This window comes from Peromyscus leucopus, chromosome 13 (genome assembly GCF_004664715.2).
Source record: "Peromyscus leucopus breed LL Stock chromosome 13, UCI_PerLeu_2.1, whole genome shotgun sequence".
Lineage (NCBI taxonomy): Eukaryota > Metazoa > Chordata > Mammalia > Rodentia > Cricetidae > Peromyscus > Peromyscus leucopus.
The window spans coordinates 49,115,699-49,259,877 of NC_051074.1; the positions used below are offsets into that span (position 1 = coordinate 49,115,699).

The window sequence follows — 144,179 nt, forward strand, 5'->3', positions numbered from 1 at the left end:
CTGGAACCAAAGGGTCTTTATAAGAGCAAGCCACATGGGTCAGAGTCAGAGAGAGCCTGGAAGATCTCATGCTGCTGGCTGTGAAGATAAAAACAGGAAGGCCCGTGAAGAAAGGCTGTAGATTACCCCTGCTGCCTCTGGGAACAGTGTGACCTTAGTATCTTTGTTGTTAATCTTTGTTGAGATAGAGTATAACCAGGAACTAGCTGTTGTGTAGACTGGGATAGCTTCCTTCCAAATGCCAGGACTAACCACGTGTGTAAGTGGAGCGTGTGTGCAGGTCGGAGGTCATCACATCTGACCTTACTGCCATCTTTAATTTCAACCAGGGAAATACTATTTTGGATTTTTGTTTCCAGAATGACAAGATAATAAATTTGTGTTGGATGCCGGGCATGGCGGCACACGCCTTTAACCCCAGCGCTCAGGAGGCACAGGCAGGCGGATCTCTGTGAGTTCAAGGCCAGCGTGGCCTGCAAATCGAGTTCCAGGCCAGCCAAACCCTGTCTTGGGAAACAAAACACCTCTAGAGCAGACAACCATTTCATCCTCCCTCCCTTCTTTCCTCACCCTTCTCCTCTCTTTGAAATAGGGTCTCACGTTGTGGTCTCACTTTGTTGTCTAGGCTAGACTCAAAATTCGCAGCAATCCTTAACCTCAGGCTTCCTTTCAAACAGTGGGGTTCCAGGAATGTGCCACACGCCCAACTTTATGCAACATTTCCAATCTGAGTCTAGAAGTAGAGAAAGTGTGAGAAGGACTGTATGCGGGGGAAATCTGCTGCCTTTGGAGATGTGGGGGCCCTGCGACAGCAGCCTGGAAGTGTCTTCTAGGAGCTGAGAGGGATTCTCAGCTGCCAGCCAACAAGACAGCTGTTCAGTATCTGACCACAAGCGATTGACCGACAATCGGTCTCAGAGAAGGCAATCCAACCCACAGGTGGACTTTGGCTTTGGGGTTCCCAGGCAGCTGCAGGAGGCCCAGCCATACTCTTCTGACCCCCCAGGAACAGATAATAAATGGGTGTTGCTTTCAAATGTTAAATCTGTGGTGACTTGTCATGGCAGAAATAGTAAATGACATAATTATTAATAATACATTGACATCATGTGCAGGTCATTACAACTGAGATTCTTGCAAAAAAAATATACCACCCCCATCTAATCATGAAAACAAACAAAAAACACTGGAAAAACCCCAAAGTAAGAGGCATTCTACCAAATGAAGAGCAGTACTCTTCCAGAGGGATGAGGTTAGGAAAGCAGGAAGGACTGAGCAACTGGAGGACAGAAAAGATATGAGTGAGAAACTGATGAAATCTGAGAGCAGAGAGCTAGCCACGTTACAAAAACACACCAGTTACTTCTTCCTAGAATCGGAGGGGCCATCCATGTAACTCACCAATTCACGTGCTAGAACTTGCTTTCTTCCAATTGTTTTATTAGTTTTTAAACTGTGTATATGTCTGTCTGTCTGTCTGTCTGTCTCTCTCTGTGTGTACATTGTAGCACACAAGTAGAAATCAGAGACAATTTTCAGGAATTGGTTCTGTTTCTGCCATTTGGTTTCTGGGGATTAAACTCTGGTCCTCATGCTTGGTGGCGGGTGCCTTTACCTGCTGAGCCATCGTGCTGGTCCTTCCAGCTGTTAAGATGAGAAAGTGTAGGGGGTGAAGAGGTGGCTCAATGGTTAAGAGCACATCCTGCCCTTGCAGAGGGCTCAAGTTTGGTTCCTAGCACCCACACAGGGCAGCTCACAACCACCTGTAACTCCAGGTCCAGGAGATTCTGGTCCCTGAAGGCATCTGCACTCACATGCACACACCCATATCTGTAATTAAAAATAACTTTGGTTTGATTTGGGTTTTCATGACAGGGTTTCTCTGTGTAGCCCAGGCTGGTTTGGAAGTCACTATGTAGGCAAACTTTCTCTGTCCTGTTAGACACTCCCAAATAACCATTCAGAGACTTATTATTCATTATAAATGCTTGGCTGATAGCTTAGACTTGTTACTAACTGCTGCCACCCCCCTGGTGTGTTTTGTTTTTTTTTTTTTTTTTGAGACAGGGTTTCTTTGTGTAACAGAGTCCTGGCTGTCTTGGAACTTGCTTTGTAGACCAGGCTGGCCTTGAATTCACATAAATCCTCTTGCCTGTGCCTCCCAAATGCTGGGATTAAAGGCATGCATCACCATTGCCCAGCACATTTACTCTTCTTAATCTATAATATTTCATCACAACTGTTAACACTGTTGATCTACGCTGTCTTTTGCTTATTTTGTTTTTTGCAAAACAGGGTTACTTGTATTCCAGGTTGGTTTCAAACTCACTGTACCGCCAAGGATGGATTTGAACTCCTGATCCTCCGGCTTCTGCCTCCCAAATGCCGAGACAACAGGCACTGTGTTTTGAAGCACACCATCTCTTCCAAAATCAAGCTGCCTTGCTGGGCACAGTAGCTGTCTCCAAAATCCCAGCATTTGGCGAGTGGAGGCAGGAGGATGAGTTCGGGGTGATCTTCAGCAACATATGGAGTGTGAAGCCAGCCTGAGCAACATGAAACAAAACAAAACAAGCCTACAAAATAAGATTTAAAAAATTAAGCTAGGGTAAATGAAAACAGAACTATTAACAAACACACACCAAGCAACGTAAGTGTTTCAGCTAGGAATCTCTTTTCAAAACTTTGTTATGTCTATGTGTGGGGTGTGTGTGTGTGTGTGTGTGCGTGTGTGTGTGTGTGCGTGTGTGTGCTGATATGTGCCGTGGCATGAACGTGGAGGCCGGAGAACAGCTTTAAGGGCTCAGCTCTTTTCACCACATGGGTTCTGGGGTGGCCTTCACCCCAATAAGCCATCTCACCAGCTGTCAGAGAAGACCTTACAGCATGTTACAAACACTTGTTTTGAGGAGGAAATTCCTTTGCTGGGCCTAATGGCGCACACCTTTTTAAATCGCAGCACTGAGGAGACAGAGGCAGGCCGATCTCCGTGAGTTCGAGGCCAGCCTGGTCTACATAGTTGCTGTGGAATAACCCTTCTGTACCCTGTGAAGATGTGTTGTTGCTCTCATTCTTAATAAAAAGCTGATTGGCCGAGGGCTTCAAGAGAAACCCTGTCTTGAAAAAAAGAGTAAATATTAATGAGTATAATCCAAAAGTGAAAATTAGGACAATTAATACATTTGTAAAGGATTTCTAAAAAGATGTACTTGTTTATTTCTCGTGTGTAGGAGTGTTTTTCCTGCGTGTGCGCATGTGCACCACTAGTGTGAAATGCCCTCAGAGGCCAGGAGGGGCCTCAGAGCCTCTGGAACTGGAGTTAGACTCTGAACCACCACGTGGTGCTGGTGACTGAAACTGGATCCTCCTAAGCCCTCACTGAGCTGTCTCTCCAGCCTGATGACCGCTTTCTGCTTCTACTTCAAAGTAAAAAGTTAGTGTGTAGTGTATAAGAAATGTACGCATGCTCTGTCCTTGTTTGCTGACACAAAGCTTCTAGACACCCCCCTACCCCCACAATTTTCCAGATGACAGATGTAGGTGCCTTCTGTTCTAGTATTTGACCATTATCCCTGGTCCCTCGGAGTTCTGAAAGCTCTTGGAATTCCTGGGTCAAAAGAGTATCTTTCCAATGAGTGACCCTTGACCTGCCCCCAAACACCTTAGGGATGAGTCGTGACCAGAGAGACCAGACCTTGGTCAGGGGCCTGAAACCTTCACTGCCGACCCCATGGCCCAGAGAAGGAGAAGGGTCAGGAGACGGAATTAATAATTAAGCATGTCTACGTGACTGTGACTGACCCTCCATCGGTACGCCACACGCCTGGGTATGGAAGCTTCCAGGGTGGAGAAAACACCGGAACTCAGAGGGTGGTAGGTACGTCCAGAGCGGCCCCGGAAATCCTGGGCTTCTCCCCCCTCCTGCTCGTCCATTCGGCTGACCCCGGGTGAGAGTCCTCGTGATAAACCAGGACTGTTCCTGTTTGTAGAAGCAGGTCTAGCAAATCATCAAACTAGAAGTTGTGGGACTTCTGACTTTGTGGCTACGTGGGACACAAGTGTGGGTCCCCTGGGACATGATGCTTGCGACTAGTGCCTGGAGTGAGGGTTGTCTGATGGAACTGAGCCACTAAACCTGGGATCGGATGACAACTTGTGCTAACTGGTGTCACAATGTCACTTCTGAGCAAATGTACGACACCCCAGCACATCCAGAGAGCTGGGAGAATTGATTGAAGTGAGGAAACCTGTCCAGAACATGCTTACGTGTTATTATGCTTTTTGTTTGTTTGTTTTGTTTTTTCGAGACAGGGTTTCCCTGTGTAGCTTTGCGCCTTTCCTGGAACTCGCTTTGTAGACCAGGCTGGCCTCGAACTCACAGAGATCTGCCTGCCTCTGCCTCCCGAGCACTGGGATTAAAGGTGTGCGCCACCACCGCGGACTGTTATTCTTGGTTTGTTCTCTCTCTTCATCCCCACCCCTACCCCAACCACAAACTCTGGGTCTTCCTCTACTGTCTAGGCGGATTTCAAACTCTGAGGCTCTTGTGATCTGCTGCCTCCGTCTCCAGGAGTTGGGACTGCAGACAGACAGACACATGTGTCACTGTGAATAGCAGTGTCAGCAAATAGAACCATAAATACACAAAACCCCCTCTCACAGCTAGGGAGAGGGAGAGAATGACGGACAGAGAGAAAAAACCCAAGATGGGCTGGGCGGCGGCGGCGGTGGCGGCTTGGTGCACGCCTTTAATCCCAGCACTCAGGAGGCAGAGGCAGGCGGATCTCTGTGAGTTTGAGGGCTGCTTGGTGTACAGAATGAGTTCCAGAATAGCCAGGGCAACTGAGAAACTTGTCTTAAAAAAACCAAAAACCAGCCGGGAGGTGGGGGGTGGGAGGTGTGGGGGGTGGCGCACGCCTTTAATCCCAGCACTTGGGAGGCAGAGGCAGGTAGATCTCTGTGAGTTCAAGGCCAGCCTGGGCTACAGAGTGCATTCTTGGACAGGCTCCAAAGCTACACAGAGAAATCCTGTCTCAAAAAACCAAACAAACAAAAACCAAAAATCAAACCAAAACACCCCCCCCCCACACACACACATACACACACACCTCCCAACCAACAAGCAAACAAACAAACAAAAACAGAGAAGAATCTTTCACTTTTTCTTGTTGCTTTTGTGGGGGAACCAGGCTTCTTTCCCCACACCCACATGTTGGCTTACAACTGCCCAGCCTCGGGATCCAGAGCCCTTGTCCGGCCTCTGAGGGTACCAGCACTTACATACAAAACACAAATTTATCTTTAAAGAATCTTACATTTTTCTCATCTCAGCTAAGATCGTTCTAGAAGCAAAAGATAATAACAGCATACTATTCTGGCAAAAAATGAAGATTCCATATTGAAATGTGTATGAACTTTATGTATTTATGTATACATACATATGCATTTGATCTGAGGGAAACAGAAACTTGATTCTAATAGGAAAGAAGGAAAAAAAAAAAGACCAATGGCCTGGGAGAATAGTTTCTTAGAATGACATCTTGTATTTCCCTCCAGTTCTGCTTATCTCTCCCACTCCCCACCCCACATGGTCAGGAACACAGGCTGGCCTCAGACTCTGTGTGTAACTGAGGATGTCCTTGAACTTCTGATCTTCCTTGCCTTTAGCTGCTGGGTTTGTAGGTGTATGCTGCTACGTCCTGTTTCTCCAGTGCTGGGGACTGAACCCAGGGCTTCCTGCATGCTAGGCAAACATGTCACCAGCAGAACTACATCCTCAGCCCTCCTCATTTTGACATGGAATTGCACTACATTGGTTAAGCTGGTCTTGAACTCCTGAACTCACAGGAGCAGCCTGCCTCAGCCTTTGTGGTCTGGGATATATGTGTGCACTGCCATGCTTGGCTCTGAACCATTGTCTTAGTTTATCTCTTACTTATGACAACTTATCTTACCGTTAGCAACTATTGTATAAAGCGCTCAGACTCATTGCTCTTCAATTTATTTATTTTTATTTTATGAGTATGGATGTTTTGCCTAGATGTATGTCTGTGTACCACATGCATGCCTGGTACCCACAGAGGCCAAAAGAGGGTGTTGTGGATCCCTTGGAACTGGAGTTATAGGTAGTTGTGAGCCACTATGTGGGGGCTGGGAATTGAACCCAGGTCTTCTGGAAGAACAGTCAGTGCTCTTCACTGCTGGGCCATCTTTCCAGTCCTGCTCTTAAATTTTAGGTAACGGTTAGGCATAGTGGCACATGTCTATGATTCTAGTATTAGGTTCAATTGGGAGGATTATTGTGATTTTGAGTCCTGCCCGGGCTACATAGTGATTGAGGTCAGCCGAGCCATATACAGACATGGTCTTGTTTCAAAAACAGAAACAAGACTGGGCGGTGGTGGCGCACGCCTTTAATCCTAGCATTCGGGAGGCAGAGGCAGGAGGATCTCTGTGAGTTCGAGGCCAGCCAGGTCTTCAGAGTGAGTTTCAGGACAGGTTCCAAAGCCACAGAGAGAAACCCTGTCTTGAAAAAACAAAAAACAAAACAAAAAAACCTAGAAACAAGTCAATAAAATATAAGTAACAGTTCCCCCCGCCCCCCAATACAGATATAATGCCTACCATTTGGCTTAAGGTTGGCCTAACGGCCTTCCCTGAGGTTGATGTTAACATCATCCTGGACAGGATGCATCTGTACATCCTCCCACAAACGGAGGTGAGCCATTGTTACAACATTTGAAGGACAAATTCGGTCTGTAGTAGATTACATAATTGCTCTTAATGTATTTAAAATAGGCACACAACTTCTGTGAGAATAGAAATGGTTTATGATTATGAGGATAGTTTTTTTTCCCAGTTGAAAGATTGGTGTCCCTTAACCCTCCACCCCAATGATTTAAAGGAAAGTTGTATAATGAAACATTCTTACAAATCTTTTGTTAGTCTATAGAACCATCTATATTGACAGCAAAACTCAGGGGAAAAAAAGGCAAAGTTAACGTTTAAATAAAATTCCATTTATGCCAAATTTTAAATTAAGCTATGTATGGGGCCAGGTGTCGTGTCTTTAATCCCAGCACTTGGGAGGCAGAGCCGGGTGGATCTCTGTGTGTTGGATGCCAGCCTGGTCTACAGAGTGAGATCCAGGACAGGCAGAGCTTTTACACAGAGAAACCCTGTTTAGAACACACACACACACACACACACACACACACACACACACACACACACTCGCGCTATGTATGATTAGAGCTTGCTGCATGAAAAATGTTGTTTGGGACTGGGGCTATAGCTCAGTTGATAAAGTTCTTATCTAGCAGGCGTGAAGCCCTGGGTTCTATCATCAGTCCTGTATAAACCGGTGTGTCAGCACATGCCTACAATGCCAGGATTCTAGAAGAGGAGGAAAAGGATCAAAAGTTCAAGGCTATCTTTGGCTACAGAGAGAGTTCTAGGCCATCTTGGGCTGGGGTATGTGAGCCCCTGGCTCAAAAATCAAAGAAAACAAAAACCCCAACACCTTTTGTTTCTCTCCCCTCTCTCCCCATTCCCTTTCTTCTTTCTTACACCCTTCTCTTTCAAGCCAAGCACGCTCTTGGCTAGTAGACAAACCTTGTTGAGGGAATCTACTTTCACTGACTAATCACAACCCAGCTGTGTTAGGACTTTCGTTAACTGCCAGATACCTGAGAGAAACAACTGGAAGGGTGGGCAGATTTGCTCTGGCTCACGGTCTCGGAGGTTTCTAGGCCACGGTTTGGCAGAGCATCCTGGTAATGGGCAGTTGGGGGTAAAGCTGTTTACCTCCAGGCAACCAGGAAGCAGGAACGCCTAGAAGCGTGGCTAGGGACAAGACACCTCCCTCAAAGGCACACCCTCAGTGGCCCACTTCCTCCAACCAGGCCCCACCACTCAATAATGCCATCAGATTATGAATTATTAATGGGTCAATCCATTCACAAAGTCAGAGGTCCCTCATGATCTAACCATTTCCCACAAGCTCATCGGTTGGCAAATGAGCCCGGTGTCCATGGTAGGGAGTGGCTTCCACCTTCAAACCATAGCAGCCATTTTATTTCTTTTTCCACGAGAGAAGCCTGGGCATTGCCAGGTTTTGCTTTGTTTTCTTTTTTAATGGCTACACAATGATTCCATGTATCTTGTCTGGCTCCTTTGTGTCTGTGAAGCAGGTGACCTAAATTGCATGGACACACTACACTTTGATGAGATGCTCTAGCCTGAGTGGCACAGCCTCATTAGTCAACAAATTTCCCATGGATGTGTCCAGCTCTGCCAGCGACCGTGGGAGCGAGTGGGTGGGGGAGGGTACTCCACAAGTAGTAATCTCAAGTTTTCCCTCAGATTCCATCACTCCTGTGGATTTAAATCTAAGTCAAGAATGGGGACCGACTATCTATCTATCTATCTATCTATCTATCTATCTATCTATCTATCTATTCATATATCTATTTATCAATCATCTATCATCTTTTCATCTATATCTATCAATCATCTATCTACCTATCAATCATCTTTTCATCTATCATCTATCAATCATCTATCTATCTATCTATCCATATATCTATTTATCAATCATCTATCATCTTTTCATCTATCAATCATCTATCAACCTATCAATCATCTTTTCATCTATCATCTATCAATCATCTATCTATCTATCTATTCATATATCTATTTATCAATCATCTATCATCTTTTCATCTATCATCTATCAATCATCTATCTACCTATCAATCATCTTTTCATCTATCAATCATCTATCTATCTATTCATATCTATTTATCAATCATCTATCATCTTTTATCTATATCTATCAATCATCTATCTACCTATCAATCATCTTTTCATCTATCAATCATCTATCTATCTATCTATCTATCTATCTATCTATCTATCTGACTATCATGTTCACTGTTCAGGGACAGGAAGATGCTACACATTTCACCCTTAAAAACACAGCAGCCGCGCGTGTTTCACTTCACTTTTTTTGGTCCCAATCTAGAGACACACCCTTGCACGTGATATGTTAATACCTTTTATTTTTCCCCTCCAGTGCTAGGGATCAAACTCTAGGCCTTGGGTATGCCAGGTAATGCTCTGCCATGGAACCTCAAAACAGACATAAAGGCACCAGAACAAGGGGGCAAAAGAGTGCCAGCCAGACAGGAGGGCAACGCTGAGTAAAGCTTGGGCAAATTTTACCTGCTTTTTGTCTCATTTCTTTACTTTTTTTAATTATAATTTATTTACTTTTATTTTACGTACATTGGTCTTTTGCCTGCATGTATGTCTATATAAGGGTGTCAGGTCTTGGTATTGCAGACCATGGTGAGCTGCCACGTGGGTGCTGGGAATTGAACTCGGGTCCTTTTGGAAGAGCAGTAAGTACTCTTCAGTGCTGAGCCACCTCTTATTCTGATTTGGAAGGAATTACCTGTTATTGTGCGGTGGTGGAGGAGGCCTGGGAATGTCACCGTGCAGGTGTGACACCTGGGGAGAGCTCTGTGGCGCCTGTTCACTCCAAGGGATCGACCCCAGGTTGCCACACTTGTGCAGTGAGTCTTTCTCTGCTGAGCCACCACACACACACTGGCCCTCCTGGTTAAAAGTCTAAAAAAAGTCAGACACGGGCTACAGCCTGTAATCGTAACACTTGGGAGGCTGGGCCTGGCCAGTTTCCAGGCCGGTCTGGTTTACATAGTCAGTTCCAGGCTAGTTTGAGAGCCTGTCTCTGAATAGAGAAAAACAAAATGCAAATGGCTATTAGACCACGTGACACCAAGGAGCTGCAATCCTTGCGGAGTAGAGATAAACAGTCTAATTTGAGTCAGGGAAGTTTTTCCTGTCCTGTACTCAACCGTTTTGTCTTTCATTTTCTCCACTGTGCTCCATTCACAGTTCCCTGCTCCCTTTCATCTGAACGAGCGGATTGGCTCCCACATTATCCCCGCCTTACTACTGAACTCTGGCCATCTATCTGCTGAGGAGCAGAGGTCTACACTTATTAGTGGCTGTGTTCTACAACATCTCTAAATTACTTGTCTGGAACCTGGAATCTATTTTCCCATGGAAATTGTGATTACCTTCCCAGCGGGCCTACAAAAGCTTGTTTAGCCAGGAATACCACAGAAATGAACACTGTCACCTTCCTGCTAACCTCTGCTTATTATCCTGAGGTCTCTAGGGACTTCTCTCCTTACTACAACATTTTAACTAACCATCACTTTAGGGACACTTTTTTTTCCCCCTCCTTACAAATTACAAAAAGGTTGACTATCACTGCTAATTCTACCTAGAGCCAATCTTTAATCTTGTCTTGAAGCTTTTTTTTTTTTAAAAAAGATTTATTTACTTATTATGTATACAGAAGAGGGTGCCAGATCTCATTGCAGATGGTTGTGAGCCACCGTATGGGTGCTGGGAATTGAACTCAGGACCTCTGGAAGAGCAGTCGGTGCTCTTAACCTCTGAGCCATCTCTCCAGCCCCGAAGCTTTTTTTTTTTTAATTAATGATCACCAATGATGTGACTTGTGGCGGAGAGTTACTTTCCTGTCCTCCAATGTCTACAGCTGTGACACATTGTCAGAGTCTCTGCCTCTAGATTGAAAAGGGCCACAAAGTCTTGGCCTGCTGTCAGCATAGCCAATAATCAGCTGGTTCTTGAAGGGTGTCTTCTGGGCTGTGAGGAGACAAGACCAACAAAACAAACTGCCCCCTCCTCCGGAACTCTCAGACTCCTTTCTTGACTTTTTAGCATAAAAGCAGATAACAATTCTCAGGTCTTGGTGGTCCTGGATGAGGTATTAGAATTCATATTATCTAGTTAGTGCCTGTGTGTATTTTAACCATGCTTGAATGGGATGTGTGTGTGTGTGTGTGTGTGTGTGTGTGTGTGTGTGTGTGTGTATGAGAGAGTGAGGAGTGAGAGATTCACTAAGTAGTCCTGGCTGTCCTGGAACTATGCAGATTAGGCTGGCCTTGAATGTGAAGAGATCCTCTTGCCTGTCTACCAAGTTGCTGGGATTAAAGGCATGTGCCACCATGCCTAGCTTAAACTTGTATATTATTTTTTCACACTGAAATAATCTAAAGCTATTATGTCTGCTCTGTACAATGTTTGCCTGAGACAGTTTCTCAGTTTCTTTTTTTCCTGTTTACTACTCTTTGAATACACTGAGTTGTTTTTTTTTTTTTCAAGAGACAGTTTCTTGCAAGACTCAGTAACCACAATAAAACCCAATCTTTGTTTTAGGTAGAAATACTATCAATGGCTGTTTCTAAAACGGGCTAAAAATGAAAAAAAAAAAAAAATTGTCTATGGCAGTTGGTCACCTTAATGGAAAGCTTAGGCACACCGCCACCTGCTACTTATTCACATCAGGGGGTGTAGGATCTGCGGCCCAGGCTGGGGTGCAGTGGATCCTGAGGGGCACACCCCACAAGTGCAGTCCTGGTGGGGCTGTTGTCACAGCAGATCTGTGTGGTGACGCACGTCAGCCCGGGCCCGGCTCAGCACTGTCCCGCCCAGGCTCTGTAGTAACTGGAACTCTGAGCTCGTAACGTATGCATCCATCCATTCAAGCAAGGTCTCTGGAACTGCCTGTGTTTGCCCTGGGGTCTGCCCTTAGAAGTGTTCAAATATGCTGGACACGGTGTCTATGTCCATGATCCCAGCACTTCAAAGGCGGAGAGAGGAGAAACAGCTATAGACAGTTTGAGGCTAGCCTAGGGTACATGAGACCCTATCTCAAAAAAAAAAAAAAGAGAAAAACCCAAATAACCCACAAAACAAGCTCCCTCCAAAACAAACAAAAATCTTAGTAAACTGGATTAACAATGTCTATTGTCAGTGGTTTCTTTCTTGAAAGAAAAAAAAAAGGTGGTGATTTTGTCAGCAAGCGTTTGCTGAGAAAGGTATTTTTACTTATAGACGAATTCTAATACATGAAGCAAGCACACATGAACCTTTTACTTTAAATCTACAATCTCTAGATGAGATTTTTAAATTAATTTTTTAGTAAGCATACAAAATAAAGGGTATTGTTACATTTACACACACACACACACATTACTGTATAAAGGAGAACTTTTAAGGACAGGATATAGTTATCATTTTCTTAATAACGTCATTATAGTATTCACAATGAAGTACTCAATTTTTACGAAACTAAAACCACTAGTACCAAAAGGTAGATACAGCAAGATATCATGGTACATATAATTGTAACACTTCAGAGGATGAGGCAGAAGGATTATGAATTAAAGACTACTTTGGGCCAGATAGGGAGTTCAAGGCCAGCTTCGACTACAAGGAAAGACCGTTCCTCAAAAATAGGGAGACTAGGGGCTGGAGAGATGGCTCAGAGGTTAAGAGCAATAGCTGCTCTTCCAGAGGACCTGAGCTCAGTTCCCAGCATTCACATGGTGACTCACAATCATCTGTAATGAGATCTGACACCCTCTTCTGGCATGCATGTATACATGCAGGCAGAACACTATACATAATAAATAAACAAATCTTTAAAGAAAATAGAAAAAAAATAGAGAGAATATAGTGGCATATTCCTTTAATTCCAGCACTCAGGAGGCAGAGGCAAAGAGGTCTCTGAATTCAAGGCCAGCCTGGTCTACAGAGTAAGTTCCATACCAGCCAGTGTATATAGTGGGACACTCTCAAACTAAACCAAACTTGAACAGTGAATAAAATAACACATATATAAAGTGTCTAGCCAGGTAGTAGTGCATGCAGACCCCAGCACTCTGGAGCCAGAGGCATGTGGATCTCTGAATTCAAGGCCAGCCTGGTTGCAGAGTGAGCTCCAAGACATCCAGAGCTGCATAGAGAAACTCTGTCTCAAAAAACCAATAAAATAAAAAGAAGTGAAATGTCTAGAAAGGTTCCCAAGGTCTATCAAGTACTCAGCAATATCAGCTAAATTTGAGTAGAGGATTTTACTGGGGAAAAACTAGGGTTCTTAAATTGTTATTAACTATATTAGCGCTCAGTTCCACAGAGCCAGACATGGCATCGGAATGATTTTAACTGTCAACCTAAACAAATCCTGGGCTGGTAGGATGGCTCACCGGGTAAAGCCTCCTGCTGATCATCAGACTTGATCGGAGTTTGATCCCTGAGACCCATGTGGTGGAAAGAGAGAACCGACTCCCACAGGCTGTCTTCTGACTCCCACATGTGGTACCCGAGTGCCTCTCCACACACTAAATGTCACAAGTCTTCACAGTTCAATTCTCCAAAAGTAAATTTCCTGGGATTTCTTCCTTCTTGGTTGAACTGTAATCCCCCAAATTTTGGCTAGCTGGGATGATGGGGTAAACACGAGTTATGCCAATGTACAAGGAACACCCGGGGCACAGAAAAGCAGTGAAATCCTAAAGACATGCACTACGGCCTCTGCTGGTCATGAAAACAAGTCTCTTCGGTGACAAGAGGGATGTTCAATGCCAAGGCTGCTCCAGCTCTCGAAACACTGAGATCACTGTCTACATAAGGTTAAGGCACACAGAAGGGAAAGAAAACGCGCTGCCGGCAAACATGCTTTCCAACTCCAGCAGTGGTCTCAGTTACAGAAACCTAACTCTCCTGGAACGACCACTGTGCTTAACGTCCACGTGTTGAAGAACAAATACTGGGCTAGGTGTTGTGGCGTGTGACTAATACTAGCACTTGAGAGGCAGAAGGATGGCTGTGAGTTCCATGCTAGCCTGAACTACATACTGAGTTCAGGGCCAGCGTGAGTTATATAGCAGGATCCTGTCTCGAAACAAACCAAAGCAAAACAAACAACAACATTGTAAACATAGCACAACTTCACAAGTAAGGGGAAACCGGTTAATTTTAATGCCTATAGATTTTCCTATCAAAGAAGGAGGTAAAACTCACAGAAGGTATTATATGCAAATTTTGATAATAAAGCTCCACAGATAAACATTATCTGAATTCATCTTAAAGTTATAACTCAGAAACAGGCATTTTAAACTGGAGTTATCAGTTACTCCTAAATGATTTGTAATGAATTTTAAGTGGAAATCCCTCATTCCCTTTGAACATATGAAAAGCCTGGCCATTTCCTACCACGCTTCCAATGCCTCTGCAAGAAATTCACCACAGCTCTCCCGGAGTAAATGCCAGTCGGCCGCACCTGGTGTCTGTCATCCCTGCACCCAGTACAGTTTAACTTTGATCCTGTTTATGTGCTAAAATCTGCTCTAAAAAATAAGGAAATTGTGGGGCTGGAGAGACGGCTCAGTGGTTAAGAGCACTGACTGCTCTCCCAGAGGACCCACGTTCAATTCCCAGCACCCAGGTGTGGCAGCTCACAACTGTCTGTAACTCCAGTTCCAGGGGACCCAACACCCCCACACAGACATACAAGCAGGCAAAACACCAATGCACATACAATAAAAAATAAATCAATTCTTAAAAAAACAAAATTCACGACATCCTTGCAGTCTATGAAGTTACTCAACAGGCTGGCACCACACTGGAAGTTCTGAACATTTCAACACCAGGAAGAATAAACACACCCCTCAATTCTGTGTTGTGAGAAGCAGAGAGAACTCTGTGTAATGCACCAAAGATCCGAACATTAAATTATCTATACAGACAAAGAAAATAACACAAGTGCAATCCTAAATGTAATTCTTAATAAATAACTTTACTTAAAGAAAATCCAAAGCATCTTTCAATCTACTGCTAGGTTTACAGGAGTAATCTTTCTTCTCGGGCAGACAGACCATCACAGGCTTGGTCTGCTGTAAGGAGAGTTTAAATACACAGTGCTTTAATTTGCACTGTGAAAAATAAACAGCTGTATTAGGCCTTTCTGGACAGTCAATAGGTTTTACTTCCACTGCTTTGAGAAAAGACAAAAGACATCCCTTTTCAGTTGACTTGCTGCGCCCTCAGTTTCGTGGATACCAAAACCACAGAATCTCCACTACAACACACGAGAACACAAACACGCATACATGCAATATAAACGGGCAATGAAATAAACACAATAAAGTGACCTTGACGTCTCTGAAGTGCCAATTTACACACTAACCAGCAGATACAGAACTTGGACCTGCCATAGAGAAGAAGAAAAAAACCATTATTAGCCTGGAGGAAAAAAGAAAAACATGAAGCTACCACTGTCACCATCACGGAAAAGAAAAAAAAAAGTTAAAACGGAAAGCAACGATAATATCGTAAAACCTGTGTCTTGTCAAGATTTCTTGCCATCAGAAGGTGCAGAGACAGACATTCCCCCCTCTACGGGGCGAGTGAACTCGATTCTGTTTCCATCCCAGCTTTTCCAACCCTTAGGCGCCGGTGTAGCCCGCGAGTGTGGACTTTTTTTTCCCCCACCCCGGAGAGGCGAGGTAGAAATTTGCACTTTCTCCGGAGCCGGTGCACTTTTCCCCTTGGCCCCTGTTAGCTCTCTGCCTCCAAGATGGTAGGAAAGTTGTCGTTTCGGAGGGCAGAGGAACTGCGCTGTGGTGCTATGTCCTCGCAGTGCCTGTAGTGGTGCTGTAGGAGGCTGCCGCCTCTTCCCGTGCAGGCGGGCAGCCCTGCCTTCTTGGCTGGAGAGTACATTCAGGGATTTCCCCTTCACGATCGCCGACCCCGGGAGCACTTTTTAGTTTCCAAAATAAAAATATGATCCTCACCCCTTCTTGTTCGACAGGCAAAGACTCTCGCTGAAGCCCAGGGGGGGGAGCAGTACCAGCCGAGCTTCCTAGTCCACTGCCAGCGCCTCTCTGATCTGTCAGCCCAGCCGAGGGAGAAGGGGGGGGGAGGGAGGAAGGAGGAGGAGGGAGAAAAAAAAAAAAACAAAAAAAAAAAAAAAAAAAAAAAAGGCAGCTGAAAGGTAAGCAGAGGCGGCCCCAGGCCCGGCCCACATCCCCGGGCTCCCGTAGGGCGGCGGGCTGGGCCGCGCAGGCAGGGCGGGCGGCGAGCGCGCTTACGTGAGGCCGGGGATTCGCCGGCCCACGCCAGGCCGCGGGCGGAGAATGAAAGGGTGAGTGGGGCCGGCGCTGGGGTGGCTGGGGGCCCGGGGTGGGAGACCTGGGGGGGGGCCTCGGGGACGCCCTCGGGGCAGCTCCGGCGGGGGTTCCGGCGGCGGCGGACTGAGCGCGGCGAGCAGCGCGGCCTGCGCGGGCCGGGCCTGGGGAGGGCTGCGGGAAGGGGAGGGGGACGGACGCCCTAGGCCTCGGGCCCGCGGCGGCCGCGCCCTGCCCCCGCGCCACAGGCCTCCCGCGCCCCTGGGGTCCCCCGGGGCCTCGGGGCGGGCGGGCGGGCGGCGCGGCGGGGCTGCATCCTGCGCCGGCCCCAGGCTCTCCCGCGGGGCGGAAGGCCGGGCGGGCGGCGGGGACCGGGACGGCGGGGCCTTGAGAGAGTGGAGAGTGTGCGGCCGCTCCGTCCCTCCCGTCCCCCGTCCCCCCCCCGGGCATCGCGCAGACGGGGTCCCCGGGATTCCGGTAACTGTTGGGTTGATTTATTCCCCCCACTCCGCGGCGCTCCGGACGGCCTGGCCGGGGCGGGGCGGGCGGCCTGGCGGGCGTGGGGTGGAGGGGCGGCGAGAAGTCAGGTGCAGCCGCGGCCCGGAAAGTTTCCTCTTAGGCCCGAATTGGGGGTTGCCTTCTCTCCGGGGAGCCCCGGTCCTAGCGCCGGGGACCCCCCGAGGGCGTCGGGGAGGGGGGAGAGCACTCGGCTGGCTGGAAAACTCTTTGCCAGTTCCTGTCCATTCAAGGTACTCCGCCCCTGCACCCCTCGCCCGCGCCCCACCCCACTCCCCGCGATCCCCCTCCGGGGCTGCCAACTCCAGCCCATTCCCCCCCCCAAGAGCTCCCAGGCCCGGGGAGAAGCCTTCTCTTCCGGTTTGGAAAAGTTTTCAAGGGATTTTTTTTTTTCTTTTCTTTTCCCCCTTTCGCGTTATTAGTTAGTGACTGGGCTCTGGGGGGTGGGAAGGGAGGAGGTGGATTCAGGTGCTGCTCCTACTGCACGGTCTTGGCCCGGCGGCCTCCCTCTCTCCCTCTCTCTCTCTCTCTCTCTCTCTCTCTCTCTCTTTTTTAATTCCGTACCCCATGGAACAGCGGTGAGGGTGTTGCTTGTTCATGTATTACACCCCCCCCTTCCCCAACCTTTCCTCCCTGACTCCTTTGGGTCTCCAGATCCCTCTTTCTGGACAGCTCCGGGCAGTAGGGATCTCAGAGTGCAAACTGTCAGGGAGAGGGGCAGGACCGGGCAGGCTTCTGGAGCAGCCAGTGTCCCCTAGCCTCCAGGTTGCAGGAGTTCCCCCCTCCACCCCCCCCTCTGATTTGGTCACCGTCCGGTTAAACCAACTCAGAAACTGAAGCCACGAGGAGGTGAAGGGGGGGACGGGGGACGGACACGACACCTCGGCTGACAGACAGACGTTGCAGAGCAATTCAAAATTGGGAGGAAGGAACTGGAGGGGCAGGGCGGCTTTTGAAGTAAGGTCCTACCTGCAGTTTTCAGGAGCAATGCTTGGTTTGTCCTGATGCTAACTGTTTAGCTTTGTGCGATATCCTTAGGTGCTTGTCTGGAGTTAGAAAAAGGGGGCGTTTAAGGAAACTTAAAAGTTGTGATGGCTACAGCTCAGGGGTCTGCGAGCTGAACATAGACTTTGGCTTTGGCCTACCCTGCAAACGAACTCGATTTTGGTTCAGGCTTCGGTGCCATCAACTCTGAAACTTTTTTTTCTCTTGTGTAGTAAACTCAAATTTCCAAATCTAGATTTCCTTCTCTTCGAAGGTCGGCTGGGCTACCACTGACCACCTCCTGGTTGTCGTTTAGTGTTGAAATTGCAATGTACATGGCCCTGCCACCTCCAGCCCCATCGTGGGCATGAGTGAAGAGTTCAGTTGACCTCTTTTATTCATGTCCCCCCCCCCCCCCGCCCCTTGGGTCAGTGTGTGTGTGTGTGTGTGTGTGTGTGTGTCCTGCTTGGTTGCTTGCTTGCTGGAGATTGCTGGCACAGGCAGACCACGTTCTGATCACTCAGCCCACAGAGCAGTGGTAGTGAAAAATTGCCTGTCAATTGCAGAGCCACGGGGGTAATCCCTGACTTGGTCAGCCCTGGCTCCTGTGAGGCCTCACACTGAGGCTCCTTACATGATTCTTACCAAGGATCCTTTGCTTTTGTCTGGCTAAAATAGAACTCTGTTTTCTCACAGTGTTAGATGACCAGCCATTTAGACTTGTGCCCAAGAAAGTCTTGATATTTGAAGATGGATGGTATGGATTTGGTATCAGAATGCAAATTACATGTAATGGTTGTTTTATCATTATTGATTAATTGAAATTGCTTATTGACTAGGGCATTTCATGTATGTGTGTAGCAAAACCATTATTCCTGTTGTGGCCCTTATTTTCAGAGCAAACTGTGTAGAAGAAAAATCATTCTGAGTCCCCTTTTCCCAGGATATTTTAAAAGTTGAAAGAAATCTTGCTATTTTGTAATTTTTTTGTTTTTGTTTTTTTCTTCGAGACAGGGTTTCTCTGTGTAGTCCTGGCTATCTTGGAACTCACTCTATAGACCAGGCTGGACTCAAACTCGTGTGTGTGTGTGTGTGTGTGTGTGTGTGTGTGTGTATGTATGTATTCTGGCGAGATCAGACACCAGACAGCCTGGGAATTGAACTCTGGAGCATCAGTCAGTGCTCTTAACTGCTGAGCCATCTCTCTCCCATGAGATCAGTATGTTTAATGCTTATCATCAGCTTCATATTCTTAGCGTTTCAAAAACTGTATTATGTACAAATACTGAAAGTTTAATGTTTTTTTTCCCCATCCTGTCCCAAACATTTTAATTCACTCTTGTAACCCACTCATGGGCTATTTTATTCCTGAAGAAATGGTAGATTTGATGTTTTAAAAGTTAATTTTATTTCAAACTAATAAGACACTTCCTGGGAACATACTGAATAGTTTTAAATTGAAAGGGACTGTCTCTTTCACTATGAGTCGTTTTGTTTAAAAAGTAGATGTTTAATTTGTATGTCTGAAATAATCGACTTTTCTTTTCTCTAAAAGATTTTATAAAGAAATTTGAGTATCTCATCACCATTGTTTTTTTTTTCTTTGTAGAAAATCATATTGCTGCTCTTTTTAAAATTTTATTTTATGTTGTGTATGGGTGTTTGGCCTGCAGGTGTGTCTGCGTACCATGTGGGTGCTGTGCCTGAGGAGGCCAGAAGAGGGTGTCAGCTCCCCTGGAACCCAGATGGTTGTACACCACCACCACCTGGGTGCTGGGAGTGAACCCTGGGTCCTCTGACAGAGCAGCCAGGGAGTGCTCTTGACTTCCGAGCCTGGCTCTCATTGCTGCTGATTTTTGGAGGTTTGAAAATTTTAAGTTAGATGGACAGTGTGCAGCCTGAGCACTTGACAGTGCCAGTTCAACCAAACACTTGGATTCCCTTTGTGGGAGGTCTTCTCGGGTTAGCTCTCGGCATCTCCGTTTGGAACAGGGGTTGAGGTTCTGGAAAGCCTGGCCATTTGTGTCTGGAGACAGCTTCTTTGCACACTGGTCCCCTGTGAAGGTGAGACAGGCCCGAGGCTGCACTGGATGTACTGTAGGGTGGATAGATACAGTGTGTTCTCAAAGTGGTCCAAGACACAGCTTCTCACTGCATCAGCTCTGAGCGCCTCCCAGGGGCCCATGGAAAGGCCAATTTGAGACAGTGTTCCTGGCCATTTTGAGATTTGGGAGAAACTGAAGTTAAAATGTTAGGCTTCCTGCTTTTCCTTCCCTGATTTAAGGTGACCGACCACTTGGTTCTAACTCTTTCACACAGTGTGATTTACTTGTTATTTATATTTATTTTGGAGACAGGGTCTCACTGCTTAGACTGGGCTGGCCACTGACTCACTGTGACCTTCCTGCATCTGAGTGCTGGCCTTAGGGATGTATGCTACCATCCCAGCTGTGGTTTACACGTAAAACTAATTCTTAGGCAGGATGGCAGTGGACGCCTGTATTCCAGGACCAGAGGATTTCAAGTTCAAGGCCAACCTGGTTATATAGTATGACCCTGCTAACCCCACCCCCAACCCTCTCAGGAAAACCCACATGAGATCATTGTATCATGCCATCATCCAGCCATACTTGGTTGGAACCAGGCTTTGGGTTGAGCTCTGCTCTGATCCTATTTTTCCTTAATCTTTGATTTCTTTAACAGGACAGGGGAATACAATTCCTTGCTATAAGGATTTGATGGTTCTTCTAGCCCACCTTGTGTTCTTTAGTAACACCATCTAAGTAACATCTTGTTTGTTTGCTTTTTCCGTTACTAAAAATAGTCCATACTCATACTATATTTGGAGTGTCCATCCCACTCAGGATGATAACATTTTCGTGCCTTTCTGTTTTTGTCTGAGTGTGCACACAGCATAAGCTCAGAACCTTGAAGGTAGCAGTTGTGTAAGACTATCGTATTGGTTAAAAATTGGGGCTTTAGAGTCAAATTGGTCTTTAATCCTAGTGATATGACACCTTATAATTAAAATTAATCTTTCTTTTATGTTGTTGTATTGTGTGTGTGTGTGTGTGTGTGTGTGTGTTTATGGCACACCATGCATGTGAGGTCAGAGGACAGCTTGCAGGAGTCAAGTTTTCTGATTCCACCAGGTGGCTCCCAGGGATTGAACTCAGGTTGTCAGGATTGGCAGCAAGCGCCTTTACCTGCTGAGCCACCTTGGCAGCCCCTAAAGCTAATCTTATTAATCAAAATCAAAATAAATTCTAAGCCAGGCAATGGTGGCACACACTTTTAATCCTAGGGAGGCAGAGGCAGGTGGATCTCTGCATTTGAGGCCAGCCTGGTCTATATAGAGAGTTCTAGGGCTCCATGGGTAGACCTTTATAGTAATGATAATATTAATAAAAATAACCATTATTTTAAAAGGCAGGCTGGAGAGATGGCTCAGTACTTAAGAGCATTTGTTGCCCTTCCAGAAAACTCAAGTTTGGTTCCCACATTGGGTGGCTCACAACTGTCTGCTCCAGGTGACCTAATAGTACCCTCTTCTGGGCTCTTAAGCATTCATACATTCATACATCCAACACATAGACACTTCAAAATCAAAACGGTGCTGGAGAGATGGCTCAGTGGTTATTTGTGCTGCTGCTCTCCAGGAGGGTCCAAGCTCTATTCTCAGCATATATGCATTTGATGGCTCATGACTGTAACTTCAGATCCTGGGGCTCAGAGACACCTCTGAGGTGCACAAACCCACACACAGACCAAATACACACACACACACACACACACACACACACACACACACACACACACGCACACGCTCGTGATTAGAAATAAAAATAGTCAAACAAAATTTAAATTTATTTTATTTTTTTATTTTTATTTATTTTTTATTTTATGAGCATTAATGTTTTGCCTGCATGTATGTTTGTGTGAGGGTGTCAGATCTTGGAGTTACAGGCAGTTGTGAGCTGCCATGTGGGTGTTGGGAGTTGAATCTGGTTCCTCTAGAAGAACAGCCTGTGCTCTAACCACTGAACCATCTCTCCAGCCCCCTAAAGTTGATTTTATTAATCTTAGCTTCAGGCTGGGACTGGTAACACGTGCAATCTAGTACTTGGGAGGCCGAGGCAGGACGATCAAGAGTTGGATGTCAGCCAGAGCTGCAGTGAGTTTAGGCCAGCTTGGAGCCGAGTGAGGCTTTGTCTCAAAGAAACAAAAGTAGTCGGAGTGTCTTCATCAGTGAAGCAGCACTGATCTTAGCTGTTCTGTGGTGTGGCTATGGAAACAGGCTTTGCACTTTAGAATGGTAAAGTAGTGTGATTTGGTTTGCTCCTTTAATTTGTGTTTTCTTTCCATGGTACTAACCATTGAACCCAGGGCCTTGCAGTCTCTACTACTGAGGTGAATTTGAACTTGACATCCTCTATGCCTGACTGTCCTTAAGATTAGGACTTAAGATTTGTGGCTTTGAAGGCCTGGGTAGTGTGTGGCATTGGTAGGCTGACTCTGGAGTGACCTGAGGAGGTGACAGGAGTCACTGACTCCAGTGCTTGTTCCTTTATCAGATCAGCTGGCTTGTGGCAGCGCCTAGCCTGACAATACAAAAACTTTTTTTCTGTTTGCTTGTTTCAGTTTAAAAAGAAAGACAGACCTATTATCCCAACTCTCTGGAGACAGAGGCAGGTGGATCTCCATGAGTTCAAGGCCAGCCAGGTCTACAAAGTGAGTTCCAGGACAGCCACAGCAGTTATACGAGAAACCCTGTCTCGAGGGGGGAAAAAAAAAAGTCTCCTGCAGGAAGTATGACCTTGAACTTCTGAACCTCCAGAGTGGAGATTTTAGGCGTGCACCATTATTTATGAGGTGCCCTTTATTGGTTATTGAACCCAGGACTTCTGGGGCTGTTGGTGAGCGCTCTACCAAGCAACCAAGCTATGGCTCTAGGTAGCTCCTTCTCTCCCCCCCCACCCCCACCCCATCACAGAACTTCAGTATGGTGGTGAAGAAGACTTAGAAAACTGTTATTTACAACACTGAATGATTTGGAATGAGCTAACCCGGAGGAAGGAAACCTATTTTTCTGCTCTGGTCTAGGCAGGGCTTTCCTGAGGGCTTTGCATCGGCGGTTTCTCCTCTAAGCAAATGGGAGGAGTTAGGTATTTCAGGAGGTGGGACCTGCAAGTATGAATAAATGCCTAGGGACAATAGAGTGCTCTGTGTTGCAAATTGGGGTTCTTTGTGGCCTTGGACCATGGGGAGTGGTGGTGTAAATGCTAAGTGGAGACTCAAGTTTCTCTGCTAGGGTAAGGAGTGTGGGTTTCTTTTAAATTTACTAGTGACTCTGAGGGTCTTTGGCCAAGTACATTACTTAAAATAAAGCGGTTGGAGTTGTATAAAGAGTAGGTATAATAAAAGGGGGCAGGATGGATGGAATTCCAGTGAGGCAGCTCCCCAGAAGACCGTGAGGAGGGTTTTGAACTAAGGTGGCTGTGAGCCAGGGAGGTGGCAGAGGCCGCTTATAGGGTAAGAGGCCCCAAAAGTGTGTCTGCATGGAGGTGCAGGCGGGGTGGGAGGCGTCCTCAGAGGGCAGCCAAATGGTAGGTTTGAAATCTGGAGTCAGATACACATTAAAAATGACAATAAACGCCCTGGAAATGCTTTTGTATGACTTACACTATTGTGTATAACTTAGTGACTTTATAGATGGAACAGATTATAAAATAACTTGGTTGTGAATGTTTAGAAATTCCAACCAGCAGCTGTCCTAAAAATATTAAATTTTGTGAGGAATTTTAAATCTGAAAATTTGGAAGGTCTGGATGTAGGACTGGATTTCAATTTTTAGTTTCTTTGTTTTGTTGAGAAAAGGTCTCATGTAGCTTAGGGTGGCCTTGAACTTGTAGCCACCTTCCCATCCAGCCTCTGTTGTCTTTTTTGAGACAGTATCTTACACAAGTTCTAGCTGGCCCGGAATTGACAGACTTGAGTTCACAGCAATCTTCCTGCCTCAACCTCCCTAGTATTGAGATTACAGGTGTGAGCCACCACACCTGTGAGGTCTGCTTTTTTTTTTTTTTTTTTTTGTTTAATTCAGTAACTTGCTGAAACTTGTTGGAGTTGGGTCCTTCAGAAGAGCAAAGTTTGCTGAGGTCTGCCCGTGGTCCACTTCTGCCCCACCATAGGCCTTTCATCATGTGCCACTATAAAGTAAAATCAAAAGAAGCCTGGCTAGCAACGCTGGCTGAGTGTGGAGGCAGGGGAGGGGAGGCTACTGACTGAGGCCTGGAGACAGAGAGATTTCCAAGAGTGAGTGGCTCCACCTGCTCCCGAGAATCCAAGTAAGAGAAAGGAAAAGTGGATGGATTCAGTAGCAGAAGAGCCATTTGTTTCCGATTCTTAGAAGCGAGGAATCTTAGAACAGAGTTTAGCCACCACTACCTTTTTCTCCTTTCTGGAGTGTAGGATTTTCTGCAGTAGTCGGGACACAGGCAGGGATTCAGTAAGCATTTGTGGTAAAGAATTATTAACTGGAGCTGATGAATGTTCTAACCAAATCATTCAAGTGTGTGCAAGTGTGTACACGTGTGCATGTGCCTGCACTCCAGGGCTCCTAGGGAATCAAAGCTGAGCTTGCCACGTGCTAGGGAAGAAACAACGTCCCCCAGACCCCAAACACTCTTCCGCCTGTTGCTTTGTTTTGAGACTGAGTCTCACTATGTAGCCCTGGCTGCCCTGGACCTTACCATATAGCCCAGGCTGGCCTCGAATCCACAGAGACGCACCTGCCTCTGCCTCTTAAGTGCTGAGGTTAAAGGCCTGGCTTCTGTTAGTGTTTTCTGTCTGAAGAGAATCAATACCTAAGTGCTCTTTACAGATGTAGAAACCATTTTTTTTTAGATGTGGATTTTTAATGTGGCTCGCAGGAGAAACTTCTCTGTATATTCTATAACTCTAGCCCCAAGGAGGTAGGAGGGCCTGAATTAGTAGAGAATTATACTGCACCGTTCAGAAACCACTGGCAGCTGGTAGAGGGCATTTTAGCCCTGCAGATTGGAGATGAAAATGATAATACTAATAAACTACCACTTACTGTTTCTAATAGAAGTTAACGTTAAGTGATTACTATGTGCTGGGTACCATGCTAAGCATGGGTTCTTGAAATACCTAATTTAATTCTGCTAAGCAACTCAATGAGGTACATACAATTATCTTCCTTTTACAGATGAGAAAACTGACCAGATTGGAGCCCCATCCCTGATCCTCCCAGAGGCAATGAATGATCTGTTTCTCTGCTGCATAAACTGCCCCTAACCTTTCTCATAAGTCAGGTAAGGCCACTTCATTAATTTAAATTCATTATGTGAAGTTTTTGGTACACTTGCCTTTTGAGGAGTCTTGGGCACATACCAAGTATTTGGTAAGCACTTACTTTCTTTTTAAATTATTTTGGTTTGCACTTGATTATGACTTTATATTTTTGGGAGAAGGGCAGTTTTCTCTTTCAGTCATACCGGTTGATATATTTTCATCTTCAGTGAAGTTTTACTACATTAAAATTAGTATATTCTAATTAGCTAGATTTATTTTTTCTTGATCAATTAAACTCTAATTCATTTTATTCTTTTTTAAAAGTTGTTTATTTTTTAATGTGCATTGGTGTTTTACATGTTTGAGGGAGTCAGATCTCCTGAAAGTGGAATTATAGACAGTTGTGGACTGCCATGTGTGTGTTGGGAATTGAACCTGGGTCCTCTGGAAGAACAGCCAGTGTTTTTAACCCTGGAGCCATCTCTCCAGCCCTTCAAATTCATTTCTAAAAGTTCAAGTAAAAGAAAACCTTGAAGTTTAAAGGCTGAAGTAGGAGACTGAGTTTAGCACAGTAGTGGCCACTCCTGGATAAGTAAATATTCTCGTCTGTATTAATTTGTTAGAAAACTGATATTACAAGAACTTACTGATAAGTAACCCCCACCCCCACCCCGGGTGTGTGTGTAACTCCTCCGATGCAGTGAATCAGATCAGGCCGAATTAAAGTCCAGATTTAATCTGAGCAGAACATTCCCAGGTGGTCCCAGGGGAAGAGGAGAAACCACACGGCAAGGCTATGGGCCCTCTTAAATAGCCTGTAGGCGTGGTCTCAGGCATCTCAGGGGGAGGAGCCGCCCCTTAGTGGGCTTTGTTGGGGGCGGGTCTGGAATGGGAGGAGTGGGCCTGAGCGGAGCTCCCCAAAGTCCACATTCGTTCCAGTTTAAAAGAATAGTTGGCCGGGCGGTGGTGGCGCACGCCTTTAATCCCAGCACTCGGGAGGCAGAGCCAGGCGGATCTCTGTGAGTTCGAGGCCAGCCTGGGCTACCAAGTGAGTCCCAGGAAAGGCGCAAAGCTACACAGAGAAACCCTGTCTCGAAAAACCAAAAAAAAAAAAAAAAAAAAAAAAGAGTAGTTGGACATTGGTAGATCTCTGTGCTTTAAAGGTGGTGGAATATAAAATTACAATGCCAATAGGGACAGATGCTGTGCAGTGAAGTGAACGCACCTTTGAAACAGAATTAAAGGAAGGGTAGTGACCTGGAGAGGTGCCACACAGGGGACACGATGCCCCAAAGAGAAAAGAGTTCAGATCTTTTGTTTGTTTGTAGTTTGAGACAGAGTCTCTATGTAGCCCAGGCTGTCCTGGAGCTTGCCTTGTAGGCCAGGCTATCCTGGAGTTCGGCTCTGTAGATCAGACTGTTCTGGACTTGCCCTGTAGACCAGGCTGAACTTGAGCTCTTGTCCTGTTTTGTGGCTACATTCCCTAAAAACTTGCCCATCCCCTCACTCATTGTCTGTTTTCCTCTAATAGTGAGCTGTAGCCATGTAATTAATATCAGAATATAGCATCAAGAAGGAGTTTTATGTTGTTCTGAGGAGGCAGAGTCCTTCCTACATGTCTCCCTGGCTGGCCTGGGACTCACTGCAGACCAGGTTGGCCTGTGAACTTGTGACAACATCCTGCTTCTGCCTCCTGCTGTGATTCAGGTAATACAACCATACCTGGCAACTTAAAGAAAAAAAAAATTAAGATTTTTACATGTATCCCATATTTCTCACTTCTGAATTCCAATATTTAGATGTGTTTGTTGTGGAATGTGACTGTTGTCTGTTCTCAATAACAGTTCCACCATACCCAATCTTTTTGTTTGTTCTTTTTTTGTTTTTTTGAGAGAGGGTCTCCTGTGTAGCCCAGGCTATGCTGGAATTGACAGACTGCCTTGAACTCAGAGATCCTCCTGCCTGTCTCCTGAGTGCTGGGGGAGATACAAAGGTGTGAGCCACCCCCCCCATCTTTTTTAAGAAGTATTTTTTTGTCTTGTATGAAACAGTAGAGCTTAGTTCTAGCTTTTTCTCACCATGAATATGATTAGGAAATCTAATAGTATTTCCCGCCACCACCGTTTTGTGATGCTGGGCTCTGAATAACCCAGGCGAGTATTATACTACCAAATCACCCCAACCCCCAACCCTTCAAAAAACAGTAAAGCTTCCAATTTATGCAACTTTCTTTTGGTATTTAACTATGACTGTAAGAAGTAATTATATAGACTTTGTGAAGTACCAATTTAGTGCTTTTTAAGAATTATTAAGGTCCAAGAGTGTGGTGGTATTGTGTCCCCCAAAATATTGTGCATGCTAATAAACTTATCTGGGGTCAGAGAACAGAACAGCCACAATATTAAACATAGAGGCTAGGCAGTGGTAGCACACGCCTTTAATCCTAGCATTCCAGAGGCAGGAATCTACCTGGAACTCTGTGTGTTCAAGGATACAGCCAAGCATGGTGACTCAAGCCTTTAATCCCAGGGAGTGATAGCAGAAAGCAGAAAGGTATATAAGGCGTGAAGACCATAAACTAGAAGCTTTTGGCTGGTTAAGCTTTTAGGCTTTTGAGCAGCAGTTCAGCTGAGATTCATTCTGGATGAGGACTCAGAGGTTTCCAGTCTGAGGAGACAGGATCAGCTGAGGAACTGGCGAGGTGAGGTGGCTGTGGCTTGTTCTGCTTCTCTGATCTTCCAGCATTCACCCCAATAACTGGCCTTAGGTTTGATTTAATTAATAAGACCTTTTAAGATTCGTGCTACACACGAGTATAGCTCAGTGTTACTATCCTGGCTTAGCATAGATGAGGCCCTGGACTCAAACCTCAAAATAGAAAGGGAGCATTACTTAATTATAGCAGTATATGCTATACACTTTGAGTAGACAACCCAGAATTAAGAGTTACTGTTAGCCGGGTGGCGGCACACGCCTTTAATCACTTGGGAGGCAGAGGCAAATGGATCTCTGTGAGTTCGAGGCCAGGCTGGTCAATAGTGCAAGTTCTAGGGCAGGCAGGACTGTTACACAGAGAAACCCTGTCTTGAAAAACCAAAACCCAAACCCAAAACAAGAGTTACTCTTAGTGGGTTGAAGAGCTGGCTCAGCAGGTGAAGGGATTTGCTGCCAAGCCTGAGGACCTGAGTTTGACTTCTGGGATCTGTTATGCCCAGATTGCGGGGACCAAAAGATCACCACGGAGGCTGAATCTCACATGTTAAAGAAAAGACCTTTATTTATTACCTTTAAGCTCCAGGGCTTGGTCCCTCTGTCTGTCTGACACAGCGGTGAGAACACAGAGCCCTGAGCTCAGGTGGGGTAGAGTTTTCATCATAGCAGAGATTGGGGTGATGGAGTTTCCAGGGTTCAGGACCCTGATTGGCTGACATTTGTCTAGGGGTATTTGTAAAACAGAAATAGGTGTGTACTAGACTCACGGACATCTGGCCACCTTATCTAATGGTTGGAATGTTTGGGATGTCAGGTACTTCCCCTTAGATGCAGGCCCTTCTTGGGTGAGGTCAGCTTATGGCTTTTCCTGGGTCTGGGTGTTGCCTGCCAGTAAGCCTGTCACAGAAGCCGTGTCTGGGCTTCTAAGCCTGTCATGGCAGTTGTGTGGTCAAGCTGTTTTGGGGGCCCCTCTACAGGATCCACATGTTGGAAAGAGAGATCAGAGTCCTAGAAGTATCCTCTGAGTCTATGTGCATGCTGTGGTACCCATGCGCCCCCTCCCCAAACAAATGTGCTGAAATAAGAGTTGTTATTTGTTTAGATTTTATTTAAATTAGTTCAGTTTCAATTAAGATTCTGTATTGAGGGCTGGGATGATGATTTAGGAAGTACAAACCCGAGGCCCTGAGTTCAGGTTTCTGGAACCCATGTTAAATACAGACTTGGTGGCATGTAACTGTGATCCAAACACTCCATGACGAGATGGGAGGCAATGACAGGAGACTGCTCCAGAACTCCTGCTGGCCTGGAGCATGAAGTGTAGTAGAAGGTGAAGTCTGACGCCTGCCCGCCCTCCATACACATGCTGTGACGTGTGTGCTATGGCGCATGTGCACCCTCACACATACACATACACATCATATCTACACAAGGCTACAGAAATAGTTTTATAGAAGTCTCTGCATTAAGCATTCACTGATTGGGATTTGATAATGCTCAGGAAACGGCCCTCGGGGAGCTTGTTTTCCAGGAAGGAAGAGGACAGGACAGGTAGTTGACAAAGAGACTGTGATGAGTGCCCAAGCTGAACCAACCCAAAGGACCTCCGACGAGCAGAAACTGGCTCGGCTGTTGGGGATTTGTGTCCTGAGGTTGGTTGGTTTTTGAGACAGGGTCTCACTGTAGTTTTGGCTGGCCTAGAAATCCCAGTGTAGACTGTGGACCAAACAGCATTTGCCTCTGCCTCCTGAGTGCTGAGATGAAAGGCGTGTGATGGATGCCATGTCTGGTGCCTGAGCTGTATTTGTAAGGAGGCGTAGTGGGGCTAGAGAGGTGGCTCAGTGGTTGAGAGTGTGTGTGGGGTGTGCGGGGTGTGCGGCGTGTGCTTGCAGAGGACTGAGTTCAGTTTCCAGTGTGGATGTTGGGTAGTTCACACATTCCTGTACGCCAGCTCCACAAGCTCCACTTTGGTCTCTACAACACCTGTACTCACATGTACATACATACACACACACACACACACACACACACACACACACACACACACACACACTGGACGAGGGCTGGCTGGAGAAAGGGCCCTCTATAGAAATGAAGGGGAAATTCAGTCTTTGTTCTGGGCAGATGAATCCGTCTGTTCTGAGTCTTGGTGAGAGCAGAGAGATCCTAGGTGTCCAGAGCTGTAAAAGTCTGCCTAAAGTACCTTTTCCTTTTCTCTTTTCTTTTCCTCCCCACCCCTTCCCGCCCCTCCCCTCCCGTCCCAGATTGATTTACTTTGGTTTACTGTGTGTTGGTGTCTTGTCTGTGTGCATGGCCAGAGAGAGTGTCCGATCCCCTGGAACTGGAGTTACAGGTGGCTATTAGTCCCATGTGGGTGCTGAGAATTAAACTTAAGTCCTCTGGAAGAGTACCGAGTGCTCCTAACTATTAAGCCATCTCTCCAGCCCCCTTACTTTTTTTTTCTTTTGGACATAACTCATGTGTGGATTATAATTATCTAAGGGGAAAAGCTGTACCTCTTACCGTTACAGCCGCCATGGCTTCTGGGAAGTGATGGTCTTCTCATTAGTGTTTAGTAAGTAAATTCTTACTGTTAAGTCTAAAAGCATGAGAATTTCTTTTATAGCATGTTGATTATTTAAAATTAGAAAATAGGGTCTCAAGGCTGTTCAGACAGTGCAATAGGAGAAGGCATTTGCTGCCAGTCCTGATAATCTTGAGTTCAATTCCCAGAATGCATATGGAGAATGGGAGAACTGACCCCTTACAAGTTGTCCTCTGACCTTCATATGTGTGAGCTCATGTACATGTACACACACACACACACACACACACACACACACACACACAAACACACACACACACAGAAAGTGCGCACATAAGCGCCAGCCAGTCATGATGTCACACATACAGTCCCAATACTTGTGAAGTAGACACCGGAGGATCAGAAGTTCCAGGTCATCCTTGATTACATAGAGAGTCCAGGTCAGGTTGGGCTGTCTGTGACCCTTTCAAAAAGCAAAACAAAACAAGATAAAATTAGAAAATAGATATTTATTATAAGAGTAATTGTGTTGTAAAAAAATTGCTTACATGATAAATATTTTATGATTTTGATTGTTATTGTCGGGTGTTAAAATATTTTAAAAACTGTGTGTGTTTGTGTGTGTGTGAGTGTGTGTGTGGTCCTGAGGATTGAAGTCAGGTGGTCCTGCTTGGCAGCCCCAAGTGCTTTGCTGAGCGACTCACTCTTCCCATCAGGTGTATTTTACTACACAGAGTTTAGTTTAGTTTTGTTTTGTTTTTGTTTTTGAAGACAGGTTTTTTCTGTGTAGCCCTGGCTGGCTGTCCTGGAACTCGCTCTGTAGCCCAGGCTGGCCTCGAACTCACAGAGATCTGTCTGCCTCTGCCTCCTGAATTGTCATTTGAGACAGTTCTCACTATAAAGCCCTGACTGGCCAGGAACATGATATGTAGACCAGGCAGGCCTCAGATTCACAGAGATTGTCTGCCTCTGCCTCTCATGCACTACCACTTCTCGCCTATGAGTATTTTCTAAAACTACTTCTGGTTAACCACGGTAGTGCACTTACATCTATCTAGGTTTCCCTTCTCTAAAGCAACTGAAGAAACCCAAAAGTCAGTGTGTGCTGACCCCACGTCACAGCGAGGCAGTGGAGTCAGTGTCTGCAGTGAGGAAGTCAGTGTGCTGACCCACGTCACAGCGAGGCAGTGGAGTCAGTGTCTGCAGTGAGGAAGTCAGTGTGTGCTGACCACTGCGTCACAGCGAGGCAGTGGAGTCAGTGTCTGCAGTGAGGAAGTCAGTGTGTGCTGACCCCACGTCACAGCGAGGCAGTGGAGTCAGTGTCTGCAGTGAGGAAGTCAGTGTGCTGACCACCGCATCACAGCGAGGCAGTGGAGTCAGTGTCTGCAGTGAGGAAGTCAGTGTGCGCTGACCACGCGTCACAGCGAGGCAGTGGAGTCAGTGTCTGCAGTGAAGAAGTCAGTGTGTGCTGACCTCACGTCACAGCGAGGCAGTGGAGTCAGTGTCTGCAGTGAGGAAGTCAGTGTGTGCTGACCTCACGTCACAGCGAGGCAGTGGAGTCAGTGTCTGCAGTGAGGAAGTCAGTGTGCTGACCCCACGTCACAGCGAGGCAGTGGAGTCAGTGTCTGCAGTGAGGAAGTCAGTGTGTGCTGACCACCGCATCACAGCGAGGCAGTGGAGTCAGTGTCTGCAGTGAGGAAGTCAGTGTGCTGACCACGCGTCACAGCGAGGCAGTGGAGTCAGTGTCTGCAGTGAGGAAGTCAGTGTGCTGACCACCGCGTCACAGCGAGGCAGTGGAGTCAGTGTCTGCAGTGAGGAAGTCAGTGTGCTGACCCACGTCACAGCGAGGCAGAGGAGTCAGTGTCTGCAGTGAGGAAGTCAGTGTGTGCTGACCATCACGTCACAGTGAGGCAGTGGGAGTCAGTGTCTGCAGTGAGGAAGTCAGTGTGTGCTGACCACCGCGTCACATCGAGGCAGTGGAGTCAGTGTCTGCAGTGAGGAAGTCAGTGTGTGCTGACCCCACGTCACAGCGAGGCAGTGGAGTCAGTGTCTGCAGTGAGGAAGTCAGTGTGCTGACCACGCGTCACAGTGAGGCAGTGGAGTCAGTGTCTGCAGTGAGGAAGTCAGTGTGTGCTGACCACCGCGTCACAGCGAGGCAGTGGAGTCAGTGTCTGCAGTGAGGAAGTCAGTGTGTGCTGACCCACGTCACAGCGAGGCAGTGGGAGTCTGTATGCAGTGAGGAAGTCAGTGTGCTGACCCACGTCACAGCGAGGCAGTGGAGTCAGTGTCTGCAGTGAGGAAGTCAGTGTGCTGACCCACGTCACAGCGAGGCAGTGGAGTCAGTGTCTGCAGTGAGGAAGTCAGTGTGCTGACCCACGTCACAGCGAGGCAGTGGAGTCAGTGTCTGCAGTGAGGAAATCAGTGTGTGCTGACCACCGCGTCACAGCGAGGCAGTGGAGTCAGTGTCTGCAGTGAGGAAGTCAGTGTGTGCTGACCACCGCGTCACAGCGAGGCAGTGGAGTCAGTGTCTGCAGTGAGGAAGTCAGTGTGCTGACCCCATGTCACAGCGAGGCAGTGGAGTCAGTGTCTGCAGTGAGGAAGTCAGTGTGCTGACCACCGCGTCACAGCGAGGCAGTGGAGTCAGTGTCTGCAGTGAGGAAGTCAGTGTGTGCTGACCACCGCGTCACAGCGAGGCAGTGAGGAAGTCAGTGTGCTGACCCCATGTCACAGCGAGGCAGTGGGAGTCAGTGGCTGAGCACATGTCCAGGCACAGTGAGGGGAACAGCTCTCCACCAAGGGGGTGGTACAGCTGAGGACCAAACCAACACACCTCATGCTTGCAGGGCAAAGCCAGGCCTGTATGTTGGGCCCTCCGACCAGCAGGGAAGGTGAGGCTTAGTTGCGGACTGCACCTCTTATGTTTTGCAAGACATTCAGAGTGGAGGAGAAACTGGCAGTGAGGCGCTAACAGCTGATTATTTTTGTCAACTGAAGAGAAATAAAGCCCGAGTTCCCTGTCCCCAACCTCTGTCATGTGGGAACTTGTGGAAACTAGCTAGCCTCGAGGGAAGAGGTTTGTGATGAACACTTCCAGAGACAGCAGAAAGGTGAAAATTGGCACCAAATGGTTCCCTGTGGTAGGGGTGGAGGTGAGATGCTGCTCTTCTGAAAATGGAGACCAGAGAAGAAGCTCAAGCGATAATGATCAGACAACAGGCAATAAGGGTGGGCTGGTGTCTGGGAGTGCAAAATGAAGACGACTCCTCAGTGGGGGATTCAAAGTCCCTTTCTTTTTTGCTGTTGTTTTTTAAGACAGGGTCTCAGTATGTAGCCACGGCTGTCTGGGAACTCACTGTGGAGACCTGGCTGGCCACAAACTCATAGAGATCTACCTGCCTCTGCCTCCGAAGTACTGGACTAAAGGTGTGTACCACTACATCTGGCTATGAAAGTCACTTTCAAAGCAGTGGATGATGGGCACAGAGAAGTCTCTGAGAAAAACCAGAGTGCCAGGTGTGGCAGCTCACCCTGTAATCCTAGTGCTTGGGAGGCTGAGGCAGGAGGGTTGCATGAACATGAAGCCACAGTTTGAGACCAGCCCAGAGGATGGCAGGTCGGGGATTGCAGTAAAGCTAGCTGATGGATGACTGAAGATGTCAGTGGGATTAACAAGGTAGGAAAACTTAAAAACAAAAACCAAAACAGAACAACCTCCCACCACCTTTTTCTTTTCTTTCTTTCTTTTTTTTTTTTGAAGGCAGGAGAAAGAGATGGCTCAATAGTTGGAGAGTACTTAATGCTCTTGCAGAGGACCCAGGTTCTGTTCTCAGCACGCACATGGTGTTTCACAGCCACCTGTAATTCCAGTCCATCATCAGATCTGACCCCTCTTCTGACCCTGTCTGGAATTACAATTCCAGTTCATCAGATCTGACCCCTCTTCTGACCCTGTCTGGAATTACAATTCCAGTTCCATCAGATCTGACCCCTCTTCTGACCCTGTCTGGAATTACAGGTCTGCACTACCACATCTGGCTGAAAAGGTTTTCAAAAGGAAGTGGGGTATGGTGACTCAGGCCTTTTTATTTTTTTTCTCTGTTTGTGTATGCATGTAGGTGTGCACAGTCATGTGTACACATTCACGTGAGTGAATGCAGGTGCGTACTCCAGGTACATGTGTGATCACAGGATGACCTCGGGTGTAGGTCCTCACCTTCTACCTAATTTGAGACAGGGTCTCCTTTTTTTTTCCCTTTGTGCCTGCCAGGCTAGCTGGGTTGAGAGCTCCGGTCTCTGTGGTCTCCACCTCCATCTCCTGGTCAGAGTGTTGGGATTACAGATGTGGTGCTGCACCTGGCTTTTCTGGGGATTCTGGGGATTCAAACTTAGGTCTTCAGATTTGTCTGGCAGGTGCTTTATTCACTGAACCATCATCTTGGCCAAGGAAATAACTTTTTTTTTAAACTAACTTATACGCGCGCGCGCGCACACGCACACACACACACACACACACACACACACACACACACACACACGCTTACTTGTCTTTTTCCGAGGCATGGTTTCCCTATGTAGTCTTGACTATCCTGGAACTAGTTCTGTAGACCAGGATGGCCTCAAACTCACAGTGATCCACCTGCCTCTGCCTCTGTCTCTGCCTCTGCCTCTGCCTCTGCCTCTGCCTCTGCCTCTGCCTCTGCCTCTGCCTCCTGAGTGCTGGGATTAAAGGTCTGTACCACCACCCCCTGGCTTAGATTTTTTTTTTTCAGAGCTGAGGACCAAACCCAGGGCCTTGCGCTTACTAGACAAGCGCTCTACCACTGAGCTAAATCCCCAACCCTGGCTAAGATATTTTTTAAAAATTAAAACAAAAATTACATTTATTGTGTGTGTGTTTGCTAGTGGGTACACGTGTACACACATTCGTGCCACTGTGCAAACGTGGACGCCAGAGACAACTTGTAAGAGTCCTTTCTTTCTGCTGTATGGGTTCCAGGGATGCAACTCGGGCCCTTCGGCTTGGTAATTAGTGTCTTTACCACTGAGCCATTTCACCAGCCCCAAGGGTAACTTACAAAAAACAAACCCAGTAGATCTACACATAGACTTGAATTAATTTCATGAACGATTCATTGATGGATGAGTGGCACGGAACGTAAACATTCAAAGATTTGTTTTCACATAGGTCCTGTCTTAAGGACCCAGACCTTTAGGGCAAGTAGAACTTTTGTTTGTATGTTTGTTTTGAGTCAGTGTCTCCTGTACACCAGGCTAGCCCATAACTGAGCGTATAGCTGAGGATGACTTTGAACTTCTGATCCTTCTGCCTCTGCCTCATGAGTGCTGCGATTATAGGTGTGTGCCAGCTGCACATCTGGTTTATGCTAGCCCCTGAAACTGATTGATTGATTTCCCCCATTCCCCTCTGTTGCATGAATGATAATTGGTCTTAATAAAAAACACGGAGCCAGGTATCAGGGTAAAAGCTGAAAGATCAGAGAAGCAGAACAAGCCACCTCTTAACTCACCAACTCATAGCCTGCAAGAGCCTGAAAACACCTGAGTTCCTGTCTCCTCCTGCCCTACATTCCTTTCTCTGCCCAGCCATATCACTTCCTGTCTCAACTTTCTTAGTGCTGGGATTAAAGGTGTGTGAAACCAAGTGTTTGAGTTAAGGTGTGTGCCACCACTGCCTGGCTGTTTCTCTTTTAGACTGGATTAATCTCATGTAGCCCAGTGTGGCCTTGAACTCACAGAGTTCACATCTCTGCCTCCCAAGTGCTAGGATTAAAGGCCTGTGCCACCACTGCCTGATCTCTTTGGCTAACTCTGTGGCTAGCTCTGTCAGATCTTCAGGCAAGCTTTTATTTTTTATATACAAGCAATATACCACCATACTCCTCTTTTTCTCTTTCACTCCACTAGGGATTGGCTCCACATCCTTTTTCTTGGGTAATCATTCTTGTTCTACCTGGGTGGCACCCTCATTCTGGGGGAACTCAACACATTTTAGTTCAATTCTTCTTTTGCCCTAATAAGGTAAAAAGAGAGAGCTCGTATTTTTGCTGTGCATTTGTGTGTGGCTAGGTCTATTAGTTCATACAGTGTTACTAACTACAGTAATACTTTGGTTTTTTTGTCTTTGTGAAGTTTGATACCCTGACTCTGTAGAACAGTTCATTTCATTGTTCCAGACTGTACGGGGCTTTAGAATCTGCATTTGACGCTTCTGTGCGGTTGAGTATTCTTCTCCAGAAACATAGAGCATCTCTTGTTATTGTGAAAAGACAGAAACATGCCATACAGTTAACATCTGTGAATAACTTCTGTTTCTCCAGAGCTTACCACGTGCTAGCCATGGTCCTTAGTTCAGTCTGTGTGGTGCCCTTGGAGCCTTAGAACCTGTTGAGGATATAACCCCTGTTATCCCTGTTTCAGAGAAATCTGAGATTCCAAAAGTGTAAATGATTTGTTGAAGATAACACAGGACATGGTCGATTTTGGACTTGAACATCCATTTCTTTTTTTTTCTTTTTTTTTTTTTTTGGTTTTTCGAGACAGGGTTTCTCTGCGTAGCTTTGCGCCTTTCCTGGAGCTCACTTGGTAGCCCAGGCTGGCCTCGAACTCACAGAGATCTGCCTGGCTCTGCCTCCCGAGTGCTGAGATTAAAGGCGTGCGCCACCACCGCCCAACGAACATCCATTTCTTCTGCCGCAGACATCTGCGTAGTGTCTCTCCCTCCCTCCCTCTCTTCTCTCTTCCTTCCAGCTTGTTTTCCGGTGCTGGGGGTTAAACCTTGGCCTTGCACATGCTGAGCATTTGTTTTGCGGCCACTGCGCTGCTCTGGCAGCATTGGAGCTTGTTTCTTTTTTCTTTTAGACGGGCTCTCATAACCTTGAACTTCTGATCCTCCTGTGTCCATCTCCAGAGTGCTGAGATTTTAGGGATAGGCCTGGGCTTTACAAGCATATCTCACCACGTTTGTTTTTATGTAGTGCTGGGGATTAAACCCAGGGCTCAGGCCAGCACTCTACCACCCGAGTCTCCAGCCCCATATTCCACTTTGAGACAGGGTTTGTCTGTGTAGCCTTGGCTGTCCTGGAACCCACTCTGTAGACCAGGCTGACCTTGAGATCTCTCTGCCTCTAGTGCTAAGATTAAAGGCGTGTGCCACCATGCCCCCATATTCAAGTTCTTAAAGGAAGGGTATTTCTTGACTTTCCAAAAGTGATGTCTAAGCTGTGGCATCACCCTCCAGGTGACTTTGGGAGGGAGTTGAGGTTCTGGCCGCTCACTGACACTGACTTCCTAAGTTAGGTTCAGCTTGTTGTTACGTAAGCGCTACCTCTGGTCTTTGTGTGTATTGTGTAGCAGATACTGTATAATTTGTCTATCAAAAGATCCAAACTGTGATTTGTACTTGTAACTGACTGTTGGGAGCACCGAACTGAATGGTGTAAATGTGGTTGAGGAACCAATAGTTGATCTCAACAGGTTCAGGTTTGGATGGGATGGGGATGGCAGACAGAATATTAGAAGGGAAGTAGAGTTAATTTTTTTTAATAGTGTTTATGTGTGTGTGTTCACACAGGAGTGCCGTGGTGGGTGTGTGGAGGTCGGGGATCACTTTCAGGGACTGGGTCTCTCCTCCCACCGTGCGGGTCCTTGGGACTGAACTCAGATTGTCACGCTTGGTGGCAGACGTTTTGTCCAGAGTCACCTTGGCAACCACCAAATAACATACTTTTTCCTTTTTTTAATTTAAAAAAAATTTTTTTTTTCATTTTACATTCCAGCCCCAGTTCCCGCCATCCACTCCTCTGAGGGGGTAAGGCCTCCCTTGGGGAGTCAACAAAGTCTGGCATACCAAGTTGAGGCAGGGCCTGCGGGGGGGGGGGGGGGGGGGCGGCGGCGGGGGACACACACGCATCAAGGCTGAGCAAGTTACCCTACCATAGGGAGTGGCGCCAAAAAGCCAGTTCACGCATCTGGGGTCAGTCCTGGTCCCCCTGCCAGGAACCCCACTGTCGGGGTCCAGCTACAACCTGTTGGAGGAGTCTTTGGGGGGTGGGGAGGAGAGAAATGAGGAAGTATTAGATAGAAATATAGGTAGAGATGGCATGAAAGACAGTCACAGGATAGCTTCGGGAGGGCCCGGGTCAGTATCCGGCCGCCCAGAGTTTTATTCTAAAGGACTTTTTATACACTGCCAAGGGTGAGGACCTCCCCCGTTCAAGATCAAAGCCAGGTGTAGACCCTTCCGAACACCTGGTAAACACGCCCATGGTCAAATCATCCCATTACGCAGCCCTCCTGGGTAAAGCAAGCTCAGCCTCTCTGACCTTGAGTAAGGTCTCCCTAGGAAGCCTCTGTGGACCCCCATACTCCACAAACAGATCAAGCCACGCAACTGTCACCCACATTCAGAGGGCCTAGTTCTGACTTATGCAGGCTCCCCAGCTATCAGTCTAAGTCCGTGATCTTCCGCTAGCTCGGGTCAGCTGTCTCTGTGATGTCAGGTGTCTTCCTCAGTTGATCTCTACCTCATACACTGAGGCAGGCTCTCTCAGTTGAACCTAGAGCTCACCTACACTGCTAGTTTCCCTAGCCAGTTTGGTCAGGGGTCCCCTATGTTTGCTCTAACTGTACGGATTACAGGTGGGTTGTCACACTTGCCTGAATCTGTATGGGTTTTGGGTATTTGAACTCCAGTCCTCATGATTCTACAGTAAGTGTCTTATCCATTGAGTCAACTCCCCAACCTGTTGGTTTTTGTTTTGTTTTGTTCTTCTTCTTTTTTTTTTGTTTGTTTTTTGAGACAGGGTTTCTCTGTGTAGCTTTGCGCCTTTCCTGGAACTCGCTCTGTAGCCTAAGCTGGCCTTGAACTCACAGAGATCCGCCTGCCTCTGCCTCCCGAGTGCTGGGATTAAAGGCGTGCGCCGCCCCACTTGGCTTGTTTTTTGTTTTTTAAATCTCACGTAGTGTAGGCTAGCCTTGAACTCCTTCTCTTCTGGCCTCTACTCCACAAGAGCTGAGAGTTTACAGGTGAATACCATCATGCCTGACTTAAAATTTTTATTCCCTTTTATCACTGTGTATATGATGTATGTGGAGGTCAGAACAACTTTGTGGGCGTCAGGCCTCTCCTCCCATGTTTATGTGGGTTCCCGGGACTGACCTAGGTAAGCAGGCTTGGGCAGCAGGTGCCTTTCCCCACCGGGCCACCTCACCGCCTGCCCCCACCTCCTGCCCTCCTCCTCTTTGATTTTTATTACGTTTATTTCTTTATTTTGTCTCTGTGTGCTTCTGTGCGCACACATGCCATGGACAGGTATGGAGATGAGAAGACAACTTGCAGGAGTCGGTTCTGCCTTTCACTCTGTTGATCGGGAGGAGCAAACTCGGGTCAAGCTTGGCAGCAAGCATCCTTTACCAGGAGCTAGTTTGTTTCTTTGAAATACGCTCTTCCTGTATACCCCTGGATGGCGTGGCTAGTCTCTATATAAAACAGACTGGCCTTGAACTCAAAGTAATCCTCCTGCTTCACCTTCCCAAATGCTAGGATTATAGGTGTGTGATACCATAAACAGCGTGGTTTTGCATTTCATAGAAACATTTTTTAACAGATTGCTAAGTATTTTGTCAATGTAACAAAAAATGTAGTACTTTGTAAAGAACCTATTTTTGAAAAATTTTATTTATTTGTTTGTTTTATGTGTTTGGGTATTGCGTGTATGTCTGTACACCACATGGGTGACTAGTGGAGGCCCTGGGGCTGGAGTTATAGATGCTTGTGAGCCATCCTTTGGGTACTGGGAATTGAACCCAGGTCCTCTGGAAAAACAGCCCATGCGCTTAACTGCTGAGCCATCTCTCCATCTCCCATCCTTCCCCCCACCCCCTTACCCAGGCTGAAGCAAACTTACTGTGTAGCTGAGGATGACCTGGAACTCCTGGTCCTTCTTCCGCTGCCTCCCAAGTGCTGGGGTTACAGGTGTAGACCCTGGTGGAGTTAACTTGGTGGAAGAGGCTCTTGCTGTGAGCCACTTTGAGGCCGTCACAGAGTAAAGATGATTTGGTTCAATTTTGGAGGGTGAGCTAATCCTTACAGCTCCCTTTTTCCTGTTGGCTCTCATCCTTGGAATATTCGATTCTCATTCCATCCGTTAAGAAGGGTGATGTGGAAATATTTTATGTTCTGGATGAGCTGGTTTTGTTTATCTGTGTTAACGAGGCCTTTGATGTTTTGTAGACAATCTGCTTCCTCTTGGTTGAGAGCATTCCAAACTGTGGTCCCCCTGGGCTCTCTTCACATTGCTGTGGTGCAGAAGATTTAAAATCAGGTATGGCTGAGAGGCCACAAGTCCCTCAGTGAAATTCTCTACTTGAGTCTGCCTTACACGCTCTGATTTGTTTATCATTTGGGTTTCTTTTTTGTGGTGGCCTTTTAGCTGATGTTCACGAGGAATAGAGTCACGTGATGTATGAAGGGAAACATATACACTTCTCTGAGGTTGACAATAAGCCCTTGTGCTCATATAGCCCCAAACTGTGCAAACAGCGGCGACTGAACGGTTACGCTTTCTGCATCAGACACGTTCTGGAAGACAAGAGCGCCCCCTTCAAGCAATGTGACTATGTGGCCAAGTACAACAGCCAGCGCTGCACCAACCCCATTCCCAAATCAGAGGATCGGAGGTAAGCGCGTCCCGGGGCCGGCCGGGGTGCGGGTACTCTTGGAATTTTGTCTCTCGACACTGCTTCTTTACAGTGTGTTCAGTTTCAATGTGGAGTCCTGCGGCTGTCCAAGGAAACTTTGGAGTAGTTCTCGGCATAAGGAAGAACATTTCAGGGGGCATTTTAAAGTGTGTCTGAGTATTTTCTTTGTTGATTTCATAGACTTTTAGTTTCCCCCTGGAAACTGCTGTTGCCACCAAAGGACCTGCTGGTCTCTCCCTCTGCCTGTGGATGCCACAGGGTAGGAACTAGCTAAGTGCTACCATCAGAGTTCATCTGGGTTTTGGAAAAAAATGTCTTCATGAAAGGTAATAAAAGATGTATTAGTTGGGCTGGGCAGTGATGGTGTACGCCTTTAATCCCAGCACTTGGGAGGCAGAGCCAGGCAGATCTCTGTGAGTTCAAGGAAAGGTGCAAAGCTACACAGAGAAACCCTGTCTTGAAAACAAAACAACAACAACAACAAAACAAACAAAAAGATGTATTAGTTGGAAAAGAATTTAAAATAATGAAACATTCATTAGATTTGCTCCATAACAGATATCTAAGTCATGATTGACATTGTTTACTAATGTGGCCTTTTATGGTTAAAAAGCGTCCCATATGCATCATGCTTATGAATTGTATTTTCACTTAAAAAATATAATTTAATTATCCTCTTTATATTTTTCTAGCATTTTCAAATTTCATTTAACAGTTATTTTTTGAATCCTTATTATCGTACAGGATAATGTCACAGTGTCAGAGAACAAAACAAACCCTCTGGGGGCTTGGAAGTCATTTAGTCACCGGGGAGTCTAGTCATGGAGACAGGGAGGGAATCTCAGTTTTAAGCTGGAAACGGTCCTCATAAGTGTTTGCTTAGTACAGTACTCCACCGGGTTGGTGCCCCCACGCCCCCACCATGGGGGTGTATTACAAAACCGTCTGTCACTCAAAGTTCTGTGAAACAGCACTGCCCAGAACATTCTGCCCCAGGCCGGAGAGACTCATTGCTCTCATCTCTTGGTATACCTTCTCCTTTCTTCAGGCTCCAGCCATAGAGACTGCTTCCTTCTGGGTCTGCTGTCTAAGGAGATGTACCACACAAGTCGCCACGTACAATATGTGGAACCTTCTTGGCAGAGGCCAGATACTGACCACACAGAGCTAAGCCTAGGGTTCAAGAAACACTTGTAAAGCAGTTCTCCAGCCGGAGGGAGGAGTGACCAGCCCACTGTGATGGGCCAGGCCTGAGCCAACCCTGGGGATGGAGCAGGGCCCAGGACAGCTGTGGTCTCTGTCCTTACCACACTCTCATCAGACCTGCTGGAGCAGGGTGTGTCAAGGACTGAGTCCGAGCAGGGCCAGTTAAGGGCATCACACCTTCCATTAAGGATCTTGGTGGTTTGCTTTGTGTCTTAGCAGATGACCTCTTTCCACCCCAGTGGAGGTCAGACTCCCGGATCTTTTCCTTCTTGTCCCTACCTAAGCTGTGACCATGGAGAGCTCCCTAGGCTTGCAGGAAGCGCTAGGTTGGGCAGAAGGGATTTGGCTTCAGGATGCCCTTCCTGAGGCCATTATTACAGAATAAGGAGGGCAGTCTGGCAGAGGCAGTGGTGCTGGAGTCATCCTGAAAGGGCTGGTCCACCTGGAAGCAGGAGACCCACTTCAAGTTACAGGAATGCCTCGGTGGTCGGAAGAGGCGGGGCCTAGGGACTGGCATCAGCCTCTATGGGAAGGGCAAGCCCGGAGCAGCCAGGCTTCATTTTAGGGTGGGGCTGGCTCCTTAGGAGAGCGCCACAGTTGAGGGAAGTCAGGCCAGGGGGCAGGACAACCTGGGACTCTCAAAGCTGCATCCCTGTGCCCAGGGTCGCCCTTTGCTGCCTCTAGGAGCCTCTGGCTCTATAGAGCTTGGCTAGGCGCCCGGCCCCGCCCCGCCCCACCCCACCCTGCCTCACCCCCTTCCCTCACCCGCTTTGGCTGTATTTTCACTTTAAGGGCAGACTTGTAGGTAGAATTTGTGAATTTATACTTTAAAAACACTGTGCTATTTTCCTTTACATTGTGCATTGTGTTTGTTGTTTTGTTTTTTTTTCGAGACAGGGTTTCTCTGTGTAGCCCTGGCTGTTCTGGAACTTGTTCTGTAGACCAGGCTGGCCTTGAACTCATCTGCTTCTGCCTCCCAAGTGCTTGGGATTAAAGGTGTGCATCACCCCTGTCCGGCTACTTTGTGCTGTTTTTAGGAAATGGGTTGTAATTGGTTATCTTTTACATTCTTAAGAACAATACTCACTTACAGTCCTTCACACCTCTTCCCATTCTCTGATCACAGAGATCATTCTGGAATACAGTTTTAGATGCTGTGTTAGGGTAGAAAATTTGACACACATTCCCTCAGTGTTTGTTTGTTGTCCTTGTTCTTTAAAGTAAGCAAATGTCGATCTGCATAAACTGGCCAAAAAAGAACCGAATATTTTTTATGTCATGAATATCTTTTGTTTTCATTGTGGAATGAATAATTCTGTAGGTTGAGAGCCTGCCAGAATGCGCACGTGCGGTGATTGGGGGCTCTCTTTTAGAACTTCTGGTGAGCACGTGGCTCAGATTACAGTGCCTGAAACTCAGAAACAGGTGCTTAGCACAGTAAGAAAGAAAGCGCTGACCTTCCTAACCTCGTATTAAACACTGTGCACTCGGTTCTCGGGGACTGAGGGGTGGGTAATGCCTACCCAGCCTCTACGGTGAACCTCTGCGTGGCTCACTCAGGTTCTGCTGCAAATGCATCCTTGTAGTGTGCATCTGTCCTCCTCAGCTTCGTTTCCATTTGATTCAAAGCAAGTACTGTCTTACTAGTGAGGGCAGAAGAGAGGTCTGTTTTTTTGTTGTTGTTTTTTGTTTGTTTTGTTTTGTGTGTTTTGTTGTTTTGTTTTGTTTTTTGTTTTTTGGAGATAGGGTTTCTCTGTGTAGCTTTGCGCCTTTACTGGAACTCACTTTGTAGACCAGGTTGTTCTCAGAACTCACAGAGATCCGCCTGCCTCTGCCTCCTGAGTGCTGGGATTAAAGGCATGCGCTACCACCGCCTGGCTTTTGGTTTTTTTTTTTTTTTGGTCTTTGAGACAGGGGCTCTCTTTGTAGCCCTGGTTGTCCTAGAACTCACTCTGTAGACCAGGCTGGCCTCGAACTCAGAGATCCGCCTGCCTCAGTCTTCTGAGTGCTGGGATTAAAGGCATGTGCCACCACTGCCTGGCTTGAGCTGTTTCTTAAAGAGGGAAAAGTCTTCCTAACTGAACTAGAATGTTCACTTAGTTCTACACAGCATGGAAATATGCAAATACAAATCCACCTCTCTGCCTGAGGGGGATGGTTGATTGGTTAGGCTTTTGTGGGCTGCCCAGCATTGGTGTTTGTTCGCAGACCCAGCTCCTCAGGACTGAGTAGCAAATACTCTTACCGCCTAGCCACCTCTCTTGCCCTGACTTGTAAATTAAAATTAAGATTCTGCCTTACCGTTCTTTGGTAAGAAACCAATCTTTCCATCAAATGCTGAAAAACGTTTGTTTTGTTTCTTTTATTCCGGATGTTGACCCCAGGCCCTGCTCTGTCGGTGAGCTACCCTCCTGGCTGCCCCTCGCCCCTTTTAAGAACGTGCATTGGTGTTTTGCCTGTGTGAGGGTGTCAGGTACCCTGGAACTCGAGTTACAGACCGCTGTGAGCTGTCATGTGGGTGCTGGGAATTGAACCTGGGTCCTCTGGAAGAGCAGCCAGTGCTCCTAACTCCTGAGCCATCTCTTCAGCTTCTCCTGGCCCTTTTTTATTTTGAGATAAAGTTCTTGCTATGTAGCCTAGGCTAGCCTCAAACTTGTCATCCTCCTGCCTTGGTGTTCTGAGTAGCTGGGCTTATGAGTGTACCACTGTGTGTGACTACTGTGTTTTCCTCTATGATTGTTGTTTTGATCCTGTGTTTCAAGTCCCCCAGACTGGGCTTGAACTGCCTGTGTAGAGGAAGATGACTGAAGTCCTGGTCCTCGTGCCTCTCTCTACCTCCCAAGTGCTGGGATTGAAGGCTGGTACACCGTACCCAGGGTTGTTTCTTCTTCTTTTTAACTTCCTAGTCACTAGTCTTTCCTGACACCGCCTTCCTCACTGCCCTGCCTAGGAGTCTCTTTTATGTAGGATGATGTATGATCTGCCCGGGGCTGTGCAGAGATGTCACATGCTTGCTTCAGGAGTGGGTCTCTCCTTCAGACAGCTTTGGGAAACACTGACAGGTTCTAGAGGGTACATCTGCCTCTTGGAGCTTCATAATACACGTTATTATACATCATTCTTTGAGAAGTTTTTCAGCAGAAACAAGCAACAACAAAATTATTATGTCATTTTGGTTAAGCTATAATTTTCCAAATTGACTTAAGTGTGGGGTACTATTTGGATGGCACACCTGTTAACGTGCTGTGGGAACTGTGTGAAGAATACAGATTGGAGAATATTCTGTTCCACAGACCCTTGACAGGTTTTCAGTATGGCTAATTGGTATAACAGATCTTTATTTTCTCATTATGTACAGGGACTGTATCCTTCATGGTGTTTAAGTTACAAAGGTAGCCTGCCTGTTACTGAAGTCATCATGAACTTTGATTTTTTATACCCCATTTGGTCAGTTTCCATTTGGGAAGTGTTTTTGGGCAAATTCATTTTTGTAAATGTAGTGGAGTTACCTGAATTATTTAGTGACTACTTCAGCTAGTGCCTGCAGGAGACAGTCCGGGTTCTCACATCTCTGCCTACTGAGATGCTCATGCCACTAGCCACTCTTAGTCCCTGCCTCTGCGTGTGTGTGTGTGTCAGTGTGTACATGTGTGGGTATGTATGTATTTGGTGTGTGTATGTTTTGGCGTTTGTGTGGGTGTGTGTTGAGTGTGTGTGGCACGTGTCAGGGTTATGTTACATGACCTTGGAGACTCTCCAGGAATTTTAGTAGCATTGGAATATAATGCTTTTTTCCATAAGAAACTTTCAGGTGATTTTTCAGACTTTTGATGAGTTATTTTGTATGCTGTGAATAGAGAGGAACAAAGCTGTGTGAGAAATAGTGGCCAAGTTGCTGTCCAGGCAGGCCGCTGACCGGTGGACAGACCTGCTTTTGTCTGGTGACCTCTGCACTTGAACAGTCATGCGCCTTATCAAAGTTACGTAGACCTTGGTTGGGGATGGCTTGAGAATAATGACACTTGCTCTTCCCATTTCGTTTTGAGATAGCGTTTGCTGTGCAGCCCAGGCTGATTTTGAACGTATGGTTCTCCTGCCTAACTCTAAGCGTTAGCATTACAGGCTTGTGCTACCGTATTTCCAGCTGTACATTTTTTGTTTTGCTTTGTTTCGTTGGTTTTTCAAGACAAGGTCTCTCTGTGTAGTCCTGGCTGTCCTGAAACTCACTCTGTAGACCAGGCTGGCCTCAAACTCAGAAATTCACCCCCCTCCGCCTCGAGTGCTGGGATTAAAAGCATGCGCCACCACACCGCCTGGCTGGCTGGCTGGCTGTATGTTTTTGTTGTGGTTTCTAAAGATAGGGTCTACAAGCTAGCTTTGAACTCCTGATCCTCTTGACCCTTTCAAGTGCTGGGATTACAGGCCTGTGCTGCTGCCACACCTGGTCTGGCTGTCTGATTTGTTGTGTAGCAGGATTCCGGTTTTGCAGTGTGTGCATTTCTACATGTATGTGTGTGTGTGTGTAAAGAGCCTTCTCTGACACGTGTGCACTCTCTCAGGTACTGCAGCAGCCACTTGCAGGTACTCGGCTTTATCCCGAAAAAAGAAAGGAAGAAAAAGAATGATCCGGTAGATGAGGTGAAGGTCAGGCACCAGATGGATGCCATGGCGTTTAGCCTGACGGTGCCCACGTTGGCCTTGAAGATGCCCAATGGACTGGATAGCATGTCCCTCTCTCCACCTGGGGCAAGGGTCCCTCTCCACTACCTGGAAACCGAGTTGGAAGACCCCTTTGCTTTCAACGAGGAAGAGGACGACCTAAAGAAAGGGGCAGCTGTGAGGAAGAAGCTGCAGAGCAAGCTGGCTCAGAACCGGCAGCGCCAGAGAGAGACAGAGATTTTGAAAGTCCGGCAAGAGCACTTTAGCACCCCTCCCGCGCCTCCGCAGCCGCACGCCCACCTGTCACCTCTATCCACTTCTTTAAAACCTCCAGCGCCACCGCAGGGCTCAGTCTGCAAGCCACCTCAACCTCAGAACACCAGCCTACCAATGCAGGGAGTGGCCCCCACCACACACTCGATAGCACAAGCGAGGCAGGCCTCCCACAAGAGGCCTCTGCCCCTCCTTCCATCCTCCAGTCGGGCTCCCGTCTCAGACGCCCCCAGGACTGACCGAATCCTCATGAAAGCCACCGCCTTCTCTCCACACTTCTCCTGTATAAGCCGACTGCGGAGACTGGTGAAACTGTGTACCCAAAAGCATCAGCTGGACGCAGACCTGTTCCCTCACTTAGGTGAGTTGGCCTCGCCTTTACTGTGTCTCTGGCTGTGTGACGGGTCTGTCACAGCTGTTGTGTATTCCAGGAGACCACTCACAGTGAACATGCTCCTGTGTGGGAGATGCCTGGTGAATAGACACCTGTCTGCTCCAGTGTGGGAGATGCCTGGTGAATAGACTCGGGTCTGCTCCTGCATGGGAGATGCCTGGTGAATAGACACCTGTCTGCTCCAGTGTGGGAGATGCCTGGTGAATAGACACCTGTCTGCTCCAGTGTGGGAGATGCCTGGTGAATAGACTCGGGTCTGCTCCTGCATGGGAGATGCCTGGTGAATAGACACCTGTCTGCTCCAGTGTGGGAGATGCCTGGTGAATAGACACCTGTCTGCTCCAGTGTGCCTGGTGAATAGACTCGGGTCTGCTCCTGCATGGGAGATGCCTGGTGAATAGACACCTGTCTGCTCCAGTGTGGGAGATGCCTGGTGAATAGACACCTGTCTGCTCCAGTGTGGGAGATGCCTGGTGAATAGACACCTGTCTGCTCCTGCATGGGAGATGCCTGGTGAAGAGACTCGGGTCTGCTCCTGCATGGGAGATACCTGGTGAATAGACATGGGTCTGTTCCTGCATGGAAGATACCCGGTGAATAGCCACAGGTCTATTGGCCATTTAGAATTTCTGTCATAACTTTTGAAAATTAAATTCTTGAAATTCTAAAAATGATTTTTGATAATTTCACATGAGCATGTAATGTATTTTCATTATATTTACCCCCCCATTGCCTTTTCTTCCAGTGAACCCATTTCTCCCTTACCTGTCCCCTTTCTACCTTGTATTTTTGTTTTTGTTTTGTTGGTGATGTGCTAAGTTTGATTAGCTTTGCTTTTCTGAGCATGGAGACAGTCATAGCTTTCATTAATACTTACAGCAATGTATAAAAGATGATTGGGTTTGGTTGTGTCCTCTAAGATCAGGATCTGCGTGCGTGTTCTTGGTATCTCAGGGAAGGTCTTGCTATGTTGCATAGACTGGCCAATTCTTAACTCAAAGGATGCTCCCGCTTCAGCTTTGGCACATTTAATTATACTGTGTGGACTGTAGACACTTTATCACTGTCTTACTGTGATAACACCATTACTCTGTGATCATAGGTCTTTCTTCTATGTGAACAAGCCAGGCACAGTGACACATGACTGTTATCCCATCACTTGGGAGGCAGAGGCAAGAAGATTGTTCCAAGTTTGAGGCCAGCCTGGCCTACTTAGTGAGTTCCAGGACAGTCGGGGTTTTGTAGTGAAACCCAAACCCCCCAAAACATTGAAGAAATGGTGATAGTTCTCATAATTGAAAAATATGAAAAGATAAAGCTTTTATTTATTTTTTTAAATTTTTTTAGATTTATTTATTTATTATGTATACAGTGTTCTGTTTGTATGTCTGTCTGCACAGCAGAAGAGGGCACCAGATTTCATTATAGATGGTTGTGAGCCACCATGTGGTTGCTGGGAGTTGAACTCCAGACCTCTGGAAAAGCAGTCAGTGCTCTTAACCTCTGAGCCATCTCTCCAGCACCCAAAACTTTTATTTTTTAATTTCATGTAGTGTGTGTGTGTGTGTGTGTGTGTGTGTGTGTGTGTGTTGTAAGCATGAATATGTGTGGAGGTCAAAAGAACAGCTTTCAGGAGTTGGTTCTCTCCTTCCATCATGGAATCTGGGAATTGAATTCAAGTTGGGTTTTTTGTTGTTTTGTTTTGTTTTGTTTTTCGAGACAGGGTTTCTCTGTGTAGTTTTGGTGCCTGTCCTGGATCTCACTCTGTAGCCCAGGCTGGACTCGGAACTCACAGAGATCTGCCTGGACTCGGAACTCACAGAGATCTGCCTGGCTCTGCCTCCCAAGTGCTGGGCGATGGTGGCACACGGCTTTAATCCCAGCACTTGGGAGGCAGAGCCAGGCGGATCTCTGTGAGTTCGAGGCCAGCCTGGGTTACCGAGTTAGTTCCAGGAAAAGGTGCAAAGCTACACAAGGAAACCCTGTCTCGAAAAACAAAAAAAAAAAAACAAAAAAAAAAAGCTGTGTACCGTCTCAAGTTTTTTTTGTTTTTTTTTTTTTTTTTTTTTTTGTTTTTTTTAAATAAATGCTTTTTACCATTGAACCAGATAAAAGTTCTGATTTTTTTGGTTTTTCGAGACAGGGTTTCTCTGAATATCCCTAACTGTCCTGGAACTCACTCTGTAGACCAGGCTGGTCTCAAACTCACAGAGATCCGCCTGCCTCTGTCTCCAAGTGCTGTAATTAAAGGCGTGCTACCACCGCCTTTGGCTATAATACATTTTTTTTTTCTTTTTTTTTTTTTTGGTTTTTCGAGTCAAGGTTTCTCTGTGTAGCTTTGCGCCTTTCCTGGAACTCACTTGGTAGCCCAGGCTGGCCTCGAACTCACAGAGATCCACCTGCCTCTGCCTCCCGAGTGCTGGGATTAAAGGCGTGCGCCACCACCGCCCGGCTTATAATACATATTTTTAAAGATTTATTTTATTTTTAATTATCTGTAGATATCTGTGTCTTTATGTGGGTTTATTCACACTTAAGTGCAGGTGCCCGAGCTCAGAAGAGGAAGTTGGATTCCCCGGCTGTTGGGAACTGAACTCAGGTCCTCTGCAAGAGCAGTATGTGTTCTTAACTGCTGAGCCCTCTCTTCAGCTCCTAGAACATAGTTTTCTATGTGTTATGAGCTAAAATTCCACCTATAGGAAGAACTCTTTATCTGCTTGATATGATAGCAGGAGAAATGCCAGTAAAGAATGTGAGTAGCAGAAGGAATATGAGCGGAGGCCGGGGGATGGTGGTGGCTCACGCAGAGTCAGGCAGATCCTGGTCTACAGAGCGAGATCCAGGACAGGCCCCAAAATTACACAGAGAAACCCTGTCTCGAAAAACAACAACAACAAAAAAGTATTTTGGGGCTTCTGACTCATATTTGTGTCTAGCACTTGGGAGGTTGAACCTGAGGCTTAACTTGAGTTTAAGGCCTGTATGGGCTGAAGTGAGACCCCGTTTCAAAAAATTAACTGCTGAGAAGTGGCTCAGCAGTTAAGAACACTTGTCTCTCTTCCAGAGTACCTGAGTTTGTGAGACTCACAATCTCCTGTAACTCCAGTTCCAAAGGATCTAGTCCCCTCTTCTGGCCTTTAAGAGTATGTAAGAGTATGCCGCATCTGTACCTACACAGATGTGGCATACTCTTACATACTCTTAAAACAAACACACAAAAAAATCTTAAAAATAAAACTGTACAGAGAAAACCTGGGTTTGATTCCCAGTACCCACATGGTGGCTTATAGCCATCTGTACCTCTAGTTACCAAGATCTGAAAGTCTTTCCTGCACTCCATGGGCACTAGACATACATATAGTACACAGACGTACATGCAGGCAAAACACTTGTACACATAAAATAATAAAACCCACAGAACTATACACACACAAATACTTATACATGTTTTATATAGTTTATATATTTAATATTTTATATATATAGTCATCAAGCTCACTCTTGCAGTTTCATCCTAGCAGTAAATATCGAAATGTAAGAATCTATGTGCGGAGTTTATTGTAGCATTACTTACAGAATTAGCGGTCTGACACTATCTGAGAATAACCAATGGGAATCTTGAATGAGTCCCATGCTGCATGTTTTACACATGGTTACACAGCTGTTGTGGAGAGGGAATGTTGTCTGACTGGGTTGTGTTTAACGTGACTTAACTGGTGGAGGAGAGTCAAGAGGAATTACGTGACTCGGTTCTGTAAAAAGTAAGGAGACAAAAGGAAGCGAGCAGGGGCCTCAGTGTACCCCCTGGTTATGTGTGTGGGGAGATGTTTGCCTGTTCCAGAGGAGGACAGGGGGAGTACACATCACCAAGCTGTTGACGTTGATCCATGGAGAATGGAATGGAATGGAGTGAGGATTTTATTTTATTGTAAATGAGAGTGGTGGGCTTTCTTTTATACTCTAAACTATTTCACCTGATACTAAATTATCTGAATAAAACTTCTGCACTGTAGTAGGTAGAAAATAACAAAATATCCCCAAATCTATTAAATACCCATTTGTTAGGACCTTGGTAAATTCTTTAAAGTAGGTTAAGTTGAGTTCCTGTTATAAATACTTATTCATAACCTCTTTAAAAATCTTAATAATATATTTTCAAGTTAATAGTTTTTTCATATATAGTATAATTTGTCATGGCTGAATTTAAGTTATTTCTAGTTTATATTACTTTAAAGCAGTGTAGCTTTATAGCTTCACAGCAAAGTAATGACTATCACATCTTTAACTTTTCCTTAAAATATATAATGAAAAATAGAGTTGCATGAATGGCGTGGGGGAAGGGGACCAGAGCCTACGCTGTGATGCAGATGTGAAGGTGAGGGGAACTGGGTCATCCGGCTTGTGCAACAGGTGTCTTTAACCTCTGCGCCATCTCAGCAGCCCTTCTCCTCTTTCTGTGTATAGTACATGTATGTATGTGTGCACACATACATGCAAGTGCACATGTGTGCATGTGAGTGTGGAAGCCAGAGGGTGTCTTCCTCCATTGCACTCCACTCTATCATTCATTCACACACACACACACACACACACACACACACACACACACACACACACATCAATGAAAACAAATGATCCGGAGGGCTGTGGGCTAGCTCATGCGGTAGATGCCCACCCAGTAATCTCGAGACACTAGGTGTGATCCCCAGCACTGCCTAAACCTGTGTAGGGCAAATGTCTGGGGACAGGAGGATCAGGAGTTGGTCATCTTTTACTACAGAGTGAGTTCATGGCCACCCCAGGCTACATGAGACTGTACCTCAAAACGAAGATAATCTAAACTAAAACTAAACTCCGTGAAACGAAAGCAGCTTATCCAAGTTACAACTAAAGCAATCGTCAGTCTTTGCTCACACAGCAGAGGAGCCTCGTGGAGGTTTCCTGCTTAGTCGTCCATCTGTCCAGCATGCTAGACAGTCTCGGGGGTTGAGAGGTGATGAGTGAATCATTGTAACAAGTAAGAGCGCTTGTAGTAAAACTCCCTAGCTCCTGCCATTTGTGGGTCTTGCCAGCGCCCAGAGGCGCCCTGTGAGGAGCCCGAGGCCGACTCGTGGTGAGGCAGCAGCAGTGGCCACCATGGCACTCACGCTGTTCCCAGTGTCACGCAGGTATGAGTGTGTAAGTGCAAGCAGTGTCTTAGTCAGAGTTTGAAAGTAGTGTTGACATCTGGAACTCCTGAGAAAGTTTTAGGGACTCTGGGATTTACAGACAGTATTAGTAATATAGCTGAATACTTGTCTATGTTTTATGAACCAGTATATTTTGTATTTATTTCTTTGCCTCTTCATCATTTTTATTGAAGCCTTTACTGATCGCTAGAGCTGTTTCCACAAAGTTCATATTCTTGTGAAGGCTCCCCTCCTCACTGTGACTTGTTTCGGGGACCTTTATTTAAGGTGTGTGTCTGTGCTCTCGCATGTACGGGTGCCGCGGAGCACATGCAGAGGTCAGAGCACAGTTAGGGAGAGCTGTCTCTTTCCTTCACGTGGGTTCTGAGGACCTCAGGCACAGTGACAAGTGGCCCAGCCGGCTCCTGGGTTTTCGTTTGTTGTTACTGCTCTGTAGGCTCTTTAGTCCTTGATTTGGTGTCCTTCCTCGGTCTTCCCAGTGCGGAGGTTACAGACTATTCTACTGGACCCGACTCAGTTTTTGAACAAAGTGAAGTTTACCAGAAGTCATTTAACTTTTTTGTGGATTTTTGTTGTTGACAGGGTGTTCTCTGTATATCCCTGGCTATCCTGGAAATCACTCTGTAGACCAGGCTGGCCTCGAACTCACAGAAATCTGCCTGCCTCTGCCTACTGAGTGCTGGGATTAAAATGCCACCAACACCCAGCTTGCTTTTTTGTGTTTTGAAATCTAAGCGTATTAGAGCTGTAAGACTCTGGAGAAAACAGATATTGTAATGCACACTGGTCACCCTTCCTAGTCTGCATTCAAGTCAGTGAAGATCACTAAGAAAAAGCCAGACTGTGGTTCACGTTTATGGCTGTCTGGGCTGGTTCTATCCGTTAAGTTAGGACAGGAGACAGTGAGGCCAAGGTCAAGGTCTGCTTTGCTGACGTTAGTCTGACAGTGGAGAAACCCACCCTCTTGATGTCTCCCAGGGTCATTTTTGCTGAGTGACTCCACTGGCACTTTTTCTTGCCTGGACATATAAATTACTTTGCTCACCCCTCCCTTTTTTTTCTTGAGACAGGGTCTCTTACCAGGTAGCCCCGATTGGCCTGGAACTCAGTATGTAGATCAGGCTGGCTTCCTACCCACAGAGATCTACCTACCTGCCTCTGCCTTCCAGATGCTGAGGTGAAAGGCATGAGCCACTGTGTCTGCCTTTCCTTACCCTTTTTTACTGTTCTGTTTTGGAGTCAGGGTCTCATGAATCTCAGGATGACATTGAACTTGCGATCCGCCTACCTCCTCTGTCAAGGGCTGGGATCACAGGCAATGCCACCACCCCTGGTTTTAGGTCATGTTGGGATTGAACCCAGAATTTTGTGCATTCTAGCCATGCCCTGTCCCAGGTAAGCTACATTACAGCTTTGACCTTGATGGCCTTTTTTTTTTCTTTTTTTTTTTTTTTTAAGATTTATTTATTTATCATGTATACAGTGTTCTGTCTGCATATGTCCCTGCAGGCCAGAAGAGGGCACCAGATCTCATTACAGGTGGTTGTGAGCCACCATGTGGTTGCTGGGAATTGAACTCAGGACCTCTGGGAGAGCAGTTGGTGCTCTTAACCACTGAGCCATCTCTCCAGCCCACCTTGATGGCCTTTTTAAAAAAACATTGTTTTAGTGTATGACTTTTCAACATTTTAATGTATAATGTTTTGATATTTGAATAATTTTACCTCATATATGTACTGGGAGCTCAGTTTCTTTGATTGTGCTGTTTCCAAGTGATTAACAAAGTATATTATGAAGTCCATTCTTGGAGTACAGCACAGCCTGTCCAAATGCCATGTTTTGAAAGCTGAGTGTGTATCATCATACTTTTTGTAAAGAAGTGAAGTTCACTTGAAGGCCTTACGTATTTTAGACCTTCCTTCCTTCCTCCCTCCCTCCCTCCCTCCCTCCCTCCCTCCCTCCCTCCCTCCCTCCTTCCTTCCGTCCTTTTTGGTTTTTTGAAACAGGGTTGCTCTGTGTAGCCCTGGCTGTCTTGGAATTGCTCTGTAGCCCAGGCTGGCCTTGAACTCACAGAGATCCGCCTGCCTCTGCCTCCAGAGTGCTGGGATTAAAGGCGTGCGCCGCCGCCCCGGCTTCACTGTGATTTTTTTAATCAAGGACAAAAAATATGATACATTTTTGTTTGTTTGTTTTTCAAGACAGGGTTTCTCTGTGTAGTCCTGACTGTGCTAGAACTCACTCTGTAGACCGGGCTGTCCTCTGACCAATTAAAATTTATAATTACTGAGAAACAGTAATTTAATCCCAGCACTCAGGAGGCAGAGGCAGGTGGATTTCTGTGAATTCAAGGCCAGCCTGGGCTACAGAGTGAGTTTCAGGACAATCTCCAAAGCTACACAGAGAAACCCTGTCTCAAAAAACCAAAAATAAATATGGAAATAAAAACCAAGGTGGATGACCCTTACGGAATGACCTGAGGTTGATATATACACACAAATGATCATGTACCTACATGCACAGCCACACACATGTGCCCCTGTGCACACAGAAACATGCAAACACACATGCACGCACAATGCACACACATAGAGTAGCGAGATATGGTAGCTTTCACCTATAATCGCAACCCATAGAACTACCACCAGAAGTGTGAGGCCATCCTGGGATAAGTTTTATCATCAAACCTCTTAGCTACAGACTGTAGAAGAGCCCGTTTTTGTTTGTTTGTTTGTTTGTTTTCCAGACAAGGTCTCTGTATATCCCTGGCTGTCCTGGATCTTGCTCTGTAGACCAGGCTGGCCTCGAACTCACAGAGATCTGCCTGCCTCTGCCTTCCGAGTGCTGGGATTAAAGGTGTGCACCACCACTGCCAGGCTTTAGACAGCTTTTTTTGTCCGGGTTTTATTATTTTTAAATTTGATTACATTTATTTATTGATAGGGATAATATGTGCCACTGCACACGTGTGGCAGTCAGAGGACAACTTGCGGAAGTTGGTGCTAATCTGCCATGTGGGGCCCTGGGCTCGAACTCAGGTAGTCAGGCTTGGCAGTGAGTGAGTGCCTTGTTACTGATGAGCTGTCTCCCGAGTCTCAGTGCAAATCTCAAGTAAATTATTTTTTGTCTAACCTGTCATTCCCACTGTCTGCTGCAGGGTTGGACTGGTCTGAAGAGAGCGGAGAAGAGCTGGAGGACTCAGATCAGGCCTCGCCATATCAGGTCGCATGGTCCATCCGAGAAACCCTCAGATATGAAAGACACACGTAAGCTTTCCCAGTGTGCTTTATAAAGGAGGCATTTGTCAAGGCTCTGTAGATACTAAGTGTTCAACTATTTAGTAATAAGTACTAAAGAAAAGTTTCTTTTAGTGACTGCTTTGGCAATATAAAGAAAAGAGTTCAGTCGGTGCGCTGTGAGCAAGCCAAGTTGGTGGGGCCAGAAAATATTGCTCATGGCCTGAGCTAGTCATTTATTTAAACACTTGGGGTTTACATAAATATCCAACAGAGTAGAGGCCAGCTCATTTGATATCTGACACTGTCCCTTCATTGGTGTCTGGTCCTCTTGCTCTGAAAACACATCAACTTTCAAAGGTAACACGCATATCTGCATTAACACAGTATGGAATGTGCAGTGTGCACCAGTCAGCTAAAGATGATTTTCTGTTTTCTGTTTGAGCAGGTAAAAGGCATCTGTCAGCTTTATAAGTCCATTTGAACTGTATAACCAAACTGTAATATAAATCTCTACCCATCCATATGAAAAGATGGCATGTAATAATAAGTCATGAGGACTCTGTAGCCAACAAGATTAATCATGTCTCATCTCATCTCAGAGCTGTTCCCTCAGCTTACACGTCACCTGTCCTGTAGTCTTTCTTGGCTTCCTCCCCCTTGTCTGTAGCTGATACCCAGGAGGTCTCCCCTGGTCAAATCTGATCTCTATTAATCTGGAAGGAATACACAGCCTGTTGTTTCTTATGGCATCAAAAGCATAACCTCCTCTCCCAATGCAACACATGGTCCAACTTCCATTTTGAAGTTAAGACATTTTAAAAATATAGAGGTTGGTTTAATTTAGCAGTTTCCAAAATCCAGTGTCTCTCAGGAGCTATTGTTTTTTGTACATTAGCATTTAAAAAATTCAGAGTTAACAAGACACCATACAGGATCCAGACTCCCTGTGTATTTCTGTCCTTATGTGGCTTATTTTTTTTAATTACTTTACACTCTCTCTTTAAAGAGTTAACTTATTATTTTTAAACTATTTTTTCTATGATTATCTATATCCATTTTTTCCCCTTAAGCCTACACACATTATTAGACACACTGTAACCTGTGTAGAGGTTTTTTTCCATCTGAACCTGCTTCACTGTGTATCTTTAACTTTTTCTGTTTGTATGAGCAAAACCTTAAACCTGCCGCGTGGCTCAGTTCATGGCGCACTGGCAGCTCAGGCACGCAGACAGCCGCCAGAGACGTGTCTCTACCATGGCCAGCACGGGAGACACAGGAGGAGGAAGCCGTGTTTGGCTCCATTTTTGTGTGTTTAGAACCCTTTTTTTTAAAGCTTTCTCAGGTCTTATGTGGATATACGTGGCTGGACATTGTGCGTCAGATCCACCTCTAGAAGTTCACAGCCTCCTTGGATGGACATCCAGTTTCTCTTTTGGTTTTTGAATTTGTAGGACTGAAAATATGATAGATAGTACAACAGGAAGTAGAAAATGATTCAGTAGGGACTGATTATAAACTGAGACCACATGGAAGCGAATGAGAGTCCAAAGCTTTATTTTCACGTAGATATTTGCAGCTGGATATTGGGGTGTCAATAAGTGGCACTCGCACGTGCATCCATTTCTGCCCTTGGTTTGCTCTTCCGCCATACGGTTGCTGCCTCAGCCTCTAGAGAGTGTTGTCATGCCGGAGGGAGGTTCTGCCCAGTCCGTTCCGCGTCCTGCCCTTCAGGACTGCTTCCTTGCATCTCGGGTGCTCTCTGAGCTGGAACGCAGGAGGGCTGTGAGGCTCAGCGTCGTTAGTTACGGCCCCTCTCAGTCACGCCTCAGGTCCAGGAACTTGACTGCAGAGGGTTGGGGTTAATTCTGCAAATGCTCATTAGCCTGAATGAATGCTCTGCCCAGTGTGTGAGAAACGAGGAACGGATGGGGTGGGAGCGATTTCTGGTTTAATTCCCAAGACGGCCTGAACTGACCCTCAGGGCTGTGGGCTTGACTGCCCTTGGTTGGAAGCCGTGTGCATTCTGTCTCTGCCTTTGGTTCTCGCAGAGTTGTTCCGATGCTCTTTGTGGTCTGAGACTCAGAGCCTTCCTCGGCTTCTTCCTCTGTGGAACAGCTCACACTCCAGGCTGCCTCGAAGGCCACACGGCCCCGGTTCTCTGGTTTTCACTTTCCTCCTTTTAACGGATAACTATCTTACTACTTGCCCAGCTTTAGTGGAGTATGTGCGTGCGTACGTACAAGTGTGCGCGCGCCTCGGTCTCCCTGGTGGGGGCCAGAGGATGATACTGGGCGTACTGCTCTACCTCTCTGCCTTGTTCCTTTGGAGAGCCTGGGGCAGGGCTGGTGTCCACAAGTCCCAGCAGTCCCTGTGTACACGCATTAGGTTACAGGTGTGTGCACCACACACCGTGTATTTTAAGATTCCTTTCCTGTGTTGTTTGAGTGTTTTGCCTGCATGTGTGTATCTGTGTCCACCGTATACACACCTGGTACCCAACGAGGTAAGAATAGGCCTGAGGTGTGCTGCAGCTGGGGCTGGGGCTGGGTGAGAGCCACCGTGCGGTACTGGGAATGAAAACCAGGGACTCTGCAAGAACGAGTCCTCCTACCCATGAGCCGCCGTCTCTCCAGCTCCCCACTCTTTCCCTTTCCCTTTGGTTCTGGGATCCAAACTCAGGTCCTTATGGTTGTGCAGCGAATGTTCTTTCCCACCGAGCTCTCTCTCTAGCCCCTTGTTACCCATTTGGTTTGTTTGTTTGTTGAGACAGGGAATCTCTACATAGCCCTGGATGTCCTGGATCTCACGCTGTAGCCCAGGCTGGCCTCAAACTCACAGAGATCCACCTGCCTCAGCCTCCTTTCCAGGAAACACTTGAATTGGAATCGGCAGTCAGTCACATTAGCGTGGTAGGAAACTGTGTAACGCTGGCCTGTGAAAGCAGTTCAGATGCTTCTGTAGCTGCAATGGTAGTTCCAGGGTTCCTACACCACACACACTCTGAGGAGAAAAGGCGATTTGAACCAAAATGTGTAAAAGGCTCTTTGTGTTGTTAGAGGTGACTGCTGTGTTTCTGATGAAGGTACGATGTCTGTATCCTTGAAGTGAGCCAAGGTAAAGAAATGCTTGTCCTTCATGTCCTGCCCTGGTGCCGCTGTGCCTGCTGAAGTCTCACTGAGATGAGCAGCTGCCCCGCCCTGGTGCCGGCTGAAATTGTGGACTTGTTTTCGGGGCTCCTGGAATCTCTCCGGGTTTATTGAGTTTGTGTTCCAGTGCCACAGAAGTTTTAAGCCTGTGCATTCCCCAGCCCTCACTCCTTTTCACTTCCCCTTTCTCGTATGAACTTCCCATGTAATCAGTTTCCGCCCTTCTCCCTGCACTTTCCAGGTCGGACAACGATGACGTGGGGAGCAGGAGCTCCAGGGTGACCCAACTTTGCACTTACTTTCAGCAGAAATACAAGCACCTCTGCCGCCTGGAGCGGGCAGAGTCTCGACAAAAGAAATGCCGGCATACTTTTAGGAAAGCGCTGCTGCAGGCAGCCAGTAAAGAGCCTGAATGCACTGGCCAGTTGATCCAGGAACTGCGGAGAGCTGCGTGCAGTCGAGCCAGGTTAGAGCCACACAGGCAAGGCCACGTTCTCAGGCCTTGTCTCCTTCTGCTTTGCTCTGTATAACCTTTGAGAGATAGGTTAGGCATTGTGTGAGGTGAACTGCATTTGGTTTTGTTGTTGAGAAGGAACACTGCCTGGGTGGTGGCTAACACTGCCCTGACCTGACTGAGATGGAAGCATTTGCTGGTTCTTTCACCCCCTAGTTCATTAGAATTTATTCATTGAAGGGATTTGAGAATGTTATTTCTCTTGCTGGTGCTCTTTGTGAGCCGGTGTATCCAGTCTGGCCTCACACCCTGGATCCTCCTGAGTGCTGGGACGTAGCAGACACCGGTTCAACTGGCTGAGAACATTGGCTGTCTTAAAAACAAAACAAGATTGAACATTTAAAAAGTTTTGTTATTTATGGCCGGGCAGTGGTGGCACACGCCTTTAATCCCAGCACTCCGGAGGCAGAGGCAGGCAGATCTCTGTGAGTTCAAGGCCAGCCTGGTCTACAGAGTGAGATCCAGGAAAGGCGCAAAGCTACACAGAGAAACCTTGTCTGGAAAAATTAAAAAAAGTTCTGTTATTTAAAGACAGAATTACAGTTTTTAAAAAGTTATATATTTTTTTACCATAAAGGTAAACAGTATTTTCATTTTATAATAAAAATATATTTTTATTTGTGTTAGTTATGACTTTTCTTTTTATATGCTTTCTTTTAATGTGTATATTATCTTATGTGTTCACACAGTTGTTTACATTTCTTTTTGTTCTTTTGTTTGTTTGTTTATTGAGACACGTTTTCACTATACACTTAGGCTGGTCTTGAATTTGTGCTCCTCTTTCTCAGTCTCCTAAGTACTGTTTTTCCTGGATTTTTAGTGACTGCATAATACAGAAATCCGCCCTTAGACTATCTCTGTTTTATATAGTTAAGATAAAATTGACCTGTATTGTTGAAAAGTTATTTGTCAGTCTAGTCTGGTGTCATACCCTGGAATACCAACACTGTATAGGCTGAGACAAGAAGGTCATGAGTTCAAGTCCAGCCTCAGCTACAGGAGAGTAAGACCACATCATAAACAAACAAAAGAAAAACCACACAAAACAGATCTGTGACCAGTTTTTCCTCTTAAAAAGTATATCATGGCATTGCCCTACATTCTTAAAGGTTCATTTGAAAATGTGGTTTTATAGTATTTGCACAATTTGTTAAATAAAAATCTGCATAATAGAAATCAGTTTTATGCTGTTTTGATGAAGAAATTTTAATAATAATTCAGCTATATATTTTTTAAGAATAGTTTTTAATCCAGGCCATGGTGGCACACGCCTTTAATCCCAACATTTGGGAGGGAGAAGCAGGTGGATCTCAGAGTTTGAGGCCAGCCTGATCTACAGAGTGAGTCCCAGGACAGCCAGGGCTACACAGAGAAACCCTATCTCAAAAAACAAACAAACAAAAGTTTATTTATAACAACAACAACAACAAAAACCCTTAAGTTAAATTTTCTAATCTTATTTATACATAATTCTGAAATCTATGTATTTATTGTGGTTATAACTTTTAGTTTTACCTGAAATGCACATTTAAAGCATTGAATTGAGTAAAAAATTTCTTAAACATCTCACTTTAAAGAAATGTCTTTTTTTTTTTCCTTTTGTCACGAGACAGTCTTGTCATGTAACCTTGCCTGGCTTGGAACTTCATATGTAGATCAGGCTGGCTTTAAGCTTATAGTAAACTGTCGGCCTCCAAGTGCTTCAGTTATTAGCATGTGTCCCTGCTGCCCACCTAGGGAGCTGCTTCTCAAATTTAGAATAGCTAACTAGAAAGTTTTATTCTTTTTAGTTTTTATAATTTAGGGTGATAATAACTTTAAGTGCATAGATGTAGAAAAGAGTAAGTTAATATACAGAAAATATGTCACTGATTAGACTTGGATATTGAAAAGTATTAGTTTATATAGTCTTAATTAAGTCTCCGGTTCTAGACAGTCATTTCTATAGATGCAGAAGCAAGGTGTATTTAGTCCTGGGAGCTCCAAGTGATGAACGGATGAACAGAATTTAACATGCAGAGGTCTCTTCTCTATCCATTCAGACTGTTTCCTCAGCTCAAGAGTTTGCAAACTAATGGTGTCCGACACTACGAGAAAGCTGTTGCCTGTACAGTATCAGGGAAATTGTGTCTCCAGCAGAAAGCATTTGTGCACATGGGCATTGTATACCTCAGTTCTAATACTTGATAGTAATCTTGTCAGAGATGTGGGCGCGGTCTGTGAATTGAGTTTGAAGCAATTTGGTAATGTGAAAAACTGTATTTATGACTTTTGCTTTTTGGTTTAATCCAGGTATAAATAACAGTGCACTAATTTTCAGAACACTTTCCAAAACAACTTTAGTGATTTTTTTTTTAAATTAATGATAAGTCTTACCAAATTATAAAATACCAAGTTGGACTGCTGGGGGATGTGGCACAGTGGTTGAGTACTTGACCAGGATGCATGAGGTTCTAAGTTCAATTCCCAGTATCGGTGAACAAAACAAAGTAAACAGCTTTCAGACTGATTGGTGTCATTTGTCACTGATCATGTCACCCATGATTAATGAAACATTAGTAATTCTCTTCGTTTTTTCCAGGGCCATTTCGATGGTATCATTATTTAATAACATAGTTATAACTTATCTGTAGAGATAATGAAATTCTGACTGGGTTTATGAGAGAGATTGGTAAACTGGACCATAAAGTGACATTAAAAATGAACTAGGGCCAGTGAGATGGCCCAGCAGGGGAAGCCATTGCTTTGCAAGCCTGACGGCTGAGTTCAATTCATAGAAACCACTTCCCAGACTGTCCTCTGATCTCCATGCATGTGCCGTGACATGCTCCCTCCTGCATCGGGTACATTTGTGTGTGTGCACGCACACACATACAGAGACAGACAGACATACAGAGAAAGATGGACAGAAGCTTGTAATCCTAGAATTTAGGAAGTAGGTCGGGAATTCATGGTCATTCTTAGCTACTTAGTGAACTTGAACTTAAAACCAGCCTCAGCTACATGAGACCTCAAAAAAGAAAGGAAGAAACAAGGATATATATTGTACATGAGGCCCGGTAGATAGCTTAGTAGATTATTAAAGTGTTCAGAGAAATTATCTGTTTTATATTGAGTACCATGTGGTATAAACATTTAGACCAAGCAGTTTGGGGCTTATCTGCTAATACAATACAGATTTCCTTATGAAAAAATTATGCATTGTTTTTAGAGGCTAAAGTTAATAGTGTAAACATCTTTTTAGGAGCAGTGTAGAAATACTGTGACTATGAGCTGAAGGTGTGGTTCAGTCACCGAGGGTTTGTCTACGTGCATGTGGTGTTAGCGCCAAACCCAGCACCACCAACAAAGAAGGAAATGGACTAGTCTTCTTGTTTGTTTGTTTGCTTTGAGACAGGCTCTGGCTGGCCTGGAATTGCAGAGCAGGCTGCCATCAGTTTACAGCGAATCGCCTGCCTCTGCCTCCTGAATGCTGGGATTAAAGGCCCATGCCACCTGTCCCAGCAAAATATTTAATATTCCAGTGATCTGCTTTTCTACCTTTATTAGGTTTTTTTCTGTTTTTAAATTGTGTGTGTGTGTGTGTGTGTGTGTGTGTGTGTAAATTGCAGGTGCCAGTTCTCTCCTTTTACCATGTGTGTTTTGGGGATCGAACTCAAGATTGAAGATTTGGGGCAAATACTTTTACCTACCGAGCCATCTTGCTGGTCCTTAAAATCCTTGCTTTGATTTTGAGAGTCTCACAGCCAAGGCTGCTCCTGCACTCCCAGTCCTGCTCCCAGCACCTTGCAAGTGCTACTATTGTGGGCTTACACCATAGTGCCTGGCTTATGCCATGCTGGTGACTGAACCTAGGACCGATTGTAGACGTCGCCTACTGATAAAATATAGGTTACACTACTCATATGCCAAGTGATTTGATCAAAATATAGCATTTAAATAATGAAGCATGGAGTTGCAAAATGTAGCAAGCTTTTATACATATGTTCAAATTGAGCACATTTTGAAGGATGTATATATAGCGTAACCATTTCCTCATGTTCACGGTCCCTTTTCCAGGTATGCGCTCAGGTGTCTTTAGACTTACTGTGCATTGGCACTAGATGGCCAAATGGTCATGATAACAGTAGACTGAAAACCACCTTAGGGAGTACTGTGTACCCCCTGGTCTCCACGGGTGGTATAGGTGTGTCTCATCTCTCTACTCATGTCAGCCCTGCCAGCTCAAGGTGCTTAAGGTGTCTCTGCTTTAGAAGTGAGAAGTCCATGAGGCTTAGGAGAATCTGTGTAAGATGTCACGTAGTGAAGAAGGTCTGTCTTCATCACTTAACAACAACAAAGCTGGGCATAGTGGCTTATGCCTGTGATGTGGTTTTTATGCTCTGGGGAATTTGAAGCAGCATTGCTGTGAGTTTGAGAGCAGGCTGCTGTATAGTGCCTTCTAGGTTAGCCTGAGCTCCACAAAGAGACCTTGTCTCCAAAGAAAACAAAACAAACAACGACAACAAGCCACAAACCCAAGGGAGAGTGTCTAGGTTCACATATACAATCCCAGCTCTCAGATACAAAGGCAGAAAGCCAGCGTATGCTACACAGGGAGACCCTGTCTCAGAAAACAAGATCAAAACAAACAGATAGATGTATTTGAGAACCACTGTGATGTAGCTGTTTGCCCTGAATGTTAGTAGTTCAGGTAAATAACCCATTTGGTAATGCTTGCTTTAATTCATACTTGTGTTTTTAATGATTGTGCATAGTAAAGATAGTTACAATGTGGGTGTTGCAGAAACACAGTGTTGAATATTTATCCTGGGGCCAAAGGAAATGGGCAGTGGGTAAAGAAAAGCACTCGCTATCCAGCCTACTGACCTGCCTTTGATCCTCAGAAGCTACGTGGGGGAAAAGAGGGAACCGACTCCCTGGAGTTGGCCTGTGGCCTCCATGGGTTTGCTGTGGCTTGTACTTGTGCATGCACACACATAGAAATAAGACGACAGATTAACGTTCAAAAGAACAAAAATTACGCTGGGTTGTTAGAACACTTCCAATGAATTTTGCATTTTTCCTTCTTTAGCTTCAACCAGACCAAGTTGAAGGAGGTGGAGCCAGCTGCGTGCAGCGGAACAGTGAAGGGCGAGCAGTGCTCCAACAAGGCCCTTCCTTTCACCAGACATTGTTTCCAGCGTATCCTTTATAACCACATCAAGCAGGCATTGGCGGTACTAACTCCTTTGGGGCTGGCTGCTTTAAAAAAAGTTTTGTTTTTGAACTCACTCGTAGCCCAGGCTGGTTTGGAACTCACAGAGATCCCCCTGCCTAACCCTTCCTCCTCCCCCGCATTAAAGGCATGCACCACTACCCCCTGGCCTGAGGCTGTGTGTCAGACCATGTGGGTGCTGGGAATTGAACCCAGTTCTTCTGGAAGATCAGCCAGTGCTCCTAACCGCTGAGCCATCGCTCCAGCCCTGGGGCTGTGTGCTGTGTGCCTTTACCCCCTGGGTCCGCCACATGCTAGGCAGCCGCTCTCCCACTGTGCTTCATTTTCAAGTCAAGTGAGCGCTCCCTGGCACGCTTCTTTTTGAGATAGAGTTTCACTGTAGAGTTGAGGTTGGTCTCAAACTCTTGAGTCTCCTGCCTCAGTGCCCTCACTGCTGAGACTCCAGGTGACATCACTACCATATCTGGGGGGCAAAAAGAAACTTGTGAAATAAAAACTATTCCGTGTTTGGACTAATGTTTACATAGGTTCTAACTTTCAGAGTCCTGAGTTATTCTCTGGCTCTGTCATCGAGCTTGCTTTTTAAACTTGTCTGTACTTCACTTTCACTACACTGAGTTTGGAAGGAGAGGCTCACGGGTGCATCAGCGTGTGCTCTTTGGTTGTCTCACAGAGGGTGGGGGGGACTGGGACCTGTGCCAGAGCTGAGGGCGCTGACTTCTGCCCAGAGCGGCTAAGCAGGTTCTGCTAATGGCTGCTCTTGAAGTTTTTCCTTTCTTTTTCTTTTTCTTTTTTTTTTTTTTTTTTTTTTTTTTTGGTTTTTCGAGACAGGGTTTTTCTATGTAGTTTTGGTGCCTGTCCTGGATCTCATTCTGTAGGCCAGGCTGGCCTTGAACTCAGAGAGATCCATCTGGCTCTGCCTCCCAAGTGCTGGGATTAAAGACGTGCGCCACCACGCCAGCGAAGTATTTATTAAAATGGAATGCTGGTCCTTGAGGTGCTTGCAGCCTCTAACTATAATGATTATTGATGGAAAATCAAATCACTTCTTTTGTTGTTTGTTTTTCGAGACAAGGTTTTTCTGTGTAGCCCTGGCTGTCTTGGAACTCACTCTGTAGACCAGGCCACCTCAAACTGAGGATCTACCTGCCTCTGCCTCCCAAGTGCTGGGATTAAGGGCGTGCACCTGGCACTCTATTTTTTGTTTTATTTATTTATTTGGAGGCAGGGTTTTAGTAGCCAGTTGCCCTTGAACTCCCAGTGTGAAGTTATTTCTTTCTTCTTACCTTTCTTTCTGTGTGTTCTGTGGCTTGAACTGCGGTCGGCAGGCTGGCAGAGAAAGCCTTACCCACTGAGCCATCTCACTAGGCCCAAACCCTCATTTTTATTAAATATTTTAAACTGAGTAGCATTTAAAATACTTTTGTTTTCTTCAGACAGGGTCTTGCTATATAGCCCCGGCTGCTGGTGAACTTGTGGTGGTCTTTCCTCAACCTCCCGAGTGCCGAGGTTACAGGCTTGTGTCAACACATCCAGCTAAAAATATTTCCTCTTAGCGGTACTCTAGTTTACAATCTTCGTTTGGTACTTATGTATCTGAGATATCGTGAATTAGGTTATAGCCTGGCTATGTCACTACGTAACCTGGCTAGCCTGAAACTTGATTCAACCGCCCAGATACTGGGATTACTCATCTGCAGTGGTGTCCCCGGATGGGTGTGCTTCTCTTTCCTTCCTTCCTCCTTAGAAACAATGTCTCATCATGTCCCCTCAGGCTCAGTGTGTGCCCCCTTTCTCTCCTTTAAATTGTGTCTCCACAGGCTCTTCTGTAGCAGTTTATATATAATAAGTATAAGCCAAAGGGAAACACAAATGGACTTTCTAAACAGAAAATAAATCTTTTTATTTATTTATTTTTATTTGTGTGGTACTGGAAATTGAATGGAGGGCCTCATATATGCTTCTAACATGACCTGCTAACAAGCCCTGCCCTCAGCTCAGAAACTAGAGCTTGTGATAGAGGATGGACCTTTCTTTTGTTTCTTTTCTCTTTTCTTTCTTATTTTGGGGTGGTGGTGGTGGTGGTGTTCCGAGGTAGTCTTCCTCTACAGTCATGAGTTTAAGGCTTAGCTTAGGCTACATTGCAAGACCTTGTCTAAGAAACAAAATGAAACAAAACAAAAGGCCGTAGACATTCCAGTTTTCAATAGGGCTTTGATTTTAAATTAATTTGTGAGTTTGATTTGGATCCTGGCAGTCAACCTTGAACAGGTGGTTTTTTTGTTTTGTTTTGTTTTTTTTATTTTAATTTAAATTCTAATTTTCCTTGGTGAGTATCCTAGGAAAAAGTTTTCTTTTTAAATGCTGGTTTTGGGGGCTGGAGAGATGGCTTATCAGTTAAGAGCACTTATTACTTACTCTTCCAAAGGACCTGATTTCAGTTCCCAGAGCCCACATGGTAGCTTACAACTGTCCATTCCTATTTTGGGATTGACATATAGACATTCAGGCCAAACACTCACACATAGATGAAATAAAATACCTAGAAAAATTAAGTGCTGGTTTCAGAACAATGTTTTTAGTGGGAATTCTAGGAGCCTGTTAACAAGAAAATGATCTTGTTTATTCAAATTACAGAAATAAGTTCAGAGTGGCCATAAAGGAGCCATGCCTGAGAGCCTGCTAGCTGAGTAGACTCCTTCAGAGGTGTCAGTTAGTGAATAATGATGATATCGTCGCTATTGTCATTTTCCCTGTTAGCAGTTGGATGGCTGCGTTAACTTTATAGACAGTACAGTTCTTGCTAATAAAACACAGGTAAGGGAAGTAGCAGCCGTTATCCGGACACCGAAGAGTTAAACGGTCCCAGTGTGCTTTCTCCTTGACTGCCAACCCCAGACATCCTCTTGAACGGCTCTCAGCAGCTGTTCTCCAGCTGTACGGCCAAGTTTGCAGATGGACAGCAGTGCCCTGTACCAGTGTTTGACATCACACACCAGACGCCCCTGTGTGAAGAACATGCCAAAAAAATGGTGAGTTCTGCCGTCGCGGCTCTCAGCCCGTTGATGCCTATTCCTGCTGGGAAACGAAAGCAATTAAGGAAGTACTATAAAAACAGTGATTTTATTTTATTTTTCTCTTTTAAAATGTTTTATTATTTTTTGGGAATTTCACATGTGCATAAAAGGTATTGTGACATATTCACCCACCATCCCTCCCTCCAACTCCTCCCAGATCCACCCCTCACCACTTCCCAACTTCGTGTGTGGTGGTTTGGTTTGGTTTGGTTTGGTTTTGAGACAGGCTGCCGCCGCAGAACTCACTGTATAGACCATGCTGACTTTGAATTCCCAGACATCCACGGAGGCCCGTTTGTGCTGCCTATATACGCACGGTGTCGGGCCACCCACCGGAGCGTGGTCAACCTAGGGAGGGCCACACCCGTAAAGAGAACCGACCAACCCCAGAAGTCATCAGCTGTCAGTCACTCCCCTGTCCTGCTGGAATATTTCCTTTTTCAGTTTCAAGAAGTCCCATTTATTAATTGTTTGTTTTTGTAGAAGCATAGATATTTATTTGTGACAAAGGAGTTTGTGTACAGTGTTGAAAACCTACAACTTCTTAAAACAGTGATTTGTGTTACCATTGACTAAAAAATTTCAAAATGTTGTGTTGACCTTTTGAATTTGAGACCCTTTTTATAACAAAACCAAACCCCCACTGTTTGAGGAAATATTTAGTCAAGTTTGAATGTTTCTAGTCCAGAACTCCCGAATCTATAAGGTTCTAAGATGACATATGACACCCAAAAAGTACAGGTTTCGGAGCCTTCCAGAGTTTGGTTTGGAGATTCCTGGAGCAAGGAATTCCCACATGCAAATTCCATGCCAATATTAAAAAACATAAAACATCTGTGCGCCCTCAGTGTTTCAGATGAAAAATACTAAACCTGTAATTACGTAGGTAAGATCCTTTTTAAAATCACCTGCCCGTATTCTCTGTTTCTCACACACACACATAATAAAGACACATTTTCTGATACACAGCAGATTTTTCAAGCTCAGTTCTGCTTTTTTATATGCAGTTCTGGGAATGATCTGGATATTTAATAAATTCAGGCAAAATACCAAGCTTTTCTATAATTTTATTGAACTTAATCATTGCTTTTGTTAATGCTGGCATCATGAATCCTAATTAACATGGAATAATTTGGAGAAGAGACACATTTGGTTAGTCAAATATTTGAATTATGTAACTGTTTACAATGGGTTTGTTTTGTGCGAAGTTAGCTTAGTAGTTGCATACTTGCCTGTCATGAACAAGATTCTGGGTTGAGGCCAGAATGGAAAACAGAAAGCAAACCCTCCGAGTTGGATTAGCTTGTTTCCACCCATCCAGCAGATAGTGTAAGATACTGTGCCGGGTGCCTGCTGTACCCCAAGGCCGAGGAAGTGCCTCATGTCCTGAGCACACTGCAGTTCCATGGGTGCCCCAGTACCATGGACTGGGAGGCTGGTTGGTGGTTCTGGCTTTGTCACTAGCTAAAGGTACAGTTAGGTGGAGAAGCCACCTTCCTAGTCTGTCCCCGTGGTACCATACTGGCTTTACCAAGAACTTGTTTTGTGTTTAGTTCCTTGTTAGCATCATGGTTTGAAAAATTTGAATACTAAACTTCATGTAGAAGTGTTGAATTCATTTTCCTATTTAATTAAGATATATTTAAAGTGTGCACACTTTTTCTTAGTTTATTCAGGCTTTATGTGAATGAAGGATGCTCTCGTGTGTGTGTGTGTGTGTGTGTGTGTGTGTGTGTGTGTGTCTGTCTGTCTGTCTGTCTGTCTGTCTGTGTGTTTCTTCATTTCTTTGAGTCAGGGTCTCACTCTGAACTCAAGCCAGTCTTGAACTCATGAGTTACGTGCCCCAGCCACCTGAGTACTAAGATTATAAGTATGAGAGCCACCGCACCCTAGTTCCTGATGCTTTTGTGTGTGTGTGTGTACCTGTTTGTATGTGTGCACCTGCACACCTAGATGCCAGATTGACGTTGGGTGTCTGCCAGTTCTTCTTGCCTTGTTTTTTGAGACAGCTTCTCTTACTGAGCCCTGAGCTCACTGATTGGCTTAACTGGCTGCCTGGCCAGCTCTGGAGACGAGCGTGTCTCTGCCTCCCTAGTGCTGGGATTGTAGAAGCCTGGTGCTGGGCCCAGCTCTGTATGGGGTGCTGGCAATCTGAACTCAGGTCCTCATGCTTGAGCAGTGCAATACCAAGCAGGCCATTTCCCTAGGCCTCTGTGTGCGTTTGAACCGTCTTGTGGACCTTGGTTGATGATTCCATAGATCCTTGTTGATGCGGCCCTGCAGCTTTCATAGCAGGGTAGGACCCAGCTCTTTTATTTGACATCATTCCCACGTGGGCTTTTTTTTTTTTTTTTTTTTTTTTTTGGCTGGTGGTGGAGGTTTGAGATAGTATCTTCTGTATCCCAGGCTAGCCTTGATCTTGGCATGTGGCTGAGGATGACAATAAAGTTTTGGTCTTCCAGCCTCCACCTCCTAAGTTCTGTGATGGCAGGCACACACCATGCCTGGGCCCCTGTATCAGCAAACACTCTGCCATATCTTCAGCACTGGTTTAAAAAGTAAATCTGTGAGTTAAGAGTCTATACTTATGCCGGGCAGTGCTGGCACACACCTTTAATCCCAGCCCTCAGGAGGCAGAGGAAGGTGGATATCTTTGAGTTCCAGGCCAGCCTGAGCTACAGAGCTAGTTCCAAGACAGCCAGGGCTACACAGAAAAACCCTGTCTCAAAAAATCAAACCAAACAAACAAAAACTACAACAAACCAAGTCTACAATTACGTTTCCATGAAGTATTCCTTTCAGAATTCTTGATTTTGTGCTTTCCTTGTCTTGTGATCATTGAATATGATGCTAATAGTGTTGGTCTCCACTCACTACTGTCTACAGCTTCTAAGCTGTTTAGTAAGAGCTGCTCCAGGGTTCACAGAATGAAGAGTGCCATCAACTCTTCAAACACTGTCTTATATATTATCAGGAAGAAAATGTTTCTAGTCATAGATACAATGTCTTTTGTTTGTTAGTTTGTTTTCGAGACAGGGTTTCTCTGTAGTTTTGGTGTCTGTCCTGGATCTTGCTCTGTAGACCTGGCTGGCCTCGAACTCACAGAGATCCACCTGGCTCTTCCTTCTGAGTGCTGGGATTGAAAGGGGTGTACCACCACCACCGGGCTTGATACAATGCATTTTGATAAGTTGGAATTTTTGTTTTATAACTGTCAAAAGAGCCTATTTAAGACCTTTTTAGATACAGATTTTTAATCTTCCTCCTAGTCTTGGCTGTATTATATGACGTGCAAATCTTTGTTCTGAAACTAGAATACAACTTAATCTATTTTGTACTTAGTTTTCCTTTCCCCCTGGGGTGTTGCTTTGGGAAGAAAGCTTGTGGTTCATTCTTCACTAATGAGTATTTGTTTCACTAACATCACTTTTATACCCTGCTGCTCTTTGTGCCTTTCCGGAACACTTTGGTTATTATTGTTTTTGCCTAACTTGTACCAACAGTGTGTATAACGTAATTCACGCAGTGACAATACGAACTGTAACATGTTTGATGTGTGTGTAGGTCATGCCGTCTGTGACCATCATCTGGCAGACTGCAACTCTTGAGATGGCAGCAGTTATAAAAACACTCCTCAGCTGCAGAGGCAGCAAAATGTGCCTCTTAGAGTTTCTGGAACCCAGTGTCTCAGTTCAGGTAGCCGGCAGAGGAACTAAATGCGAAAGGCTGGCTTACAAACAACAGAGACTCACCTCACACGCTTAGCAGACGCTTCGACTCCAAGGACAGAGTGGGAAGAATAAATGATGGGAGTGGAGACTTGGGATGCCGTGGGATTCGCTCTCTTCTTTCCTTCTCATTTCTTTATTTGCTTGGTTGTGTGGGCGCGTGTGTGGGCGCGTGTGTGGGCACGTGGGACAACTTGCAGAAGTGGATGCTTCCACCATGTGGGTCCTAGGGAAAGTGCCTTTCTGTACCAGGCTTTCTCTTGGCCCACCAACCAGCTCCCAAATCATGACACGGAGATTTGTTATTAGTTACGAATGCCCGACTTTATCTGATGCTTGTCCCACTAGCTCTTATAACTTAATTTAACCTTTTTGTCGGCATCCACATATTGCCTCCGGGCTTTTTACCTTTCTTTCCTTCTGTGTGTCCTATTCATTCTGGGTCTGGCTGGCTGGCGGCTGCCTGGCCCCGGGTGTCTCCCTCTCCTTCTCTCTCTCCTCCTAGAGCTTGAACTCCTCCTCCTACTTATTCTCTCTGCCCGCCAGCCCCGCCTGTCCCTCTGCTGCCCAGCTATTGACCCTTCAACTTTTTAATGGACCAATCAGTTGCCTTCGGCAGGCAAAGCAACACATCTTTACATCGTTAAACAAATGTAGCAGTTAACAAGTGTAACACAACGCCGGGCGTGGTGGCGCACGCCTTTAATCCCAGCACTTGGGAGGCAGAGGCAGGCGGATCTTTGTGAGTTCGAGGCCAGCCTGGGCTACCAAGTGAGCTCCAGGAAAGGCGCAAAGCTACACAGAGAAACCCTGTCTCAAAAAAAAAAAAAAAAACCAAAAAAAAAAAAAAAAAAAAAAAAAAACAAGTGTAACACATCTTTGTCTAGTTAAAGTGATATTCCACAACACCCTTCACCCACTAAGCCCTCTGGCTTCTCCCCGCGGGGTTTGCTTCTGTTTGCAGAGGGCCCAGCCAGCCCCTCTCCTGTCACTTTTCTGTGAGCAGTCATTCTGTTTCCCGAGGCCTCTGGTGACTGAAGGCCCTGTTTCCTGATAGCATCGCACGGAGGGTTAGGAGCTCAAGCAAACTTTGGGGCGGCACAAAGATCAAATCCGTCTCAGATGATGGAGTTAAGGACACTGGCGGCCGAGCGTGAGCTGAGTTGTCAGTTTCTGGTTCCTTGGCAGCTCCCTTCCCTGCCTCTTCACTCACAGCTTTTGTACAGCTTCGTCCTTGTTTTCCTCTCTGTTACTGTGTGCCTGCCCGTAGGCATTTCTTAGAGGACTCTACAGTGCCGTGGGTTCCCTAAGAACCCACCTAGAAACCCACACATCTCAAACTGTATGCAGGCCAGAATAAACCCTTGACTCCCCCCCTGAGTTTGCAGCTTCTCTTGTATCAGTTAATGAAGGAATGTGGGCCATGCACCCCGGCATATTTTCAAGTGCAGCCTAACAGATTTGTAGGCCAGGGTCAAATTGCAATTTCAAAAGGATGGACAACCACTGAACTAATGGTAATTGTCATTAAACAGTCAACCCACCTAGACCCCCCTAGAGGTGTTTTTGGTCCATATTCCCTTTAACGTCGCCACATCTAAGGAGCTTTCAAAAAAGAGTTCTCTATTGGAGCTGAGGGTGTAACTCAGGGTGCTTAGCATGTGTGAAGCCTTGGGTTCACTTCCCAGCAGCAAAACACAACTCATTCAAATTCAGGGCTGCAGGTAGCTCAGTGGCCAAGAGCACTTACTTTGCAGTCACAAGACTGGAGTTCTGCACCCACAGAACAAGCTGGGCACCTCCCAGATGCCTGGAACCAGCTCCTAGAGATCCGATACTCTTCTGACCTTGGCATGTGCACATACCTGCGCACACATGTACATATACATTCGTGTAGGCGTACACACAGATAAATAATGGAATAAGCTTTAGAAAAGAAAACTTTCAGTTTGAAGAGCCTTTGCTTTTTACTTAATTTATTGACTGTGGAAATGGTCCTCTGAAGGGAACCCTGACCTGTTCATCCCTACACGCCCACCAGGCTGGCTCATCTTGTAACATGCCAGTCGTGCCTTCTCCTCAAAAGTGACTCCTGGATGGGAAGAGAGTCCCACTGTCTATTCAAGTTTAAAATTGAGATGTTCGGAATCATACGTGCTCTAGCCCATCTGCTTCCCAGTTTAGGTGTACGCTTTTCTTGTTTGTGCCGTTTTCTTTGGCCTAGATGATGCTCTCATCCATCCATGTCTCTTAAGATGTACTGTTGTTCACTTTCTGTGTGTTGTGTTTGTGTCCTTGATGTTTCCCAGGGGAAGTTCCTGGAGAGCGTGCACTGTCTTAGTGTCTTGTGTGTTTGATGCCGTTTCTGGAAATCAAACCTCGGCTTGCGCATACCAAACAGCATTCCACCATGACACTACACCCCTAACCCTCAAAATGTCTTTAAGTGGATGGAGTGTGTGTGTGTGTGTGTGTGTGAGAGAGAGAGAGAGAGAGAGAGAGAGAGGTGAATTAAGTTAAATTTTTTGTACATTTATTGTGCATAGCTTTAGCATTATATAGACAATTAAGAGAAATTTTTTGATAGTTTTTCCAGATAATCAGTTTTTTTAGAAAATTATTTTTATATGTATGAATGTTTTGCCTGCATGTATGTATGTGGACTACATATGTGCTTCATGCCTGTAGAGGCTGGAAGAGGGTGTCAAGTTCCTTGGGACTGGAGTTATGGACAGTTGCGAGCTGACATGTGGGTGCTGGGCATGGGACCCCCGTCCTCTGGAAGAGCAGACAATTCTCTTAACCACTGAGACTTGTCTTCAGCCCAATTTTAACTTGTACACAAAAATCATTAGTGTAATAATGTGATGTTTCAATATTACACAATATTTAAATTAGGTAAAACAGATCTTTCAAATACTTAACTTTTTCTTTCCCAAACAGGGTCTTGTGTTGACCTTGAATTTCTGACCCTCCTGCCACCACCTGCCAAGTGTCTGGCTTACTGGCGTGCACCACCACAGCTGGTCAAGTGGTGCGAGGGGCCCACCTCAGGGCCCTGCGCATGTCAGGCAGGCACTGGACCTGCTTAGCTGCATCCCCGCTCCTCATTGCTCTGGGGTAAAAATGTAAGCTTTCCTCTAGTTTTGAAACGTATAGAGACTCGCCAACTTCTGACCACCTTGTTGTGCACAGACGTATCGGGAGTGAAGGGTGGAGTAGGTTTGAAAGAAATCTTCTGTTCATTTCAAAGGATAATTTCTTGAGAGGAGATAACTCCCGTAAAGTTCAGCACCAGCAACAGAGGAAACCTAGGAAAAAAACGAAGCCCCCTGCACTTACCAAAAAACACAAGAAGAAGAGACGGCGTGGACCTCGTCGACCCCAGAAACCAATTCCCCCTGCAGTGCCCCAAGGGAACCTCAGCATGCCCACCAGCGTCTCACTGCCAGTGGAGGCCTCGCAGATCCGGTCAGTGGGGCAGTGGGGTCGTTTTCCTCTGTGCGGTGTGACCACAGTCCTACCCTGTGGCTGTCACAGACAGACTTAGCAGTGGCCGGCCAAGTCTGCAGTACACATCCGTCAGTGTCCTCAGAGGCTGAAATTGAGAATCTCATTGTGTACTCTCAAGGTTTTTCTGTTTTAACAGAAATTATACACAGTATAATAGAAGTACTTAGAAATATGTTTTCAAAGTTTGGCAGACTTAAACATTTTGATCAGATGAATTTCAGCTCAATCTTGCCCATTTATTTAAATTTTAAGGTTATTACCTTGATCAGATTTGAAATTTTGCTAAAACATAGATATACTAAGTGGTGATTCATTCCACTAATTTGAAGTGGACTATGATCTGGTAATGATCATCTCAGGGCAAAGGCTGTTGGAATTTGTGACTATATGTAGTGAGGTGTGTCTTTCTGCAGCATTTCAAATTTCCTTCTCATAAAATGAGGAGAGATCTTTATTTATTCATTGAGACAGTCTCATGTATTCCTAGACATCCCCATGTCATGTAGCTGCAGGTGACCTAAACTCTGACTCTCTGGCCCTGGGTCCCCAAGTGTGGGGACTGCAGGCATGTGTCACCGGCAGCTTTGGGAAGGGTTGCTTTCTGTTCCCGTCCCCCGTGTGTACCGAGTGTCTGGAGAACCTGAGGTACACAGCGCGGGGAGGAGAAGAAGCTGGACTAGCCACACTGTCTTTGCAGTAGCCCTTCCACGCCAGAGCTGAGTGCTGATGAATTGCCGGACGACATTGCCAACGAGATCAGCGACATTCCGCATGACTTAGAATTGAACCACGAAGACTTTGCGGATGTCCTGCCACGGCTGCCTGATGACTTACAAGATTTTGATTTCTTTGAAGGTATGGTCAATGTGTTACTTAAGAAGCTGATTTAGAAATGGTTCCCAAGAAGGGAAGTAAGTTTTATTTTATTTTCGGCTTTTAAGACAGGCTCTTAAGCATATTGAATCCACAGTGCTCCTGTCTCAGCTCTGGAGCCCTGGGATTATACCCAGTGTCACCAAATCATCCTAGAAATACTAATAACTTTAATGTTATTGCTGAGTGCATGATGCATGTGTAGGTTTGCACAGCCTGCATGGTGTGGAGGGCAGAGGGTAGGTGTCTGGGAGTGCATTATCTCCTCCCGCCTTTCCAGGGGTTCCGGGTTAGACGAGGCTGTGGGGCGTGGACCCTTACCCACTGAGCCATTTATTGGCCAGTTTATTATTAATTTTTTTAATAAAATAGCCTTTTGCAGTGTATCTGTATAAAATGTCACTATAAATAGAAAAAACCACTAACGTTGTTTCCAGAAGGTGAGAAATACATAATTTATTTAATCATATTATATACTTAGTAGATTTATACTTAAATAGCTATGTAATTTTGTTCCATTAAGTGAATAATTTTCCCTAATGTTTGGAGAGTGCCATTCAACATACCAGTTCATTAAAATACTTTACAGCTTGTCCTGTCTTTGGGGCCAGGCATGGTGGTGCACGCCTGTAAACCAGCAAGTGCTGGGATTAAAGGTGTGCGCCGCCATGCCTGGCCAAGGAGGAAGACTAAAGAGTGTCAAACATACTGTGAAAGGTGACTTGTGGCATTGAAGAGGTAGTTGAGAGCACTTGCCGCTTTTGTGGAGGACGTTTTGGCTGTCCTCGGCAGGTTGCTCACAACCACCTCTTACTCCAGCCCCCAGAGATCTGACCCCCCCTCTGGACACCACAGGTATTGCACTCACTTGACAGCAGAGAGACATAGATACATATGAACACATAATTAGAAAGCACAAATCTTTAAAAAGAAAAGAAAAGGGGGCTGAAGAGATGGCTCAGTGGTTAAGAGCACTGACTGCTCTTCCAGAGGACCTGAGTTCAATTCCCAGCAACCACATGGTGGCTCACAACCATCTGTAATGAGATCTGGTGCCCTCTTCTTCTGGCCTGTAGTCATATATGCTGTATACATAATAAATATAAAAAAGTTTAAAAAAAAGAAAAGAAAAGGAAGGTAGCTTATGAAAGAAACTGAGTGCTTACCATTAAATACATGCGTAGATTCTGTGTTCTCATCTCCAGCTGGAAGAATGTATGTGTAGACCAAATAATATAAACCTGTCTTGTTCTATACTGCCTTTATTTTTTTATGTTAATGGTATTAATATCATTTTAGGTGAAAAATAATGTATAATTAAATGGACATTGAGTTTTAAATTATCAACCATTTAGAGTCCTAAGAATCCAACATTATAAGGGCTGGAGAGAATGCTCAGTGGTAAGAGTATCTGCATTCTTCCAGAGGACCTGAGTTTAATTCATAGACCCATACTGGGCAACTTACTATTGCTTGTAACTCCAGCTCCAAGATCCAACACCTTGGCCTCCACAGACACCCACATTCATGTGGCAGAAGTTCACACAGGCACACCTACTCAAAAGTAAACACAAAAAGAATTCAACAGAGCCAGGCTTGATGGCACATGCCTTTAATCTCAGCACTTGGGAGGCAGAGACAGGCTGATCTCTATGAGTTTGAGGTCAGCCTGGTCCAAAAGTTTTAGGCCAGTCAAGGCTACATAGTGAAACCATGTCTAAAACGAACTAACCAAAAAAACATTTCATATGGCAGATTTCTGAGAATAAATTAAAGATGGTAATTGAAATTCCAAGAGAGCTGACATTTGAGACCTGTCCTGCAGATTAGTATTTCACTTTTTCTTTCTAATCCCATTATAAGAAACTTTTTTCTCCAGGTGGTGGTAGAACACGCCTTTCATTCCCACACTCAGGAAGCAGAAGCAGGTGGATCTCTGTGAATTAGAGGCCAGTCTGGTCTAGAGAGAGTTCCAGGGCAGCCAGAGCTACACAGAGAAACCCTGTCTCAAAAAAGAAACGGTTTCACTATACAGCCCTAGCTGGCCAGGAACTAAACCAGGCTGACCTAGAACTCACAGAGATCCACTGGCCTCTGCCGTCTAAGTTCTGGGATTAAAGGTGTGTGCCACCAAGCCTGGGAAGGAGGACTTTTTTGTGGTAGGATCGTGTTTAAAAGACTCAAATGTGTGACTTTTGCTGTGTGGGTCAGTTATGAGCTCTGCTGACGCTGTCGGCTTTGGTTAATGCAGGAAAGAATGGAGACCTCCTCCCGACCACCGAAGAAGCCGAGGAGCTTGAGCGGGCCTTGCAGGCTGTGACTTCTCTCGAGTGCCTGAGTACCATTGGGGTCCTTACCCAGTCAGACGGGGTGCCAGTTCAGGGGTTGTCAGACAGAGGGATGGGGGTGTTCTCCGGGGGAACCGATGCTTCGGGAATCCAGTCCTTGAGCCGAGAAGTGAACTCGGACCTAGGGGAGCTACTGAATGGACGTATAGTACACGACAGCTTTTCTAGTCTGGACCTGGACGAGAACCTGCTCCGCTCTGCTTCTCTGTCTAACCCACCTACACCCCTGGCAGGGCAGATCCAGGGGCAGTTCTCTGCCCCAGCCAGCGTTGGCCTTACTTCTGCCACTCTGCTCAGCCAGAGTGCACTTGGGGAGAGAGCCTTCCCAGGACAGTTTCATGGACTTCATGATGGCAGCCATGCCTCCCAGAGGCCACATCCTGCCCAGCTGCTGAGCAAGGCAGATGACCTAATCACCTCACGACAGCAATACAGCAGTGATCATTCACACTCCTCACCCCATGGAAGCCATTATGATAGCGAGCACGTGCCGTCGCCCTACAGTGACCATATCACCTCTCCCCACACATCGTACTCTGGTGATACTATGGCAGCTACCTTTTCAGCAGAGATGCCCATCATGGCACAGCACTTGCTCCCCAGCCAGCTCGAGGTGCCACTTGGAGGAGTGGTCAACCCCAGAACTCACTGGGGGAGTCTCCCCGTCAACCTTGGCGACCCCTCTGCATTCAGCAACCTCCTTGGCGCGGATGGACACCTTCTTTCCACTTCCCTCTCCACGCCGCCCACCACGTCCAACTCAGAGACCACACAGCCTGCCTTCGCCACCGTTACCCCAAGCAGTTCCAGTGTGCTTCCGGGGTTACCGCAGACCAGCTTCAGTGGCATGGGGCCTTCCGCTGAACTAATGGCCTCCACCTCTCCCAAGCAGCAACTCCCGCAGTTCAGCGCAGCCTTCGGCCACCAGCTGAGTTCTCACAGTGGCATTCCTAAGGACCTGCAGCCCAGCCACAGCTCCATAGCCCCTCCGACAGGCTTCACAGTAACAGGTGCCACGGCCACAAGTACCAATAATGCATCTCCCCCTTTCCCCACCCCTAACTGAGTCTGTGCTTGCAGGCAGGTGGAACCTGGCGTTTTCTACGTGTTTCCTCTTTTGCACCCCTCCCTCCCTCCTCTTTTCCTGCAGAAGATTTAAAAATAAAAGTGGGGATTAGCGGGACTCCCCCTTCCCAGTCAGCAAGCGGCCGTGGACCTTGCGTCAGTGTTCACGTGTGCTCCTTAGCACTGGTGCTCATTCCCTCCTGGCGGGTCCTCGTGGCCTGGCGGTTTTCTCTGGTGGCTCAGCACAGTGACTGGATAGGTTGATTTTTTTTTTCTCAGCAAGTCCTAGAAGTGGAAGATACCTCAGATTACCAGTGCCCTTTACTATTTCCTAGTGTTCAGATCGATGCTTTCCATTCTCTAGCCAGGTTTTTCCATAGGTTGTTCTAGATAGAGTGGCCCTAGTGAGATCCTGTGTAGCGGGTGGTGTGTGGAGGCCAATTGGAGCTCTGACTCAGCACCAGCTGCCCAACACCACAGTGAGACCTGGATGCCATTCCTAATCGTGACGTGGTTACCGGGAAAGAAAATCGTCTCTTGACTGCCTGTGGGTGCGTGGTCACCTGTGTGTGTTTCGTGCAGGAAGTAGCTGTCATGGTATTTTTTTTTTTCTTTTTACTCCCAGAATAAGCTTATGGCCCTTTTCCCCTCCTTCTGTCTCATACCTGGCAAGGTTGGTTTGTCCTTCCTTCCTCCCGAGTTGACTAAAGCATCCTGAATTGGGAGGAGGTGGTCTGGCACAGCCCTTTCTTGCTAAAGATCAGCCGGTGAAGAAAGGAGCCACACAAGGCTGAATTCACATCAGTGATGGGGAGTGCCTTGGCGACTAACCGTGCGTGGCCGCAGGGCTGCTCAGGGGTGGGGCCTCACAGTCACTTTGCCTTTTCCTGTGTGTTTGTTTCAGAATCCCTCACTCACGGAATACATTTGCAAGTTGTAATTAAAGAAAATATTTTGATGTGAAAAAGCAGGCTGGACCAGCTAGGTTTGAAAGATGACATCTGTGACCTGGTCGGTCTGTCATTCGCTCCTAGTTTTTACATGTTTACAGTTGTGATTCTTTGGTGAGATTTGTGAACTGTTGAGGACACGTGTAGAATCCGTGTACCAGTTGTGAAGTGACGTGTAATATCAGAAGGACACACATTTTAAAGTTTCTTTCAAAGCAGAATATGGAAATTAGACATAAATTTGATTTACCTTAGGTACTTTTAAAATAATTTAAGTACTTAAGGTGAAGTAAATTTGGAAATTCTTTTAAAGTACCAAGGGTTTGGGGTAAAATCTTATTGGTTAGTGCAGTAAGTTGGTGACTATGAAGTGATGTGTGGGGTTTCTTCTTGCCTGCCTTCCCCTCCAGAGAGGGGTAGAGCTTCACTTTCTACTCTGTTTTGCTGAGGTTTCACTATCCTTCGGATACCATTGGGGATTCATCTCTGAGTTCAATCTAATTTCCACATGTATATTTTAAAAAAGAAGACAACATGTCTGTTAATGATGTGGTACAGTAATTCCTTTGTCAGGGACTGTTGGATCCTAATTCCTTCCTAACAGTAAAGGTTGGGACATACTTTCCTCCTCCTTAGGTGCGTTTTCTTCATGCCACGCTAGTTCTAACCGGTCCTTCTGGTGAAAGCTTTCTTTCTCTGCTTCGTAAAGGAATGATGATGATCAGCAGGCATTATGCAGATACCATGTGCCTGAGCTTTTGGAGGGAAAGTCACATGACTGTATGAAATCATGATATGCCCTATTTTGTATTTATTGAATTTGGGGAGGGCAAAATATGTTTGTAATATATTTACTTTTTTTCAAATCATGTTAATTAATTGGAACATTTATTTTTAATAGCTTTGCCATTTTTGCAGATTGAGAAATTTCTAAATTATAAATTATGTCACAAAGCAAAATTATATTTGGTATCACCATGACCTTCTTTCCTGACTTGTGAGACACAGCTTTTTGACTCGTTCTCACCTGGGAACTCACATCAGTAGTTTTTCATTTTAGTGCACTGTAATGAAATGATGAGTGGTTACCTCACCGCAAAAGTATCATTTCGTTTGCTAAGCTGTTTTCATATCCCATTATAATCATCACTAGATAACTGTGCATTCCCAGGAAATTGAAGCAGATTGAAGCAGAGCAGCACTGGACTTCCTCCTCACGCTCCTGGCTGACAGAGGAGTCATGGGTGGTCAATTTGGACTGTTACTGGCTGTTTGTCCCTGCATTAGCTGCTGAAAATTCTCCAGTTGTCAAAACTGAGTTTGCAGTAGGTTGCACCTTTTATTGTTTGCAGTTTTCTGTTTTATGTGCATTTAAAAGCCCTTCTTTGCTTTCGAGGAAGAAGGCATGAAGTGATCAGGAATGTTGCCAGTTACAGCTTCACGCCAAAAATAGTGAGTCAGCTCACTCTTGTGTAGATGCCCATGATGATAGCAGAAGAGAGGGCAGTCTTAGAGAGTACTGGTATAGAATTGGGTAATTAGCAAAAAGCACACTTTTCTCCTCTTTCACAACTAACATCCAAGCCTGTAGTTTGCTTTTCTTGTGAGTCCCCTGTTGGAAGAATGTCTATCTATAAGCCCAGAGGTATCCACTTTGTTTCTCTTCTAGTCTCTTAATAGTAGGTGGGGTATTAATATGCAAAGAAAAATTAAGCGTCTCTTACGATGCTTACATGAAAACGTAGCACTTGTGTTATGGTGAGGCAATACTGGAATCAAAAACAAACCTTCCACAGGTCCTGAAGGGTAGACACTAGCTTTGGTTGTAGTGTTCAGTACCTAAGAACAGCGACAATGGGGGCTCCTCTGTCTCTGCAGCTCTTTGGGACCATTTCTAAAGGCCAGTTAGATTGTGTTACTGTGATTTAATTTTTGAACTTGCTGCAGTTAATGAATGCATCCTGTGCTCTGAGAATCTGACAAGTCAGCAGCCGTAATCTCTGGTATCTGAAGGGAAGGTGGGCTTTTCTCTCCTTTAGTTGTTAAAGTTATTTTAGTAAAGGACTTAAGACATTGTTTGTTTCTTCTGTAAAAACGGCTTAGCAAGTTCCACTCCTGGGGAGGCTCCACAGTAAACAGTAGGATAGTGAAAGCATTAAAGGTAGACCGCCAAGTGACAGTCCATGCAATGGACAGGTCTTGTAGTTATCATGGCCTAGCTGGTGAGCAAAGGTTTTCTCTCGTGAGCCTCCTGTGGGAGGTGTTCCTGCTCCAGAAAAGACAGCGTTTCCATGCTGGCAGGCAGTGTAGTGTGTCTAGTGTCCCTCTGTGAGAAGATTATGGTTTAATGAGAATCAGATGGAGTTGGAAAGTGATTGTTTTCTATTCCTTAAAGTTGATGTTACCAGTTTTAGTGGCGTAAGGCTAAGGACAGCTAATACTTTATCTTTGCCAAATAACTATTTCTAAGATTAATTTTTTAAAGTAAACCAGACTCTCATATTTTTGGTTGTGAGCCTAGCCTTTAACGGCTGAGCCCTCGAGCTGAGTTCCCAGCGTGGCTGTGCACTGTTTGGACATTGCAGAGTCTGAGGATAGTAACACTAAACTATTTAACAGGTTTGGAATTCATTAGAATTTTGAGAGTATTTACTTTTCAGACTCTTCACCTTTTCTTTTTAGATTTAAAAAAATTGAATTCTATTCTTTAGCTGATGTGTAGGATAGTCTAATAGAGTGGTTTGTTGAATGGTCAGTACAATGCTGCACTCTAATGAGGAAATTTAGAAACACCTTTGAGTTTAGTTGGAGTGAATCCTCATTTGTATTTCATTTATTACTGCTCTCCCACACTGTTCTAGAGGTTTCTTCCTGTCAAAATTATTTCATGGGGATAGTCACTCATGAAACGTTATATATTTTTTCCCCTCTCAATAACTTGAAAAATAACTGAATCTTCCCTGGAACTAAGTAGAAAAGAAAATTATTATATTCTGGTGGGAACCAAAATCACACTTTAATTAAAGTAGTATTTTAAATGCTGTCTTTCCCAATGTGTATAATACGATTTCTGTGAAGAGCTCAGATGGAGATCTGGTAAGCAGTCCCCTGGCTGGCCAGCGAGTTAAGAAAGGAACTTCTGGACGTGAGTCACGCACGGCTCTTCTAGCGGCCAGGGTCATCACCGCTGCAGGCGTGGGGGGCTTAGGGAGCTGTGGGGGTTTTCACTTTTCCTTGGTCAGCTTTCCCCTCTGCACTGCGATGGGGAGCAAGTAAAAAGAGATGTGGCGTTCCAGAGAGATGGGTCGTGACTTTCTTTACCCGTATTCCAGAGCATCAGTAATGTTTTGAGTGGCTTGAAGAGCAGATCCAAGATGATCTTTGGCTGATCTAAAGTTGGTGTGAAGAGCAGTCTTCTAAGACGGAAGCTGTTGGATCTTGGAGGCCAGTGGGACAGCATGCTTTCTTCCCTTCCTCCCTCTGCCTGTTTTGCACGCTCCTCCCCGGCACTGCGGTGTGCACACGCACACACTTGAGCCGCACTCATCTTGGCCCAAGAGTGATAGGATCTTTTCTCATTGGTTTTTATTGTTGTTCTTATGTGTTTGTTTGTTTGCTTTTCAAGCTGGGGACCACTGACCTAAGCTCTATATGCACCCCAAGTTCCCCATGGAAAACGTTTCAACATGCAGGGCAAAAGGCACCAGTACAATTCCAGGCCATGCCGTTGCTTTGCCTTGGGGAATAGACTGGTTTGCCCCCAGTGACTCCAGCCTGTATCCTTAAGGTACAGGCGACCCCAGCGGGTTAGTGCTGACACAGTAGAGAGCTTGACACCTGCTGACAGCGTGTGCCTCTGTTCCAAAGGGTTGAATCGGTTCTCAACGGTGATAACTCGTCTCACTGTATAGTGTTGAGTATGTCTCAGGGATTCCTTGCGGAAATTAGGGCCGTTTTTAAAATAAGAAAATAGTTTTCAAAGAAACTAAAGGTGATTCATCACTGATGAGAGCTCGAGAGAGAGAGAAAGCGTCTGGGCTCACAGCCCGTGGTGTCTCGCGAGGACTTCTTCCTTTCCACTTCAGCCTCTCATCTCAGCTCAGCACACAGAGTCCTTTCCCATCATGCACAGCTTTAAAACTTTTATTTAAAAACTTCCTTCCCCAATGAGCTTTCAGAATACTTATTGTAGATTTTAAGAGAAAAGGTATATTAATTTATGCTATTAACATCACCTCATAAATTATAAGTTTTATACTAAAGCTGTATTGAGTGTAATGAATTATGTTGCCTATGTGTTTTAATAGCTTAAAAATTATATATGAGCTTCTTTTTATTTTTATTTTTATTTTTGACAAAACAAACTAGTGACGCACCTTTTTACACTGGATCTCTGCCGTGTCAAGGTGTATAGCTATCCTTTGCTACCTTGCAGATATATAAAGAAAAGGATAACCTGGGGCCTCAAAATGTAGAACACCCTTAGACCATTTATCATCATTCATAGAGCTGTTGAGAATCATGTTCTTTACTACATGATCTGTGGTTTACACTTAATGATGGCTAGACGCTTAGTTACAGGGTAAATAGAAGCAAATAGATCCAGTGAAACTCCCACTGCTGTAGCTGGAATTTGTAAACCTAGTTTTTAAGACCTCTGTTATTTCCTATGGATTTATTCTTTAATTTACAGTTTATTCTGTAAGTTGAGAAGTAAAATAGAGGAATTAATAAATCTAGATGTTCTCAGTGTCTCATTCAGGAACATTTTCCCCTCCTCACTAAGGAATTCCCACTGTGACTTAAAAATAGAGGTAAATTACTTGTATGCATGTATGTACCTGTGTTTTTACACACATGCAAAAATATACATTGGGGGCACGTGTGTGAGATATGAATGTGCGCTTGTATAAAAATAGAAAGGTAACCGAATGTATTATAGAAATATGATTTATTTAGCTGAGGGAATTACAGTTACTTTCCCATTGTTTCTTTTTATAAACATACCATATTCTTCACTATATTATGTTCAAAGGCTAGCTCTGATATCATGTGCATTTTCTTTTAACTTTTGAATTAATTTATGGTGTTTTTAAAGTAACATGAGAAAGGGCAGATTCTAAGACCAGCCTCATACTTATGAGCATAAAAATAAGAGAGAGACAGACCTAGATAACAGCTTGTTTATTTATTGAGGTGATGGGACCACAGATTTGTTGAAACATTTTTATGTCTAATAAATGTTCTTTATATTCCAAGTAATCAAGTATTATGATGTTTTCTTGGTCAAGTTCAGAAAACATAGGCCTTGATAAGGAAGCTTCTGAAGGGGCCGCTTGTTTAAGGAGTTGGTGGACTCATTTCACTGTGCATATTCCAAAGCTGGTATGATTTTAGTTATTTCCAAACCATTTTTTAAAACTGAGGTGTGCCGTTGGTGACGGAGCGGAGCACCACAGTTCCCCGCTGCCGGCTGTAGGGAGATCATGCTGCCCTTGATGCTTACCTGATTCCCAGGGGACTGAAAAGAAAGACACATTCCTGACCTTTGAGCTTTGTCACTTGGCTGTGCGTCCTGTCCTGGAGGACAGATGATCTGCGATGTCACCTAGAGCCACGTGTTCCCATCACACTTCCTTCCACTCATACGCTTAGGGTATGTCAGAGCAGCTCCTGAGGACACGTGTGAATTGGCAGTTGTCTTTGAGGCTTCGGTTACTTCATCTTAGGTTCCGTCAGAACCCGGGAACGCTGTCTGTGTTGTTTTTTACGATTGTATTTTTGTAGCATCTCCCTGTTTCATTCACTCTTGCTTTTGGATTTTGAGAAATCTGCATATTTCTTGTACATATGCATGCAAATGAAGGGAGGGAGTTTGTACTGATGCCGTTTCTCCCTTCGGTTGCTGGTTAACGGAATTTGCTAGAATCAATTCCCCTTATTGAAGGGTGAAAACAGACCCTTTGTGTATATCTGTACAGAGATGTGTATATGGGATGTGGTGGCACTTTGCTGAATGTGAACTTGCCTTGTCAATGGAAAGATTGAAAAGTATTATGTTTATTTATACATTTGTATAAATCTATATATACACGTATGTATATGTGTGTGTGTATAGATAAAGCTATATACATATATTTCCCTAAAAATGTGTGTGTGATAGATTTACAGCCTTTGCTAAGCAAGATTATGCATCTGTGGGAAATTCTGGATTATTCTGCAAGCCCGCAGAAGTGGCAACATCATCAGGCATACTGAACTACAAATCCTTTGGATTCCAGTCACAAATCGCAGATTACATTGGTCACAAATGATTCTCTTCTTTCTTCTCACCAATTGCACTGTTCCTCAGACTGCTAGCTAGTTTCTCATTACTTCACACTCACACATCTTTGCCGAGTTGTCTATTGTCCAGTGCAGGAGATGGACTCCTGAGGGTGGCCTGGGCAGGGCACGTGCTGAGCCACATCGTCCCCTCCCCCCTTCTTCCCGACTTAGTTCTCTGACTAGACGCCTTGGCATAAAGATCTCAGCTGTTGTTTTCACATTCCTTTGTCAGTGACAGTCCCCACAGTACACAGCTTTCAGTAATATTTTCTTTGACATTTGGGTCGCCATCAAAAAATAAAAAGCCAACATTCAAACAATTAATTTTGAATTTTTTTACCTAGGGAACTTGGGAGGATTTTACTTAAAGTGAAAAAAAAAAACCCCATAATTATGACTTTATGATTGATACTAGTGTTAGGTGTATTTCCACACTTCTTATCATTTAAATAGTTTGATTTGCTTTGTGTTTTAAATGTAAGTTTACCATTTGAATTTTAACAGCGTACACAAAGTCACATGAAAGCCTCTTGAATTCTGTAACTGACTCACGTTTCTCATGGTGAAATGCTCTAATGAGTTCTTAGGTCATAAATTCTGCTAGATTTCCTTTGACTTCCCTTACGGTTGTGACATTCGGTTTTAACTCTGCCCCAGCTCTCTAGAAAACTTCCACCCTTATATATCGTGCCTTTAAAGCTCTTATGCACACACAGATAAAAGTGTATATATATACATGTGGGCGCATGTGTGCATACACTCTGGTATGTACTCACACAGTATGTCTCCAGGACGTATTGTGGGAGTGGACATAGAGATATTCAAAGGCAATGGAATATTGCTCTCTAGATAATATATGTATATAAATAGTGTCGATAAAACTGTACATACACATGTATATGTTTGAGTTCTAAATGGCAACCTTTTACATTTAGCAAAATGCTGCCCTACTGGAATATTGTCACTGCGGTGGCAGTTGTATGTAATGATTTAAAATACATTTATCAGAAATTATTTAAAGAACATTTAAAGGTCTCATCTAAAGACAGCCGCACACTATTTATTTACCTTCCTGTTCATTTGATTGTTGTGTTTGCGTCACTGTAAGGGAGACTGTCATTTTAAAAATACCATCTGCACGTGAGAGACGAGAGTCACTTGGGGCACTCTGTGCCCACCCCACCCCAAAACAGTGATATGCCACAACCCAGCTTGTCTACTTCGGCTTCAACGCAGTCCTAACATGGCCATTTGTGTGTGTCATCCACCATCTCCTTGATCAACTTAATCCACCAATTTGCCTCCTCTCATTAATGAATAATGATCGCTTCGATCGTGCCGCCTGGGGGAAGCTGACCCCTCTCTTGCTGCAAGGAAATGGGTCATCTAGTTCTTCTGCCTTGTTCCAAATTCACCTTGGAAAGAAGACGGTTCTCACGATGCTGTCTTAAGCATAGTTTATTTGGCATAGTTTGATTTATTTAAAGACCTTACTTAATTTTTTTGGAAAGCGCTCTTTCTTAACTCTTAAGTTGCATGTACTTGGCGTATGTTTAATTCTTACTGCCCTTCCCCGCAAGGTATTTTTTCACTAGTCTATCAGTTTTCCGTACTGAATGCAAGAACATTAAGACAAAACCGTTAAGTCCTCTTGTCATTTGTGATGAGCTGGCAGCAGGTTACACCTCAAGAATTTAGAGCGAGAGAAAGGTAGATGGATAGATTATCCTAAATGCCCTCTTAGGTGGGGAGTGGAGTAAAGGTTCTCCTGGGAAACAGAGTTCACAGAGTAGCTCACTGGAACTGATATCAGAACCAGCCTTTAACAAAAAGCCCCTTGGCAGACGTGTGGTACTCACCAGAGTGCCCAAGTGTAAATTGAAACCAGGTTGCAGTGGGAAATCAGAGGTGAGGTAGCCGTGGGAGAGCAGCCAGGGACAGGCGGGCTGGACAGTTTGAAAATGTCTTTCAACAAAGTAACTGCACGGTAGCAAGGACTAGCCGTACCGAGAGCTCCTCTTTCTTCAGCGTTCTCGTTCACCTTGGCACACAGTCTGCAACATACACCATCCATTCAGAGCCTAGACCGGAGGGAGAGCTGCTTAAAGGGGACTTACAAACCAAGCGTCTTCTCACGGCGGTGCCACGGCCGCCACCTAGCTCCAGGCACGCACCCTGGGAGCAGAGCATAGAGAGGGTTTGGAAAGGCCTGCCTGTGGCACTGGCTGTGGTTTGGCTGGGGGGGGGGACATTTGGGGAGATGAGGGGCTTTTGGTTTGTGATTTCCCTTTAAACAGGGAGAGATGGTTCCCATTTTCCATATATATATCTCAATGAATGTACTGTATTACTGTTTTAAAAATTTGATGAAATAATAATGGATTGGTCTCCTTTTGTTATCTGGTCCTTGTTTAATTTGTTTAAGGGTTTTTGTATACAAAAGTTTACATTTTTATGTATATTTTTCTTGTGTAAAAACTGATGTAATATGTGTATAAAACACTGTATGTATTATCTGTATATAGTGTGACAAAATGATTTTTCTTTCTTTCTTTTGGATGTATTAATAAATCTTGCTGTGAAGTAGCCTTACTTTTTACTAATTATTTCCTTTACCTCGGTAGTGATGGGAGCTCCTGGTGCAGGGTAAGTGCTTTCCCATCCTTGTTTCTGGTCTCTGAGATGGGTCTTTTTTGCCTCCCAGACTGGCCTACAACTCAGTGTATGGACCAGGCTGTTCTTAGAGTTCAATTTTCTTTGCCTCAGCCTCCCACATTCCACCAGGAAGACAGGGATAAGCTACTGTGCCCAGTTAAGTTTTTTTGTTTGTTTGTTTGTTTTGTTTTTACGAGACAGGGTTTCTCTGTGTAGCTTTGCGCCTTTTCCTGGAATTCACTTTGTAGACCAGGCTGGCCTCGAACTCACAGAGAGCCTCCTGCCTCTGCCTCCTGAGTGCTGGGATTAAAGGCGTGCGCCACCACCGCCCGGCTAAATTTTTGTTTTGTTTTTTTTTCTCTTTTTTTTGGAGCTGAGGATCAAACCCAGGGCCTTGTGCTTGCTAGGCAAGCGCTCTACCACTGAGCTAAATCCCCAACCTAAGTTTTGTTTTTATGAGAAAATTTTACTGTGTACCTCTGGCTGGCCTGGAACACACTGTTGTTCAAGCTGACCTTTGACTCCTGGACAGGCCTTCTTTCTCTGCCAGCCAAAGACAGGGATTATGGACATATGCCATCATACTCCTTAAATATGTTGTTTTCAATCTTTTACCAACAATTCTAGGGAGATATATATTCATGATCTTTATGGCTAGCCTAACAAATTAAGACCAAATTGACTTCAGCTGTATTATTTAAGCTTGAAATCCAACCACAAGTTGAGATTGAAACCATTATGTGTTACAACGGTATTGTTACCGTCCAAATCTATTTCATTTAACCCGAAGCCATTTCTCTCTTTTTATTTTCTTTCTGGGTCTTTTATGTACCCCAGGCTGGTGATAAACTAGTAATTTTCCTTCCTCAGTTTCCAAATGCTGCCATCACAGACTCCTACCAACTTCTCTTCCTTCACGTTTAGAGCTTCAAAAAATACAGTAACAATTTCATGCCATGTGCCCAAAGTTAAAAGCAAAATGCAAAAATAACCACTGCAGAGACGTAGCTTGTGGAAGCCACAGTCCCAGCATCACCAAAAACCCCTCAACCTTGGTGTCCTCACAAACCTGAGCTGTCAAGGTTTTTGTAAACTGGAACTTTTCACTGCTTGCTTTATCTTTGGTTGCGGAGGGAAACTTTGAGCTACCCCGTGGGCCACATAAAGGCTAGGACCAAAAACATAGGAACTACCAAGGCACATGTTTATCTCATGGAGGTGCACGTGCATAAATAATTAGTATCTGGTCTTTAATCAATGTTTGTTTAAAACATATTCTAAAATCTCACTTCCCTAAAAATAGTAATGTTTTGAGACCAAAAGCACCAAAAGTGCTCAGGGTATTAGTAAAATAACCATCATGAGCAAGAGACTCATGTGTGATCTGCTTTTGAAGTTGCCATGGCCTAGAGAATTATGCTCAGTAGTGAACTGTGTGTTTCTTCAGCTGTATGGCTGATTTAAAACTTGCTTTTTACTTCAGGATGTTCCCCACCCCAACCCCGGTGCTGCCAGGGTTTGAACCCAGAGCTTCCCATGTGCTGGCCGATGCCTCACCATTGAGCTCTATCTCAACCCAGCTACTGCTCTTCTAAGTCCTGGAATTAACCTTTGAGGTTTGATGGCCACACTCTTGCTTAGATTTTAAAGAGAACTAGCCTTAGGAAACAAGCCTGTAGTTGTAATGCCTGGGTGGAGGCAACATTGATGATTGTATCAGGATCTTTGGATTTCCAGGTGGAAAGCAAGAGGACTCAGTGGTCTGTGGCAGTACTTAGGGATGGCCCTGGGATACTGAGTCCAGTCTGAGTGACACAGAGGACTTCAAAAGAGAAAACTTAAGTTGGTGATGCTAGGGAAAGGCATCAAAAGACTCGTTCACACCCGAATTCCTAGCTGCGGAAGTCAAGGGCACGAAGCTTGAGCTGGAACTAGGGCAGGTGGCCAAGTAATGGCTGAAATTTGGCTCAGATGAGAGGCCTGAGTTAAGGGTACAGATAGGGAAGTAATAGTGATAGGCCTCAAGTTGGCTCTAAGAGATCAGGGATGGGAGGTAAGGGTGGCTGTTTTATTTAACTTCATTTTAAAAATAGTATTTTTTTTTTCAGAATTTCATCTTTATCCATAACTCCTCATAGATGGGCCCCAACTTTTGCCCCCTCCCCTAGTGCATGACTTTGTTTTATATAACCCATGGATTCTAATTTGTGCTGCCCATGTATCACGGGTGTGGGGCTATCCACTGGAATGTGCTCAACTACTAGAAGCTGCATCCTTAAAGAAAACTTTCTTTCCCCCAGAAGCCAGCAACTGTCCTTGGCTCCCCAGTTAGGGCTGGTGGCTCATGATCCCCTTCCCACGACACCCTAGAATGTTAACTGATCCTGTCCAGGCTGTTGTCCAGAACAGGACTAGGTTCCCCTAATCCTCCCTGACCCCTGGCTCTTCTGCATTGGTCCCTGAGTCTTGGAGAAGGGGTGTAAGGCGGTCCAATTGTGGCTGAGCACTCCATTGGCACTTAGCCTCTGCATTTCACCAGTGAGTTCCTGCTTTGAACACCATCCACTGCACTGAGAAATGTCTCTGATGAGGTCTGGGAGCTGCACTAATCTGTAAGTAGAAAGATACAAATCTAGAGGGGAGTTTGATACTCTGTTCAATTGGCAAAATAATGGATCAAAGATCTCAATATTAGACCCAACCTTCTAGAAGAGTAGAGAATGTACTTCAAGATACAGGCTCAGGTAAGGAGTTTGTGAATGGGACTCTAGCCATTCAGGAAGTAAGCAACCAATAAGTGGAACTTCCTGAAATTAAAAATCTCCTATATTGCAAAGGACATTGATAATCAACTGAAGGGACAGCCCACAGAACAGGGAACAACTTTCACAGCTATCTACCTGACAGTTCATATCTAGACCATACAAGGCACTTAAAAACCAAAATACCAAGAAAACGCCATGAGAAAATGGACATGGTGCTGCATTTATCTCATTTACAGTCCTGAAAATAACTTGAATAATTTCCCCCTCAAGTCTTCTTTCTGGCTTTTAAATTATGGAGCTGGCATTAAATTCTACCAGGCTGTCTCCCTTCTCCAACACTCCCATAGAAGTGAGGGTGTTTAAGAAAACACCCCCCTCTTACCCTTCCTTTGGAGGACTTGAGGGTGTGTGCTGCCTACTCCCCCATACTCCATTGTAGTGGTTACTTGCTTTCTGGACACTGTGCTCCAGTGTCTATTTCCTCACAGTTTCGGTGTGCCTGTCTATCATCCACACACAGTAAATGTGATGAGAGGTAGGAAGTGTGCTGAAGAAGTTGGTAAACACAGGACTGCAGACTTGAAGAGAATGGGAAAGGGGAATCTGTAGGTCATGTAGCCATGTTAGGGTTTGAATATGAAACATCCCTGAGAGATGCTTGTGTTTTCTGCTGTGGATATTGCTCTATATAAATAAAACACTGATGGCCAGTGACCAGGCAGGAAGTAGGTTGCCAGGCAGGTGGGACAAGGAGAGAGGAGAATTCTGGGAAGCAGAAGGCTGAGGAGGGAGACACTGCAGCCACCGCCAGGACAAGCAGCATGTGAAGACTCTGGTAAGCCACCAGCCACGTGGCAAGGTATAGATTTATAAAAATGGGTTGATTTAAGATATAAGAACAGTTAGCAAGAAGCCTGCCACAGCCATACAGTTTATAAGTGATATAAGCATCTGAGTGACTATTTTATAAATGGATTGTGGGACTGCGGGGCTTGGGGAACCTGGAGAGAAGCCCTCCAGCAACAGTTTTCTTTGTCCCCAGCTGGTGATGCTATTTGAGAGGTGGTGGAAACTTGAGGGGGTGGAGCCCAGCTAGAGGAAGGTCAGTGGGGTACCTTGTAAGGTTATACCTAGCCCCCAGTTCCTGTTTTGCTCTGCTCCTTAGACACACACCCAGCACACCCATTATATATGAGAGATTCTGTGTGTGTGTGTGTGTGTAGAAAAGAGGTGAGGAGTGCTGTGGGATGGTCTGTATGTCAAATTGCTCTGATTGGTCAGTAAATAAAACACTGATTGGCCCGTGGCTAGACAGGAAGTATAGGCGGGACTAACAGAGAGGAGAAAAGAAAGGAACAGGAAGGCAGAAGGAGTCACTGCCAGCTGCCGCCATGACAAGCAGCATGTGAAGATGCTGGTAAGCCACGAGCCACGTGGCAAGGTATAGATTTATGGAAATGGATTAATTTAAGCTATAAGAACAGTTAGCAAGAAGCCTGCCACGGCCATGCAGTTTGTAAGCAATATAAGTCTCTGTGTTTACTTGGTTGGGTCTGAGCGGCTGTGGGACTGGCGGGTGACAGAGATTTGTCCTGACTGTGGGCAAGGCCGGAAAACTCTAGCTACAGTCTATCTTTTTCTCTCCCCTCTATCCTTCTATCTAATATTTCCTGCTACTTCTACTCAAGGGAAATGTGGGGGTGTTATGCCCCCCACAGATGGTGCCAGTGAACAGAGTACTTGGTGAAAGTAGAAGTTTGGGGGCTGCCAATGAGCAGTTGGACCAGTCTGGTTTTGTAGTGAAAAAAGTTAAATGAGGCAGGGGGTTTTATCCTTGTGAGAAAAAGAAAAAAGGGACTGGAAGGATGTCCAAATATAAGGCTGCAGTGTAGAATCTTCTGATATATCAAGATTTCTCTCTTTCTGTCTCTCTCTTAATTTCTGTCAGAAAAAATAAGGAAAGAAATAGGAAATAGAAATATAGTGTAGGAAGAACTTAGAAGAGTAAGGTAGAGTAGGAAGGAAGGGAAAAGCATAAAGAAAACTTAGAATATGTTAGGCTACAAGACAGAGAAACTAGGTCTTTAATTTTTTTTTAAAAGATTTATTTATTTATTATGTATACAGCACGTATGTCTGCAGGCCAGAAGAGGGCACCAGATCTCATTACAGGTGGTTGTGAGTCACCACGTGGGTGCTGGGAATTGAACTCAGGACCTCTGGAAGAGCAGCCAGTGCTCTTAACCTCTGAGCCATCTCTCCAGCCCCTGGTCTTCAATTTTTTAACTATGGGGCTATGAGCACAAAATCTTGGGGAAGAATCAGAGGAAATATCTATCAAAAAAAGAGCTTAACGGGAAAAATATTCCTGTGGGAAGCTTTTGGTCCCAAGCCTCAGGAGGAAGTAATTCTCCCTGAGGCAAAATGTGGGTGTAATAAGCCAAAGTTCTTTAGAAAAACTTGGTGAAGTCTCTCTCTAAAAAACTAAAAAGCCTTTCAGAACTTTCCCAGTTTCACTTTCTGTAAGGGCAAAATTAGTTTCACCTGGATGGGAAAATCCCCTGGGGCCAGGGCCTGATGAGAGAGTGCAGGCAGATTCTTCCCTGAGGGGAAGGACCCCTGATGGGGATGAAGTAGTAAAGCTGAGCCTTGGCAGGGACACCATCTGGGGGAGGAGCTGAGCCAGGGCAGGATGGGAGCTATCCAGGAGAAAAGCTCTCTTTTCTATCAGGGAAAAGGCCTTCCTGAAAAGCTTTGTTTTCAAGTGCTTTCCATTTCCCTCACTCACCAGTGAGGAGAGGGAGTGAAGCCCTGAAGGGTCTTTGCCTCTGACAATAAGCTCCATCTGAACGTGCACACTAATTGTTAATCTGTATTTCTTAATTATACATTATAATTTAAATGAGTTACATAAACATAATACCTTAAATAAGAGAATTGTACATACAGTATAACAAAATTAATTTTAAATTTGTAATAAACTAAAATCTATAGCAATGTAAAATGTTTTATACAAGTTCTTGTTCTTTAAAAGTAGATTCAATCATCTACCCTTTTATCCTATCATATCTATATTCTACCCCCATTTTTTATTTAGAAAGATATTGACTATGACCAATAACAATTTGTAACCAATCTCTAAACAAAGATAAATATCCATAATCTATTTTTGGGAATGTGGGTGTATTGTTCTAGGCTACTTCCTGCTAATAAAGGGCTCTGTATTCTTATGGGGATCCTGAGAAAATTAAGTCAAGTCCTGACTGGAGTAGTCTGTGAGGCTGCATTGTCTGAGCCAGTTGCCTTGAAACCATTCTGGATGTTGGATCATCTGGGCCATGGTGTCATCAGATACCTTTTGGGGGTTTTGGCTGGTCAAACCATATTAGCCTGGAAGCAATCCACAGGTTCTCATCTTCTGTGGAAACAAAAGCAGAACCTCTTTTCCAAAGCAATGTATCCTTAGACATAAATTTTGAAATCACGATATCTTTAAAATATACATATTGGTTTAACTCAGCAGCCTTTACAATCAAATGTCTCTCTGCACTTAAAAATCCCAAAGACAATATAATCCAGACTCTCTGTGTGATATCCATCTTTACATGGCTTATTTTTTATATTACCTTTACTGTCTCTTTAAAGACTTTATTTTTTAAACTTTCTATTTCTTTATATAACTGTCTATATTCATTTTCTTCTCTCTTCCAAGCCTATGTACATTTTTATACACACTGTAAACCATTTAAAGCCTTATTCCACCTGAATCTGCTTTATTGTGAATCTATTGCTTTACACTGCAGTGGTTAGTACTGAAGCAGCAGCCTTGGCTGCTGACTCTGCCCATCTCAGCTTTTAACATGGTAGAGATAATTCACCGCCAGCTCTGGGAGCCATGCTGTTTGCCGACTCTGGGAGGCAGTGGGTCTATGCTTCTATCAAAGCAGCATGTAGCCCAGAAGCCTCTTTGTTGTTGTTTGTCTGAACTAGCAAAGGCTAAATCCACCACACAGCGAACTGTGCAGCTTGGAGACGCCTCTGTGTACCATGGCGGGAATCTGCCAGGCTGTAGGTCAAGCCTGCATGCCACGAACCACCACAGAGTAGCTCAAGCCTGCAGCCAGCGACTGGCCTGAGAGAGACGACTAGGAAGCTGTTTTTAGCTGTTTTAGAATCTTTGTTTGTTTGTTTGTTTGTTTGTTTGTTTTAGGTGGAAACTCTTGACCCCCCACGTTTTGCCACCACTCTCCTATTCAGAATTTGTGCTGCTGTTCACACCCACCCACTGGCTTTTCTCTGCTGCTGTGTGGGCAGCCTGCCGTCTCCATACAACTTACCTACACACATGAAGCTGAGCTCACATCACCACCAGTCTCTTGGGCTCCTAGTGGTTCTTGGGGTGGAAATCTCTGTGACTTTGGGGTTGAAAACAAACAAGCCAGGTGGTGGTGGCGCACACCTTTAATCCCAGAATTCCGGAGGCAGAGGCAGGTCTGATATCTTTGAGTTCGAAGCCAGCCTGGTCTACAGAGCGAGTTCCGGGACAGCCAGGACTGCCCAGAGAAACCCTGTCTGGGAAAACCAAAACCAACCAACCAACCAAACAAAAAACAGGCTCTTCTACAGTCTGTAGCTAAGAGGTTTGATGATAAAACTTATCCCAGGATGCCTCACACTTCTGATGGTGGTTCTATGGGCTGGGATTATAGGTGAAAGCTACCATAGCTGGCTACTCTGAGTATACATATATATATGTATATATATGTATATTGTATGTGTGTACAGGGGCACATGTGTGTGGTTGTACATGTAGGTGCATGATCACTTGTGTGGAGGGCATAATGTCAACCTCAGGTGTCGTTCTGTAAGGGCCATCACCTTGGTTTTTAAACTGTTTCTTAGTATTTATTTATTTATTTTTGGTATTTTTTTTTTTTATTTGGAGGGTGTCATGCACATGTGCGTCTGTGGAGGTCAGAGGACAACCCACAGAAGTCTGTTCTCTCCTCCTCCCATGTGGATCCTGGGGATCACACTCAGGTTTGGTGGCAGATGCTTCACCCTCTGAGTTTTCCCTCTGGCCCTGTCTCCTTCTGTTTTGAGACAGAGTCTCCCAGTGGTCTGGAGCTGGCCGAGGAGGCTAAGCTGTTTAGCCGGAGTCTCAGGGATCTGCCGGTCTCTGTCTTCCAGTGCCGGGATTCCAAGGATGGACCACTCTGCTGGCTTTTCTTTTTAACGTGGCTTCAAGAAATTGAACTCATGCCCTTATGCTTACAAGGCAAGTGCTTTGTCATTTGAGTCGTATCCTTAGTCCTACTTCTTTTTTATTTTAAAGACAGGGCCTCATTATGTAGCCTGAATGAATTAGAACTCTCGATGTAGACTGGGATGGCCTTTGCCTTTTGTTGTTTTGAGATAGGCTCTCTTATAGAGCTCAGGCTGGTTTTGAGCTTGCCACGTAGTTGAGAATGTCTTGAACTGGTCCTTCCACCTCTGTGTCCTAAGTGCTGGGATTACAGGTGTGTGCCACCAATGCATGACTCATATCAATAATTTTAATAGATTAAAAAACACTTTGTTACCCTTTAAACATCTTTGTTTGGAGAGCTCAAGCCATTCTCTATCCAGGCTTGCGGTCTCATTGTCCCGCCCGCCCGTGTTTCCAGATCTGCATGTTGGGAGCCTCTGGACTCTCCTGCTCGGTTGCAGTGGACTCTGAATCAGCCCTCAGATCGTGTTGGATTATCCATCACTTCTGTGAAGTGTTTTCTTTGGCACACACTTGCCGTTCAGCCGCTGCTTGTTGGCATTGGGAACGTGTTTGGATTGGTTCTAATACTGCGAAGAACATTTGAAGCCCAAGTTAATCAATTATTCAAGGATAATGTTCAGTTCTGTTTATTACCCAAGATCCCAGATTCTCTAATGCCTCTTCTGGGCAACTTATCTTCTGGACTTTGCACTTGTATAAGTGCCTGTGCCACAGTGTATGGAGTGGGGGGGTTCCCTTACTTCCCACACTTCTGATGCTTCACACGGTGTCACTAAATGAGTTTTCAAATGATGCTTTGAGTCTGAATTACCTCAGTCATCCCAACACTGCTTTAGATAGCCAGGACAATTCTTCAACAAATTTGATTCTATTTTAGGGGCTGAAGAGATAGTTCAGCTGTTAAGGGAATGTACTGGTATGTAGTCAGTTTTTTTTTGTCAGGACTGCTGGCTTCCCAATAAACACACAGAGACTTAATATTAAGTATAAATGCTCGGTTGATAGCTCAAGCTTGTTACTAGCTAACTCTTCCATTTTAAATTAACCCATATATCTTATCTACCCTCTGCCATGTGGCAGTACCTTCTTTCAACACAGCACATTTATCTTGCTTCCCTCTGCATCTCTCATGACTCCTGAGACTCTGTTTCTCCTCTTCCCAGCATCCTCTGTGTCTGGCTGTCCCACCTATACCTTCTGCATAGCTACTGGCCAGTCAGCTCTTTTATTAAACCAATCAGAAGGTACCTGGGCAAAAAGACTCATCTTCACAGTGTACAAAAAGATTATTCCGTGATAGTGGTAGTGCACACTTTTAGTTCGAGTACTGGCGGGAGGAGGAGGGCAGAAGCAGACGATCTCTGAGTTTGGGGCCAGACTGGTCTTCATAGTGAGTTCCAGGTCAGCCAAGGCTACAGAGTGAGGTCCTATCTCAGACAGCAGCAACTCTCCCCACGAAAGGTGTGTGTGTTCTAATGATTACTCCTCTCATACTTCCTTCTCTTTCCTAGACCTTCACCTTTGACGGATATCCTTCCTTCCTGTTTCACTCAAAAGCAAGGACAACTTTTGCCATCCCCCACCCTATTTCTACTCATTGGCCAATGCCGGTGTTCTCAATGACTCCATTGTCCTTCTTAAAATTATCGGCCGACTTCTCCCCGCCCTCATATTCTCTTTCTGGACGGGGTCTCACTCTGTACCCCAGGATAGCATTGAATTTAGCAGTCTTGCTTCAGCCTCCCACTTGCTGGGATACAGGTGTGATCCACTACGTCACTTTCCCATTCACCCTTGAACCCAGTCCCAGGGGGGCTGTCCCTCCCCAGGGCTCCACCAGAGCTGCTCTTGCTCAGTCACCCCCACCAGTCCTCAGTCCTTTCCTCGTCCTAGCCCGGTCAGTGCTGGATCCCACTGTTTCACCATCACGCATGCTTCACTTGTATATCTTCAGATGCCAGAATGCCCTAGTCCTTTTTCCTGCCTCACTGGCTGCTCCCCCCGCTGCACCCCCAGAGCATCATTTTTGCCTGTATGATGCTGAGTACTCAAGGTCTCATCTTTGATCCTCTACTGTCTACACTCACAGCCTGATGGGATCCTGTGGATGGAGTTTCATCCCTGACAACTCCAGATTTATCTCTGTCCAGCATTTTCATCTTGTCTACAGACACATATATCTGTCCTTCCGTCATTTCTACTTGGCTAAGAGATTTTTTCAAATTATATGCTCAAAATTGAGCTCCTGGCCCCTGTAGTTGGGAATACAGCCCCACATTGGAATGCCAAAATGTTGTTGGGGTTTTTTTTTCTTGCTGTTTTGGGGGTCCTGTCACCCAGCTCCCAAATAAATTACACACAGAGGCTTATTTTTGCTTATCAATGCCTGACCTTAGCTTGGTTTGTTTCTAGACAGCTTTTCTTATCTTTAATTATCCCATCTACCTTTTGACTATGGGCTTTTTCCTTTTCTTCTATAATCTTACTTTCACTTTTACTCCGTGGCTGGATATGCAGGTGGATGGCTGGGCCCTGGTGTCCTCCTCCTTCTCTGGCTACTTCTCTCTTCTCCCAGATTTCTCCTTCTATTCATTCTCTCTGCTTGCCAGCCCTGCCTATCCTTTCTCTTGCCTCACTATTGGCTGTTCAGCTCTTTATTAGACCATCAGGTGTTTTAGACAGGCACAGTAACACAGCTTCACAGAGTTAAACAAATGCAGCAGAAACAAAAGTAACCCATGTTAAAATGATATTCTACAACAGGCTCCTACTCTGTCTTCTTCATCTCACCCAGTACTGATACATCTGTTTTAGTTAGGGTTTCTATTGCTGTGTAGAGACACCACGACCATGGCAACTCTTATAAAGGAACACATTTAGTTGGGATGGCTCACTTACAGTTTCAGACGTTTAGTCCATTGTCGTCATGGCAGGACATGGCAGCATGCAAGCAGACATGGTGCTGGAGAAGGAGCTGAGAGTCCTACATCTTCATCCACAGGCAATAGGAAAACTGTATCACTGGATGTAGCTTGAGCACAGGAGACCTCAAAGTCCACCCCCACAGTGACACACTTCCTCCAACAAGGCCACATCTACTCCAACAAAGCCACACCTCCTAACAGTGACAATTCCTATGGAGGACCATTTTCTTTCAAGCTACCACACATCATTTTAGTTGCTCTAGTCTTGGACCTTTTTATTCTTTAACCCTTTATTCCTGTGATGGTTTGAATGAGAAATGTCCCCTATAGTCTTGAACATTTCAATACTTGGTCTCTAATTGATGACCCTGTTTGGGAGGGTTAGGAGGCATGGCTTTGTTGGAGGAAGTATGTCACTGAAGGATTGAGAGTTTAAAGATTGGAGCCAATTTCTGTTTACTTTCTGTTTCCTTGTGGTTTGAAGAGGTGAGCCCTCCGCTACCTGCTTCCACGCCTTCAATCCACCAACTTGGACTCTAACCCTCTGGAACTGTTAGCCCAAATATACCCTTCCTTCTATAAGTTGCATTGGTCATAGTATGTAGTGGGTAGCCATTCCAGCTTTGGTCTGGAAGTCCCAACCCCCATTGAGGTTTTGGTAACTATCATGCCCACAAGGCGGGGCCAAGAGAGGGCCTGAAGACCCGAGATCGGGACATGCCACGCTCTCTTGCTGCTGGGAGCCCGGACGCTAGAGGTGGACGGAGGAGAGTTCTCCAGAGAACACTGCCCGGACTACTGCTGCGTCTCTCCCAGAACCCTCAACCTACCTATTCCTTCATTTGTAAGTTAGGCCATTAAATAAATCTCCTTTTAATTACGTGGAGTGGCCTTAATAATTTCACCAATAATAGTATTTTATCACAATAATAAAAAAGTAACTAAGACACTCTTTCTGGTTCATCTCCCATGTCTGGTTCATCGACTCTATTCTCAAAATATACTCCGGCTGCAATACCTGTAATCGAGAGGCTGAGGCAAGAGATTGCCATGTGTCTGAGATCAGTCTGGGCTGTATGATGAGTTCCAGGCCAGTCCTATGTCAGAAAAACAAGACAAACAATCAGCACACTCACACACCCACATGCTGGCACCTGTTCACATGTACTCTAACCATCAGTGACTGCTTGACTCTACTTAACTTCTTCCACTGGCCGCCACGTTAGTCCAAGTCACTGTGGCTTCTCACTTAAATTGTTGTAGTGGCCGCCTGGTCGCCTTGCTCTTGACCGTGGCACCATTCAGCCTGTTCTTAACACAACAGCCAGGGTGATTCTGCTAAAAACACGTATCAGATCATGGGGGTCCTTCGGTAAGGAATCCCCATGGGCTTGGGTGTCCCATCTTGAGTGGTGTGTGTTCGGTTCTCGTTCCTCCTCTGACCTTGTCTCCCTCAGGCATCTACTCACTGAAGCGTGCACACTGCACACCAGGCCTTCAAGGCCTCTGATATTTCTGGAATGTGGGTCATGTTTCTGCCCTAGGGTCTTTGTACTTTATGCCCTGGTTGAACTGTTCTTCCTGGTGATAACCAGGTGTGTCCTGGCCTTGTGCCTCCTCTGGGGACTTCACTTAACTTTGTTTAACCTTCCTCAGTATTTCTGCTGTCTCTCTTCCCCTTCCTTACCGTTTACTCTGTTAATATGCTATAGTGTACTTGCTTTTTTTCCTTCTTTCTTTTTTCCTTTACCTTCAGTTTTCCTTTTCCTGTGCTGGGAGTTGGAGCCAGGGCCTTGCATATCCTGAGCAAGCATACCCCCACTACCATTTCTTACCTATTTTTGCATCCATATGTGTGTCAGGGGTGCACATGCACATATGTGTAGAGGCCAGAGGACACCCTCTTTGATCATCCTCAGGAACGCTGTGTTCTGAGTCCTGGTCTCTCGCTGGCTTAGAGCTATCACTTTGGCTAGACTGGCTGGCTAGTGAATCCCTGAGACTGTTTCCTTCTACCCAGGGCTTAGAAATACAAAAGTGCGTCATGGACTGAAGAGATGGCTCAGAGGTCGGAAGAGAACCTTGCTTCTGTTGCAACAGCCACTAAGCAGCTCATAATCATCCCTAACTCCAGTTCTAGGGGATCCAGTGCCCCCTTCTGGCCTCCCTGGACACTGACCACACAGTGGTGCATGGATGTACATGTAGGCAAAACATCTATACACATAAAACTAGTGAAACAGAAAAGATTTTTTTTTTTTTTCCAAGACAGGGTTTCTCTGTGTGGTTTTGGTGCCTGTCCTGGAACTCACTCTGTAGACCAGGCTGACCACGAACTCAGAGATCTACCTGGCTCTGCCTCCCGAGTGCTGGGATTAAAGGCGTGCGCCGCCGCCGCCGCCGCCGCCGCCGCCGCCGCCGCCGCCGCCGCCGCCGCCGCCGCCACCGCCACCACCACCACCTGGCTGAAATAAAAAAGATTTTTTAAATGTGTCATAGGTCACATACTTTATACATAGGACTTGGAAGAACCAAGCCAGAACTGCCTCAGAAACCTTCGTCCTGAGGACTAATTCTCACAGTCACCAAAGGTGCTATGGAAAGCTACTAAGGGCGGAAAATTAGTGCTACCCAACTGTAAAACCTGTGAACAGCCAGAAGATTAGGATGTCTGCTGCCCAGTATTATCCTCTGGATGTGATGGGGAAGCTGCACTGTATTATCCTCTAGATATATGATGGAAATCTTAACAATATGGCTGCCTAAATAATGATAGCAACAGTTGATCTATCAGTGTGGTTGCAGGACATTTTTCAGGACATTTCTCACCTCTGGATGAAGAACTACAGGCAATAAATTGAGAGAGAGAGAGAGAGAGAGAGAGAGAGAGAGAGAGAGAGAGAGAGAGAGAGAGAGAGAGAGAGAGAATCAGTTTCTTTCCAGGGACAATCCCCCAGTAGATTATTTAATCCCAAATGATCAGCCTTAAATACATGTGCATATGAACAATACTAAACAAACTCGGTAACTCGGTAAATTGTATAGAATACACACACACACACACACACACACACACACGGATCAGGTCATGAACTTGAGAGAGGAAGGACATGGGAGGGGTTGGAGTGGGGAGTGTAAGGGGTAGAAACAAGACAAATAGAGCACTCATCTATGAATGAAATTCTCAGAAGATTTTAAATAAATAAAAAGTGTTATCATTCCCAGATTGTGTGTGTGTGTGTGTGTGTGTGTGTGTGTGTGTAAAATCAGCTTATGAAGTAACATGCTTCCATATGGGGTTTTCATTTTGGTTGATGATTATCTTTCCCCCTTTCATTTCCCCCTTCTCCTTTCTCCACTGTTCCCATGACCCCCACATTCACTCTGTTCCATTGTCTTCTCTTCCAGGTTAGCTTTGTCATAATCACCTGAAACCCTACTTCATAGTATTGTGGTCCTACTTGGGCGCCAGGTCTCCTAAATTATTATGGTCCAGCTTTAGTAATCTTCTTCCCAGGGGCCCAGAAGAGAAGCTACAAACAGTGCAAATTATTTTTGGAACCTTCTCCTTCTTAATCATGCCTCTCTGATAAGTAGAAAGCCTCAATGTAGACGAATTGCTAAAAGGTCTTATTAATAAAAAAAACACAGAGCCAGAAATTGGGGTTAAAGCTGAGAGATCAGAGGAATAGGACAAGCCACAAGCCAACCTCACCTCACCGACCTTCAGTCTCCAAAGAGACCTACTTTCTGTATACCCATGCCTATGCTCCTTCCTGTTCTGCTAACTTATTTCCTCTCTCTGCCCAGCTACATTACTTCCTCTTCCTGCCCAGCTCTGTCACTTCCTGTCTGTCTGTACAGACCTCCAGACCTTTATGGTTAACTAATGTTGGAATTTAAGGCATGTGCCACCATGCTTGGCTTTGTTCCCAGTGTGGCCTTGAACTCACAGAGATCCAGGCAGATCTCTGCCTCCCAAGTGACAGGATTAAAGGCATGTGCCCGACTTCTATGTCTAATATAGTGGCTGGCTTTTTCCTCTGATCCTCAGATAAGCTTTATTGGGGGACAGAGATAAAATATCACACCTCAATCACTTCCTGGGCCTTCATGCCCTTTTTGGTAGAATCAACAAGAATGAACCAGGAAAGCAATCATAATTCTCTTTGTGTTGGCTGCTTTGGGGTGTGACTGGGTAGGGATGCTGGAGCCACTCAAGGAAACCTAGAGCTCAGCTGTTCTGTGGGGAACCACTGGCTTCGGGGGACAATTAAGTAATGGAGCATGGTCTGTTGGAATCCAGTTGCACTTTAAGGGTCAAAACATGTGCCAGATTTCAAATGCTTAATATAAAGAATAATTGAAAGACATTCCATGAATAACATTTTGAACTATTGAGTTAAATGAAAGACACAGATCAGTGGCAGAGTGCCTGCCTTATACACCTGAGGCCTTAGTTAGGGTTTCTATTGCTGTGAAGAGACACCATGACCACAGCAACTCTTCTACAGGAAACATTTAAAGGAGGTGGCAGCTTGCATTTCAGAGGTTCAGTCCAGTGTCATCATGGTGACACATGGCAGCATGCAGCATGTTGGAGAAATAGCTGAGAGTCCCACATCTTGCAAGCAACAGGATGTGGTCTGTCTGTCACACTGAGTGAAGATTGAACAAAAGAGACCTCAAAGCCAGCCTGACAGTGATGCATTGCCTCCAACAAGGCCACACCTACTTCAACAAGGCCACACCTCCCAATAGTGCCACTCCCTTTGGGATTACGAAGGCCGATTATTTCAAACTACCACATTCTACTCCCTGGCCCCCATAAGCTTGCAACAGTATCATAATGCAAAATGCACTTAGTTTAATTTCAAAAGTCCCCATAGGCTATGACAGTTCCAAATTAATTTAAAAGTCTAAAGTTCAAAGTCTCTTCTGAGATTCATTCAATCTCTTAACTGTAATCCCCTGTAAAAAAAAAAAAAAAACAAAAAACAGATCACGTACTTCCAACATATAATTTCAGGATATAAATTCTAAAATTATAGAATTTACCATTCCAAAATGTAGGAAAAAGAGCATAATGAAGAAATACTGGACCAAAGCAAGACCAAAAACCAAGTGGGCAAACTCTAAACTCTGCATCTCCATGTCTGATGTCAAAACACTTTTCAGATCTCCAATTCTGTTCAGCTTTGTTGACTACAACACACTTCTTTCTCGTGGGCTAGTTCCAACTTCTGTTAGCAACTCTTCTCGGCAGGTATCCCACAGCTCTGGCATCTCCAACATCTTAGGGTCTCCAAGGCAATCCATGCTTTACCTTCACAGCTTTCATGCAATGGACTCTTTTGGCCTCCATTCAGGGACACCCTTGACACATGCCTGGCCTCAGCAGTGTTCCTGAATCTTGGAGGCAAATTCCATAAGCCCTTTCTCTATCCTTAACTCTAAAGCCAGAACCATGTGGCCGAAGCTGCCAAGTTCTGCTGCTTGCTGGGGCTGGAACATGGCCTCCTTGTTTAGTTAAATCTTCACCAGCATTCTGTCTTTCACTACCTAAGCTTGGTTGTCCGGAAACTTTCTCTGTAGACCAGGTTGGCCTCAAATTCAGAGATCTGCCAGCCTTTGCCTTCCAAGTGCTGGGATTAAAGATGTATACCATCACACCTGACCTAAGCTTTTCTGTAGTTCCTTTTCACAAGTTGTAAACTTAGTTGAACAGGATCTTGCCCTGAGGTCAACACTCCCTTTATCCCATTTCTCAATCTGTTTATCTCCTTGAACACAGAATTTAGCTCTATTCAACTTTCTGGCACCCCCTTTCTTAATCTGCACATTTTGAATTTTTATTTGCTCAGCTTGCTCCTTTTCATTATAAATCTTCATTAGAGTTACCACTAATAACTATACAACAGAGTCTATACTAGACTGTTTTGAGCTTTCCTCTGTCAATGGAATTAATCCAAAACTCTTCACTTAAGTGTCAGGCAGACTCTTCAGACAAAGACAAAAAGCAGTCACGTTCTTCACCAAAATATCACAAGAATGATCTCTAGGCAATATATTAAAATTCTTCTCCTCTAAGACCTCTTGAGGTAGCCCCCCACAGTTCATCAAATCACACTCAACATCACTGTCTTCCATGTTTCTACTAGTATGGTCCAGGCTTCAACCTCACCTTCTAGCACTGCAAGGGATTAAAAAAAATATGTTTCTCTTTTGTGAGGGCCAAAGTTACATTTTAAGTTTTAATTAGTGTGCCTAAGAGATTCATGAAACAAAAATATCTCTGATCTGCAAGCCCCTTGCCCAAGGCAGATAGTCTGAAATCCTGGACTTATGGGATATTGTTTATGGGAGATAACAAGCCACATGTTTTCACTCCCCTAAACCAATTTGTTTGACCCATCTGCACTGGATGTACTTGATCACATGTGGGTGGGTGGTGCACAGGCAGGAAATATATCAGGATGTATACTTACCCATGATTGGACCTAATGTGAGAGGCAATGAATTATGGGTTTTCCTTCTTAAGCCATTGTAAACTATGATTTCCTGGGAACCTGGGTATGGACCTGGCCAGAGCCCATCCACCTGGTCAGTATTTAATTAAAGCTTGCTTCAAATCTGGCTTTAAACTATGGTAGTGGTCTTATCCTTGATCAGTGTGGTTAACATTTTTCTGGAGGCCCCAGTGAGATTCAGACCACCCACCAAAATTCCAAAGCTGGCCCTTCACTCTGGAACTCCAGGGCCAAGGAGCCACTTCAGGAGGTACGCAGCTGGAAATGTTCCAAGGCTCCAAGGCTGCCTTCAGTTTGTGGACTACTGGAGTGAACTTCCATCTGAGAAATGCAGCAAGCATGTACAGAGGCCTCCTGGTGAGTCAGTCTGGTCCTATTCTGTGGGATTCTTATCTGGGATGTGGAGGGGTTTGATGGGATCCTAATATTCTACCATCCAGGGCATATAGTGAGACATCACCTGCCCCTTCTGGTTCTGGTTGGAAAGTTTTGTTTCCCGGGAAAGTTTTGTTTGTCTTGTTGGGAAGTTTTGTCTGTGTCCTCTGGTGTATCCATAAGCTTTGTTGCAAGCATGAAGTTGAGACAGACATGGGTCAGATGTTTTTGCTGTTTCTGTGTGCCAGCCGCAGTGACCACATGGCTGCATTTATGGCTGGGGCTCAAAATTTATCCCTGAGATCTCTGGTCCCTGGATTTGGGTTTGTAGGAGTTCAGATGTCTTTTGGGTGTGGATAACATTAAAGTTGTTTTATGCTGCTCTTTATGGGTGAGCTGGCTCTAGAGTTGGTTTATGGCTCTCCCTGTGCTTACCCAAGCACATTTAAAAGTTCCCTCTATGTCCTGTGTCAGTCTGAGCAGCCAGACACAGTGATGGGGGAAAAGAAAGCAAAGCAGAACAGCCCAAAAAATAAATAAACTTTGTTTATATGAACATTCTGAACCTCGAGATTTTTTAAGTTTTGTTGTTGTTGTTGTTGACTATGGTTAAGAATCTATAAAATCTGGGGAAAAAAGTTAAAGCTAGCAACACTGGGAACTGATATTTAAAAATCTATGCGTGGGTAATTTTAAAGGAACCATGTGGCATGGTTCTATTTTGGACTGCCACCATCTTTAGGCAGCCCCATGGCTGGATGCCATCTTTGCTAGGGTTGCAGAGGACATATGTCATATGACTCCACCATATTTGGGCAGTCACATGGCTGGCAGCCATCTTTGCGAGGGTTTAGAGAAGATGAATGTCATGTGATTTTACCGCCATCTTGATTTACGGTGACCATGTGGAGTGGGCCTACCAAGGAGGCAACAGCAGGTCTCCAAGATGTTTTGGATTAGGATGGATTTTTATATGATATTCCTGTCCTGTCCTGAAAACAAGGTTTATAAAGATAGGATTTAAAAACAACGCTTGTTTAATAAAGTATTAAAGCTGCACCTCCATGCTTCTATATGCAAGAGTATATTTTGCTCTGGCAGCTAAACTCTGTAATTTAAGAGTCACACAGGTGATAATGGTTTTCAAGACATGAAGGGATCACGGGGAACAGCTGAGGCCTGCAAATGTGTGGCAGGGCTAGAGTTCCTAAAGAGAGCCCAGTTGCCATGGTGGACCTCAGCAGTTTTGGAAATGCTGGTGCCATGTGACAGTCACCAGAAACACTGGCCACAGTGAAATGCAGCAGGCTGGGATCTAGAAGAAAGGCTACATATATGATTTTGAGGGTTGGGCCAAAGAAGTGATCCAAGTCCCTAGAGAAAACTAAAAGGATTGTGAATGAATCCCATATTTTGAGCTTTGGATCATTTGCACTATTGGACCTTGGTTTTGCCTTATGAAGATTGTGGTTATGCCCTGTTTCCTTTCTCTTGAAGTAAACAAACAAACAAACAAACAAACAAACAAACAAAACACAAGTACTTTTGATATTTCAGGAACACACAACTGAGAGATTTTAAACATTTTTAAAGAGGAAATTTTGGAGTTTTATAGAATTTAAATAAAAAAAACTGGATATTTTTGAAGGAATAGTTCTTAAAATATTTAAATTTATAAGGCTATGGGACATTTTAAGTTTATAAAATGTCTTATGTTATTAATATTTGAAGTTAAAAACAATTAAAAAGGTTAACAATTAAGGTCACAGCTATGAGCACCAAATACTAAACACCAGAAACTGGAATTTTCCTATCTTATGATGAGCAACACAATGAATGACCTGAGCAGTTTGGCAAAGGGCTTGGAGCAGCTTCTCAGCCTGTGAGTTTCAGCTCTCTGGGGGCTGAAAGACTTTTTACAGGGGTAACCTAAGACCACCTGCATGTTGGATGTTTGCACCAAGATTCATAGCAGTAGCAAAATTGAAGTTGTGAAATAGCAACAGGAATGATTTTGTGATTAGGGTTTCACCACCATATGGGAACTATATTGAAAGGTCGAAGCATTGGGAAAGCTGAGAACCACTGGAGCTGAGAAAGCCTCTCAATTACCTAAGATCTATTCATGCTTAAAAATGTGTGCCCAGCCTCCTTACCTTTGCTAACTTTGTTAAGCCTAAGTTATTTTGATAAACTGAGTCATATAAGAAACTGTTATATTCTATAATGGTGGTCTATACAAGGATCAGGAAATTTCTCAGTCTTTTTGTGGACCATGTTTATGAGTTAAAAGTTTTATTTTGGTACTAAAAGGAGCTTCAATTCAGAAATTGTTTTTTAAGGCTCAAACTTAAGAGATAAAGCTACAAAGTCTTTTTTCCCCAAGGTCAGGCATTTAGACAAAAGCCCCCTCAGGGGTTTGAAGAAAGTTTCTGCTTGCTAACAAGGGAGTCATTTTCCTTATCTCTGGCAAAAGGAACTTGTGGCTCTTCCATTAAAACATGGCTGTGGTGCCTATTAACTTGTGTAGGGCAATGCTAGCCTTAGCTCACAGTCCTAGTCTTATGAAAGTTAATAAGTTATTGTAAATTGTTAAGGATAATTAAGAAAAATCTGACTAAAGTAAAGTCTTTAAAGAAAGAATAAAGTAATATAAGAAATAAATAAGCTGTGTAAGGATGGGACATACACAGGGCGCCTGGATCACATATGTTGCTTTGTTTACTTTGATTTTTTTAAATGCTGATGAGTGAACAGCAGCTGCTGAGAGACATTGACAGAGACAGAGACATTATGAAAGGGACTGCTGAATTCAACCAGCTTGTGTACTTTAGGGGTGTCTTGGCCTCAGAATGAAAGTTGGAGAATGTGTTATGTTGTAGGAGAGGTTATGCTTTTGCTTCTACAGGAAACAAAAAGTTATGGATTCCTCCAAAATTAATAAATATCAGGTTTGACCAGGATAGAGCTCCTGAGGATCTTGGCTGCAGATGTGAGGGAGGAAGCCAGGAAAGACCACAGGACAGGTGACCTGTATGCTTTGCTGATCCCACTACATGGTCACAGCTCTGAGACTGGATGAGACATAAGAAATCTTGTTGGTTACAGAGTCCTCATAATATATGTAGTCCAAATGAACTTATAAGGTTGACAGCTTTCTTTTCTTTTATGCCTGCTCAAACCTAAAACAAATCATCTTTGGTTGATTTGTACATACTACACATTCCATACTTGTGTTAATGTGTGTTCCCTTTAAAAGTTGATATGTTTTCAGAACAAAAGGACTGGACACAAAGACAAGACAAATAGCCCAAATAATCCAGTCATTCAGAATGCCTCAACTACATTTTTGTCAAAAATCTACATGAAGAACAACTTCAAAGTTGCTAGCTGAGATGGTCCAGCCTCACAGACGACTCCAGCCAAGATTTCAGATAAGCTCTACACTTTACCATCACACAGAGGCTAAACAAAAAAATAATACAGCCGTGCTCACTTCGGCAGCACATATACTAAAATTGGAACAATACAGAGAAGATTAGCATGGCCCCTGCGCAAGGATGACATGCAAATTCGTGAAGCGTTCCATATTAAAAAAAAAAAATACAGCCAATTCTCCCAGGACTTGACCATTATCCCAATTTTCTAAGGGTCCACTAGAGATGCCATCACCCTCAGACAACAGAAAACATTCTAGAGAACATGACGTCCACATTCCTAAGAGGTAGGGGTGGGGGGCTTCTGGTCATTTGGTGGATGTTTGCCATTGTTTAGGGGGGTTGGTTGCAAGTTGTTATTGGTCATGGTCAGGGAGGAAACTAAACAAAGGAGGTAGGATTCAGGGATCTTTTTCAAAACAAACAAAACAGGTGGGATGTAGGAAAGGGTAGATTATTGAATCTACTTTTAAACTACAAAAAACCCAAAAAACCAAAACAACTACCAATCTCAACTATTTTACATTGGTATGGATTTTTGTATATTGATATAAATTTAAGATTATTTTTATTATACTGTATATATGTTTCTACTGTTGTACCTTTGCAGCTCATTTAAAAATGTAATATATAATTAACAAATACGGGTTAGTAGTTAGTCATCTAAAATAACCAAACCTGTAGTCATGTTAGGTATGTTTTCAAGGTTAAGCTTAGATTTGTTTAGCTCAGATATACTTAGTAGATAATAGTCCTCAGATTTGTCAGAGATCTGATGATTATGACATTTAAAATGTTTAATGGAAGAAGCTTACTATGACAGATAGAGACTCCCAGATCCTAGCAGTGACCCTGAGATCTCCAAAGAAGATGATTAAGTGCTCTGATGTCTCTACCTGGATTATGGTAACACTAACCACTGGGCAAGACTGCCCCAATGTAGCACCTGCCACTAGGACCCAGCCCAAACTATGGACAAGCAAGACACTCAAAAGGTGTTTGCCCCACTTTGCCTAGACAGAATAAGGCCAGACTCTCCTATGTTCTTCCTCCACAGGAAAGCCTCTTGTCTTCTGGACCTGGGGGCTGAAGATTGGTGCTGTCCTGGTACCTCTGCCCTTAATGCCATGGAGACCATGGGAGCCTGGGATGAGCATTTAGGTAATGGACTTGTCATTTTAATTGGTACACAGGCCATTTGGATTATACTTCTTGCTATAATCTTGCTTTATCTTCTCAGATCTCTGATGGTATTGACGGCTAGGCTAACTGTAGCTTTGTCAGCTTAGCAGCAGCAGGCAACCAGGCTCTTCCCCAAAGTGCCAGCTACCTTGTGAGCTCACTTATTATGTAAAAATCAAGTCTTGCTTTTTCTAGAACTACTAGGTATCCTGTTGGGACAAGATAGACAGGTTTGTCTTACTAACAGGCTTAATAATGAAAGATAAACAGGCACCAGATGTAACTTTCCACTAAACACACATGATTTAAAATGATTGTTCTCAGTCTCTGGTAAATGATTAGATGGAAAGAAAGAATATTAAAGCCTATGCAAGTTTTGAGGGTCTAAGAAAGTGTTCTAAGATGTATAAAGGTCTGAGGTTATCAGAGTCTATGTAAGTTCCGAGGGTCCAAGATATATAAAGGTATGAGGATGTGAAAACTTAAATAATTTCTGAATGTCTCAGAAAGTGATTTAAGATGTAAATGCAAGTTATAAAGGTATATGTAAGTGATATAAGGTATGGAAAATGTTTCAGATTTCTTTCTCCTTCTATTCTATTGTTACACTAGAATTTCAAAATTTCAGGGTTTAGCATTAAAAGAGTTCTGATAAGCTGTTGGAGCAATGACAACTTACTATTTAAGTCACAAGCTTTTAAATGTAAATTTCCTTTGGTTTTCTTAATATAGACTTCAAGATACTTCTCATTGAGCTAAAGACATCTCTGTCCAATCTATATCTAGCTCTCTGGACAGAGGAAAAATGTTCATGCTTTTTAAACCAAATCTATAGATTTTTTTTAGGACTCAAAGGTATGAGTCTATTCCAGCTATTTTACAGACACCTGTTACCTGCTTTTTATTTACTTATTTTTCTTTCTTTTTTGTTGTTTTGTTGTTTGTTTGTTTGTTTTGAGACAGGGTTTCTCTGTGTAGCTTTGGAGCCTGTCCTGGAACTCACTCTGTAGACCAGGCTGGCCTCAAACTCACAGAGATCTGCCTGCCTCTGCCTTGTGAGTGCTGGGATCAAAGGTGTGCATCACCACCACCCAGCTGCTTTTTCTACAATGTGGATTTCAGTACAGATCAGTAATGTTAATATATCTAAAACTTTTATGTCTTTTTTGTAAACTAAAAAATTCACGTAAGCCTCAGAGAATTCAGTGAGTCATAAAACTTGAATCTACTTCTCACAAAAGGACTCCAGGTAAGTACAGCCTAGGTTTTCCCATCTGTCTATTCCTGAGAATGGTATTTCTGTCTGTCCTGGTCTTGAGAGTCCTCCTCTTCTCCAATTACTAGGACAATGGGCCTGAAAGTTCTAAATGTAAGATTTTCCTTTAAGTTCCTAAATTTTAACTTCTATCCCTAGTCTATATCTGTTTCAACAGACTTCCATTTGACTGACAGACATCCAAGAATCAGCTGCTGACTATAACCTGTTTCAAATGACTGCAAGCCTTGGACTTGCTGAAAGCTGATGTGGACCAGTCCAGCTGATATGAATACTCACTGTCTCTTCAGCTGGGTCAACAAACCAGATGCTTTTTTGTTTTGTTTTGTTTTTTGTTTTTTTCAAGACAAGGTTTCTCTGTGTAGCTTTGTGCCTTTCCTGGAACTCACTCTGTAGTCCAGGCTGGCCTCAAACTCACAGAGATCCACCTGGCTCTGCCTCACAAGTGCTGGGATTAAAGGTGTGCGCCACCACCGCCCAGCCAAACCAGATGCTTTTGATGAATGCCCCATTGCCTGAATTCCCTCCTTGCCTTTGACTAGCATTTTAACCCTCTTGGGCCCTGACAACAATATCCTAGTCTCAGCAGGAAGTAGTTACAGAAGAGAGTATGTCAACCCTTGTCCCCCAACAGGCTAGAATGTTAGATCAAAAGGAAACTCCCTGGCACAGTGGGAAAAATGGTTACCTGTAGTGCCTATTGGCATACCGGAAAAGGTACCTGTTAAAACCAAGTAGACCCAGATCTATGGAAGATTCATTAGCTGAAATAGTGCTATAATATGATAGGGCACTCAACCTGCTCTATGTAAAACAGAGGTTATTGTACAGCTTTAGGGGGAAATTGTTGCTTCTGTATAAACCACTGAAGATTCATTATAAATAATTGGGCTGTACTCAGAAAAAAATTGCAAATAAGGGGGACCTGAGATGAAGTAAATAACTGGTCACCATTTCAGGTTCCTTCTAGATAGTAACTCTGTCAGCCATCACAGGGTCTTCTGCTTCTGCTAATTTCTGTTGGCTCTTGCATCACTGATGCTTTAACTAAATGATAATTCCTATCTGGGTACCATGGCAACTCTTATAAAGGTTATTAGATCCCAAAACAAACAGGTACCCATCACAGAGTCAAGGATTTGACTCAAGATACAACTCAAGGGGGGGGGGAATGTGAGAGCGAATGTTACATCTTAAATTTTAATTACAGTGCCTATGAGATCCCTGAAACAAAACATCTCTGATCTGCAAGCCCCTTGCCCAGGGACAGAGAGTTCTGAAATGCTGGAGGCTGTTGTTTATGGGAGATAACAAGTCACATGTTTTCACTCCCCTAAAGAAGTTTGTTTGACCCATCTGCACCAGATGTGCTTGATCACACGTGGGCAGGAGATACCTAGGCAGGAAATAAGTCAGGATGTATGCTTGCCCCTGATTGGATGTAGGCTGGAGGTACATCAGGATGTATGCTTGCCCCTGACTGGACCTGATGGGAAATGCAATAAATTATGGGTTTTTCTTCTTAAGCCACTGCAAACTGTGAATCTAGGCCATTTCCCAGGAACTTGGGTATGGATTTGGCCAGAGCCCATCCACCTGGTCAGTATTTAATTAAAGCTTGCTTCAAATTTGGCTTTAAATTATGGTAGTGGTTTTATTCTTGATCAGTGGGATTAACGTTTAACTCAAATGTTTTTGTAGGTGTTGATTTTATGTGTTTAGATGTTTTGTCTGCACGTTTATCTGTATACCACATGTATACCTGGTGCCCTCAGGGGCCCAAAGAATTTGTCAGATCTCCTGGAGATCTGAAGTTACAGATGGTTGTGAGCTGCCACGTGGGTGCTGGGAATTGAACCTGGGTGCTCTGGAAACCAACCAGTTCTCTTAACTGCTGAGCCACCTCCCTGGGCTTTGTTTTCCCTTTTTTAAATGTAGCTATGGCAAATTTGAAATGAGGAGCATGGCTGACATTTTTGCCTTGCCCTGTCCTAAGGAACAGGGCTGTTCAAAACTGTTACTTAATCTGTATCAGCAGCTTCAGTAACCACCCGAGGGCTTGTGAGAAATGAGAGTCAAGGAAGGAGGGTTGTAGTTCAAGTTCAGCCTGTGCTTTAGCAAGGCCTTCTCTCAACACCCATGCATACACAATGCAAATCGGGACTGTGAAGTGTGTGTGTGTGTGTGTGTGTGTGTGTGTGTGTGTGTGTACATATGTATGTGCGGAGGTCAGAGGTCCTCACTGAGTATCTTTCTCTATCCTTTTTGTCTTAGGGTTTTATTGCTGTGAAGAGACACTATGATCATGGCAACTCTTATAAAGGAAACCATGTAATTGGGCTGGCTTACAGTTCAGAGGTTTAGTCCATTATCATCATGGCAGGATGGTGGCATGCAGGCAGACATGGCGCTGGAGAAGTAGCCGAGAGTTCTATATCCAGATCCACAGGCAGCAGGAAGAGAGAGTGACACTGGGCCTGGCTTGAGCATCTGAAACCTCAAGAGTCACCCCCACAGACACACTTCCTCCAACAAGGCCACACCCACTTCAACAAACCCACGCCTCCTAATAGTACCACTCACTCCCTATGAACCTGTGGGGGCCATTTTCATTCAAACCACCAGAACTCACCTTCATATTTTCATGGGTCAGGATCTCAAGCTGAACCTAGAGCTTCCTGCTTTGGCTAGACTGACCGGAGAGCCTCAAAGATCCTGCTGCTGTCCTATCTTCCCAGCACTGGAATTCCAGGAGTATATTGCTGTGTCTGGATTATTTTTTACATGGGTGTTAGGGATTCAATCTCGGGTCTCCATGCTTTCAGAACAAATACTGCACTGCCTGAGCCATCTACCTGTAGAGGGCCCCCAAAACAGCTTGACCACACAGCTGCCATGACAGGCTTAGAGGCCCAGACACGGCTTCTGTGACAGGTTTACTGGCAGGCATCACCCAGACCCAGGAAAAGCCATAAGCTGACCTCACCCAGGGAGGGCCTGCATCTAAGGGGAAGTACCTGACGCCCCAAACATTCCAACCATTAGATAAGGTGGCCAGATGTCCGTGAGTCTAGCACATACCTATTTCTGTTTTACAGATACCCCTAGACAAATGTCAGCCAATCAGGGTCCTGAACCCTGGAAATTCCCTCACCCCAACCTCTGCTATGATTAAAAACTCTACCCTGCCTCAGCTCAGGGCTCTCTGCTCTCACTGCTGCATCAGACAGACAGAGAGACCAAGCACGGAGCTTGAAGAGAATAAAGGCTCTTTGCTTTTATATATGGGATTCGGTCTCCATGGTGGTCTTATGGGGTGTCCCCTTGAACTGGGCATAACACTGCCGAGCTCCCAAATCTGCATTTTAACCCACTGCTAAGGGGAGCATTGCAGAAGCACCTTTGAGAAGTACCTTAGTAGAGGGCTCTATTGACAGTACTACATTCTAACATGGCCACTGCACTGTACACAACCTGTACAGCGCTTGCAAAATGTTGTCGCAATGGTTTGCTCTCTCCTTGGCTCAAACTTCCGGGGGAGGGAGGGGAAGGTTGGTGTTTAATAACATTTTGCACCTTGGGTCAAGAGGTGGCCGCGGGAGAGGAGAGGGTGTGTCGTGGGAGACAGAGAAGTGTGGGGGAAAGACAACGCCCCTGTCTGTGCACTGCAGTTAATGCTTAACTGGATGTGGGCAGAGGAGCCGTTGAGACTGTGGACTTTACTTCTGACCCCTGGTCTCGAAAATTATTGTTCGTGGCTTAATCACCTCCTGGAGAATTACAGATGATGGGAAGAGATTTAGACCTTTAATACCAAAGCCCCATGGACAAGAAGATTAGACCAGATAAAGATCTGGACTTTTCATTTGGAGCTTGTTTTTTGTGTGTTGTTTTTTCTCTCTCTCCTCTGGCTAAGTTACTCATGAAACCACAGCAGGCGATCCCACCTATAAATTAGGGATGTTGTGCAGATAGTAATGAGTGAATGACTGCAGCAGAATCTTTATCGGCTTTATTGACCTATATTTTGTCTGCTGTAAAATTCATCCATTTTAAGTATTTGAGTAGAACTTTTCTAAAAACCAAGTTGAAAAGTAATGATGCTTTCTCAGGTCTCTCTCTCTCTCTCTCTCACTCTCTCTCTCTCTCTCTCTCTCTTGGATTTTCGAGGCAGGGTTTCTCTGTGTAGCCCTAGCTGTCCTGGAACTCATCTGTAGACCAGGCTGGCCTCGAACTCAGAGATCTACCTGCCTCTGAGTGCTGGGATTACAGGCATGCACCACCACTGCCTGGCTGCCGGTCCTCTTGAATGACCAGATAACTTGAAAAATTCGGTACTTGACTATTTTTCACTACGGTGTATTTCAGCTATAATGTGAAATGCTGTTCCTCAATGTTCTTTCAGAGTGGAAAAATATTGGCCTAGAGATTTTTTTCATTAATGTGATGTCACTCCATATTCCCAATCTTTCTACAGAGTAGGGTACAGTCAGAAATTTGTTATGTTACATAAATATGAGTTTGGTAATTCTATTCATTTCAAATAACTCCTCTTATATCATCATTCACTTAACACTAGTAATGTATTTTTTAAAATAAATTAATCAGTATTTCACATAAAGATGTCTGTCAATATTTAGAAAGAAATTACCAGATCTGAAGAGAACTAGACATAGGGATGTTTAAAATGCATGTAAGAGTGGTAATTTTATAAGGAAAATAAACATACACATAGTAAAAATTAGAAATGCACATGAAGAAATACATAATAAGCATAAAGTCCTACACTTGGACATGCCCAGTGAGCATTCCACATTGAAAATGAAATGTTCCTGGCTGGAGAGATGGCTCAGAGTTTAAGAGCACTAGCTACTCTTCCAGAGGTCCTGAGTTCAATTCCCAGCAACCACACGGTGGCTCACATCCATCTGTAATGAGATCTGGTGCCCTCTTCTGGTGTGCAGACAGAACACTGTACACATAATAAATAAATGTTTAAAAAAAAAAAAAAAGAAAATATTCTTGAAAAAAAAAATGAAATGTTTCTTAACCTTTTATCTTCTATGCTTGATTTCTTCATAAATGGGAAGTTCATACCTAACGGATGTGAGTACTTACTTTATTTATACATATGCATGCATTTTCCTCTTCGTTAGATAGAAATACTTTTTTCTGACTCTCACTGTTTCTTTAAAAAAATTGCTTTTGTTTATTTGTGTGTGTGCATTCATGCCCCCTGAAGGCTCACACATGCCATGTACGTGTGTCAGTCAGAGGACAGCTCCCCGGAGTCAATTCTCTCTGGACCCCTTGTGAGATGGGGATCAAACTTAGGTTGTCAGCCCCAGTGCGGGCACGCTGTCCACTGAGCCATCTCACCTGACCCCCTTACTAGTTTCTTTCTTTCTTTTTTCTTTTGAGGAAGGGTCTCATCGTGTAGCTGGCCTGGAACTCACTATGTAGACCAGGCTAGTCTTGTAGAGATCTGCCTGCTGGGATCAAAGATTTATAGTACCACACCATGCTTGGCCTCATAGACTCTCTCTCTCTCTCTCTCTCTCTCTCTCTCTCTCTCTCTCTCTCTCTCTCTCTCTCTCTCGTTTTCAAGACAGGGTTTTCCTGTGTAGTTCTGGCTGTCCTGGAACTCACTGTATAGACCAGGGTGTCTACAGGGATTCGGCACTGATCAAACATTTACACTCCTTTGGCCTATGGATACTGGAAGTGCTGAGAAGTTCGTAGCCTTGGACTTCCGGTTAGTTTGTCGGAAATCTATGGTTGAACTCTCAGCCTGCACTGGTCATCACTATTGTTCAATTCTTAATACCGCAGAGTAAGTGCGGGCAGGCCCACGGTCTGGTGCTCAGTGCCTGTCAGGTATGCAAATAGATTTTCCACACAGGTGTTTTGGCAAGAGGGCCAAATGAACCCTTTGACCCAAGCATGTGATGCCTAAGAAAAAGGAAGGCAAAGCCTTTAAAAATGGTTCACAGACATAACTTTTTCACCCAGGGGAGTGAGATGACAAAACACTTAGAATTATCTGAAGGGAGAACTCAACGGTTGTGATCCTGTCCATGGTGGGGAGGCTCAGACTAAAGCACATTGTGTTTTCATAGGTGTCTAGCACGCTGCCGTTCCTTCTCACCCTCTCCCCTCCCAAGAGCTGCTGTGAATGAAAGATTGCTTTGACTGTCTCCCTGCAGCTGATGACTTACATAAAGTGGAAACAATAGGCAGACTCCTCAGATTCCCCTTTCACAGCGCTAAAGATGGGTTCGAATCATTTCCCCTCTTATTTCCCGTGAATCAAGCGCAGTGAACCCTTGCTACCTGATGTTTACATGTCTGAGCTACAGAGGTAGACTTATCCTGTAGCTCCTGTGAGCGATTCTCACTCACCCCTCTGGGCTTCATTTCCGCTGAAATGGTCTAATTACTGTGAAGGTCTGATAAGGCACAGTCGCACACAATAAAGGGTGGCCTGCTGTGTCTATAGCTTTAATGGCTTTGTATCACACATCTGAACCAGTAGCCTTTCTATTGATTGCTGAAAAGAAAGTGTATTTGCAGTTTAACAATTCTCTTAAAGTGGAACTTTAAAAATAGCTGCATGGGCGCCAGCCGTGGTGGCACACACCTTTAATCCCAGGACTCAGGAGGCAGAGGCAGGCGGATCTACCAGCCTGGTCTACCGAGCAAGTTCCAGGATAGCCAAGGCAACAGCACAAGGAACCATATCTCAACTCCCCTCACCAGCACCCCCGCCTCCCGCATCCGGAATCAAATTTCTGTTTACTTTTCTCCCAACACTCCTTTATTTTCTCCTTCCTAACCATGCCCTACCTTTCCCTCAGTAGTGTAAACCCAACCGGTCACAGACCTCTACGCACACATACACAAGCGTGCACACACAGACTGCAGGCAGGCCTGTGCTTGCCGTCTCATCTGCAGAACGGCACGCAAGATGTGTGAGCGGGGAATGGAAGGCGATGTTTTTCAAAGCTGAGGTTGTCTCTGGGGAAGAGGGGAGGCAGGTAGAAATGGTGGGAATACCACTTCCTTTGACGTATGCAAATGCTCACCTGTGGCAGCCCTCAGGGCAAAACTCGACTTCTAGGCTCTCTAATATGCCTGGAGGACGTTTCAATTATTGATAGGAAAGAAATGGTGGCTGGCAGGAAGAACTGGGCATGAGTTCCATCTTGCTCTTGCTCCCTCGTTCTCGCTCTCTTTGGGTTTTTAAGACAGAGTCTCACTGTATGTGTATTTACATCAGCCTGTGTGTATATTTACATCACTAAGAATTCACAACGTGGCCTAGAGTAAGTAGCCTTGAACTCATGGGTGATTCTCTTGTTCAGCCTCTTGAGAGCTGAGATCACGTGGATGAGCTGGTATACCCAGTTGGATTCCTCTTCTCATTTTGGGTTTATTTGGGGTATGTTAGTGTTTTTCTTTAGTTGGTAACAAGTTGCTCACTTTGCTTACGTGAAGCCACCACCATTGAGTGCTATTAACTAGGATTTAATGTCAGCAGTTGTGGTGGCTCTGAGTACTTTCATCACTTTTTATTTTCTGGTTTCGTTTGGTGCCAAAGCAATTCAGATCTTGCCTCCTGCTCCTGCCAGTCCTCAGATGTTACGGCATCTGTATGCATTGACTTTCCCAAACACTTAACAACGCTCTTCTCCTAGCGTGCCTTATCCCCGGAGTGCTGAGCTCTTCTCTCTGTTAGCTATTTCTCGGCTCTCTTTGCTCTTCTTCTGTAGCTCTCCACAGCCTGTGTGATTCCCCTTATCCATACCTGGTCTTTCAGAAACTCAGCTTTGGAGTCAACAACCCAAGATTTGAGCCAGAGACTTATCATACTCTTATGTAAGTCTGTAAGCTAATCATTCTATCTGTGTGTCTATCTATCTATCTATCTATCTATCTATCTATCTATCTATCTATCTATCTATCATCTATCTACCTGTCTGTCTGTCCGTCCGTCTGTCTGTCTGATCTGTCTATCTATCTAATCTATCATTTATCTATCTAATCTATCTATCCATCTGTCTGTCTGATCTGTCTATCTAATCTACTATTTATCTGTCTATCTATCTATCTATCTATCTATCTATCTATCTATCTATCTATCTATCTTCTACTTACCTGAAATCAAATGTATATGTATATACATGCTTTGTGTTTTCGCATGTCCAAATATTTATATACCTGTGTGTATACTTACATTACTAATTTCTATGAAAAATTTCAGATCTTGGCTACTGTGAGTTTCCCATGAAGTAACACTTGTGCCGAGCGGAACAGTTGCTGTCTTCTTAGATGACATGTTCTTTGTCCCCACCCCTGTAACAGGGCAGCTTTGGAGGGGAGCTGTCCCTGGCGGGGTTCCATAAGGTTCTCTTTTCAAGAACTTTTTTTTTAGATGTACTTATTTTATTGTTTTTATGTGTATGAATATTTTGCCTGCATGTATGGATGTGTACCGCATGTGTGACTGGTCATGGAGGTCAGAAGAGGCGTTGGGTCTCTGGGACTGGAGTTACACATGGTTATGAGCCACCATGTGGGTGCTGGAAATCAACCCCGGGTCCTCTATAGGAGCAGCAAGTGCTCTTAGCTGCTGGGCCAACTCTTTGCCTCCCGCCCCCCATACAGTTCTTATCCTGCCTTAATCCTTTTGCTGAAGGAAAGCCCTACCTTGCTGGTTAAGACGTTACTAAGTCTTTTCTTTGGATTTATGGAACCCAGACCATGTAATGACTTGGGTAGCACTGTGCTTTAGTTCTGTGAGTATGTCTCTGCCCCAAATATGTGCAGAGCCCCTCCCCCATTGTTCCTGCCCATTGCTCTTCTCTTCCTATAAGAACCTCTGCCCCCATAAGTTCCCTACAGTGCCCCTTTGAGGCAGTAGCCCCTCTGTGGTCTCAAGATGGCCTTAATAAGCCTGATTCCTTCCTTTCAATTCTTGTGTCCTGAATATTGGTCTTGGAGTGGCAGAAGTCCAGGACTTGTCGTTCTGATAATGCGTTGACCCACGCCATTAGTTTAGTTTTCGATTACTGGCTTTTCTGAGTTGTTCCGGGGGCTCTTGGAGTTTCCTCGGTTCCTAAGGAAGGGTCACCAGGCAAGGAGACAGTGGACTGGCACTGAGGAGCACTGCCGTGGGCCTTTCCTAGCAGGCTGTCGTTCATGTCCTGATCCTTCTCTCCTGATGCACCTTTGGCTAGGACTGTCCTATGCCCGGAGAGCCGACAGGCAGTGAAGCCAAACTCAGACTATAAAAGAGAACAGCTTGGGAATCCCTCCCAGCTAGGCCGGCAAGGTGACAGAGCCTGGTCAGTATGCTGAACAAACAATCCACGGAGCTCTCAGTCTTCAGAGCACCAGGAACTTTGGACTTCCTTCTGGCTCACCTCCTTCCTTGGAAGGGCTCTCCATTCTGTCCCATTTCTTGTTCTGGACACAAGAACCTGGGAATCCTCACAGATGTCCACCAGACCTTCTACAGGGCACTGGGCTATTCTTCCTCAGTTCTTTACATAAGAAGTCTTTCTTCCTTCAAGGCTGGGGATCGACTGTGTGCACCACAGCCTTGGGCCTTTCCCAGACAATCCACAGTACCGAGGCACCACCACTCTGATGGTGCCTGTGCTTCTGTTGAGCACTGACCCGTCTTTACACACCTGCCATCTCCGGCCTGTTCCTTTTCTCTAAGAAAAAGTCCCATCTAAATCACCATTGGATTCCACCCCTTTCTTTCACTCTAGGCTTCTATCCCCAAACATAGTATTGGGTGGAACTGAACTGAACTCTTCTGTTTTCATATTATCGAGAAACCAACTCGTACAGAAGCGTACTTGTGGAAGAGCTCAGAACTGCAGGAAGGGGGGAACATGCTAAACCCGACTTCCTAACTCATTGTTTCCACAATGCCTGGCACATCCCGTGAGTTCAACACACGGTGATTGGAGGAAGGAGGAAATGGGGTGCCCACAGCTAAGACTCTCCATCACCCCTCCTTTAAGTAGGCATGATAGGTACCCTACCACAGTGGATGCTGCACTGCCTGTGAAGGGGCATTCTCCAGATGTTCCCAGTTGTTCCTTGCAGTTGATGCAAAGATGCTGCTTTCTGTATCCAAAGACAGTTGTTCTTCCCACCTTACACGATTCTGATTTTTCAACTTTTTACGGGTGGCCTGTTCCACAAAGAGAGATGGAAAGAGATGGAAGATTTCTAGCGATGCCTCTTCTGGGCAGTTTGATTCAGAGACCAGCCCCTTTAGTTTTTCAGAGACGCTTCACATTCGTCCTACTCCAACCTTTTATTCAGGGAGAAGAGGTTCATACACCGGTGAATGGCAGACCCCAAGACCGTTTCCTCCTGATGCACTGCATTCTTGCCTTACAGGTGAATGGTAGATGAATGAGGAGGAGCACAAAGTGGGAGCGGAGAGTCTGAGAACGAGACCGCGCCCTATTGATGCTGTTCCTGCTCTCCCACAGCTGATCCCAAAGCCACGATGGAGGTGGAGCTTCTTATTTAGTCTATATCATGTGGTGGGCTGGTCTTTCCCAAGGAGGCTATTTTTCATGTCTTCAGTTTTAGGAAGACTAACCTACGAACCTATTCCCTGTTAGGGGTTAGATCAGGCCCCAATCCCACTGAATTGTTATGTTACATTCTCAGTACTCAGAAGGAGATCTCTTTAGAAACAAGGTCATGGGTGTCATTAGTTGAGATGAGGTTGTATGTATGGAAGTCGAGCTGGCCTCTTCATCCAATGTGACTGGTGTCCTCCTAAGAAGGGACAATTTGGACATAGGACAAGTATGTCTACAGGAAAATGTTAAAAAAAACAAAACTGAGCCTGTGTGTGGCCCATACCTGTAATTCCACGGGAGGCAGAGGTAGGAGGACAATCGCAGGTCTGAGGCCTTCCTGGGCTACGTAACAAGTTCTAGGCCAGGCAGGGATCCATCATACTGTCTTAAAAACAGACAAACAAAACCAGGGAATGAGACTTGCTTGTAACAGAGCATCAGACTTTTTTTTAAGGGAAGAACAGGTTTAGGAACCAGCTTCAGAGTCTTCTGGGATGGGTCAGAGATTGGGTTCCACTCGGATTGCAGCACTCATAAGTATGGGCTCAATAACCATACGGGCTTTTGTTTTGTTGTTTTGAGGAGAAAGCCCTGCAGAAGGAACTCCTGCCTCCGTCCTGGCTAGTCACTGAGCCACTTGGTCCCTGTCTGTCTTTCCCTGTCTCCAGCATCACACCTGCTAAGTCAATTTAGCAAAACCTTCATACGCTCCACATCTTGTCACACTAAATATTGACCAGGTATTGATTGGGTCACTCCCTGTCACCCGCTGGCTCATCACCCAGCCTGTCTTCGGCAAGAAACGTGTTGTGCCTGCTACCCAGAATCCTCCTACCCCCCCCCCCCCCCCCCCCGTGTTTCTTTAGTGATTTCCACCCTCTGCCGCCTGCCCTGCTCCCTGACTGCAGGCCTCTCTTGGTGTAGTCTGAGTTGGACCTGCTCTCTCCCACCCTCGAAGACCCCTGAAGTTTGTTGTTTTGGTTTGGTTTTTGGTTTTTCCGAGACAGGGTTTCTCTGTGTAGCTTTGGTGCCTGTCCTGGAACTCACTCTGTAGCCCAGGCTGGCCTGGAAGTCACAGAGATCCACCTGGCTCTGCCTCCCGAGTGCTGGGATTTAAGGCGTGCGCCACCGCCACCCGGATGACCCCCTGACATTTGGACTGTTGTATGGCTTAAATGAAATAAACCACAAAGTGCCGCATGAACATAAGCTGATATTCAAGGGTTTCTCTGCACACGTCTTCCCAGTCAGCCTGCTTACCTCTCAGCCCTTCCTCTTGTGTACGAACACCTCATGTGACCCTTCCACCCAGATGACCTTAAAAAACAGGTGAATGGTTTAGCTAAACTCAGGGTCCTTCAAATCTGGCTATGTGGAATTGGTGGTCTCTGCTGTCATGGCCACCTGGGGACTTGCGAGGAAGGTAGCCGCCAAGTCTGGATCCACCTGGTCTTTGTGCCTGAGGTGCTGTGGGTGGGCCTAGCCACCTGTGAGACTGACGGGTGAGATTGGCATGTGCTCAGTGTGAACCACAGACACGAAGTGGTGATCTGACTTCTCCACAGGGTGCTATCCCCAGATGCTTCCTTTCCTGAGAAAGGGTCTCAGTTTCCAGACGTGGCTGGCTCAGCACTTACTATGTGTCTCAGTTAGGGTTTCTATAGCTGTGAAAAGACACCATGTCCACAGTAACTCTTATAAGGAAAACATTTAACTGAGGTGGTAACTTACAGTTTAGAGGTTCAGTCCCTTGTCATCATGGCTGGGAGCACAGCGGCGTGCGGGCAGACATGGTGCTGGCTACATCTTGATCAGAAGGCAACAGGAAGTGATCTAAGACACCTGGAGGTATCTTGAGCACACATGAGACCTCAAAACACACCTCCGCAGTGACGTATGTCCTCTAACATGTCCACACCTACTCCAACAAAGCCATACCTCCTAATAGTGCCACTCTTTTGGGAGCCATTTTCTTTCAAACCACCACATTCCACTCCCCGCCTCCCAAAGGCGTGTAGCCATATCATAATGCAAAAATGCGTTCAGTCCAACTTCAAAAGTCTCCGTAGTCTATCACAGGCTCAACAATGTTTAAAAGTCCAAAGTTCAAAGTCTGTTTTGAGTTTCAAGCATTCTCTTAAATGTAATCCCCTGTAAAATAAAAATAAAGAAACAGAGCACATACTTCCAACATATAATGGCACAGCATATGCATTACCATTCCAAAAATGTAGGGAAGGGAGTGTACTGAGGAAATATTGGACCAAAGCAAGACCAAAAACCAGCTGGACAAACTCCAAACTCTGCATTTCCATGTCAAAACACTCTTCAGATCTCCAACTCCTTTCAGCTCTGTTGACTGTAACACACTTCTTTCTCTTGGGCTGGTTCCACGCCCTGTTAGAAAATCTCAGCAGGTATTCCACAACTCTGCCATCTCCAATATCTCAGTGTCTCCAATACAATCCAGGTTTCAACTTCACAGCTTTATGCAATGGCCTCTCTAGGCCTCATTCAGGAACCCCCCTGACACATGTCTGGTCTCAGTGGCTTTCTTTAGGTCTGGAAGCAAATTCCATAACCCTTTTTTGCTGTCCTTAACTTTAAAGCCAGAATCACGTAGCTGAAGCTGTCAAGTTCTGCTGCTTGTTTAATTACATCTTCACCAGCTTTCTGTCTTTCACTGCCTAAGCTTCGTTCTGTAGACCAGGCTGGCCTCAAACTCAGAGATCTGCCAGCCTCTCTTTTCTGAGTGCTGGGATTAAAGGCGTGCGCCATCACACCTGGTTCTAAGCTTTGCTTTAATTCCTTTTCACAAGTTGGAAGTTTAGCTGGGTGGGACCTTGCCCTAAGGTTACCATTCCCTGTATCTCATTTCTTGTTTTCTTTTTTTGGTTTTTCGAGACAGGGTTTCTCTGTGTAGTTTTGGTCCCTGGCCTGGATCATGCTCTGTAGCCCAGGCTGGCCTCAAACTCACAGAGATCTGCCTGGCTCTGCCTCCTGAGTGCTGGGATTAAAGGCGTGTGCTACAGCAATACCCCATGTCTGGTACCAACTTCTGTCTTATTGCTGTGAGAAGACACCATGACCACGGCAACTCTTATAAAAGAAAACATTTAATTGCGGTTGTGGCTTACAGTTTCAGAGGTTCAGCCCATTACTGTCATGGTGAGGAGCATGGTGGTATGTGGGTAGACTGGCTACATCTTGATCGGAAGGCAACAGGAAGTGATTGAGCTATAAGACACTAGGTAGTATCTTGAGCATATATGAGACCTCAAGTCCACTTCCACAGTGACATACTTTCTCCCACAAGATCATACCCACTCCAACAAAGCCATACCTCCTAATAGTGCCACTCTCTTTGGGGGGTCATTTTCTTTCAAACCACCATACTATGTAGCCCAGGCTGGCCTTAGACTCTGGGCAGTCCTCTTTATCTCAGCCTTCTTAGTGCTGGGATTACGGATGTGTGTCATCACACTTGATTCTCAGACTTAAAAAAGACGAACAGCTTTTGAGGGGGTTACAGTTTATATGCCATATTGTGCATGCACCCTTTCACAACATACAGTTTGGTATGTGTCTGTGTTTAACCCTTCATAGTTCTGAGACAGGCTCTCACTAGGTAGCCTAGGCTGGCATCAAGCTCATAGCACTCTTGCTCTCCCTCCCCAGGTGCTAGAATTTAGTGGGTTAAAAAAAATCACATTCATAGAGTTTTCAATCACTACCACCAGTTTTAGAACATGTCATCATCCCCAAAAGAAACCTTCCTCCCACCAGCCATCACTTTCTGTTCTCCATTCCCTTTGGCCCCTGGAAGCTCCTGGTCTACCGTCTATCTCTGGTCTACCATCTATCTCTGGTCTACTGTCTATCTCTGGTCTACTGTCTATCTCTGGTCTACCGTCTATCATCTCTGGTATATTGTCTATCTCTGGTCTATTGTCTATCTCTGGTCTATTGTCTGTCTCTGGTCTACCGTCTATCTCTGGTCTACCATCTATCTCTGGTCTACTGTCTATCTCTGGTCTACTGTCTATCTCTGGTCTACTGTCTATCATCTCTGGTCTATTGTCTATCTCTGGTCTACCATCTATCTCTGGTCTACTGTCTATCTCTGGTCTACCATCTATCTCTGGTCTATTGTCTATCTCTGGTCTATTGTCTACCGTCTATCTCTGGTCTACCATCTATCTCTGGTCTACCATCTATCTCTGGTCTACTGTCTATCTCTGGTCTATTGTCTATCTCTGGTCTACCATCTATCTCTGGTCTATTGTCTATCTCTGGTCTACCATCTATCTCTGGTCTACTGTCTATCTCTGGTCTACTGTCTATCTCTGGTCTACCGTCTATCTCTGGTCTATTGTCTATCTCTGGACGGTGTCTATCTCTGGTCTACCGTCTATCTCTGGTCTACCGTCTATCTCTGGTCTACTGTCTATCTCTGGTCTACCGTCTATCTCTGGTCTATTGTCTATCTCTGGACGGTGTCTATCTCTGGTCTACCGTCTATCTCTGGTCTACCGTCTATCTCTGGTCTACCGTCTATCTCTGGTCTATTGTCTATCTCTGGACGGTGTCTATCTCTGGTCTACCGTCTATCTCTGGTCTACCGTCTATCTCTGGTCTATTGTCTATCTCTGGTCTATTGTCTATCTCTGGTCTCCCGTCTATCTCTGGTCTACCGTCTATCTCTGGTCTATTGTCTATCTCTGGTCTACTGTCTTCCTATGTGGCCCACTGTGTTCCGATTCTTCCAATTTAATTTTACATATCATCCACAGATTCCCCTGTCCCCCCCCTCCAATTCCACTCCTCATTTCCATCTCCTCCAGGGCAAGGACTCCTGTGGGGATTCAGCTCAGCCTGGTAGATTCAGTCGAGGCAGGTCCAGTCCCCTCCTCCCTTCGCCCAGGCTGAGCAAAGTGTCCCAGCATAGGCCCCAGGCTCCAAAAAGCCAGCTCATGCACTAAGGACAGGTCCCGGTCCCACAGCCTGGGGACCTCCCAAACAGTTCAAGCTAATTGACTGTCTCACCTATCCAGAGGGCCTGATACAGTTGGGGGCTCCTCAGCTATTGGTTCATAGTTCATGTGTTTCCATTCGTTTGGCTATTTGTCCCTGTGCTTTTTCCAATCATGGTCTCAACAACTTTTGCTTATACAGTCCCTCCTCTTCTTGCCGATTGGACTCCCGGAGCTCCACCTGGGGTCTGGCCATGGATTTCTGCATCCACTTCCATCAGTCATTGGATGAGAGTTCTACCACGACAGTTAGGGTGTTTGGCCATCTGATCACCAGAGTAGGTCAGTTCGGCTTTCTCTTGACCATCGCCAGTAGTCTATTGTGGAGGTATCTTTGTGGATTTTTGGGGACCTCTCTAGCACTTTGCTTCTTCCTATTCCCATGGGGTCTTCATTTATTATGGTCTCTCTTTCCTTGTTCTCCCTCTCTGTAGTATTTCATTCTTTTTTATTGCTCAGTAATATTTCACCATGTAGATGGAGTACATTTGTGTCATCTCTTTGTCGGTTGATGGACAGCTGGGCACACACTTGGCTTCACTCATCCAGCACTAGATGCAGCCATTTGAGTAAACCCTCTGTAGGAGATCAAAGAAAGCACTTCATCAGACCCCATTCGCCTTTCTTGTCTATTTGTGTTTCTCCTTTCCATACCATTGAAACCCCCCAACACAGTAAGAATGACTCGCTGTGCCCATGGTTTGTTATTCATGACATTCTTGTGTGCTAATCATGACACTCTTGTGTACTAATCATGACATTCTTGTGTATAATCATGGCATTCTTGTGTACTAATCATGACATTCTTGTGTATAATCATGGCATTCTTGTGTACTAATCATGACATTCTTGTGTACTAATGACATTCTTGTGTGCTAATCATGACATTCTTGTGTACTAATCGTGACATTCTTGTGTGCTAATCATGACATTCTTGTGTGCTAATCATGACATTCTTGTGCACTAATCTTGTTCTATTTTGCTGTCCACTCCTTGCTCTTTGGTATCTAGGGCCTGAATGGCCATGGACCAGTCAGCCACTTCCTGGAAGTGCTCAACACACTTCCTGTGTGCAGTTCCTGCACAGACCAACCAACCCAGAGCCCACAGTCTCCGCCACTTCACATTCTATGTTGGCTTTCAAACCCCAGCTACTATTGCCTGCCCTGAACATCCTGGGAATAGTTAGCAGACACCTGGAGACAGCCCTTTATGCCCCAGAGCCCACACAAGGCTCCTAACTAACCAGCCCTAAGTCTGTTAGCCTTGCCTTATTCTCCCTTTCCTCAGAAACCACCATGAAAGCTCCTGCTACTGTTGTCTGGTCCCGTTGCCCCCTCATCCACCTCACTGCATTCCCATGTGCCCTTTATGGTGGCTTGCTCCCTTCTCTTGGGATCCATGGATAATGAACATTTATTGCCACCACAACCCTCTCCTGAAGTGTTGGTCGCTGTCCCACTTAGACCAGAACAAAGCCTAACCAGACACCTTGCCCTGGCACACTGCCAGACCTCTGATTTCTGTGCCGTGTCCCAGTTACATGTGATGTCTATTCAGCCTAACCAATGTCTTGCTGAAACCTTGAACTTAACTTCTAGTATGATAGAGTCCCCTTAATATGAGGACACAGATATTTGTACATTTTTGCCTTTGGACATTACTTGTCCAATTGTTTTTCTTTCTTTTTTTTTTTTCTTTCCTTCAAGACAGGGTTTCTCTGTGTAGTTTTGGTACCTGTCCTGGAAATCACTCTGTAGACCAGGCTGGCCTCGAACTCATAGACAGCCACCTGCTCTGCCTCCTGAGTGCTGGGATTAATGGCGTGCGCCACCACCATCCAGCCCAGTTGTTTTTCTTAATAGCTTTGTATATAAATATTATTTTATTTTACTTAAAAAAAATCTCCAGCTTCCAGTGGAGAAGCAAGTCTTTAAAAAGACCCAAACCCAGCTGGGCTGTGGTGGCACAAGCCTTTTATCACAGCACTCGGGAGGCAGAGGCAGGAGGATCTCTGAGTTTGAGGCCAGCCTGGGCTACAGAGTGAATTCCAGGGTAGCCAGGGGTACACAGAGAAACCCTGTCTCAAAAAAGCAAAATAAATAAATACCTAAACACAGCATTTTTATAGGATGACATATGAGCCTGCTCAGAAGACAGGCTGGCCAAGGTGGTGATCTTTACTTTGTGGGTTTTTGTTTGTTTGTTTGTTTGTTTGTTTTTTTGAGACAGGGTTTCTCTGTGTAATAGCCAAGCCATCCTCAGCCCTAGTAACATTTGGATCAGATACTTCTTTATTGGAGCAATGGGGCATCAAAGTGTCCTGGGCATTATGGGATTTTAAAGTATGTACATAGTTATTGCTTTTTGAGATAAGGTCTCCATGTAGAGCTGGGACTGGCCTCAAACTCGTCATTCTGGGAATGGAGAAGTGTAAGTGTGAGGACTCGAGTTTGGTCCCTAGATGTCATCAACATGTTGTCATGGGAGGTGGAGAGTGTCGTGGAGCCCTACCCATCCCTGACCATTTATCTGCAGGTAACGGTTCACGAGGAGTGGAGAGACATTCCTTTTATTGGTACAGTCACCGATACATTGCTCCTATAAAGAAGCCTTCCCCACTGTTCCTGTGGGCAGCCCTAAGAAGACACCCCCACATGAAAGTACAAGGGGGGGGACTGGTTGGGAAGGAGGAAGGAGTGGAGGGCCACAAGAGAGGATGATGGTAGGGGGCAGGAGCGAATACGATTAAAATTCATTATGTATATGTATGAAAGGGTCACAATGAAGCTCATTGTCGTGTATAATTAATTTATGCTAATAAAAACATTTAAGAAAAATCGGGGCATGGTGGTGTGTGTGGTCATCTCAGTGTTAAGGAGGCAGAAACAGGAGGATCTCTGGGACACTATGACCAGCCACCCTAGGCTAGTCAGTGAACTTCAGGCCAATGAGAGACCTTGCCTCAAAAAATAAAGTGGATAGTTCCTGAAAGACAAAACCCTAGGTTGACCTTTGGCTTTTACACACACACACACACACACACACACACACACACACACACACACACACACACAGAGAGAGAGAGAGAGAGAGAGAGAGAGAGAGCGCCTCAATCTCACATGTATCCCACACCCTGCTTGCTTTATAAGATCTTGACAAGCATCCCTGGCTTTTGCAGGTAACATCCATGTTTTATGGGATGAAATCTTAAGTATTTTATCCTGTGGTCTCCAGTGAAAGTACACAAAAAATGTTTCCACACATTGTTAGTCATTTCTGGAAGTTGAAGGGGACAAGTGTGGTGGTAACATCTCCGTGGGCAACCAGCATTCTAGTATTAGGAGGAACCCTGAAATGCAGCCACCTCGTGTCTGGAGGGGCTCTTGGTGGTGGCGGCGGCCATTAGCGAAGGATATGTGAATGGCTTCAGTCCTTTTCACTTTGACTTTTCTTTCTTTGAGTTGACTAGCTGGACCTGCTTCGCAGTGCCCCACACTCCCCAGCAAGCCTCAGCCATCTCTCTTGTCACTGTGGTTGCAGAGCAGCCCTAGGGTTCTGCAGAGGATGATACTCTGAAAGGTGTAAATCTCAGGAGCTCAGGCCCAAGGAATAGGAGCCTGTAGCCATGGTTACCACATCACCTAGGGAGCTGCTGCAAATGCCAAGTTCCTTCTGACCAGGCATAATGGTCCTTGAGACAGGCTTGGCGTCTACTTAACACACTAGCAATGAGGAGGCATGTGCGGCCACATGTATATATGCACACTAGAAGATGGCCCACGGTAGGAAGAGGAACATGCAAGCTTCATATCCATAGTGAGTTTGAGGACAGCCTGGGCTACGTGAGACCCTGCTTCAAAAGTACAAAAAAGTTTGCTGGAAACTTTTATATGTACACACACACACACACACACACACACACACACACACACACACACAAAAATACAAGTATATATGCTTATAATTTTTTCTTAAAGAAACAGTCTCACTATGTAGATACTATTACTAGCTTAGAACTTGTAATCCTCTTGCATCTGCCTCCTGAGCCCTGGGATTACAGGTGTGTACCACCACGCTATATTGTTTTTTGATGAGGAAAATTTTTGGAAAATGTAAGAAAGGAGAAGGAAAATAAGGTTATACAGGGAGTTTACTACCCAAGACTGCTCTGTCTTCTGATATATTCTTTCATTAGAGTCAATTTGCTGTTCTTTTAAATCCATCCATCCATTATCCATCATCCATCCATCCATCCACCCACCCATCCATCACCCATCTGTCTGTCCATCCATTTAACCATCCATCCATCATCCATCCATCCATCCATCCATCCATCCATCCATCCATCCATCATCCATGTCTGTCCATCCATTTAACCATCCACCCATCCATCCATCCATCTGTCTGTCCATCCATTTAACCATCCATCCATCCATCCATCCATCCATCCATCCATCCATCCATCCATCCACCCAACCTAGTGCCCTGTGCTTATGGGCAAGCCATCTACCACTGAACTATTGGTGTCTGTTTTTGTTGTAAATGGGAAACATGCACACAACTAAGAGTCAGCAGTACCAAAGGCATAGAAAGGACAGCATTAACTTAGCTTCCCACTTTTCTCTGCATTCTGCTTCCCGAGGCCCTTGGTTAGGACTCTGTATTAGTTTCTTCTGTATTTACTCTTTACTTCTAAGCAATATGCTCGTCATATTATTACACACTTAGTCATTTACTTTGGATAAGCTCTCTTGGCTTTCTATTGTAGTCGAGGATTGACTTAGCTCATTTAAAAATTTTTAGTGTTTATCTATTTATTTTTTTGAATCAGAGTTGGGTTTTCATTAAATCACATTTACAAAATTGTTTTTAAGCCTGAGAGTTAAGAGAAGGGAGACACTCAGAAGGAGAGCTACGTCTGGGAAGCTACGTCCCAAGGGCGTGGGCTTCTCTGAGTGGCTGAGGGTTTGGTTCTCTATACCACTCCTTCCTCTTCTGCCTCCTTCCCCATCCTTCCAACATGGGGAGCTCCGCATCAGGGGTCAAGTGATAGTCATGTCTTCCTATTACTGGGACAAATTGCACATTGTTTTGTTTTTCCTGCAGTTAACAATGAAAAAAATTATGTTAATTTTAAAGTTTGTATAGTTTTCAATGGACCTACCAGTTATGAATGGTGTCAGAATGAACATGAATTCATTAAATTCTGACAAAGTAATAAAATTAGGAGCTCTTGAGAGAGAGGCTCTCATGCGCATGCACTTGATGATGAAAACTATCATGAAAGACTGCTGGGACACGCTTGCACAAATGCCTTTGTAGCATCACACAGACACTTCTGTAAGGGCAACTGCCCAAGCATTCTGGGCTATTGCCAACTTCGTGTTAACAAAAGGGTTAGCACTTGAAATCGACCTTGTAGTCCTCTTGATTTTGCTTTTTAAAATGTCCCTTGCCTCAACATACTTGGATATGCTCAGACGTTATGCTGGTGCATGTATCAAAAGTCCATTCTTGAATAATTATCTTTGAAAAAAACACCTTATTATTTAGCTTGACACCTGTACACACAGTATATTTTATTCTAAATACTTTAACAGATCTTTCCCACGAAGTTCCTGGTACTGGCCTTCCAATGCTTGAACCTGTGCTGCGCTGCCTTCCATGAGAGCTCCTGTTGGTCCCCCTTGTCTTCTGCTTCTACCGGTCCAGGTTTGCTGGCTTGGTGTGCATCCATTTTCCTGTTGATCATCCATGTTCATTTTCTCCTTTTCTGCTCTTGTTTCTAGAATTTGTGTGAGATGGGTGATGCTGTAGGACGGTCTGTATGTCAAATTGCTCTGATTGGTCAATAAATAAAACACTGATTGGCCAGTGGCCAGGCAGGAAGTAGGTGGGACAAGGAGAGAGGAGAGTTCTGGGAAGCAGAAGGCTGAGGCAGAGAAACACTGCCAGCCACCACCATGACAAGCCGCATGTGAAGACACTGGTAAGCCACAAGCCACGTGGCAAGGTATAGATTTATGGAAATGGATTAATTTAAGATATAAGAACAGTTAGCAAGAAGCCTGCCACGGCCATACAGTTTGTAAGCAATATAAGTCTCTGTGTTTACTTGGTTAGGTCTGAGCGGCTGTGGGACTGGCGGGTGACAAAGATTTGTCCTGACTATGGGCAAGGCAGGAAAATTCTAGCTACAAATGGTGCCCAACGTGTTGGCAAGAGTTTCCACCTAAAACCTGAGAAAAAAGATTCTAAAACAGAGCTAAAAACAGTTCCTAGTTGTTTCTCTGAAGTTAGCGGCAGCCTGCCAGTTTGAGATACTATGGCAGGTTCCTGACGCTCGACCTGCAGTATGGCAGGAATGAGGCCTCTGCAAGTGGCACATTAAGCTGCGTGGTGGATTTAGCCTTTGCTATTACAAAACAAAAAAAGAGGTTTCTGGGCTACACGCTGCTTTGTTAGAAGCATAGACCTGCTATTTATGAGAGTTGATGGCTCCCAGAGCTGGTGGAAAATGTACCACCGCCATGTTGGGAAGCTGAAGTGGGCGGAGTCAGCAGGCTTAAAAGGCTGCAGTTTAAAGCAATAGGCTCAAGGTAATATAAAAAAATAAGCCATATAAAGATGGCTACCACACAGAGAATCTGGATTATGTTGTCTTTGATATTCGTAACTGAAGAAAAACATTTGATTGCAAAAGCTCTTGAGTTATGCCAAAATGTATATTTTAAAGGTACCTTGACTACAAAATTTGGATGTAAGGATATGTTGCTTTGGAAAGGAGGCTCTGCTTTTGTTTCTACAGAAAGCCAGAGGCTATGGATTTGTTCTCGATTAAGATACATCAGGTTTGACCAGCCAAGACCACCTGAAAGGTCTCTGATGACACCATGGCCCAGATGATCCAACATCCAGAATCGTTTCAAGGCAACTGGCTCAGATGATACAGCCTCACGGACTACTCCATGATCCTAAAATTTTCTTTGTGTCCCCATAAGATACAGTGCCCCCCTCCAGCACGAAGTAGTAAGAGAAGCTATGCCCAAATTCCCAAATATACCAAGCTGGCTTTGGAGATGTGTAAAAGTTAAAACCTTTTTTAAAAAAAAAAAAGAAAAGGGGAAGTGCTGTGGGATGGTCTGTATGTCAAATTGCTCTGATTGGTCAATAAATAAAACACTGATTGGCCAGTGGCCAGGCAGGAAGTAGGTGGGACAAGGAGAGAGGAGAGTTCTGGGAAGCAGAAGGCTGAGGCAGAGAAACACTGCCAGCCGCCGCCATGACAAGCCGCATGTAAAGACACTGGTAAGCCACAAGCCACGTGGCAAGGTATAGATTTATGGAAATGGATTAATTTAAGATATAAGAACAGTTAGCAAGAAGCCTGCCACAGCCATACAGTTTGTAAGTCTCTGCGTTTACTTGGTTGGATCTGAGCGGCTGTGGGACTGGCGGGTGACAAAGATTTGTCCTGACTGTGGGCAAGGCAGGAAAACTCTAGCTACAGGGTGATGTCCTAGGTTGATTCTTAATTTTATCCGTCTTCTCCCATGGTCCTCTTACTTCCCCGTGGGTTGGCTTCCGGTCAGCTTTGTCTAACAACACTCCTCTGGAATTTTTGTTTGTTTCCACTACAACTTTGTAAGAAAGAGCCTCTTCTTACAGGGGCTTCCTTCAGCGTGTAGGATGGACCTGGCGCAGGCTAGGCAGGCTCTGTGCTACTGAACTCTGCCCTCAAGTAGTTGGGTTTTGTCTTCCTTGCCCAGTGCCTTCTAACTCATGTTGCATGGATGTCCTCTGTCTGTCTGTCTGTGAGGATAGTAACTGATACTTTCTTGGGGTTTTATTCTGCTCCCTACATTGATTGCCCTTCCCTCTATTTTTTTTCTGATCATTTTATTACTTTTTATTCATCAGATACATACGCACCAGGGATTATCGACGGCGTTGGAGACACTTGTAATGGCAAACAAGATGGATGTCTCTGCCATTATGAATATCATAGTCTAGCAAGGGAGGATCATAAACAAATGAATTGGATTCTGACTGTGAATAAGGATAAAGCTGGCTGAAGCTCTTGTTTTTGAAAATGGTTGGAAGCGTAAAGAAGTCTCTGTTTCAGACTACTTCACCTGCTTCCTGTACTGTGATGACGCAAAGCGTGTGCTCAGCTGGGCCTGCGCACTAGAGTTCCCACCCACTGCGGCTTTCAATGGCCTGGGCTTCATTAGGGTGGTTATCCAAGAGAGTAAAGTTTCCAAAGGCTGAACTGTAAGAGCCTGGGTTATCGGAGGGCCGTTAAGGCCAACCTTACTCAGTTTGGCCCCTAAGAGTTAGTACTCTTTCATTATTCCTTCACAGCCTCACTGGGGATGGGCAGGGTCAGGGGATACATGCACGTCATTCAACAGCTGTTTTTGAGGCATGGTCTGCATGTGTGACCTACAGTGAAAGCTGCTGAAATGAAGAGAGGGAACGGAGGCAGACCTTAGAATTCCCGAAATTCCCAAAGTAAATTTCTTTTTCCTCTACCCTTTTTGTTCCTGGTGTATATTGGCAGAAGTCAAGGCACAAAAAGACTAGGTGATTGTCCTGAATGTCACCCGGGGAAGCTGTAGAAGGGAGCTGGCATTTGCACTAAAGCATGCTTTACGCTTTCTCTGGATTCTATCAAAACAAACACACACACATCTCATTGTAGTTGGACATGGAGATGTGTAGACGAATTTCTAAATGCTCTTATTAAATAAAAAACATGGAGCTAAATATAGGTGTGAAAGCCTTAGAGAGATCAGGGAAATAGGGAAAGCCACGAGCTAACCTTACCTCACCAACTCTGCAGCTTCCAAATGCGAGCTACTTCCTGTCTTACCCGGGCCTTTATTGCCTTGCTTTTCTGCCCTCTCATTGGCTATCTTAGCCCAGCTACCTCACTTTCTTGTCACTGTCTGTCTGTACAGAGAGCTGTATGGCTAGATGGTCTCTATGGTTGGTACTGGGATTAAAGGCCTGTGTCACCATGCTTGGCTTTATTCCCTAGTGTGGCCTTGAACACACAGAGACCCTGCCTGCTAAATGATCAGATTAAGGGCATGTGCTCCCTGACTTTGTTTACTTAAAATGGCTGACCTTTTCCCCTGATCTCCAGGCAAGCTTTATTATCAAAGCACAAATGAAATATCACCACATTTCAGCACAAATAAAATATCACCACAGAGGTGCGCATTCAGGAAGCTGGGCAGAAGGGTTCCAAGTTTGAAGACAGCCTGGGCTATACAGCAAAACCTACCACCCACCCACCCACACACCCATACACCCATTCAACCAGCCGAAACCCAAACCGCCAAACAACAGTTTCTAGAAAGTACTAAGAACAGCAATAATAACAAACTGCTTAAAAGGCCTAGTTAGAGGTTAAAATAAGTAATAAGCCGGGCGGTGGTGGCGCACGCCTTTAATCCCAGCACTCGGGAGGCAGAGGCAGGCGGATCTCTGTGAGTTCGAGGCCAGCCTGGGCTACCAAGTGAGTCCCAGGAAAGGCGCAAAGCTACACAGAGAAACCCTGTCTCAAAAAACAAAAACAAACAAACAATCATATAAGGAAAGAAGGGAGGAGCTGCTGACTGAGCAAAGCTGGTCTGCCTTCTGACCTGTGGGTCTTCAGTATGCCTCAGTGCCCTCTGATCCCCCAAGGAGGGCGAATTGAGAGCCACCTTCTCTGGGCAAGGGGGAATCTGATTTTCCAAACCCCTGTGACACTTCTGCTGGATTCAGAGGTTTCATAAGGATGGACCATAATTGTTGACATCCATTCACAAATGGTTCTGGGAATGACCGAGTCATGCTCCTCTTTCACGTACTGTAATCATTTCATCAGCAGAGAGCTGTATGGCTAGATGGTCAGTGCTTCCATACGACCAAAGGTTTGCACACCCAATGCCTTATTTACACACCTGCCTTTGTCAACCAGACAGGTAGGTCCCTTGTTTTTCCTTTTCAAGATCTGTATGTTATGTGTGGGGATGTGCATGTGAAGGTGGGTGTCTGCAGAGGCTAGGGGGATTGGATCTCCTGGAGCTTGCGGACAAGGGTCCAGGGAATCGAACTGGAGTCCTCTGGAAGAGCACTAAGCACCCTTAACTCCTGGGCCATCTTTCGAGCCCCCAGATAGGTTTGTTTAAGCAAGCAATTTAAGAACCTCCCGTTCATGCCTGTGAAGCCCAACAAGGGAGACTCTTCAAAACTGAACTTGCTGTTTTAGGATTCCGGCTGGCTCAGCTCATTGGCACCAGAGTCAACACAACTGTTTTGTTAATGAACGCGGTACTTTACATCTGATTCAGCTGTTTTCCGTCTTTTGCTTAGCAAAATGGGCTATTCCACATTTGGCCACCAGATGGCAGAGCGCTGCTGTGCTATGGTTTTGGGATTTGTTTTATTTTTTTATTTTCTTTCCTGGTGAGTTTTTATGACTGGACGACCAGCAACTTGAATTCTTATGAACAGTTATAACTTTGGAAAACTTTGGACGTGAGATTCTATCTTGTCTTGTTTTCTGTTTTTGATGCAAGGTCTCTATTTATTTATTTAGGTTTTTTGAGACAGGGTTTCTCTTTGTTGTACAGGCTTTCCTGGAACTCACTCTGTAGACCAGGCTGGCCTCGAACTCACAGAGATATGCTTGCTTCTACCCTCAAGTGCTGGGATTAAAAACATGTGCCACCACCACCCAGCAAGGTTTCACCTTAAATATGTGAACCTCCTGCCTCTGTTTCCCTGGAGTTGGGGTTACAGATGTGTATCACCACACCCAACCCACACCTTGCTTTGATGTTGTCTATTTTTATTTCTAGGTTGATATTTAGGATGGTATGACCGAGCCACAAACAGACTTTGACAGAAAGGGATCAGTTGTTTGTTTGTTTTCTTAATCATTTTTTAACTGCGACTGCTTATTTCCTTGACGGTATTTGTTGTTTGAAGCAGAGTCTCACTGTGTAGCCCTGGCTGTCGTGGAACCTGCTATGTAGACCATGTTAGTTATGCCCTGGCGTTGCCCCTCCTGGCTGGTCATTATGCCGAGGCGCTGCCCCTTGTGGCTGGTCGCCGCCCGCAGCGACCATGCTGTCGGAGCAGCGTGCTGATTAAAACAATCATAGCCATGGTTACCTTTTAAAGCTTTATTGGGGGGGGGAGAGGGGAGAAAGAGAGAGAGAGAGAGAGGGAGAGAGAGAGAGAGAGAGAGAGAGAGAGAGAGAGAGAGAAACAGAGACAGAGAGACACATAAAGGCGGGGGAGGGAGAGAGGGGAGCCGACGGCAGGAAGGAGCAGAGAGGAGAGGGGACAGAGAGCCCACAGAGGGCTCACCCTCTTTTTAGGCTGGGAAGCCTGCGAAGGCTAATGACGTAATTAAGGATCAAATCCTTACAGACCAGGCTGGCCCTGAACTCACAGGGATCCACTGGCCTCTGCTGGTATTTGTTGCTTGAAAATCAGTTTCTGATTAAGTAACACTTACTTTGTGTGTGTGTGCGCGCATCATAACGGAGGCCAGAGGACAGCAGGGTGGCAGACCTTGCCTTCTACATCATCTGAGGCAGCGTCTCTTGCTCACGCTGGGCTGGTGTGGCTAGCTGGCCTGTGAGCTCTTGGTGATAGTCACATCTCCACCTTCCAGGCCCCAGGGGCCTGCATGGCTTATGGACAGGTGTGCTAATAGATCTGTTTCTTACATGGGTTCTGGGGATCTGAACTCAGGTTGCTGGGTTTGTACAATGAGTGCTTTACCCATGGAGTCATATCCTCAGCCTGCCTTTCTTCTTTATTTGTTATACGAATCCTAATTGGTCTTATAATAAAAACCCAGAGCCAGATATTGGGGTAAATGCTGAAAGATCAGAGGAAACAAGCCACAGCCACTTCTCACCTCACCAACTCCTCAGCTGAAAGAGGAAGATCCTGTCCCCATAGATCCTCAGAATGAAAGCCTCTCAGTCCTCAGCCAAAAGAGCACTGAGCTCATGTCTCCTCCTGCCTTATATTCCTTTCTCTGCCCAGCCCCATGACTTCATGTCTCAACCTTCCTAGCGCTGGGATTAATGGCATGTGACTCCCAAGTACTGGGATTAAAGGTGTGTGCCACCACTGCCTGGCCTCTGTGTTTAATCCAGGGGCTGGCATTGTCCTCAGATCTTCAGGCAAATTTTATTTGTTAGAGCACAAAATATCACCACATTTGTTTTTATTTATTTATTCATTTTACTTGTGATAGGGTCTTACTATGTAGCTCTGGCTGTCCTGGAGCTCATTTTGTAGACCAGGCTGGCCTTGAACTCACAGAGATACGCCTGCCTCTGCCTCCCAAGTGCTGGGATTAAACGCTCCCATCACCATACCCAGCTACTTCTTAAAATTGTTATTTTATTTTATTTTTTTTTGTTTCGTTTTGAAGTGAAGATAACTGTCAGGTTTAAAAACTCCATCACTTCAGCTCACTCGTGTAGGATGCTGTGCTGTGTCCGGAGGGACCTGGAAGCACCTTCCTCCTTTGAATTGGTACCTTACAGGCAAAGATACTAACACGGATCTACACGGACCCGATGGCTGGTGGATTCAGCTTTTCTAGCCAAACACTCCATTTTTGGAGAGATAAGAATGAAGATTCATGTACACAGACAACCGTCGTCCTCTCTGTGTGGTTTGGCTGGAATAGGTTCAGATTACAGGGCTCTGGAGAAAGCTGTACAGCGGCCCAGACCATTTTGAGAAAAGCGAAAGTCTCACATGTAACTGTAACCAATATGCAAGGCAATTAGAAATGGATCATGTGGGGTTCCCCTGAAAGGAAATCTTCGTCGCCTCTTTAACTGCCGTTTACTCCCTTTGCCCAGCTCCTGAGCTCAACAGCTCAGGAGGGGAGTCTGTGTCAGAAGCCCTGGAGTTAACAGTGAAGAATGTAGGTTCCAGGAGAGGGCAAGGCAACCGGGTTGAACGGTCTGTGCCAGTCTCCTGCAACTGCGCCCTCTGGTGGTCAGAAACGGCATTTGCGGCTAACATGGTGCTGGGACGGCCCAACCTGCCGGCCCAACTTCTCTTTAGTTGACTTCACCCGGAGGGCTCTGGAGCTCAGAGGGTCCTCTGCCCTTGACTCTCAAAGTTTCCCCTCACCCCCCCCCCCCGGGCAATGAAAAAGCTGCAACCTGTCACTCTTTGCCCCGAGAGTGTGTTCTCACCAGGAAACCAGCAGTCTCCACGGCAGTCCAGGGCCAGGGGTTCAGGAGGGCATCTCGCTTCCTCCGAGCTCTCGTGCGAGACGTTGGAAGGATGAACGAGTTGCCCTTTCTCAATAATTCGAACTTTCAGCTATGTTTTGAGACCCTTGAATTGTCAAGGCCATGCAAGTGGAAAGCATTTACGATTATTTATTGCCGCAATCGCTGTCTGTCGGCTTCTCGGCTGATACCCAAGGCCCCTCATCCATCTCTACCAACATCAAACAGATTACCACCGCTGAAGAAGAGAAGTGCTGTCCCGCAAGATTCATAAAGAGATGCAACTTGCGGGGACCTCTTCCTCAGCACCTGACATCACCGAGGGGATTGACAAAAAGCAAGTTGTCCCCAAGCACGGGCTCTGGGGGGTGAACTCCGATGCGGTACCTCTGAAAGGTGGGCATTTTCTTTTCAGAAGGCATTGTCTGGGTGTAGACACGGCAGCTTTGTTTTTCCGACACCTTGTCTTGTCCTGAAAGACACATGGGTTCTACCTTTCCCGACTTCAGAGAATTTGTTAAAGCCTCCTTGAAGAGAATCATAATAAAAATCTATAAGCACAGGCTTTTATGTATTTCACTTTTATTGAATTCCTTTTAGTATGAAAGTCGCCTATTTTGTAGCATTTCAGCGCGGTGTCCATCTGCTGATGGAGGACTCCACATGAGCGCCGAGGGGCAGCGGGCAGATAAGGGAGAGAATAGGCCAGCCTGGGCAGAATGGGGGATACTATTGCTTTCTGGGGTGGCCGACGCCTGCGACACTCACTCATTGCCTTCTCGGCTTTCTTTTGGTGTATGTGATTTTTTTTTTCTCCCTATAAGGTGGAGTGATATTCTGATACAGCTGAAAGGCATCTTTAAAATCACACCATCTACTAATCAAATAAATGAAAAAAAAAAAAAAAGGCTGAATGAACACAGCGTTGAAGTTGCTGACTTAGCTGCTCGTGGATAAAAGCTTCATAGCGCTTTGTTTGTTTGACCCTTGGAGACGGGGTCTACACTATGTAGCCCCGGCTAGCCTTGAACTTGAGGTCCTCCTTCTTCAGCCTCTTGAGTGCTAGGATTACAGGGCTGTGTCCCATGTTTGGGTCCTCATAGATGGTCAAAAAATTATTATTTTTTTTTGAGACAGGATCTCATGTAGCTCAAGCTGGCCTCAAATCTTCCCATGTAGCTGAGGATAACCTTGAACTTCTGAACCTCCTGCAACCACCTCTCCCACTGCTGGGGCTACAGATGTGAGTCACCAGGCCTGGGTCCAGCTGTTCCCAGGATCTAGCTCCCTCTACCCCCCCCCCCAGGACTGGCTCTTTAAAAGCCCCTTATGCTATCTCAACACTCAGTCCCCATTTCTCATTTTTTCCCCCTCCTTGAGCATGTTTTCCACTTTTGTGGATCCAGTGGTTGCTGCCACAGGTGCTGAGAGAGAGAGGCCTCCCTATACCACCTAGTTTGGGGGCCAGTGTGGCGGTCTCTCCCTACGGCGTCTCACGGTCACTGCAGTTGCATAATCACGTGCCCTCTCGGGCAGTGTGCCCCATCCCACCGCAGAAGGGCAGGAACAAGCCACGAGGTGGCAGGGATGTGGGCAGGGATACCATATCCTCCTGTTAGGCCCCCAGCACTGAGCCTGCTGCTCTTATTTGTGGTGGAGAGCTGCCCTTTGTTACAGCAGCCATCATCCGCTTCAGAGAAACTCTATTTGCAAGGGACCCCCGAGATTCCGTCTGTTGCCTGTCATTTCCCCTCACAGAAGGAGGAGAGTTGTGGGGTTCAGTGGACCCTCACCCAAGAATCTGGCCACTGCCTCCTGCACCTCCCAGCGGTATATGATGCCACCCTAATTGCATATGGTCTTGTGGCCTCAGAAGGGGCTAGAGCATATAGACCAGAGAAGGTCGGCTGAAGTGGGACTCCATCTGTGTGGTCGTGGCGAAATCAGCAAACACGCTGGCGTGAGACTCTGCAGCGGCATGGCTGCTTTGGGGTCACCCACCCTGCTGTAAGGAACCCCTCACCTGTGCTCTGTGAGCAAGCCCATAAACCCATCAGTTCCCAAAGCTGGGCTTTGGTTTGTCATTAGTGCCTGATAACGAAGGGTTGTCTGTGTAAGTCTCCCCAGGGAAAGAGATCCATCCCCCGCTCCCCCCCATAATGTTTTATTGTCTTTGCACGCTGGCTCCTGCTTGTGAGTTCCCCCGGATTGGTTTGTCACATGGGGAACGGGCTCTCAGAATCTGACATGTTATCTGAGGGTCAGTGGGCAGGGAGGGCTAGCCCCTGTTCGGCAGG

General features: G+C 45.2%; 1 protein-coding gene, 1 long non-coding RNA gene and 1 other non-coding gene across 7 annotated transcripts; 2 read left to right on the forward strand and 1 right to left on the reverse strand.

Moving 5' to 3' along the window:
* Positions 1–14,680: 14,680 nt before the first annotated feature.
* LOC114708215 lies at positions 14,681–16,140 on the reverse strand. The gene is made up of 2 exons (XR_005092669.1): positions 15,996–16,140; positions 14,681–15,793 (listed from the first exon to the last, which is right to left on the reverse strand). It is a non-coding gene; the product is annotated as an uncharacterized LOC114708215 (long non-coding RNA).
* Ino80d (INO80 complex subunit D) lies at positions 15,885–89,126 on the forward strand. 5 transcript variants are annotated; one of them, XM_028891322.2, is made up of 12 exons: positions 15,885–16,048; positions 24,763–24,868; positions 40,358–40,448; positions 40,557–40,803; positions 46,590–47,323; positions 55,700–55,808; positions 59,169–59,393; positions 64,516–64,625; positions 67,558–67,691; positions 74,718–74,935; positions 75,678–75,832; positions 78,102–89,126. In XM_028891322.2, the coding sequence occupies exons 4-12, from the start codon at positions 40,586–40,588 to the stop codon at positions 79,262–79,264; spliced, it is 3,066 nt and encodes a 1,021-aa protein (XP_028747155.1). In that variant the 5' UTR covers positions 15,885–16,048; positions 24,763–24,868; positions 40,358–40,448; positions 40,557–40,585; the 3' UTR covers positions 79,265–89,126. The 5 variants fall into 5 exon arrangements, with proteins under 5 accessions (XP_028747155.1, XP_028747150.1, XP_037066244.1 ...); XM_028891317.2 differs by having other exon boundaries at positions 15,886–16,048; positions 75,675–75,832; XM_037210349.1 differs by having other exon boundaries at positions 15,886–16,048; positions 40,648–40,803; positions 75,675–75,832.
* Positions 89,127–110,549: 21,423 nt separating this feature from the next.
* Positions 110,550–110,656, forward strand: LOC114708216. The gene has a single exon (XR_003736759.1). It is a non-coding gene; the product is annotated as a U6 spliceosomal RNA (small nuclear RNA).
* The last annotated feature ends 33,523 nt before the right edge of the window (positions 110,657–144,179 follow it).

What these genes read in the sequence shown, in the direction of transcription:
- Ino80d (XM_028891317.2), top strand. Translation starts at nt 40,586, where the DNA reads ATGTATGAAGGGAAACATATACACTTCTCTGAGGTTGACAATAAGCCC. An exon ending in CCCAAATCAGAGGATCGGAG is followed by an intron (nt 40,804 to 46,589) that starts GTAAGCGCGTCC and finishes GCACTCTCTCAG; the next exon opens with GTACTGCAGCAGCCACTTGC. An exon ending in GCTGCGTGCAGTCGAGCCAG is followed by an intron (nt 59,394 to 64,515) that starts GTTAGAGCCACA and finishes TTCCTTCTTTAG; the next exon opens with CTTCAACCAGACCAAGTTGA.